Source organism: Lacerta agilis, chromosome 9, assembly GCF_009819535.1.
Source record: "Lacerta agilis isolate rLacAgi1 chromosome 9, rLacAgi1.pri, whole genome shotgun sequence".
Classification (NCBI taxonomy): domain Eukaryota; kingdom Metazoa; phylum Chordata; class Lepidosauria; order Squamata; family Lacertidae; genus Lacerta; species Lacerta agilis.
In genome coordinates this window covers 68,208,366-68,316,335 of record NC_046320.1, presented here as the reverse complement: position 1 = coordinate 68,316,335, position 107,970 = coordinate 68,208,366, and the positions used below count along the sequence as shown (strand labels likewise).

At 44.8% G+C, this 107,970-nt stretch overlaps 1 protein-coding gene across 2 annotated transcripts; it reads right to left on the bottom strand.

The window, feature by feature from the left end:
- Positions 1–11,118: 11,118 nt before the first annotated feature.
- On the bottom strand, positions 11,119–89,861 carry PTPRA (protein tyrosine phosphatase receptor type A). 2 transcript variants are annotated; one of them, XM_033160995.1, is made up of 23 exons: positions 89,787–89,861; positions 57,692–57,773; positions 55,831–56,196; positions 52,231–52,251; positions 49,812–49,832; positions 44,675–44,759; positions 42,411–42,484; positions 40,953–41,089; positions 37,153–37,243; positions 33,805–33,881; positions 31,053–31,089; positions 29,578–29,675; positions 28,057–28,176; positions 27,404–27,570; positions 26,010–26,145; positions 24,434–24,583; positions 20,129–20,222; positions 19,538–19,614; positions 17,460–17,594; positions 15,413–15,538; positions 14,055–14,206; positions 13,091–13,226; positions 11,119–11,536 (listed from the first exon to the last, which is right to left on the bottom strand). In XM_033160995.1, exons 1-23 carry the CDS (start codon positions 89,811–89,813, stop codon positions 11,462–11,464), a joined length of 2,484 nt encoding a protein of 827 aa, XP_033016886.1. In that variant the 5' UTR covers positions 89,814–89,861; the 3' UTR covers positions 11,119–11,461. The 2 variants fall into 2 exon arrangements, with proteins under 2 accessions (XP_033016886.1, XP_033016887.1); XM_033160996.1 differs by lacking the exon at positions 52,231–52,251.
- Positions 89,862–107,970: the final 18,109 nt, after the last annotated feature.

The window sequence follows — 107,970 nt, the reverse complement described above, 5'->3', positions numbered from 1 at the left end:
CAACTTGCAAAGTTATCAGCTCGCAGGTCAAAGTCTCTGCTAGACATAATTGGGCTGAGCAAACGGATGGGCTGTTTTGTTTTGTTAAACCTGTTGTTGAGATTTACGCCATGCAACCCAGGGCACCCAAATCACACATGGCGTTTGCTCCTGCATCCCAACAATATTTACATTTTCATACCACCATTTGATAAGCCAATTACCGTACATAACAAGCGAAGAAAGAAAACAGGTCAGACGCTGGGTGTGATCTCACGAAGCGAGGCCCTCTCTGTTTTGCCATTTTTCAGCAGCAGACGTACGCACTCTCTGGTTTAAAATTATTAATATGGGACCACAAAATGTTTAACTTTAGTTGAATTGCTTCCCCCCCCCCCTGAAGATATCAACAACACCAGATTTCATACTCCGCTAACCCAGAAATAACGCTTCAGGTAAAGAACTTTGCTTCAGGATAAGAACAGAAATTGTGCTCTGGTGGCGCAGCGGCAGCGGGAGGCCCCATTAGCTAAAGTGGTGCTTCAGGTTAAGAACGTTTCAGGTTAAGAACGGACCTCCGGAACGAATTAAGTACGTAACCAGAGGTACCACTGTAATCTTACAGTTCTCTGTGTGTTCATGCTCTGGTGTTGCAAAACTCTTTGTGTGTGTGTGTGTGTGTGTGTGTGTGGACCCAACACACACAGAGACCACACAAATTCACATGGCCTGTAGAGTTCAACAGCAATGCAGCCCCTCTTGGCTGGTCCCTGGAGACACAGACAGATTCACGCAAAACCACACAGAGCCTATAGAGTGCAACAGCAAATCATATGCAGCTGTTCCATAGGGGGATCGAACCTGCAACCTTGTCATTATCAGCACCATGTTCTAACGAACTGAGCTTTCCCGGCTGAATGATAGCTTGTAATGTACCAACAATGCTACAACACTCATTAATCCGTGCAGACTTCCTCTAAAATGTATAAAATATTATTGGAATGGGAAGAAGAAGAGTTTGGATTTGATATCCCGCTTTACCACAACCCGAAGGAGTCTCAAAGAGTCTAACAGTCTCCTTTCCTTTCCTCCCCCACAACAAACACTCTGTGAGGTGAGTGGGGCTGAGAGACTTCAGAGAAGTGTGACTGGCCCAAGGTCACCCAGCAGCTGCATGTGGAGGAGCGGAGACACGAACCCGGTTCCCCAGATTACGAGACTACCGCTCTTAACCACTACACCACACTGGCTCTCAGATGAGTACCACTAAGTAAAATCCTCAGTGATACACTGGGCAATAGATATTGGCCATAATATAGACATGGAAGCATGGGAATGATTGTGGAATAAGGATATAAAATTTACAGCATGTTATGGTCTAAGAGAAAACTACATGAAAATGGTATATCGATGGTATCTAATACCGAGTAAATTGGCAAAAATGTATAAATCTAAATCAAATAAGTGTTGGAAATGTGAAGAGAAAGAAGGTTCTTTTTATCATATGGGGGTGGTCCTGTAGTAAGGTTAAAGCTTACTGGGAAATGATATACAATGAACTGAAAAGGATGTTCAAAACAACTTTTGTAAAAACAAAACAAAACAAAACAAAACAAAACAAAACCCAGGAGCTTTTCTTTTGGAAATTATAGGGACAGAACTACCTAAATCGTATATAAATTTATTTATGTATGCTACTATAGCAGCAAGAATGCTACTTGCCCCAAAGTGGAAAGAAGCAGAAGTCCCAGCAAAGGAAGAATGGATACAAAAACTGATGGAATATGCAGAAATGGCAAAACTTACCGGAAGAATAAGAAACCAAGATAACAAACTTTTTATAAAAGGATGGAAATGGTTCATTGAATATTTACAGATAAATTGCACACAGATAAAAACATTAGCAGGGTTATTGTAATAACCGGCAGTTTCATAAGAGTATCTATTAAAAGGAGATAATTAAATGAGCAAATTAAATGAATTTGGATTTGCAGAAGATATTTTTAAAAAATAAATTTAAGGAACCGCAGAAAGGAGTGGGAAGGAAGTCAAGTTTTGAAATGTTAAACTGATTGTAAAACTAATGAAATGTATTAACTTGGAAAGCATAAATAAAAACTTCTTCTTTTTTTAAGCAGGGCTGGGGACCTGTGACCTTTCTGACATGGCTGGAACCCATCGGCCCCAGCCAGCAGAGCCAGTGGTTAGCGATCGTATGAAAATCCCAGAGGCCACTGCAGAAAAACAGGAGAAAGGGAAAAGGCAGTACATGGGTTCAGCCAAGCGAAGGCTTGCTTGGGAGTTTAAGAGAAATCTTTCCAAGTACGGTTCATGCTCTGATGTCAGGGCAGATGAAGTTGTGGCGTCCAATGCTTAATCCATGGGCTGAAGGATGCAGCTCCCCAGAAGCTCCCCAAGGTATGATCATGACCAGTTAATTCCATAATGCAGTGTTAATTGGGATGGAGGTGACCTTTCGATCAGCATTGGCTTGCAGTCCGGCGGAAGCATTGGAAATGTAGCTTTGCAGAGAGGCAGCGGGGAGCCGGGCGATGAAATGTCACACAGATCTCTCTCGCGGAACAAAGAGCCCTGGATGCCCTCTCGCTCCTGCCCTGAGCTCTTCCTCTTGCAGATGGCAGAGCGGATTGCTCTACGAACTCACAGAACCCTTAATGCTGCTAATTCAGGGAGAGGGTCTGTCATTCTAAAAATTCTGCCAAATTGAGACAGTTAACTTCCAGGCTGCCAATCCTCCGTCTGTTTAAAATTCTGTGTATGCTCCTCACCACGCTGCGGTTAATTTTTTTCTTTTCCAAATTCCTAATAATTTAAAAGAATACATGGGGAAATCTTATCCTGCCCCTCCATCCTCTCAGCACCCCCCCCCCTTGGGGCAGGAAGACTCTGAGATAGGAGTCAGCCAGCTCCTCCACATGCAGCTGCTGGGTGACCTTGGGCTAGTCACACTTCTCTGAAGTCTCTCAGCCCCACTCACCTCACAGAGTGTTTGTTGTGGGGGAGGAAGGGAAAGGAGAATGTGAGCCGCTTGGAGACTCCTTCGGGTAGTGATAAAGTGGGATATCAAATCCAAACTCCTCCTCTTCCTCTTCTTCTTCTTCTTCTTCTTCTTCTTCTTCTTCTTCTTCTTCTTCTTCGATCTTGCACTTCCATCTTAAACTAAAGTTAATCTATGGACCTCTCTTCCCCAGGAAGCAGTGTTGGCCTTAAAAGTTAGATGGGACTTAAAAGAGGATTAGAAAAAAAATCACGGAGGAGAAAACTATCAATGGCTACTAGTCATGGCGGCCATTCTCTACCTCCACAGCAACGCTTCTGATGAATTTTACTCTCTGATGAGACCATTGATCCATAAAATGAAAGCAATAAACAATGTACTGCAGTCACACAATCAATCAGTCAGTGGCTGAGCTGGGTTCCACACAGTCACAAAAAAACAAAACAAAAAGAGCCGCAAAAACAAAAACGCAAAATGAATAGCAAAAACAGACAGGCCGCAGCCTAACACTCAAAACGGAAAATGTTTGCAAACCGGAACACTTACTTCCGGTTTTGCAGTGTTTGGGTTCTAAGTTGTTTGAGTACCAAGGCGTTTGAGAACCAAGGTACCACTGTAATATACATTGCCCAGCTTCTGCAGATGTTAATGGGGTAGGTGTCATCCTGCTTTTTGTTTTTCCTTTTTAATTTTTATGCTTTATTGGTTGAAAACTGTATAACCAAAATGATCAACTGATCAACCAAAATATAAATATAAATATGTAATCATTCATTCCTTAATTGATGTTTGCTTTGTACATCATTTTCTAATTCAATTTGACATGATCTTCCCCTTATATTCCCTGATTAAGTTCCTTAAATATGCACCTGACTTAAATTTCTCCATGTTGTCTGTCTATTTACACACAGAAGTTCAATCAAAACCTGCCAACGGATCAGTATTTCGACAGTGTTCTTTTTCATAAACTCTGTATATGTCCCACTCTCTGATAATTTTTTTCATTTGTAACGTCTCGTAGCCTTGCTGATAGTCTCGCCAGTTCAGCGTAATCTCTTAATTTGAGGTGTCAGTAAACTGACCACAGGGGAGGGCCACACTTAGCAAACCCCCCACCAGTACAGTGTAACTTCAAGGTTGCAAAAGACCTGACGAACAGTCGAGTCTGAATGAGGCAATCGCAGTAATGGAACCAGTTAGCAGAGGATATCCATCCGTGCAAAATGCACACGCATTTTCCACGCGCATTTGGCAGCTCTCTTGGAAAGTGCTAGCAGCAGGCATCCACAACTATGCGCTCCTATTCAGCGGCCGTTGCTACCCAAGTTCATTCCTGCAGTGACCTCTTTTTGTGACTGCAGCGCGACTCAGCGACTCGTAAGCCTGAATGATAACTTGCCCCGTCGCTTGGTGGAAAGGGGTCTCGTAGAAATCGCAGAATCGTTGGGACTCCCAAGGGACATCTAATCCAGCCCCCTGCAATGCAGGAATTTCAACCCAGGGTTTCAAACCAGCTCAACCACCTTGAGCAAAGGTTAAAAAGGCAACAAGAACACGTGACTAATCTCAAGTTTTTAGAGCTCGGCTGGATTAACAGCTGGAGTTATGAAACGAAATGGAGCCCATGAGGCCATTATGGTTTGACAAAGAATGTAGCACATTGAGGAAGAAGGTGAGGAAACAGATGTAGAGAGCTCGTGCTTCTCCCAGAGGCCTAGTACAAGGTGCTATGTGAAAACTTTGATGAGATTACACAAAAATTGCAGCCAAGAAAACCAGTTTTCCCGCTGCCCTGAAACTAGCTGCAACGGGATGAATTCAGCTTATTTCTGGCATTTAGCTTCCAGTAAACTTTGGGAAGGAAAGCTTTGATAAATTTAGAGCTGCTTGAAACACAGGAAATCATAGAATTGTCAAGTTGGAAGGGACCCCAAGGGTCATCTAGTCCAACCCTCTGCAGGCTTGAACCACCGACCTTCTAGTTAGCAGCCAGAAAGCCTTTAACAGCCACAGAAACTCTTCTGACACACCTTTGGGCTTGCCAAATTATCAGTGTCAAGATTAGTACTGTTGTACACTCATCAGACTGTGAAAAAATAATCCACAGAAAGATTCTACTGGAAACGACATGGTCCTGGCTTCGCCATGTTGGGAATCAACTGCAGTGAGAGCTGTTCGGCAGTGGAATTTGCTACCAAGGAGTGTGGTGGAGTCTCCTTCTTTGGAGGTCTTTAAGCAGAGGCTTGACAGCCATCTGTCAGGAATGCTTTGATGGTGTTTCCTGCTTGGCAGGGGGTTGGACTGGGTGGCCCTTGGGGTCTCTTCCAACTCTAGGATTCTATGATTCTATGAAAAGCAAGGCTTCAATGGAGCCTTAGAAAAGGCTGATCCCTGGGGCTTTGTGTAATCGACTGTTCCTTACCTTCAAGCAGCAGCTCCCGCTGGCTCTTCTGGGAAATGCTTTGGAGACCACAAAAAGTAAAAACCAGGACACCTCGAAAATATTTTTATACAATTACAATAACGCCAAGAAAACAAGACGTTTTTACACCTTTGAAATCACGGACGTTACTGGGCATATGGCAGTCCTAGGAGAACCCAGCTTCCAATCTTGTTCAATACACTCTGCTCTGAAATGACTTTGTAATCAGGACCCAAATTCCAGTGGGTGTGGATAGCCTAGTAGTGGTGAAGGTAAAGGTAAAAGGACCCCTGACCGCTAGGTCCAGTCATGGACAACTCTGGGGTTGCGGCGCTCATCTCGCTCTATAGGCCGAGGGAGCTGGCGTTTGTCCGCAGACAGCTTCCGGGTCATGTGGTCAGCATGACAAAGCTGCTTCTGGCAAACCAGAGCAGCGCACAGAAACGCTGTTTACCTTCCCCCTGGAGCGGTACCTATTTATCTACTTGCACTTTGACGCGCTTTCGAACTGCTAGGTGGGCAGGAGCAGGGACTGAACAACGGGAGCTCACCCCGTGACGGGGATTCGAACCGCCCACCTTCTGACCGGCAAGCCCTAGGCTCAGTGGTTTGGACCACAGCGCCACCAGTGTCCCTAGTAGTGGTGAAAGGGACTTGCAAATCTGGGGTGCATGTTGATGCCTGGGATCCTTAACTCTCTCTACTTCCCCCCAAGCCATATCACACTACTATCAAGGTTTGCACCCAAGGTGGTTTGGCTTAACCAGTGATTTAGGGTTGCCATATCTCCTCTTTTTCAGGGGTATAATTTCTGTCCGGGTTAATTTTTAAAATTTGCAAAAATATCCGGGATTTGTTTGTTTCTCCCTTCCTGTTGGGCTGCCTCCTTCTGCTTCTCCTTTATCAATGTGATTGAAAAAGGAAGGCTTACTTCTGTGTGCACTGGGGAGGGGACGTGAATCAGCCAAGGATCTCTTTCTTGCGTGCTTATTGGATTTTGAGGTAATCATAATCATAATCCTGTACATATCACAGCTTCTATAGCCAACATATAGCAGGGGTATTTAAAATGAGTCATTATTGCGATCCGTAGACAAAAGTGGAAGTCGGCAAATGTGTCCTCTTTTTTGCTCTTAAAAATTTGGCAGCCCTAGCATAGAGCTAACCTATAATGAAACCCAGACATTGTTGTCATCATGGACACTAGTATAACCAGGAGTGGCTCCCACTAGGGTGGTCAATACAGATGACCATTCTACTATGCAGCTGCACGCGATAGGTGGCAAGTCTCTGTACTTCTTTGTCAAGAAAAACGCCACTAAACTCTTTCCAGGTGAGAGCTCTCTAAGGGGCTCTAAGTTCAAGGCAATGTTCTATAAATCCGTTTGGGGAACAGATTGTTTGAAAGCTGAAAGTGGTTTGGGGAGAAGTCGGCTTCAGCTCAGGCCAGTGGTTCTCAAAGGGTGTGGCAGGAGAGGACGGCAAGGTGTGGCAAGAAAATTCAAGGACGACCAAAGAAAAATTTCAGTGTAGTATAGTTTAGTATCGAAATATGTTTTTATTTGCAGAATATGAATGTGGTAGGTACCTTTTCAAAATGAGAGCAAGAGTGATACTGAGGACATTGTTGTGAATAGGGATTTTCAACTCGGAGGAGTATGAAAGACCAGAAAAGAGATAGGTTTCTTTGTGTTGATGTAGAGGTGAGAGTTTGTCTGTCTCAAATTAGACAGGATATAAATGAGATTACCTGGCCAAAGCAAGCTCACACCTCTCATTGAGTTTGTATACGGGCTTAAGGTACATATGCAAGAGGCTCGTTTATAATTGAAGTTTGGGAATGGTTCAAGTTCTTAAGTAGCTTGCATTGCTTCATACTTTCTGGATCTCCAGTGATCGTGTTATAAAGCAGTTGTGTTCTAGGTTATAAATCAAGCACTGCTAGTTGGTTTGTTTGTTTGTTTTCCAATGTATTTCTTAGGATTAAAAAGAAATGGTGTGCATGAGCAAATCTTTATTTTGAAAGTGTGGCCCAGAGAAAAAAGTTTGAGAGCCACTGGATTAAACCCTCATAAGGCCCACACAACAGAAGGCCAGCCAGTGTCTAGGAGCACACAGGGGTATTTTGGGGCTTGAAAAATGAGGTGATGGCAGAGCTAAACCAGTCAATATGTCGTAACGAATGAGGGTTCAAACCCCAGGCCATTTGGCTTATCGTCCCGCCAGCACTCTCACACACACACACACACACACACACTGGCCAATGTGATCTACGTTAACGTTGCTGTAAAAGAAATACGCAGGCCACTTAAAAAAAAAGCATTTACTTAGTCAACAAAAAATAAATACAAGATATTAAGACATTCAGAATGAAGGCAGCATGGAGTTACAGCTACTGAAAACAAACAGAAGGGAAACGGCAACTTTGCTCTGGCCTGCCTCAGCAGCCCTGATATATTCATGTGGCAGATCTGCGGGGGGTGGGGGGAGAGGAAGCGGGGTGGAGGGGGGCAGCGTGTCATTTTTGGCACGTAAGGGCTTTGCCCCTAAAGCTAAGACACCAACTGCGTGCACTCGCAGCAAAAAAACCACAACGGCAGCGGATACTGTTTTAAGCAGCATACAGACACCACGCTCCGAGCAGCTGTACGGTTGCATCCTAGGCAGGTGTTTGTTCTGGGCAGAAAGTGCCCTGGCAAGACTTTGCCCCAGAGGACTTGAGGGCACAAGTTGGCGATGCGAGCTGCACCATCGCATCTGGATTACGAGGAGCACCCTGGACCAAGACCTCTTTTTCAACACACCTATCCCACGGCCGCACCCTTGCTGCTTGGGGTTAAACAGGCGATATATATATTACCATATATACTAAGTCAGACCGGTGCTGCATTGAGGCTAGTTTTGCTTACTCTGGCTGGCAGCAACGCTCCAAGGTCCCACGTCTCGAACAGCTGGCAATCCTTTTAGTAGGAAATGCCAGGGGTTGTTTCGGGGGCCTTATGAATGCCAATCGCAGGTTCCCTCCCCCCATCTCTTAATGCATGTAGCTATTCTTCCACCAACCTACTTAGTCTTGTGTGCCATATACACATGTCCCTTTGAAAAGCGTGCCACCTCTGTGATAAACATTCTGTTAGAAGAATGACATGTGGAAGCTAACAGGAGTAGGGAACCTGTGGCTCCCCATATGCTGGTTGCCCGCTAGAGGTGTTGGGACTTTCAACTGCAACCAGACCCATCTCCAAGCCAGCATGACACAGAGTCAGGGAGCAGGGTGGATGCTGCAGCCTTGCAACGTTTGGAGTCACAGATTTCTGCATCCCTCGTTTACATGGGCACCAAGCAGGATGGGCACAGCTGCACTGACCGCCAATTTAAGATGGTGGCCTAAGAATGCAATGCCTTGGGCCCCTTGCCCTGATCACTATTTACACATACAGTGGTACCTCGGGTTACGTACGCTTCAGGTTACTGACTCCGCTAACCAGAAATAACGCTTCAGGTTAAGAACTTTGCTTCAGGATAAGAACAGAAATCGTGCCCTGGCGGCGCAGCGGCAGCGGGAGGCCCCATTAGCTAAAGTGGTGCTTCAGGTTAAGAACAGTTTCAGGTTAAGAACGGACCTCCGGAACGAATTAAGTACTTAACCAGAGGTACCACTGTATTTGCAAGAGCCTACAAAGCTCTCTTTGGTCCTGCAAGAAAGGAGAGCAAGACCAGTTACGGATGCGGTCGGTTCTCCTACTTGTGCCACCTGGGGGGAAAGCCAGAGGATGAGACTGGCATTAGCCCGGGGACATTGGACTCTCCTTCAAAATGGCTTTTGGGCAGCTAACTGGTAAGAGCTGCTAAGCAACGGGACCAAGAGTCCTAAAGCATACATGGTGCCTCAAAAGAATAAAAAGGAACTCAACAGCTTTTGGAGATCATATCTGGTTTAGGCCAAAACCTGTCTGCCAATCATCTTGGCCACCTACAGGAGACGTTTAAGACGCATTCCTTGGGAAGGGTAGAAGCAGCAATAAAAAACCAAACCGAAACCAAACCTCTGTAAAGCCACGCCAGTGAGCAACTTCCATTAGCTTCCAAAAACAATTTTCTGACCAAGTTCTGATGCGATTAGGCAAATCCCAGTCACATCAGAAGAAGCCAGCATGTTTAATGGGATGTGTCAAAATTGCATCACACACAGAGAAGGTGCAGAACGAGCTGATCGCGTGTCTTTTTCAACAAAAGTGGGCTACATACACCTCACAGAGCCAGGCACAAACACCTCTGGTTAGTGTTCAGGCAGATGGTTCATACTTTTACATCAGTTGGGTTCTCCCACCCCCACTTCCCTCTTTGCGGAGCATTTGCATCTCAAATGTACTATAAGATGTGGGTAACTCAGCCACCATCTAGCCTATTCCTGTGGCAGAAAGTGAAAGTGTGCTTGGTACTTTATATATATATTTATTTTTGCAGATAGACAATAGGATACATCTACTATTTAAGCCATGTATGAATATTACACCAAATAACTCCAGACGTTTTTATATGGACTTGAGGGGCTGTGTTATTCACATGTTGTAATAAATTTGTGATTCGTAAAAAAATCTGTATAGCAACTTTTAAAACCCTTTCCCTTGCTTTGGAGCTAGATAGGACTGCATGTGGGTTGTGAATAGACTCACCTCCCAAAGCTCTCTCTGCTGCACTGGACTGCTTTCCCATCTCTGCTTAGATTGATGGCACTCACAACTCCTTGGGCCATGCATGTTAAACACGCCCCGGCCTGCCATCACCCAAATGTCGGCCTGAGTTCATGTCGGCCTGAGTTGGTAGGGAAAATGTGGAATGCTTAAGACAATCTCAGATCCAGGCCACAAAAGTCACTCCTATCTATTTATTGTTGAAATTTATATCCTGCTTTCCGGAAGGGAGGGGGGGAATGTTCACAGTGGCTGAGCACTCCACATGCTATGGCCAGATGGGACTCCTAAGCAATAAATGGGCATTCAGGCCAGTGAAGACTGCAAGGGATCTCCTTAATTCTATTTCTAATGCCCGGCTATTTTGCCCCAAGTCAAGGATGCTCTTTATGATTATCCTATCCATCCGCTTGAAGGCGAAGGGATGGAGGTCACGCTTTTCCCAGAGGGGGGGTTGGTCGGTTGCTGGCAAACCAAACGTAAAATGAGATGAGACAATACCTCAAGCATAGAGATAGAGACCTGCTTCCACCAAAAAAAATTGGGATGCGGGAACAAGAGGCTGGATTGGTCAAGCTATTACCAAAAAAGGACACGGGATCTGCATTTGCTTCAAATAAAGTCAATGGTTTTGCAAGGAGGCTCCTCTATATCCCACCCCCCACCCCCCATTTCTCCAAAGCTAAAGAAACCTGGGCCCAACCCAACAGGACCCTCTGCTGTGCAGACCCCACCGAAATGATGTTCCACAGCTTAATAGTGCTTTTTAACGGCGTTGGATTAACGGAAAAGCAACTTTCCCTTCCCAACGGCTATTCCAAACACCAGGATACTCCAGCTATAGGGGTTTGTTGCTTCAACAGCAGCCCTCAAACCCAGAACCCTGCAGGGCGGCCCAGTCTTCTAAGTTTGGGAGAGAAAAAACCCTGATCTTGAACACTGTATTTATAAGCCACTGGTTTGTTTGTTTTTTTCCTTTTAAAATAAAAGGCCGATATGCAGAATCTCTTTTGGTTTTTCAAAAGGCTTTACTCCCTCAAGGAAAAAAAAAAAAGATTTACAAAACAAAAACAGCCTGCATCGACTCTCCAGGAGAGAGATTTGACAATATTAATCCAAATATCACGCTATTTAATTCCCCAATAAAACATTGGAAAAAAAGTGCCTACAATCTCTTTCTAACACTTTTGCTACATATAAAATCTCCAGCTAATAGGAATCTTATGGTACCAACCCTCTAAAACAGTTAAGATATATACACATTTTTTGGGGGGGCAGGGGATATTAACAAACAGAATATTACAAAGTATTAAAGAAGGCAACTCTTCTGTTGGGTGGTTTTCATCTTCACTTGAAGTTGGCATAGTCTGAAAAGGCGTCAATATATTCCTGAACCACCTTGTAGCAGAATTCGTACTGTTCCTGGAGATGAGGCAGAAAAGAAAATGCGGAGTTGGTCACGGAATGAATCGTCACTCTTCGGAGATGCTGAGGTCAAAAGGGAACCTGCCTATTAATTACAGGATGAGCAAAACCAGGTAGCCCAATGTCAAACGCTACCTTCAACAGACCATCTAGCTCAGCCCTGTCTAGACCGGTGTTCTTCAACCCTGATTCGACAGATATTGTTGGACTGAATATTGCATCATCCCTGAACACTGGCTAAGCTAGCTGGGGAGACAGAGGCTGTAGTCTAACATCACCTGGTGGCCCAAGCTTGAGGGATGCTCACTCTGCACTGACTGGCAGCAGCTCTGCGGGGTTTTCAACAGGTGTCATATCCAGCCCTACCTGGAAACTGTTGGGTTTTCTATTCCTCTCACTGTGCAGATCACATGTCTGTGTTATGCATTCCAAGTACTGATTCTTGGAATCACGGGAGCGGATGTTTACTGTACTCTGTTTCCATTTCTTGTTGTTTCGCTTCTTCTTCAGACTTCTCTCAGCGAGAGGAAGAAGAAGAAGAAGAAGAGTTTGGATTTGATATCCCGCTTTATCACTACCCGAAGGAGTCTCAAAGCGGCTCACATTCTCCTTTCCCTTCCTCCCCCACAACAAACACTCTGTGAGGTGAGTGGGGCTGAGAGACTTCAGAGAAGTGTGACTAGCCCAAGGTCACCCAGCAGCTGCATGTGGAGGAGCGGAGACACGAACCCGGTTCACCAGATTACGAATCTACCGCTCTTAACCACTACACCACACTGGCTCTCAGACATGTTTTCTTTTTTTCTGCCTTATGCTTAATAAAGTAGTTTGTAGCACACAATCTCTGCCTAGCTCCATCTGCGTTTTATCTCCGCGGGACTCTAAATATGTGCCCGGTGTCTCTAAGGCACGGGTCATAATAAATCATCGGGAAAGGCTGTCGGAACTCCCTGGAGCTGCACACTCATCGCTGATGGGGGAGACAGGCTGGAAACGTTCCTGTTGTATGCCTGGGGGATCGTGCTTGCCCCCGGCCGACCCGACAGAAACACCATGGGTTGGACCTGGGACCTTCTACACAGTTGCACATCACCATCACAATTTGATGTCCGCTGGCATGGATCGATCAGTGGATGGCTGGCGGTTGGAGGATTTGACCTGGATGGTGTTTTGGTTCCTCCAACTCTAAATTTTTGGCTTTGAGCAGAAACGGCCATTCCCACAACCAGAAACTAACGTTGGCCATAGCAAGAGGCACCCTAGTTCAGTGGCAGAGACTGGGGTGTGTGTAAGAGGGCTTGTTGCATTCAGACCCTGCTTATGGGTGCCCCTGTCGGCTATGGTCCCACCTGTGGGCTTCTCTCTCTTTCCTCGTATCCCATTTCCTTACGCAGGTACAAGAGAGAGAGAGGAAAGAGATGGGGCTCTGATGGGCGGGAGGGAATGGGAGGAACAGCTCACATTTGCAGGAGGGAACTTCTGGCTGCTCAACCCACTCAGCCACCTGGCCTCACCCACCCACCCACTCCACAAACAGCAGCCCATGCATACCAGTGTTTGGACCATGTGCGGCCTCTGTAACCTCAAACTCTTCACTGTCTGAAAGACATCTAGAATTCCTTCAGCCTTGACTCTTTCCAAAACAGTACCCAGCGCACAGAAGGTCCCTGTTCGGCCGGCTCCAGCACTGGGGGGGGGAAACAAAAGACAAAACAAAAACAACACACCTGTGAGTGACAAACACAGGCCTTCCTGTTGCCTGAGTTGTTCCGCTGTCAAGCAGCTCTTTCTGACGGTAAGAGCTGTTGACGGGAGAATAGACCCCCTTAGAATATGGTGGACTCTCCTTCCTTGGAGGTTTTTAAGCAGAGGTTGGATGGCCATCTGTCAGGGGTGCTTCAAGTTGAGATTCCTGCATTGAAGTGGGGTTGGGCTAGATGACCCTCAGGGTACCCTCCAACTCTACAATTATATGATGGAAGAGATGTGGAATCCCATAGGGCACCTCCTGTAGGTATTTAAAGCTCTTTTGTGGAGAAAGGCTAGAGGGACAGTGGACCGGCCCCCTGCTGAAAAAGTTTGCTGACCCCTGGGCTAGAGGAAAGACCAGTAGGAATGTCACTCTATTTAAGGATGAAAGTTAGGTCAAACCAGTTACTGAAGTCACCAACTCACCAAAAAAGAGAGAGAGGGATGTATGTGCACTGATAACTGGGGTTGTTTAGATGCAGATGAAATCCCTTGTCACCCATTAAGAGGTCAGTTGCCCACTGCAGAAATGCATGCTCCCTATCTCTTCCCTGGGTTCAAATTCCAACCCCATCTCCTGATCTGTGGTGCAAAGGAAATACTGGCAGCGATTACTGTCTAACCAGGACCTGAACCCAATCCCTTAGGAGGCTTTGTGGCAATGCCAGCAACTTCATGCAACATACTCCTTGCCAATAAAGTGCCTCTTGGGTAGCGTGTTTTGCCAATTCTTGCTGCCCGGAAATCTTGCAGCCCGTTTGATTACCTGCAGTGCACAGTAATGGGGTGGTTTCCGGACTGTTGCTGCTGCTTTTGCACAGCTGCAATGATGTTGATCATTCCTTTTCCATCAGTGGGGATGCCCACCTCCGGCCAGCCGTGGAAGTGGAACTGTCTGATCTGCCGGGTTTTGTTTTCCTGGTCAGGAAAAAAAGAAGAGAGAAAATCTCAGAAAAGCCTGAATCTGAATCCAGGGAGACTGGGGGACGGGGGCATGACACAACGACGACACACTTCCTCTGGAACCTCTGGAAATGGTCAAGCAGGCAAGCAATAGCGAGCTTCCTCCACTCGCTTTGCTAACCACATTCTTCACAGAGTTGTTGCCTGGTGAAGAATATTTTCGGAGGACTGCTAGCATACTGAGATGCATTTGCAGGAGGAATTAAAAGTTATCTCTCCAAGTATAAAAATTGGGAATACAGCAAGGAAAGCTCATGCCCTTAACCAGGCTACAAACTCCTAGGACAGAGCTTTCCAAACTTTTCATGTTGGTGACACACTTTTTGGACGTTCATCATTTCACGACACAGTAATTCAGTCTTACTAGCAAACCGGAGGATAAGCTAACCCCTTTCCAGCATAGGAAGCGTTTGTGCGATGTGCCAACACACTAACGTGTCATGACACAGAGTTAGAAAAACTCCGTCCTAGGAGCTAGCAAAAGGGATGGGTGTTTTTTTTTTAATTATACTTTTCAAGTTTATACATTTCACTAATTTGACAATCATTTTGACATTTCAAAACTTGACTTCCTTCCCCCTCTTTCTGCGGTTCCTTAAAATTTATTTTTAATATCTTCTGCAGATCCAAATTCACTTAATTTGCTCATTTATTCGTCTTCTTTAAATATATACTCTTATGAAACTGCAGGTTATCACAATAACCCTGCCAATGTTCTTATCGGTTTACAATTTATCTGTAAGTATTCCATAAACCATTTCCATTCTTTTGTAAAAAGTTTGTTATCTTGATTTCTTATTCTTCCGGTAAGTTTCACCATTTCTGCAGATTCCGTAAGTTTTTGAATCCATTCTTCCTTTGCTGGGACTCCTGCTTCTTTCCATTTTTGGGCAAGTAAACATCCTTGCCGCTGAGCAAAAGGGATTGTTGATAGCAAAGGACTGGGAGGGAAACCTTGGCTCCCAGAAGACAACCCATCATTCTGCAATAAGCGGAGATGGAGAGATACGAAGGCTTCCCCGTGGCTATTTTGCATCTCTGGAGTGGGCGATAAACAGTCACCGTTTCCCAATAACACTGGTAGAAGGAGGAGTGCAGGAAGTGGGAAGTCAAGAGCCACCATCACTTCTCCCAGCATGCACAAGTTGCCCCAGCACCTACCCTGGTATTTGACACTAGCAGGTCCCGGACCGTGTAACTCTCGCACTCCTCCTCTTTCTTCAGCTCCACGGTTATATCCCCATAGGACACAGAGCCGTCAGAAGGCCAATACTGGGCGCATTTCTCCTGAGCAGTCGGAAAGCAGGCAAGACAACAAAGGGGAAGGCAGTTAGACAGACAACATAAAGATCCTCTAGAACAGAGGTGGCCAACTCCCAAGAGAGTGCGATCTACTCAAAAGAGTTAATAACTGGCAGTGTTCAGCATTTTTTAGGGGAGGAGGAAAGCCCCGTTTTCTTGCGGTTCAGGTCGAAGTTGGTGAGCTTTTTTGGAGGGAGGCGGAAAGCCCATTTTTAGGGGTTCAGGTCTTTTTAGGGGAGCCAAACTTGTTGAGCTTCTTTGGGGGGAGCCAGTGATGTACCTGTGATCTACCGCAGACGTCCAGCGATCAACTGGTATATCATGATCTACCTAGAATCATAGAATCATAGAGTTGGAAGAGACCACAAGGGCCATCCAGTCCAACCCCCTGCCAAGCAGGAAACACCATCAAAGCATTCCTGACAGATGGCTGTCAAGCCTCCGCTTAAAGACCTCCAAAGAAGGAGACTCCACCACACTCCTTAACCTGTTGGACATGCCTGCTCTAGAAGACTAAACATGGGTTCCACCCTAGCCTACTTTCTGCCTCCCCCCCCCCCGCAGTTCTTTTCAGGAGGGGGAACACGTGACAGCTCTGAGGAAGGCAATGGTCCTTTATATAAAAAAAGGAGAGCCTGGGTCATATATCGCAGTGCTGAGAATTCTGAACACAAAGGTATGGGGACAGGGACCAAGCCTGCATAGATCTTCTTGCTAGATGCAGTGCTTACCTCATTTATCCTCTTGCTGGCTGAAAAGACACGACGAACTGATGAATCTGCCTTATGCCCTGCCGGACTACTGCCCTGCCTACCCGAGAAGCGGCTCTCTTAAGGTCTCAGGCAGAGGTCTGCCTTAGACCTGGTGCCTGGTACAGGTGACGGGGACCAAACACGAGGCCTTTTGCACCCGCAGCGTGTGCTCCGTCACACTCCAAGAATGGTACAGGGCTCTACAGTTTCTCCCAGTGGCTGCGTACCGGGAGAGACTCAGGCCCATTAAAGGATTCAGTGTCTTCGACGCCGAGCAATAATGCAATTATTACTGCAACGCGTTAAGACAGTTAGGAAGCTTTAGCTGGTGCAGAATTCGGTGGCCAGGTTGCTCACCGGGAGAAGGCGGTTTGAGCATCTTACACCGATCCTAGCCCGACTGCACTGACTGCCAATTAGTTTCCGGGCCCAATTCGAAGTGCTGGTTTTAAACCATAAAGCCTTAAATGGCTCAGGACCGCAATATCTCAAGGACCTCCTCTCTCCATAGCAACTGACTCAGACTCTGTGTTCATCACCTGAGGCCCTTCTTCGTGTGCCTCCTCCTCGTGAAATCCGGAGGGTGGCAACACAAGAACAGGGCCTTTTCTGCAGTGGCTCCCCATTTGTGGAATACTCTCCCCAGGGAGGTTCGGCTGCCAAAGTCATTATATATTTTTATGTGCCAGGCGAAAATGTTCCTCTTCAACCAGGCCTTGGGCTGATTAATATTCTACAGCCTTTTAAATGTGTCTGTGGGAAGGGGGGAATTATTGTTTTGCTGCTTGGTTATACCTATTTACTTGTTTTTATCCTGAATTTTATTCTGAGAACCACCCTGAGATCTTATGATGAAAGGCGGTATATAAATTGAATAAATAAAAATAAACAAACAAATAAAATTATCGGAGTTAAAGGCTTTTTTGGTTTTTTTTTTTTTAAAACCAATGGGAGCTATGCTCAGACTTGAGTGTGCCCCACTTTGTAATGCAATTTATCCAGAGAGAGTGCACTAAGCAGCTCAAAGTGGTTTGTATGTGGCTGGCCAAAGGCAGGCTTAGAGGACCAGGCACACTGAAGCTTCTGCATCAGAACTGCACCACGTGCCTTCAAGCTCCCTGGAGACAATTCTTGCCCACTTCCCATTTGCTCACCTGACCCCTTTCTTCCAGCTCAGTCAACATAACAATGGAGCAGGACTTCCACTCCCAGATCATCCTCCAGAAGTCCTCTGTCGTGTGCTGGAGAGGGCCTTGGCTGGCTATGTAGGAATCCTTTTGGCGATAGCCCTGGAATTTAAAGACATGGTTACTAGGAAGGGACGCAGCAGCGAGACTGGGCATACCCAAAGGCCAGAGGGACAGGTACTTGGCTCCAGTAACATCTACTCTCTCTCTCTCTCTCTCTCTCTCTCTCTCTCTCTCTCTTTCTTCCTCCTTCCATTCAAGAAGAGGATACAGAGAGAAAGAAGCTTAGTCACTGGAATGTGCCCAGCAGAGGCAGGAAATTGAATTCCCAGGTAAAGGGTCTACCAGTCATGAAAGGCCTTTATGACCCAGATACTTGACAAGTAATGAGAGGAAGGAGGTTAAACGAGGCGAGCTCTGATGCAGTTCTCTGCTTAACAATGACACAGACTGACACCACAATACAGAAGACCACACTACGGTAATTAACGCAAGCTTAGTCAATCTAGAATGACCATCGCTCTGTTTTCCTACAACAATCATGGATTAGACCAGGGGTCAGCAAACTTTTTCAGCAGGGGGCCAGTCCATTGTCCCTCAGACCTTGTGGGGGACCGGACTATATTTTTTTTGGGGGGGGGGAATGAACGAATTCCTATGCCCCACAAATAACCCAGAGATGCATTTTAAATAAAAGCACACATTCTACTCATGTAAAAACACGCTTATTCCCAGACCGTCCTCAGGCTGGATTTAGAAGGCGATTGGGCTGGATCCAGGCCCCGGGCTTTAGTTTGCCTACCCATTGATTAGACCAGGGGTCAGCAAACTTTTTCAGCAGGGGGCCAGTCCACTGTTCCTCAGACCTTGTGGGGGGCCAGACTATATATTTTTTTGGGGGGGGAACAAATTCCTATGCCCCACAAATAACCCGGAGATGCATTTTAAATAAAAGGACACATTCTACTCATGTAGAAACACGCCGATTCCTGGACCGTCCGCGGGCCGGATTGAGAAGGTGAATGGGTCGGATCCGGGCCCCGGGCCTTAGTTTGCCTATCCATGGATCAGACTCTCCGTTCCTCCTACGCCTTTGCTGCTCTTTGAAAGCCACCCTGGTTGCAGGGAGAATCAAGTGATCTTGAGTGCTGGAGAGGCTCAGTGAGAGGAGTCTTAGAGAATAAAATCTCCCACTGACCGGAGAGAAAGAATTCTGCATCTAGGTTGGATGGACTGAAACTAAGCAGGGCAGGAAACAATTAGGAAAGAATGACCTGGGAGTAGGATAGTTTCTAAAGTTGCCTAGTAGCTGCTGTCAGAGCGCCTGGTTCTCAGCTGTTCCTCCAGCCAGGAGGTATTCAAAAGGAGCGTCTTTGCAGTACGGGGAGCAGTCATATAATCGGAGGGCCATTTTATGCATTCATCAGAATCAAGTTGCAAAGCTGGGTCTCCAGACTTCTTCATGCAGCAGGTTAAGAGGACTGTAAAGTGGATTGCTGTCACACAAAAATGTCCTCCTCGCTAATAAGATAGCATGCCGGGCAAAAGGTTATGTGGAACCCTTCCGTTCGATTCGTTTTTAACATGCAGGGAGGCTCCCAATCCATGGGGAAACCTTCAAACCTGCAGTCCTCACCTATAACCAGTAGGGATCAAGTCAGGAACAGCTTTGCTTCTTAATTCTAATGAAAGAGCAAACTAACTCTGGCACACACAGAAGTCATTGTTAGATGTGAGGGCTGTAGCCGGATACATGGGTCAGACCAATACAATGTTAGACAGTTCTTTGTTCGTGGCCATTTTCTTCCACTTCCCCTACACATTTCTCGAGGAAACCACATGCCTCGAGGAAAAGCAATGAGATAAGGAGCTCTGGGTGCTAACAGTTTTATGCATGAAGTGCAGTTTCTGTTCTCCAACATGAGACAGGAGAACTTGACCAAAGAACCCAAACTTTTCATTCTAGGGCTAAAGTGGAAGCAAGGGCAATACTCAAGGCAAAGTGGGAGAAGGAAGGAAGATCACAACAGGGGAAGTCCACTCACGTCAATGAAGGAGGCATTCACGTAATCCGTGTTCTCTTCGCCCCTCTTCACTGGAATGATCACCCGGTTGAACTCGTCTACAGGAAAGACCGGGCAAACAAGGCAACGGTTTTAGAAATATTTGGCAGCATGTGTTTAGATGAAGATATTGGGTCTGAAATACTGGAGCTCAGAAGAGATGGGTTTCCACAGCAACGTACAAAAGTGGAGCTGTACGGCTACACAACAGTCATGCAGGGAAGGCATACAGAATAGCAAAAATGGCCCCTCGCATTCCTGTGCTGAACTGCTTAAATATTTTGTAAGCAAATGCTGATTGGATTTAACTAAATCAATTTTCTTCTCTGTAGTTGCAAGTCATGATACATTTATATGACATTCACTCCCTCTTCCAGCAACTGCCGCTACTGAATCATTGATCACAATGGCTCTATCTTTCCCCCAGCTCTCTCCACCTCATCTTGTTACTGCCGACACAAAAGCCACTTCCTCTCAAGGTTCCTCCTGCTGCCGCTGCCCCACAAACAGCAGCAGCAGCAGCAGCAGCTGTTCCTCAGCTGGGCTTCCCTCCCTGCAGGGCAGGACACTCACATGGAATTATCTGCAGCACCCGGTTCTTCTTCATGTTGGCCGGCAAATTGCCCGTTCTCATCTTGTCGTTCTGAATTTTGATCGAGGTTAGTTTCTGCAGAGAGAGGTTGGTGGAACGTGAGCCGCACCAAAAGCACCGAGGGCACATACCCTACGGTTCAAAGCATGGACATGCACGTGCAGAGCTTCGCAGTGGGGCAGCCAACAAGGGCACATACTTGCCCATTACTGGCATGTATGTTAGATGTGTCCATTGCATTACACTCAAAAAGGCAATGCAAGGGCATCAGACGTGCACTCTCACAACATGCACTTCCTCCCTCTTTTCTACTCTCTACACCAGAGGTCACCAACGTGGCACCCGTGTGCCCGCCAGTATATCCCATGGCATCCACAAATGGGCCATTCCATTGTCACGGGTGGGACACTTGGACCATGTTTTTTGGTATTCACACATGTGTAACAATGTAAATATACCGGTACATAAAAATTAACAACCAAAATTTAAACTATGTTCTTAATAAGATACTGAACATTTTACTATTTTTATTATTATTTTTGACAATTTTATTAAATGTTAAAGTATTGTCACGGGTGGGACAAAAAAAGGACATGGAGCTTGAGATAAGTTTGATTTATGGAAAAACTCTGTGAATTGGGAGGTGAATCAATGATAAACTCAGCATATCTGTTTAAATCAATGTTTATTGGTTACAACTATGCACCAGAAATTAAGTTTAAGGAATTTAACGATACAAAATTAAGGAAAAAATGCTGTCACAGGTGGGACAATCATCAGAAAACTTTTAACTTGAACACTTATGTGAAGACTACGTGGGTGAACTTTTGAAAAGAAGGTCCATAAAATAAACTTCTTTTTTTTTTTTTAACAGAATTTATTGACATTTTCATAATATAACACAAACCCAACCCCACACCTACAAATACCAAAACAAATACAAATACACATAATGTCAGGATTCTTCTTCTTATTTATATACCTTACAAAAAAAAAATTCCTAGTTCTGAATCTTGACGCTTGACTTCCCCCGCCTATACACCTTCGGTTTTAAATCAATGTACTATTTCCTTAACAACTTTTCTCTATAAAAAATTTAACTTTACTTAAAAAGAAAAAACACAATTGTCTTAATCTTTGCATTATAACCTAAATCTTAACCAAGTATTCTTATAGCTAAACTTATTTCTTCTATCCTTTATCATGCTGCTTTTAACTTAAAATTCAATATCTCCTTACTTATTTAAAATAAACTTGTAATTAACAGACTTCACACTCCGATTTCGGATACCATGGCAGACCATTCAGATTATACATTTATTACTTCAACCCACTCCCCTTCTGTCCATTGTCTTTTTCTGTCTTTCACCAGAACCGGATCTCCAATTATCTTCTTCTGGATGTCCACAGATCCAGGCTGCATTCACAACAAACCTTGCATCGAGCTTCAGGATATTCATCCCCTCCATTCTGGGTTTCTCCGTTTCTTTGTGCCATACTTCTTCTTCTTGTAGAAATCTTAATTCTATGTCCCTTGCCTCCGAGCTGCCACCTCGGAGTCTGGATATTGTAAATTTTCCCGTTCCAGGGCTGCCACCCCCAGAAACCGGCCCCCCTTCCATTCGGAGTTGCCCAGCCATCTCAGACCATCCTTCAAACACCTCTCCCAGCTCTTTGCAAAAGTTTGTTTCCATTGTGTAGAACTTTTGAAAAGCCTCTTCTGTGGAAAATAAGTTCTTTCGATTTACAATTCCACTCAAGACTTGTAGTTTTCGATTAAGCAGTTCCAGTTGAAAGACAGTGAGCATTTCCTCATCCTCCATATCAAAGTTCAGTATCAGCGCAAGCGCAAAGTCCAGCATCTTGGGGGGAAGGGTGGGTATCAAGTTTCAGTTCCTGTCTCTTCCTTCCTTTGTTTCAGTTTTTTCCCACGAAAGTCCAAGTTGCCGCCATTTCTCCGATGCCGGAGTATAAAGACCAAAACTTCAAATGGAGATATTTTTTCCCCCGTTAACCCCCGGAGGGAAATCTCAACAGTCTCAGTTTTCAATTTCCAGATACTTTCTGTCAATTAGTGTAGCAGCAGTCACTTAAAGAGTTAATTCCTTTCATCTGCCGAAGGGAGGGAGGCGGGCTGCCTTTCTTCTTTCCCCCAGATCGTTCCAAAGATACAAAGAGTCAATCAATTACTCACCGCCTCTGGGTTCTTTTCACTCACTAAAGACAGGTAGAACTTAGACGCTCATCACAGGCTTTGTCGCCGCATTTACATCCCGGTTGGGGCATGTCCCCTATAGCCCGGCTCCGTCGCCCCTTCACCCCCACTCCCCCTTTACAGGGGGAGCGGGGGAAGGGTTCGGAGCCACAACGGGCACAGCCGGGGAGCCCAGGGAGCGGGACGCTCTTCCCGCACCCCAACCGGAGCCCCGCTTTGCGGTAGCGGGGCTCCTAACCCCCGGGATGGACTGGGTGCTTCGCAGCCGAAGCAACCCACGACCACCCGCAATGGCGTCAGCCGCCGGAAGCCCATAAAATAAACTTCTTTTGTCTTTAGCTTTAAAAAAAATGGTTAGACTGCACGTTTGGAATCTTCCTCACCAAAGTCCAGCGCTCATCTAGCATTCTTATCAGGCTCATTTTTCATGGAATGGCCCAAATGCTCCTCTTAAAAACCCATAATGTGCGAGAGACTGTGTGCTCTTGCGGCTCAGTTACTGTTTGAACTGGTTTGGTCTCTCCCACACTGAATACGCCCCCTTGAACATGCCCACAGTTCACTGGCTGCCACGACTGGATCCTCACCCTCCTTTCCTTGCTCAACATAGAAGAGGTGCAGAGTGCTTCAACCTGTGAGCAAGTGCGGCGGTGACTGGTATAGGTACCTCTCCCCCATTCACAGGGGCGTGTATCATACTATTTTGTGGCTTTCCCTCCTTTTGTGCTCTTTTAGATGTGGAAGCCGTAGCCCCATAGCAGCCATTTTGCGACTGGCGCCCAAGGCACTTTCTCAAAATTCCAGGTGTGTTCACAATTCTGGAAGGGTTGGTGACCCCTGCTCTGCAGCCTGCCTGCCTTTCTGGGATCACAGAATTGGGAAGACCAAAAGCAATCTAGTTCAACCACCTGCCACAAAACAGGACATTCTTCCCTCCAGCAAAAAAACCAAACCAAACCAAAACAAACAAACCCTGAACAAACTATGTAACAGTTTGCCACATACAGAAATGGGCCTACAAAATATGCAGGGATTTAAGATATGTAAAATGAACCATGGAAAGAGAAGAAGGGAAGTCATTGACATCTTAAGGATATAAAATGAGTATTTGAAATTGTAAAACAGAAAATTTAATAAAAATTATTTTAAAAACACAAAATAAGTAGCTCTGGGTAGCTGACTGGGGGGCGGGGGGAAGAGATCTGATTACTGTAAGGTTGGATAGAAAGACCCATGACTTTGTCTGTTCTACTACAAACAGCGGGATCAGATTCATTATAACCACCTTGTACCTCTAAGGATAGGATAGGAAACCCTCAAGCCTTGTGGTCTCCTGATCCCCTTTGTGCTAGTTCTCCAAAGATATTCCCCCAAGGAATTCCAAACCATGATTGCCTTGAGCGATATGCATGCAATATTAGCCATGAAGAAGAAGAAGAAGAGTTTGGATTTGATATCCCGCTTTTCACTACCCGAAGGAGTCTCAAAGCGGCTAACATTCTCCTTTCCCTTCCTCCCCCACAACAAACACTCTGTGAGATGAGTGGGGCTGAGAGACTTCAGAGAAGTGTGACTAGCCCAAGGTCACCCAGCAGCTGCACGTGGAGGAGTGGAGACACGAACCCGGTTCCCCAGATAACGAGTCTACCGCTCTTAACCACTACTCCACGGCTCTGTCTTCACTGTTAATGGGAAGCCAGATTTAAAATCTGTGCTGCCAATCAGGGACGGGGAATCTGTGACCCTCCAGAAATTGTTGGGCCATCACTGTGCCAGGCTGATGGGAGTCCCATCATTACTTGGAGGGCACAGGTTCCTTCTCCCTGCTGTAAATAATGCCATGACACCATGGCTAAAGAAAAGCAACTTGGTTCACATGCGCCTGATTGGTTAAGCCTTGCTTTCTGGCTCGCCACAGTCATCTGGTTGGCCACTGTGAAAAGGATGCTAGACTAGGTAGGACACTGACCAGATCCAACAGGCTGTTCTTATGTTCTTAAGTCTGGTTGTCTCTAGCTACAGTTGTCCCTGGTAATGGAAGTACCAAGCTACTATAGCTGCTGCCACTCACCTTAAACTCTTCCTCCAATCCGTTGCTGCTGGTCCCTGGGATCTTGTTGTAGATCTTCTGGAGGTGGATCTCCAGCGAGGTCACCTCCAGTTCTGTATCCCCATATAGGTAATGCTCCAGAAGAGCTTGGTAGATGAACACATACTGCATCTGAAGGAGAGAGAAAGCTACTGTGAGGCCATCACGCTCCACATTCAAACAAGGCCATTCTCTGAACAGGTTCAATGGGCTCAGAGTATGAACACGAGCTAGGAATGCGTGACTATCCCAGCATTTGCCCCGAGAGGGTCTTGATGCTTTGCATGGAGTCAGGATGGTGCACGCTCCAAGAAAGCATGTGCAAAACATTATCTCAAGCTTCTCTGTCTCCCTTGTGGCTACCACCTCCCACGTCCCCTGCCAACTTAACCCAGAGCAGCAGAAGGAAGATTCAAGGGCAGCGACTCCAGTTCCTTGGTGCGCTTTCCCTTCCCTGCCAAAGAGCACCATCAGGACATTATGCCCCAGTGTTTCCAACAGGAAAATGTGAGGCGAATGGTGACGTTGTCCCGCCAGGTATGCTGGGCATGTGGTTCCAGAGCTCTCCTTGCTGAGAATGGAAGCTCTGCTGATCAGCCACTCTGCTTTCCCCCTGCTAAGTTTGGAATAGGATTGTTAGAAGTCCAACAAAAATGGGAAAAGAAGAAGAAACTGTTGCAGTTTGTTTGTGTGTGTGTCTGTGGTCAGCAACGAAAATCAGCCAAGAAGTTATGGTCACTATTCCTTCACAATGCTATGGTTGGCTATCTTAAGTCCACAAATGATATGCAATTGATGACTTTTTAAAACTTTGTTTTGATGCTTCCTTTAAATTGAAGCGAATGTTAGTTATGTAAATAGCTTTGTAGCTTATGCTAAACAGCAGACAGAAAGGCAAGTAGCATAGTAAGTTTTTATATGTGTTGGAAGCTGCCCAGAGTGGCATCGTTGTTGTTGTTTGGTTGAAACAGAACTGCAGCGGAGCGGAAGCAGCACTGGTTGTAATAAATAGCAGTTGTAACGGAAGTCAATGCCTTCTTACATTCCTAGTTATGAAGAGGAGGCAGCAGGTGGCAGATGGAATGAAGGTGCAATCCTGCATTGCATAGCAGGGAGAGGCATACTATGGCCCGGGGAGGCACAAACCAAGTTCCTTCTCAGGGGCAGACTGTGAAAGTGTGAATTTGAGTGTCTGAAGACTCCCCCTTTCAATGCAGTCATGATCTTGGAGCCCTGGCAAAGCTGACTGACCTGCCTGTTAAGCAGGAAAAAGGGGTGGGGGGTAGGATCAGAGAGACAGGCTCAGATAGTGCTTGGAAAGAGAGGCTTCATTATTCTTTGCAGGGAGAAGGAAGGAAATAATTCTTAGGGATTTGTCCTGCCTGAATTCTGCTGAAACGTTTGAGGAAAACCTCAGGGTCACATGATTAAGTCTGCTTACCTGCTCATTTACACACAGTAGCCGATTATATTTTGGGTTCTTTTACAAACAATAAATGCAAAGGAGAGTATCTGGCCCACACAGCAGGAAGCTTGTCCTGCAGGAGAAGAGACTTACATCAGTCTGTACCATCTGGCAGCGCTGCGCCCGGATGCGGCTGACGAACCCGTAAACGTCCACCTTTCTCTCAGTGAGCATCATGTCCAGCATGGCATCAATGACAATGAAAGTTCCCGTTCGTCCCACACCAGCGCTGGGGGGAAGAGGGTGCAAGGAGAAAAGAAGAAGAACAAAGTCTCTTTTGAGAATTCGGCCCCGGCAGGCCGTGTCAGCCAAGCAACCCACACAAGCCAAATCACAGCATGCAAGTGACAGGCAGAGAAGATGATTCATTAAAGAACAAAGAAGCTCAGGGGCCTAACATCTGTCTGCTTGGCCACCCTTGATGAGCAGTACATGCAGGGGATTCCCTGTGGGAGGAGGCTCGGAAATGGTAGCTGTGCCTTCTGACAGCTTGGTTGTCATCCACCGTTGGATAGCTTGGTTGGTTAGAGTGTGGCGCGGATAATGCCAAGGTTGAAGGTTCAATCCCCGTAAGGGACAGCTGCATATTCCTGCATGATTCCCAAATCATTCCTAGATGATCCTCAGGGCCCCTTCCAACTCCGCAATTCTATGATAAACAAAAAGGGCAGTTCTCTGATCCTACCATCTAAAACAGGCTTCTTTAACCTCGGCCCTCCAGATGTTTTTGACCTACAGCTCCCATGATCCCTAGCTAGCAGGACCAGTGGTCAGGGATGATGGGAATTGTAGTCTCAAAACATCTGGAGGGCCGAGGTTGAGGAAGCCTGATCGAAAACCACAAGTCAAAAGGCTTCAAAACTATCAGAATTTCGTGGGGGTAATGGTGGACTGAGAAAGTGCATTTCTTAATGCTAGTGTTAGAGGAAGGGTAGTATACCTCTGGTGGGGGATACTTCATGCACCTTCTGGGATAGTTTGTCCACCTTCATATGATTAACTCTTTTCCATTACATATCGGACAGGCTTTGTCTCCATTGATTTTTTTGGTGCCTATTGCAGATCCTCCCCTTTCTGTGCAGATTTTAAGTGGGAATCTTTATTCCAGTTTTTGCTCCGTCACTAGAGCTTGAGACTCTTAATCTCAGGGTTATTGGTCCAAACCGCACATTGGGCAAACGATTCCTGCATTGCAGGGGACTGGACTAGATGATCCTCGGGGTCCCTTCCAACTCTATGATTTTAATGTAACCGATTTAATTTAATATCCTCGCATGGAGGCGCAGGTGACCCATCCAGCTGTTTTTGGACTACAACTCCCATCATCCCTAGCTAGCAGGACCAGTGCTCTATTTAAACACTGGTTTAGACGGAAGGAAGGGAGGGAGGGAGGGAGGGAGGAAGGGAGGAAGGGAGGGAGGGAGGGAGGAAGGAAGGAAGGAAGGAAGGAAGGAAGGAAGGAAGGGACTGATGAGCTCCAGACTAACCTGCAGTGTACAACAATGGCCCCTGCATACTGGGGGTTACATGTCTTCACCTTCTTCAGGAACTTCAGCATCCCAATGGGAGTGAAAGGGACCCCAAAGTCAGGCCAGCTGGTGAAGTGGAATTGCGTCACCAGGCGCTGAGGCTTCTTATTGGTGACATCGCCTACCTGGGTGGAAGGGTGGGAAAACAGATTGGACATATTGGTTAATTATCAGGCATCTAGAGTCATGCCAAGCTCCCTGAATCCCTTCCTTTCATCACCTGTAAAAGCCTATTGTGGAGATCAGGAATGACAGGTTAGACTAAGGGAGAGAGGAGTGTGGCTCTTCCATGCCTCCTGTCTGCTGAGCAAGCAAATTCTCCATCATAATCTGGCACCAGGCACACCAGCTATGCCTATGCCTACATCTCTCCAAGGTTGGTCCACTTTTGCTTGGGCTATGATGCCACTTCAGTATTTGGGGCAGGGGAGAAGAGGTGTACAAAAAACCAAACCCAGTCATTCCAAAAGAACAGTAACATCCGTACAGAACAAACCTTAGATGCTGGTTTCTCACCTGGTCCCACCAACCCTACTGATCTGCAGCTGCAGCATTCTGGAATCAACAGACTTACATAAAAAGGGAGAGGAGAGGGGATCAAAATGAGATACCTGCTGAATGCAGAATTTCCGCACCGTGTAGTCAACTAAGACAGTCACATCTTCCACGGACACTCGGATATTTCCATACGTCCAGCAGCCCTGATCTGGCCAGTACTGAGCACATTTGCACTGGAGAGAAATACACATTTTTTTAAAGAAAACATAGACCAACATTTTGAAATTATTACCGTATTTTTCGCTCCATAGGACGCTCCGGACCATAGGGCGCACCTCATTTTTAGAGGAGGAAACAAGAAAAAAAAAATATTTTTCTGGTTTTCCTCCTCTAAAAGCCCTGTTTTGTTTTGTTTTTTGTTTTGTTTTTGAGGATCAGCTAAAAGTTTTGCAGCTTTTTTTGCAAAGGGAAAAGCCCTGGAGTTTTGGGGTTTTTTTGGGAGGATCAGCTAAAGGTTTTGCTGCTGTTTTTGCAAAGGCAAAAGGCCTTTTTTGAGAATCAGCTAAAAGTTTTGCAGCCCTAGGGGTTTTGTTTTTGTTTTTGTTTTTGTTTTGAGGATCAGCTAAAGGTTTTGCAGCTTTTTTTGCAAAGGGGGAAAAGCAAAGCTCCTTTTGCAAAGGGGGAAAAGCAAAGAGGAAAAGCCCCATTTTATGGGGTTTAACTCACATTTCTGAAAAATCTTAAGGAAAGGGAGCCATTTCTACTGTTTTCAGACAGATAATCTAATCAGCCAGTCACATTTCCTGGGGAAACAAACAACCTCCCTCTGCAGCACATTCAACAAAGGAGGGCGGGGCTGAAAGGGAGCTGGGGACTCTTATCTCTCTCCCGATCTCCTGCTGATCAGCTGCTGAGCGGGGTCATTTCAACACTCCCTTTTCTCTTTGTAAAATAAAAAGCACAATCTGCTTTTGGCCCCTGGGCAATTCAGCTCCAGGGACCACCATTCGCTCCATAAGACGCACAGGTATTTTCCCTTACTTTTTAGGAGGAAAAAAGTGCGTGTTATGGAGCAAAAAATACGGTAATTACCTGCCTGTCAGGGAACTGTCCCCGGTGCAGCGCAAGGTGGTGGAAGGGCTCTCAGGATGCTACAGAGAGCCCCGGTCCCACCTGACCAGCAGCACCTCTTCTTGCAGCGGAGGGAGCAGTGAGGCTTCCAGCGGGGAGGGGCATGCGTTTCAGGGAATGGAGGGTAGCGGCTCTGAGGATGCTGGAAAGACTCTGCACTCCCCTAGTCCAAGGGGCGATGAAAGAGACACGCAGCTTCCATCGCCCCTAAGGCGTTTTAGGGTGAAACGAAAGGATGGGAGGCAGGGTTTTCGTATACCGAAGCTCTTTTGTTGGGGTGAGAACCGGAAGGGGCCATTCCCGGATTCTGCCGATGCTTGATACAGACATGAACTTATTAGCTCTGCACTGTACATAGTTTGCACAATAAAACTATTAAAGGAAAACTCAGAGTTTTGCCTACTTACTCATGAGCAACTAACCGAGGACCTTACACTGCCCTTCACATAAACATTTTGCTTTTACGCGGCTCTCGTTTCACAGAGCCTCCGGCAGCCACTTACCTCTTTCCTCTCTTTCAGGTTGGTCACCATGACAATTGTTGCTGTGTTTTGCTCCCAAATCATCCTCCAGAAGTCGTTCACAGTTTCCTCTTTTGGTCCTAAACAGACAGAAGGGAAAAGAAGAGGTGGTACAGGAAGGTACTTGCAGGTGGGTGGGAGCAGGTTTGTTTGTTTGTTTGTTTAACAAGACCTTTAAGTGGTATAATAATTATTCCATATTGTCAGGGCTCTGTCAAGGCTTCAGGGAATTACAATCCCTCCCTCGGTGGCAATCAAAAGGCAGATAACCTGTGGGCATTTTTCATATTTCTATCTGCAGTTATGCAACCGAATTCCTGCCTTTTGCCATGGGGTGGCAGCAAAGAGGCACTCACCTGTCCAACTAAGAATCCACTAGCTACCCTTTCAAACAGCACAGCCTTCCCAGCACCTGACTCCTTCCATCTTTCAAATTTCAGAATACACCTGACTTCTGGAAAACAGGAGTTCATTTTGACAATATGTTGTTGTTGTCCAACTCTTCATGACCCCATGGACCAGAGCACGCCAGGCACTCCTGTCTTCCACTGCCTCCCGCAGTTTGGTCAGACTCATGTTGGTAGCTTCGAGAACACTGCCCAACCATCTTGTCCTCTGTCATCTCCTTCTCCTTGTGCCCTCAATCTTTCCCAACATCAGGGTCTTTTCCAGGGAGTCTTCTCTCCTCATGAGGTGGCCAAAGTATTAGAGCCTCAGCTTCAGGATCTGCCCTTCCAGTGAGCACTCAGGGCTGATTTCCTTAAGAATGGATAGGTTTGATCTTCTTGCAGTCCATGGGACTCTCAAGGGTCTCCTCCAGCACCAGAATTCAAAAGCATCAATTATGGTCCAGCTCTCACTTCCATACATCACTACTGGGAAAACCATAGCTTTAACTATACGGACCTTTGCCGGCAAGGTGATATCTCTGCTTTTTAAGATGCTATCTAGGTTTGTCATTGCTTTCCTCCCAAGAAGCAGGCATCTTTTAATTCCATGACTGCTGTCACCATCTGAAGTGATCATGGAACTCAAGAAAGTGAAATCTCTCACTGCCTCCATTTCTTCCCCTTCTATTTGCCAGGAGGTGATGGGACCAGTGGTCATGATCTTAGTTTTTTTGATGTTGCGCTTCAGACCATATTTTGACAATATGCTGGGTGCCAAATCTTCACGGGCGAAACCCTAGTGTTTGACCCACATGAGCTGTAGATTATGTTGTAGCTTTCCAGACACCAGAAGAGATGCCTTGATGTTTACATGATTTAATCATTGCAGTTTCCCAATGTGCCCATGATTGATTTGATGAGGGCAATATTCCCCATGGCTGGCTGCCAGAGTAGCACGGGAACCAACTTGGAAACTCAGAGGAACGTTAACGCACTGCAAATATATTTTGCTCAGCATAAAGCCTCCCAGCCATTTGTCACCTCGGGACAGAAATCCAAATGACTTACCTTGGGCTGCAATGAACTTGTTCTTCTCTTGGTACCCCTGCCAAAAGAAAAGAAAACAAGAGAAAGAGGTTGCTCATTTGTGCCTCTGGCATGCGAGTCAACTTCAAAGTCTTCCGAAACACTGGCAACTTCTCAGGCACCACACAGAGTGAGCTTTTTACCTTGCCAATTTTTTATTGTACTTAAATACAAAGCAGTTGGGGGTGTTACATCAACAACAAAAGCACCTGTTTTTCATGTTTTTGGTGTGATGCCTGAAGGGGAAGAATACTCATCACTACCAGGGAAAAATATGTATGTAGCACAGTCACACAGACAGAGGTCTCTCTCTGTCAGGGAACGGTCCCCGGCGCAGCGCAAGGTGGTGGAAGGGCTCTTGGGATGCTACAGAGAGCCCCAGCCCCACCTGAACAGCAGCACCTCCTCTAGCAGCGGAGGAAGGAGCGAGGCTTCCAGTGGGGAGGGGCATGGGACTCAGGGGACGGAGGGTCGAGGCTCTGAGGATGCTGGAGAGACCCTGCACTCCCATAGCCCAAGGGGCGAGGAAGGAGGCATGCAATTTCCGTTGCCCCAAAGACGTCGAGGGGTGAAACGAAAGGATGGGAGGCGGGGTTTTCGTATACCAAAACTCTTTTGTTGGGGTCAGAACCGGAAGGGGCCATTCCCGGATTCTGCCGACGTTTGATACAGACATGAACTTGTTAGCTCTGCACTGTACATAGTATGCACAATAAAACTACTAAAGGAAAGGTCAGAGTTTTGCCTGGTCGCTCATGAGCAACTAACCGAGGACCTTACACTCTCCCTTGGAACATTTTACTGGAAACACAAACAAGTGGATGTGTGACTTAATCCCAGTGGCAGACAGAAGCATGCTGGGTATCTAAACACACTGCACCTGATTCTCACCCCACCCCTCACAAAAAAAACCTCTTGAACACAGTAGTGTGCCAGCACCCCACAATTTGTGTGTGCTACTGCTCTGGTTAATGCAAAGCAAAGGTAAAGGTAAAGGACCCCTGGACGGTTAAGTCCAGTCAAAGGCGACTATGGGATTGCGGTGCTCATCTCACTTTCAGGCCAAGGGAGCTGGCGTTTGCCTGCAGACAGCTTTCCACGTCATGTGGCTGGCATGACAAAACCGCTTCTGGCGCAATGGAGCACCATGACGGAAACCAGAGCACACAGAAACGACGTTTACCTTCCTGCCGCAGCGGTGCCTATTTATTTACTTGCACTTGGGTGCTTTCAAACTGCAATGTTGGCAGGAGTTGGGACAGAGCGATGGGATTCGAACCGACAACCTACTGATCAGCAAGCCCAAGAGGCTCAGTGGTTTAGACCACAGTGCCAACCTGTGCTAATTTGTGTGTGCTACTGCTCTGGCTAATGCAAGAAGGATGGTCCAACAAGAAATGCCAGGCAATGATTCTGCTCCTGACTTTCCGTCTTCTTGACAAGTGCAGTTGAGACTGCACAGGTTAAGGGTGCTTTGGGCATAACAAAAGTAGAGGCAGGAGATGAGAAAGAGACAGAAAAGCAAGGAAGTGAAGTGGAGATTATGCATCTACCAACACTGCAAAAACAAAACATTGCACCTCTTTAAGGAGCTGCTGTATGCAGAAACCACTAGCACATCTAGCTACACACTGCCTCCTCTGATTGGTATATAACAGTTCTCCAAGATTCCCAGCCTCCTTATCTCTAATCTTTAACTAGATACCAGGGATCAAACAGCATGGCTCCTTCTTCAAGCAAACCATGTGCTCTCCCACTAAGCTATAACAGAAAGCAAAGAAAGCATCTGATGTGGGGATACAGCCAGGACGGCGATGACACCACAGCCTCCAAAAATCCACATTCTGCACCAAGAAAATACCGGTAGTCACCCCTCCAGGGATGAACTGCACACCCCCATATTAGAATGCATCTTCAGTAGCACTCATTTAAAATAATTAAGGTTTTTCACAAAGTGGTTTGAGGGAGGTGGAAAAGAAAACAGAAGGGCAGAGCTTGGGCAGGAAAACAAAACATACGCACTACAATGAAGTTTGTAGCCCACCGATGCTCCTTCCTGCTTCAGCCAAGCCACATCCACCCTGTACCCAACGTCACCAGGCATGGTAAAGATGTGGCTCTCTGCCAAAAGTGGGGCTCGCAGGAATCTCCATTCAGCTGATTAGTGGGGCTTGCAAAGAGCTATGCCTTTGCCTTCAGCGTTTGATTTTCAAACCATATGGGCTAAGGGAAAACGGGTCTCCCGACGTCATTTGTAATGTCACATAATTGACAGGTGGGCAGCTGCACCCATCTGCCAAAGTTGGCTTGCAGGGAGGGTGCGCAGGTAAGAATCTAGCCAGCTGGCTGGATCCAGTCCTCCACCCCTGTTCACAGCACTTGAAGGCTCCTTGCTTTGGAGACTTTCAGCTGGCAGTGGGCAGGATCCACAACAAATCATAACTGCTGCACAATTGCCCTTTCGACAAGGAAACCTGTGCAAGGTCAGGGAAAATTAATGGAAGTTGTGTGACAGCAATGCTAGGTGAATCTGACTTACTGTCTGTGCACTTTTCAAGCTACGGAGAACTAGAAACTTGGGTGTCTGTAGCAGCAATTTTGCCTACACGATTGCAGCTGCACATGTCTGTAGATCACCCGCAACACTGCTATTAAGGCAAGCATGGGAGCTGGTTAGCATTCTCGTTGAAATAACGAAGTCTCATTCTGCTTCATTTCTCTTGCAAATACTTACATTAATAAATGAGGCATTGATGTAATCAGAGTCTGGAACCCCTTCAAGAGGCGTCAGATGAACCCTGGAATGATCATCTAGGAATGAAGGTAAGAAGTGGCCCATTAAAAGAAACAAGTGTCAGGGCGACATTTAAAATGCAGGGGCTTCAGTAAAGTTCTATACGGCCAGAAGGAAGTGAAACCTTCAAGAGGAGGGCATTCGGGCCTCCCCCCAGTAAACAGGAAAGCTGGAGAAATGGCAACTCACTACAAACTCCGGCCCAAGTTTATTGTCAACACAGGATAAAACATTGAAGCAGTGGTTTTAAATTGTAGTGGGGGACAGAGGGTAAAAAGAAGCTGACTCTCCTGACCTGAACAAAAAATAAATAAAAATAATAAAATAAAATAAAGGTATCTGAAGAAGTGTGCATGCACACGAAAGCTCATATGAAGAACAAACTCAGTTGGTCTCTAAAGTGCTACTGGAAAGAATTTTTTTATTTTTTATTTTGTTTTGACCATGGCAGACCAACACGGCTACCTACCTGTAACTCTCCTGACCTGTGCAGGGTTACACATTATATAACCCATTTGCAGGAACCATGTAAGGGGAATAATAAAGCATTTGCTTCACATTGCTTGTCTCACACCGCTGCCTCCAGTTTGCAGTGGATGCATTCGTGCAGGGTTTCCCTAACTTTGGTGTCCAGCTGTTTTTGGACTGCAATTCCCATCATCCCTGACCACTGGTCCTGCTAGCTAGGGATCATGGGAGTTGTAGGCCAAAAACAACAGGATACCCAAATTTGGAAAACGCAGCTTTAGTGGAAAGGTGCCACCTACCACATTTTCTGGATGGGGCAGTAGGGAACTGCAAGGAAAGGGGGGGGGAACTGTTCCTTTGCAATCCTTATGGCATGCAGCTTAAGAAGGAAGTGTTGTAGCTGTACCAAAAGTATGCCTCGGCTGATAATTTATTTGTTCCATTTGATATCCTGCCCTTCCTCTCAAAGGAATGACATAGGCCAGGGGTCAGCAAACTTTTTCAGCAGGGGGCCGGTCCACTGTCCCTCAGACCTTGTGGGGGGCCGGACTATATTTTGGGGAAAAAAATGAACGAATTCCTATGCCCCACAAATAACCCAGAGATGTATTTTAAATAAAAGCACACATTCTACTCATGTGAAAACACCAGGCAGGCCCCACAAATAACCCAGAGATGCATTTTAAATAAAAGCACACATTCTACTCATGCAAAAACACCAGGCAGGCCCCACAAATAACCCAGAGATGCATTTTAAATAAAAGCACACATTCTACTCATGCAAAAACACCAGGCAGGCCCCACAAATAACCCAGAGATGCATTTTAAACAAAAGGACACATTCTACTCATGTAAAAACACGCTGATTCCCGGACTGTCTGCGGGCTGGATTTAGAAGGCGATTGGGCCATATCCAGCCCCCAGGCCTTAGTTTGGAGACCCCTGGCATAGGCTTAGGGTGGATGGCGAAGAGGAGCAGAAAGATAAATGGTCCTCTTATCTTCAGAGAAAAACATTCCTCCCTCCAGGCCACCAAGTTTGGACATGACCGCAAGGGGTAAGAAGTGCCAGGGCCTGGTATGAGTTCTTCAGGCGCTCACTGGACCAGGGGAAACTTGCCAAAGATCATTCTGGATTGGCCACAAGTGGAGTGAAGGCCGTAGAGGGGCGGCAGTCAACACAGGGCCCTCCAGATGTCATTGGACCACTGATGGAAATTGAAACAACATCTGAGAGGGAAGCATGCTGCTTTATCCCTGCCATAGGACGTGTGCAAGAAGCGGAGAGAGTTTCTACTGCAATCAAAGTTAGCGCTCCGCAGAATGACACTTGGCTGGTTTTCGTCTGATCATTCCGTCGCTACTTGGGCAGCTTGCTTTTCCTGGTGGCAAAGCTGAAGGCGAATGCGTGGCTGTGAAGAAAACAGCTGCATTCCAGGTATTTCCCCATACTTTAATCCCTGCTCTTCTGTGGTGTGTCCTTCCTTCCAGACCGTGACTCCAGCGGCTTCTTGGTATGGAAGACATTTGGCCCACGAAAAGAGTTGCCTCTGGGACAGGGTTAGGGCTGAGAATGCTCAGCTTCTTGCAAGGGAACAGGCTTCAGCTGAGCAAGTCCCTCTTTCGTCTGCAAGTGACCAGGGTCCAGGGTGGGCCATCCATGTGGATCTACTAGCAACTGCTGGAGATGCAGGAAGAGTAACAGGCTCTTCCCCTCAAACAAGTCCTTTGTGGTGTGGTGTGGTGTGCTTTTTAATGAACATACTCTCGGAATAATGTTCTTTAGCCTCCAGCTTCCAAAATGAATGCATTTTACCATATATGGCTATTGTTCTCATTCTTGTGTTACAGGAACTGCTTCTCCCTCTTCCCCTGGTTTCTGCCACCCCCTCTGTTATTCCCCTTGACACCCACAAGCAACACTTCTCCTAGGCAACCTCCCTCCCCTCTAATAATCGCTCCATCATTTTTGGCATAGCGAAAGAAACAGATGGAGAAAGGTTGACTGCCACCAGGCTAAAGCACTACTAGTTCAGCACCCTCATTGTAGTGGGTACTGGGAAGCGCAGGCACCTCTACAAACAAGGCAAACATGGGGGGGGGCATTTGGATCCCCTGGGTTCTTTTGAGCTTACTGCAATGAAACCAGGAGACAAGGCCACCTGCAGAAGAAGCGTTCTGCGTCACACTGCAGCGTACAGGTAGCTGTTAGCTGTGCAGGGCAAAGCAAGAGCTGTATATGGCTCTGCTGCTTCTTCAGGTGGGTCCCATCAGGCTCACTTGAGCCTCGATTCGAAGCAGGCCTATGCTGGGCACAGGCTGGATCGATTCTCTTTTGCACAGACTCTTAATGTGGGTGGCAGTAGTAGCTGCATGCCATGGCTTTGGGTTATCAATCTCTGCCTGTGGTTTTGTTCCCCTCAGGTGGTTTTCTCGCTCTTCCTTTTACAGGTAGGTAGCCGTGTTGGTCTGCCGTAGTCAAAACAAAATAAAAAATAAAAAAATTCCTTCCAGTACTTCCAGTAGCACCTTAGAGACCAACTAAGTTTGTTATTGGTATGAGCTTTCGTGTCCATGCACACTTCTTCAGATGCACACGAAAGCTCATACCAAGAACAAACTTAGTTGGTCTCTAAGGTGCTACTGGAAGGAATTTTTTATTTTTTTAAATTTGTTTTCGCTCTTCCTTGTGAGAGATGACTAGGCTGGCTTTTTAAAAGCGAATATTTAGCTACAAAGGTGCAGGCGCTGAAGCAGTGTGCATCATTCCCTTTAACACCATGGTAGCCAACCATCTGAGAACATCCCGGGCAATACTTACAAGGCAAGATGTTTACATATCTGTTCTTCTCCTTGTTTTCTTCCTTGGACGCAGCTTCACAGGTGGCCTGGATGGGGCACGCCGGGAGAGCCTGGGAAGATGGGATTAGAAATAAGAAGATGCTGTACAGTACCTCCGTTGAACAACAGGGAGCAATCCACACCCAATACATAGCCTCTGCGACTTTTTATTCTTATCCTCTGAAATGGGCAGTGATAAACAGACAATGATACCAAATTGCAGTAATTCCAAGTAAGTGGCAACCTCTTCCCTTGGAAGTTCACCAGAATGTGCATACCTCACCAATTGTTGGCTGGGCTGCAGACCTGGTTGATTTTACATCTCTCCCTCCCAGAGCTCTAACTTTGTACTTGCCTTCTGTCTTATTCTGCGTCGTTTGCCATTTATGTTTTTGTGGCCTTTTTAAAAAGCTGCCCTTCCATTTAGTTCATAATTGTGTGTGTGTGTGTGTTTTTGTCTTACAACAAGAGTTCTAAATTGGCTAAAAGCCTTCCAAGACCTGTTGTACACTGGAGAACAGGACCACACTGTCAGTGTACAATAACAGGGAGACTCAGAGGGAAAGAATTTGTCCCCACCCAAATCCTGGACTATGTCATTCTTGCAAAAAAAAAGTTGAAAAGGAAGGATGCCAACACAAAACTCTGCACTGCCTGGGATTGACCTAGTAAGGTAGTTGTTCGTATAGAGCTGGCTGGGGCTGATGGAGGTTGCAGTTCAAAACATCTGCAGTGAACCAGGTTGGAAAAAGATGGTAAAAAGTGGCTGAACTCCATTGTTGAGCCATATTAGTGCTATTTAGCATGATACATAACAGTTTGTGGTCAACGACATCAAAAGCCACTTTAAAATCTACAAAAGGTGCAAATCGCCCTTTGCTAAGAGATGCATAGTTGCATATTACATGCTTTGGCATAAAACAGTTGCCCAGAGTGGAGAACTCTTTCTTGAACCAGCTTGTATTCCCCTGAAAATGCCGTTACTTATAGTCCAGGCCCCAGGTTTAGCTACAATATTAATCAGGCTAATGAGTTTGTAATAAGGATGTGTTCAAACTCTCCCTCCCTCTGTCTCTTTAACAGGTGATGATAATTGCACTTTGATTCCTGTCAATTGTTAGGCTGAAATAATAAAAAGCTGGTACAATACTGGAGGCCACCGGTATTTTTCTTCTTAAAAACTTCACTGCAAATACCATTCCTCCATGGGGCCTTGATATTTAGTAAATTTGATATAATTCAAAGTGCTGGTTTTGACCTATAAAGCCTTAAACGGCTCAGGACAGCGATACCTCAAGGACCGCCTCTTTCCATATGAACCTACCCGGACCCTGAGATCATCTTCTGAGGCCCTCCTTCGTGTGCCTCCTCCCCGAGAGTTCCGGAGGGTGGCAACACGAGAACAGGGCCTTCTCTGCAGTGGTTCCCTGTCTGTGGAATGCTCTCCCCAGGGAAGTTCGCCTGGCGCCTTCATTATACAATTTTAGGTGCCAGGCAAAAATGTTCCTTTTTAACCAGACCTCTGGTTGATCTGATTTACATCCTTTGCCCTTTTAAAACATGTTTTCTTTTTGTGGGGGTGCTATTGGGTTGTTGTTTTTTATTTTTATTACGTATTTGTGGTTTTATATCTTGATTTTGTTCTGTGAACCGCCCTGAGACCTCCAGGTATAGGGCGGTATATAAATTCAATTAAAAAAAATATTCACTGTTTCCTTGGTAATTGGTGGGATGGAAAAAAATGTCTGATGGTCCCATGTGTTAATTTTTGACCAGCATCAAGGCCTCCATGAAGAGTGATTTAACTTTATCTATAGAGGATCAAATGTGCTGGTTAGGAGGCAGGTTATAGTGTAGCGATGGAGAGACCTCATGTGAGCAGACTGCCTACAATTACAGTACAGATGAAGTGTTTAATGGGTTAATGAATGGGGGAATCAGCCTTTCATTACAGGCTTTTAACTAATCCTATCAACTCTTTGCAGACAGATTAAGAGAAGCAAGTTGTTAGGCTTCATGCTACCTGGGCACACAAGATGGCAGCAAAGTCCCCTTCAGTAAAACCTCAGATTGCATGAGCTAAATCACTATGTACAACCTTTTGAAACAGGCAGATATCCAAATAATGAGTAGCAAGTGAATTAGGAAAGTGAAAATTGGATAGAGGGAAAAACCTGTTTGGAGCAGCAAAAAGCGAGGAGGGGGAGATGAGCTGAACATGAAGCTATGAAGAATAAAGCCCTGCCTCCGCAAAGGAGAACAGATCCAGATCTCCAGTAGATCTTCACCCAAAGGATTGTTGTGCAGGGGTTAGAGTGTCAGGAGGGCGTTGTCCCCTGATCTATATGGGAATAATCTGAACCCATAAATTTCCTTTGAAGCTTTTGAGGCACTGAAGAGGTAACACGATTCTTGGAGCGGAGAAAGAGACCTAGGTTCGAATCCTAGTTCGGACATGAAACTCACAAGGGCACCTCAGCAGTCACTAACTCACGGCCTAAATTACTTTTCAGGTTTGCGAGTTGTTCTTGTTTCTTTTTTGGAGAGGGTGGGGCAACGATAGAATGGGGAAGTTATAGGGCACTTTTATGCTGGGAGGGCTGCCCAAAAGCACTTATTTATAATCACATCACTGAACCGAGCTATCCCAGCCAAGTAGTTACTTCTATCACTATTTCGCCGGTTGTTAGAGGCAGGGAGAAGTTACCATTCCTATACTTTGATCCAGCCTTACCAGGTTGGAATTAAAGGCAACAGGTTGGGGAGGTCTGATAACTGCACACAGTGTCTTTTCTTCCCCTCTTGCCCCCTCTTTCGCACTTTCCCAGCGACAAAGATCGCAATGAACCCCGAAAGCAGGGGCCCGCTTAACCTGATCTCACTCGTAACCGTGCATTATCAGCATCTCATTATCAGCATCTCCTTATTTGCATAGCTACACTTTGCTGTGCATGTAACCAGCACTGATTGAAGTGTGGCGATGATGTGGAAATCTTACTGGAGTCACAATCGGCTCTCAAATGCTACTCTGCTTTGAATCAATAATGCAGGGAACAGATTTTCTCCAGGAAAACAGGAAGAGGGCGTGAAGGAGCCTGGACAAGGGCCCAAGTAAGGGCAGGTTCAAGGAAGGGCAAGCCAACAGCCCTGCTGATCTAGAAATATCTGATTGGGAGGTAGAGCATAGCAGAGAACCAGGGACTGAGCCTCAGACATTTGAGCACAAGGCAACACCCATTCCTGCCAACTCTTAGATTTTCAAATGCAAGCCAGAAACATAACAGCATTACTCAGGTTTGTCCTGTACAATTGGTACAGGGGACGGAAGTCTTTCAGCAAGGTAGGGAAGGGCATTTCACTGCTTTGTGTGCACCATCCGACTCTTGACTTCTGCAGTACAAGCAGTAACCTTTAAGCACTTCTGTACATCAAAACCACAAAATTCTACAACCCACACTGCCACATTTCTAAATGGCTTTGAGAATCAGCTTAGCAGGAGCTGTTAACCTTCACCGGTAAACAACTGGGTGACTGCAGTTATTCTCGCTACTTCAAAATGTGTCTGTCTTTCGAGCTCAACAGAGAAAGGATAGTTCATTAACAGCTGGGGTGTAGGGAGCAGCAGCCTGGACTGGTCTGAGCTTGATTTCATACAACTGCCATTCAATTTTGGCAAACAATCTTTTTTCTTTTCTTTTTTTTCTGCCCAACCCCAAAACTCAGCAGGTATGAAAGGAGTGGGCTGAGAGGGTGGAAAAACAAAACTAGCAAAGGACTCACATTGAACTCTTCGCGGAAAAGTTTGTTGTCATCTGCCATTCGCCGGTTAATCTCCTCCTCCAGTTTATCCACAGGCAGTGGTGGGTACTTTCTGTTGGTGCTGGGAGACCTGGCAAGCAGTGGCATGCTCTGGGGCTCTGCAACAGAAGAGGAGTCCACTTGATGCACTCGGCAAAGGGCACTCAAGAGACTACAACTTGGGTTATATGCACAGACAAGCACGCACACACACACACACACAGACAAACAACCGTCAGTTCCCAGAAATCCATCACACTCTAGCATGATCAACAACAGGGGTCAGCAAACTTACCGTGCCTTGGGCCGGTGCCTCCAGCGCTGATCGCGCGGCGGGCCGGAGGAGCGCGGGCCGACACGCGTGCACACACGCTATTTCCGGCACACTTCCGGGTCGGAGGAGCACTGGAAATAGCTTGTGTGCATGTGCACAGGCCTCCTCTGACCTGGATGTGTACTGGAAATAATGCTTGCGCATGCGCACAAACTATTTCCAGTGCTCCTCTGACCCAGAAGTGGGCAGCTGCGCCGCGCCGGTAAGAGCAGGCAGCAGCAGTGGGTGGCCCCGCTGGCCGGATAAATGAGTCCCTTGGGCCGTATCCGGCCCGCAGGCCTTAGTTTGGAGGCCTCTGATCAACAACCCCTCCAGGTTGTGGCCATGCAGATAGGGATGGGGAAAGGTTAGCCCCCATCCCTCTGTCTTCCACAACTAAATTTCCTTACTTCCCGCCCACTCCCAAGGAAATGAATCACTCCAAGTGGGGGGAAAGTAGCAGTGCTGCGCTTGGGACAATCGAGAGCTCTGAACATCCCCGTGGAAATTGCTCGGGCACAGAGACACTCGTTCCATTTGCCTCACTGCCGAGGCGTTGTGCCTCTAGCCGGTACAAGAATAAGAAGGGAAAACATGGGGATGTAGCTGCTTCTACAAGTAGTATCAGACAGAACTCGGCGTTCCGTCCCCATCCCCCCTTACTCCCTGAAAACAGAGCCATTTTCTGCAATGGGTTATTTTAGCAGCAAAAGCTAAACAACCTGCTACATTCTAGTTTACCTGCATAGAAATAGGGTAGCTAGCTGGTAGATGACCTGAGGCATGATGCAGACCTAGGACATCATTCTTCATTCATGGGAAGGGAAAAGCAACATTTAGGTGGATCTGGGGTGCTGCAACCCTGGCCAACATTAGGAGGGGGAGCTGAATGGCTGGGCCATGTTCTGGTGCTGGGAGGAAGTCCAATGGACCGGCATATGGGAGTTCCCACAATCCAACCACCAGCATGCAGTTGTAAGACCAGAAAGCAGGTGTGCAACTGATCCCTTGGGACACACTGATGAGGTGACCTCCAGTGAGGACTATGACATCCCTCTCGTATGGCATACCCCACAGAAGGAAGGCGGTTCTGGCTTAAATTGTGGGAGAAGAAAGCACAGACTTACCCATGTCATCTGTCCGGCCATTGGACAAATGAAAGGAGTTGGAATGGCTCCCGGCTTGCTTGTATTTTTTGAACCTAGCAATGAAAATACATGGAAAATCAGCTGAGCCAGGTTCATATCTGAGTTATCTAATATGCTGTTGGGAGCAGGTCTTTCTACCTGAACAAGTGATCTTTTTCAGAGACTTAATTTGGACACTCTCCCGATGCCTGGCATAAGAAGATGAAGCAGGAGTTGTTTACCTCGAAAGGGTGGTTGATGTGAATGGGCACAGAGAAAGAGTGGCTACTCACAAGGCTGCACTTGAGGGAGGAGAACTCTCAGTGCGGACACCCAAATTTTCAGAACCACTTTGGTTCTGTATAGCATCTTGAACACCCCAGTGAACTTTGCACCACACAAGCATTGTAGGGGGTTGGACTAGATGAAACTAGGGGCCCCTTCCAACTCTATAATCCCATGATTCCAAGCATGCTCTGCTAATGTAACAGCTGCGACACTGAGCTACAAATCAGGAAGCCCCCAGTCCAAGTCTTGCCTCTGGCATTAACTCACCAGGTGGCCTTAGGCAAGTCACTCCCTCTCAGCCTCAGATCTGCAATATGGGGACAATAGTACAGGGGGCTAGGGCTGTTCTGATGATTACAAATCAGTGTATGTGAGGCACTCTGAACATCTGAAAGCACTAATTAAGTACCATCCACAGACAGGAGATGGGTGCTGAGAGTGAAGCCACCTAGCAAGTGATTTGGACTAAGGACTTCCTGCTCAAAGCTCACACATATATTGCCTCCCATGCCACGAATACGGTACATAAAAATCATTTAACTAAAGGTCATAGAAACAAGTCAAGGAGACAGTATCCACATATGATCCCGAAAGGGGGAGGAAAGCAACACTACCGTTTTACAGCTGGAGAAGCTGAGAGGTCAGAGTGCCCACTTTTACACAGTAGGAAATCACAACAGAGATGAAATTACAGCTTGAGAAGCTGCTTTCCTTCTCTCACATCCACACCCAAACAGTGTTTGCTGTCTCAAATGCAACACTGCATAACACCTTCTATTTCAAACATATGGTCTTGGATTCTGCCTTGGTCAGACCACACCGGGAATACTGTGCCCAGTTCTGGGTGCCACAATTTAAGAAGGATATTGACCAGCTGGAACGTGGTGTGCAGAGGAGGGCAACCAAGATGATCAAGGGTCTGGAAACCAAGCCTTGTGAGGAACACTTGAGGGAGTTGGGTAGGTTTAGCCTGGTAAAGAGGAGCCTGAGAGGAAATATGACTGCCATCTTCAAATATCTAAAGTGCTGTCATTTGGAAGACGGAGGAAGCTTGTTTTCACCTGCCCCGGAAGCCAACTGAAGCACAGGTGCCAAAACACGCAAGCCAAATAGCCAAGCTTGTGGCTGACTTGCAGGCAGGATCACTGGCTCAAGAAAGATGGCTGCTCTGGTGCAGGCCGGGTGCTGCTCAGGCTAGGCCTGTCCCAGGAAAAGAAAGGAGAGGGACTGAATACCTGGCTGGAACAGGTGCTGTTGCTGCCATCTCACAAGCCTGCTTACTTCCCTTTGCCCTTTCCCAGGTGGGAAAGACGCAAGGCAGAATATGAGGAAGGCAACGAGAGCTTTTTGCATCCTCTTTGTCAATGAACCCTCCTCAGGTTCTTCAAACTCTGGATAGGAAGACAAGTAATGGCTGGGCAACCTGCCATTTTGCATCAGGCCAATTACCCAATGCGAGGGGAGAGGGAAGGAAGGCATCAGCTGAGGAATCTAGAATCTGTGTAACTTAAGGGGCAGGTACCAAACACCATCCCCAGAGGAGCTGCCTGTGGGCAGGAGAAGCAGTGCTTACCTGACCTCTTGTTATCGGCACAGCTGTGCTTACGAGGGTGAAGAGGGGGAGGGAGGAGGCTGGTTTGGTGCAAAATGCACTGGCAGGAGTGCCGGATTGGCTCCACCGGCGCGTTTGCACAGCGCTGACCTCCCCCCTACTGCATCTCCCTTCTCCTCAATCCAGTAAGCGCAGCAACACCAGCAACAGGAGGTCAGGTAACCTCCGCCCCTTCCATCCAACTTCTCCTGCACCTGGAGCAAAGATTGCCTCAGGGATTGGGAGCAACTTTTTAAAAAACAACAACTGATGCTTCTCTATTTGAAATTAATTAAAACTGGGCAAGGTGCAGCTCTAAGAGAAACATGTCAAACCACAGGAGCCCAGCAGAAGGAAGTCAGGAGGTTTGCCAAGCACCACTTACCTTAACATATACAGGACAATAATAATAAATACTATGACTAGCAAGGAAGATAATGCCACCATTACGGCTATGATGGGTGTCTCATCTAGAGGGAGGGGAAAAAAAGAAATTTGTTTTAGAAACAGCAATACCAGGTATTTCAAAGGATGTAAGGAAACAATTGGGAGTTCCTGATTATTTCCTTTAAAGTCACTTAATGTCATGATGGTATCAGGGAATTGGTTGGTGGGAATCTCCATCCTACTGGCTGGTGGAGTGTGTGGGAGCTCAGGATCCAGGGTGCCAGCCATGCCTTGTTCCCCATCCCTGGCATAAAGTATCCCGTCGGATCTGGAATTTCGGCTTCAAGCTAACCTTGGAAACCTGAACTGCACGAAGCCATGATCACAGAGCCACATTAACCTAGCGCTTTTTTTCTTTAAAAAAATGTTTAGGAGTACTTTCATTTTCCTACGCATTTTGAAATACTGCCCCTCAATGAGGCCAAACTTATCGATTCACAAAATGTTTAGGGGTGTGCGCCCCCCCACGTCCCCCCCCAGGAAAAAGCACTGCGTTAACCTATGCCTCATCATCCTTTGTACTGCCTGAAATGTCGTTTTCAGTTCCTTCTGAACTGCAGCTGCAAATACACAAGGGGCACACAAATTCCTACATGGCCAACTTAGATGCTAACTAATTGCCTACTGATCCACGCACAAAGTAACACTTGACGAGGGAACTCTATATGGGTTCATACACTTTTAAGACAATGCATTTATTTATGATTCCACTTGTGCTCTGCACTTTCTTCAAGTACGTGGCTATTCTTTGCTGCAGCTCTTCACGACAACCCTGTGTGATAGGATAGGCTGAGAGATGAGTAACTGAGCCAGTAAACTTCATGGCTGTATGAATCCAGGTCAAGCAATCTGTCCACGTTAAGTAATTCAAAAGAATGTTAGATGAGTCAAAGTGGGGGTGGGGGGTGGGAGCTGGACAGATTTCAAGGAGTAAAGGAAAAGCAACCATCCAGAGTGACACTTTTTTCCCCTAGTAGAGAATAAGTTAGATGTATGGTTTGGTCTGATGCAGTCCAATGAGCTGCTGGAATCTGGAAGGGTGAACTGGCTGTGAGTTCATCTCTCCAAAGAGAATTCTTGTACAGCGAATTTAGATTCCAGGCAAGTCAAAATTACATGCTGACACACAACAATGGAAGGCTGTTTGGTGCATACTTAAAGCATTTTGCAGCCCTGCTTTCCTACACTTTCTCTGAAAAGTAAGGGGGGCAGGCCCTAGGCAATTCTGTTGTTAGCTCACAGCAGACAGAGCAGTCACACACGGAGCATTTTCTCCCATCCTTTGAAATATGCAACAAGTTTACAAATGAGCTGCAGCCTTGGCTGTTTTGTGTCCTTGAGGGCTGCTGAGTTTGTACCTTTGTCCCAGCAACTCCCGTACTGGAAAGAGGACTGAGAAATGACAGCAGGCAGAAAGCAACGGGGGAACGTGAAGAAAGCAGTTGAAAGCTCACCATTCTGCTTCCTGGCTGCGGTTAACGGTTGCAGTGGAAAAAGCTCCAGCTCTGAGTCAGAGGTGTCAAAGAGGGAGGGTGCAAACCCCAAAGCCCTACATCTCCTTGCCAGATGTATCCCCTGGAAGTGCTGCTGTAGAAGGTCCTTACCTTCTCAACCGTCCTTCCCACTCACTGGCCAACCCCAGGTGAGTTTACCACAAGGCCAGGAAAAGGAAGCAGCTTGCCCATAGTGGGCGCTCTCTCTCTCTCTCTCTCTCTCTCTCTCTCTCTCTCTCTCTCTCTCTCTCTCTCTCATTATAGGAGCCTGTAGCACCAAAGGGCATGCATTTACAAATCAAGCTACCCACCTATTCCCTCTCGCTCTCCCCAACTCCTAAAGGTGAGGCTCCACATTCCCTGTTAGATACAGGAGAGTCTGACATGGAGTAAGGGATATTTGATGTGGAGAATCCAACTGCAACCCATAATTTCCTGCCCAGGTAAATCTGTGCTCTCTCTATTCTTTCTTTCCACTACTGTGCAAATGCTCTGTACACATAAGAGCTTATCTTGGTCACAAAAAGATGAGAGCTCTCTCTCTCTCTCTCTCTCTCTCTCACACACACACACACAAATATGGATTTATGCAGCATATATTGCAAACCCAAAGAACATGTGTCTAGTAAGGAATTAAAAATGTGTCTAGTAAGAAAACAAGAAATAATCTTACTTTATTAACCCCACATCCCAAAAGGTGGGAGCTTTCTTAAATATGCCATTACCAATATATATCAGTCTGAGATTAAGAAGGTGTGAAGATACAATTTTGTGATTGTGTGTTAAGAGGGCAAAGTGGTTTTATCCTAGACTGAAAGTGAAAAATTGAACAGACTGGTAAATTTCTTATATGAAGTCTCTACATAAGGACTGGCGAGGACAGCAGGCTGGTTCAGAAAATGTAAACTTGGACACAAGTGCTAGTTTTCTGTATGTCCCCTCCACACATGTATGATTTTGGCATGGGTGGAAACTTCCTCAGCAGGAAAGATTCCAGTATTGATTGCAGAAATAATATTCAGCTTTGTATTCTCCAGGCAGGATGCCAAAGCTAGCACAAGCATGTGAACAGCATGGCGAGGGGGGGGGAGGGGAGGGAGTAGTAGAAGTATTGCCCCATGCACTGGAAATGGATGCAATATAAAGGGCTGCACCCATAAGCCAACATCATACACCTGTGAAGACTGTGGATTTTGTTTTATTTGTCCCTCTCATGAAGAGACATTCTCAGCTCTCCAAATACCAGCTGTGCCCGCGCAATTAGGTAAGTAACTCCCCAACATTGCAATTAAGTCTACAAAATTTACTAGCCCACTGAAATAAATTGCTAGCCTGTTTGCCCCTCCCCTCCATCTCCCAGCCCTTTTCAGCCTAAAAGAAACACAACTTTTGTGAGGCTACTTTGCTTGGTGGAGAGAGTCTTGCTTGCCAAGCTAACCATGCAGATGGCTCTTTCTTTCCCATCTGTTCAGGCCAAACTCCCCCACCTCACCCCTCCCAAACGCAGGGAGTGTGGAAATGAAACTTCTGAGTCACTAGAAGCACCCTTGATACAAAAGTGACTAATGTTATCTGACATCTGATCAGATGCACTCGTTATGATTTCTTGTAACTGGCCCTAGAGTTCGCTGTTTTTAAACTGAGCTGGCAAGGTGGGCGGAAGACTCTCTTGAAGCTCCCTCCACCCTGGAGGTGAATGACATGATAACAACCAATGCAGCCAACGGACACATTGCCTGTTGCTTCCTCTGTAACGTTACTCGGCCGCAGACCGCATTGCTGGGGTGGAGTGTGGGAACAGGGAAATGCACAACCAGGTGGGTTCCGTTTGGCTATTTTGGTTGAAAAGGCTGCATTGATATTAGCAGTCAGTACAGGCCAGGCCAGGCCAAAACCAACAGCAACCCATTGCTGTCATGCAGTCTGGTTTAAAAAAAAAACAGGAGGCAATGAACTATCCTGCCTTGTTTATTGGCTCCTTCGTGCATGCACACACACACACACACACACACACACACACACAGAGAGAGAGGGGGGGAGTGTGTGTGTGTGTGTACTGGTGGGAGTTAGCAATTTCTTGCTGGCACTGCAAATAAAGGGGACTGATATGATTATGCACATATCAGAATACACGAAGAGATGCTGCAGATACTATTATCGGAATAGCACGTGTCAAAAGAGTCGTGCTTATGAATTCCCCTGCTGTGAGACAGAAGGTTGCACAGTTTCGGTGGTGCCTTGAAATAGAGAATCAGGGACTAGAAACAAAGAAACGGCTGAGCATCCAGCCTGTGAGAGGTATGTGTGCCTTGCCTACATCTTGACAGAGTAAAGGCTTGGAACGTTCCGCAGCACTGGATAACAACCCATTGTATTGCTCCCATTTGCTCAGGGTTCCTGAAGCCTGGATGGGATTGCAAATGAATGAATGAATGAATGAATGAATGAATGAATGAATGAATGAAGCCTTCCTATCTTCACTACAGTATGGGTATGAAGGACGGACCCAGAACGGGTGGAGAAACTGACTGCTTACACCAGGGGTTGTCAACCTGGCCCCTACCGCCCAGTAGTGGGCGTTTCAGGATTCTAGGTGGGCGGTACGGGGTTCTATGGCACAAGCTGAATCCTCCTTCCATCAAGCACTGGTGGGCATTAAGAAGAAGAAGAGTTTGGATTTGATATCCCGCTTTATCACTACCCAAAGGAGTCTCAAAGCGGCTCACATTCTCCTTTCCCTTCCTCCCCCACAACAAACACTCTGTGAGGTGAGTGGGGCTGAGAGACTTCAAAGGAGTGTGACTAGCCCATGGTCACCCAGCAGCTGCATGTGGAAGAGCGGAGATGCGAACCCGGTTCCCCAGATTACGAGTCTACCGCTCTTAACCACTACACCACACTGGCTCTCAAGGAAATTAAGGAAATTTTACCATCAAGAAAGATGTATTAGTGGGCAGTAGGTATAAAAAGGTTGCCTACCCCTGGCTTACACAATACATACTGCAGGGCCATACCAAAGTAATTGCCCAACTGATGCCGTTCTCTCTAGAGCTGAGTTAAGAACCTCAATAAAACTAAAATGAGCCAGAAAATGTAAAGAGGACTTTTATTGCCAAATCAAGCCAGCATGGTGTAGGACAGCCTTCCCCAACCTGGTGCCCTCTAGATATTTGGGCTACACCACCGTGCTGGCTGAGGCTGATGGGAGCTGTAGTCCAAAATACACAGAGGGCAACAGATTGGGGAGGTTGGCGTAGTGGATCAAGTATTGCTGTTTCAATGAGGGAGGCCTGGGTTCAAATCCCTGCTCTGTCATGAAACTTACTGGGTGATGCCTCGTGTGCCACTACTGCAACCTAGCCAACCTCGAATGGTTGTTGTGGGGATAAAATGGGATGCCCTAACACATGCTGAAGTGAGTTTCTACAGAAAGTAGAAAGCTGCAACTGTCAAATAAGCCCTGGAATCGGAACGTTCACAAGAAGATGCCATTTTGACACCTTAAATGAAATGCAATGTTCCATAGCAACAACAAAGACATACATTGTACGCGAAAAAAGTTGTCTAAGGAGAATGCCTTACCTCGTCTGGTATCACTATCACCTGCATAAATGAGAAAGCAACAGGTAAGAACATAAGGAGAGTCCTGCTGGTTCGAACCAAACCCTATCTCTCTGTAAACATGTGGTACAGTGACAATAAAGTATTTCTAATCTAGCCCAGCAAACCTGGTACCCACATAGGCCAGCCAGAAGTCCTTGGGAAGCCCCCAAAGCAAGACACAATCTCTCTCTTTTACTGTAGTTCCCCAGCAACTTGGCATCTGGAGGCAAATAACCTCTGATATTAGAGGAAGGACACAGTCATCATGACCAGCAGCCATTGATAGCTTTACACTCCATGGATTTGTCTAATCCCTTTATAAAATCCATCCGAGTTGCTGGCCATCACCAAATCTTATGAGAGCAAATGACACGGTTTCAACTCTGTGCCGTGTGAAGCACTTCTTACTGGCTGTTCCGACTGTCTGTACCAGTCAGCTTCATGTGATGACCATGGGGAGAGGGAGAACAATTCCTTTCTCTCTAATTTCTTCACAAATGCATCTCCATCAGGGCCCCACAACTTATTTCAGATCCCTTGCCTGTTGCTTCCTAGGAAGAAATTTGCCTTTTTTCCCCCTACAGCAACCACACATTCGGGTCAGCTTTTTCCATTGACATATCCGCCATACTTTGAATATCCTTTTTCTGGTCAGTCACTGCTAGCTCTGATTCTATCAGTGCATATAAAATGTAAAGGGACCCCTGACCATTAGGTCCAGTCGCGGACGACTCTGGGGTTGCGGCGCTCATCTCGCGTTACTGGCCGAGGGAGCCAGCGTACAAGCTTCCAGGTCATGTGGCCAGCATGACAAAGCCACTTCTGGCAAACCAGAGCAGCGCACGTAAACGCTGTTTACCTTCCCGCCGGAGCGGTACCTATTTATCTACTTGCACTTTCGACGTGCTTTTGAACTGCTAGGTGGGCAGGAGCTGGGACCGAGCAATGAGAGCTCACCCCATCATGAGGATTCGAACCGCCGACCTTCTGATCAGCAAGCCCTAGGCTCTGTGGTTTAACCCACAGCGCCACCCGCATCCCATCAGTGCATATGCAAGGCCCCCAAATAGGCATCACTTTATTGGCCATGCCCCACTCTGAAGATATTTGTCACAATATCCTTTTCGTTTTTATCCCCCTGAATTATTAGGTGTAATTTAGACACTTGGTGAACCCTAACTCTAGGTCATCTATGAACAAACTCAAAAACAGTGACAGGTAGGTAGCCGTGTTGGTCTGCCATAGTCAAAACAAAATAAAAAAAAATTCCTTCCAGTAGCACCTTAGAAACCGGTGCTACTGGAAGGAATTTTTTTATTTTTTTATTTGTTTCAAAAACAGTGGTCTCAGACAGATCCATAGGCTTCCCTACTTCTTATATCTCCCCCCACCCGCCATTGCAAGAGCTACCCACTTATTCATACTGTTTTACTTCCTGTTTGTTCACCAGTTACCAGCCCAGCTGCGAATATGGACTTGCAGAGAAAGGGGTAGATAAACAGGCAACTGGGAGAATGGGGGCTAGCACTACAATCTTCACCTTGTCAGATCCAGCAGGGCCAAGGGGATAAATAAGGGTGGCACTTGGAGATAAAGCACCTCCTACCACTGGGTGCAAGGATGCAAAACGTTTGCGTCGGTGCAGTGTTGCCACCTTGAGATGGGGAAGCAAATCCTCCAACATGAATATGGGTGCCAGTTAAAGGGACGTTCTTTTAAATGGAGTGGGATGCAGCAAATGTTGACCTGCGGCGCAGTGAACTTTAATGCCATTTATCCCCCCCTGAGGAGCATTCGCATAAAGCAGGGCTTGGCTTGCAGGTGTCCGAAGTTAAAATTAGTATTAGCTTGATGGACTGAATGTAGCATCAACCTCCAGCACCTCTCTCCCTCTCTCCAAAATACATATAGCCAAAAAATGTTGTATGACACCTACTTGTGTTGACTTCCAATGTGTATTGTGCGAGCTCACCTCCCACCCTGCGGGAACCTTAATATATATTGTGATCCCACATGATTCTGCTTCTTCCCTTTCCTTTCCCAACCTACGAAGAATACTGACATTGGGTCTCTTCTGATTGTCTTGTTTATTATCTTCTGAGAAGCTCAGCACATTGGCTGCAGGCTGTGGTTAAGGAGGAGAATGCTTGACCACAGTGCTGGGTTTGGACAACACATTAAGCCAAACACCTTGGGCTTAGCTGCAATGCCACACCAAGCTAAAAATGGCTGGGGAGGAGCAAAGTAGCTGTAATCTCATCCCTGGGAGCCAGCATGATGGTCGCAAGCCAAAGTTTGGCTTAGCATTACGTGCAAACAACACAGTCATTGACACAACATGGAAACCTTTAGTTCAATTGGGGGTGGGGGGAAGAAAGCTGTAGACAAATATGCTTACCTGAGTCTTTTGTTATCTCAGCTAAAAGCAGAATGCACAAAGGAAGCATTAGTGAATAATCTTCAGAAAGTAACATCACCCCAAGTCTTTTTTTTTTGTAGTTCCCTGCACCCAAAAGTAAATTTTGCTTCATTTTCCTTGGGGGGGGGGGGCGGTTCCTCATTTTAAAAACTGTCCTTGCGTTACCCACACATAGGATGCTTAAATCTTTACATCAGACAGAATGAAAGCCACTCTTATTATGGGAATCACAAAAGGGGAATGTGTTGTCGCCCTCAAGTCCTACTGGTGGACTTTCTGTAAGCATCTGGTCACCATAAAAAATAGGATGCTGGACTGGGTGTGACTTTTGCCCGGTATAGCATGGCTCCTGTCACATTCTTAATCCCCCAATTCAGGCTACTCTTAAGACCTGGTTTACATAATTGAGGCAGCTGAAGTTGCTTTTGAGGTGGCAAATTAAAAAGCTGATATTCTACAAGTAATTTCTGTGATTCAGCTGCAACAAGAAGTAGGTGTGTGTACTAGCATATATCTATTTGTGCAAGAAATGGCCAAACGCACACACACTCCCATGACTTAATACCAACAACATAACGTGATGCTATTAGCAGAATCTCATGATTAAGTTTTTTCTTTTACTATTCTACTTATGCATGGAATTAACTCTCTGCACACAGAAAGTTTGCATGTCAGGGAGAAGGGACCTCTGACATGCAACTTTTTTATGTTCGATGAACAAACCTGCAAGTCCCTCCCTACACCCTTGTAGTAACTGAGTGGCCAGTAACAACTTTACCACTTTACCTGTATGAACTGATTCCAGTGAACAGATTCTAAAGAGACACCAGCATCAAGCCTCACACACCCTTAGAGCAGAGCACCCTGGGGTGCTCAGTTGACTGCTTGCGCTTTGCTTCCTGGGAGTCATTCCCTCATTCTTCTGAACATGATGAAGGACCATAGCTCAGTAGTAATCGCTTTGCACGCAGAAGGTCCAAAATTCAACCCCCAGTATTTCCAGGAAGGGCGGGAAATGTCTCCTGCCTAAACCCTGGGGAGCCCCTGCCAGTCACTGTAGACCAGAGTTTCCCAAACTTGGGTCTCCAGCTGTTTTTTGGACTACAACTCCCATCACCCCTAGCCAGCAAGAGCAGTGGTCGGGGATGATGGGAATTGTAGTAAAAAAAAAAAATAGCTAGGGACCAAAGTTTGGGAAACCCTGGTATAGATAATCATGAGCCAGATGGTCCTAACTTGGAAAAACACACGTGCCCATTTCCTGCTAGCTTTCCTGGAGCGGAGTACCAGCTCAGTGCAGGGCTGTTTGCCCACATGCACAGCTTATGCTGCCCACCCAACGTTAGTAGGGTTGCTTCCTTAGCCCAGAAGAGTTGTGCTGGCCTACAGTCGCTTTTGAAAAATAAGAAAGATTTATAGGAGAACTGGAGGCATGTGGGATTCCCACCTATTTGTGCACCTTCACAGCTTCTGCTGGCCTGAATGTTTGGGGAGGCATCAGATCAGATGGGGTCTTCCCCACACACTTGCCTGCCTTGTGCTGGCAGCAGGCTGTTTTCTCCCTTTTCTTGAAGGAGGCGAATCAGGAGGGGTGAGGGAGCCACCACCAGGTAACCATTTGCCTCAGGCAGGGACTTTGCCTGATAGCTGTTTGTTTACCTGCCTGCCTTTTCCTCCCGCTAGCCGCCATCCCATAATTACATTCTCCTTTCGCCCTCCTTCAAGGATGGAGAAACCCAGATGCGCAGGAGAAGAAGGGGTGTGTGTGTCTGCCTGCAAATGAGAAAGTTGACTTCTCAACTCCAGGAGAAGCCTAGATAGGCAAGAAAATCTGAAGGAGGTTGACAAGGGTAGGGGATGAAGAGAACTCTGGGTGGACAAAAACAATTGGATGGTGGGAGAGAAGAGAGAGAGAGAGAGAGATCTGCTTTGTTGATAAGAACTGCTGGCCTGGCACAACCCCCATTTGTTACCACCATGGAGGAAGATGCTGTGCTTCTCTCCCTCCTCCCGCACTTTGGCTAAGATTTAAAAGGGCCTTCTATGTCTGTCTTTTTCCCACATCGCGTCTCTTTCTTGTCTCCCCCCTGCCTCCCCTGTGCTTTCCTTGTCCTCATGATTCACCATCAATCTTGGACCAAAAGTTCTTTTTCTCTTGCTGAGGGTATAGATTTTGGGGGGGAGGGAAGGGGAGTGATGCAATTTGGCATATGCTTCTCATCAGATTTGGCGAGATGGCTTTTTTCTTGTGTCAGAGTATGTGAGTGAGCGACTGAGCCAGGATTCTAAGTGAGTCATGGCTAACTGGGGACTGAGCCTGGGGTTTCTTTAGCCAGTTGTGAATGTGGGGCTCTTGCCTTTTCCATGGAATCTGAGTAGAAGTCCAATTCGGTAGAATTAAAACTGATTCTCTTGCATTGGCATAGTTTTTACATGGGTCCACACACACCCCAACCACCATCAAATCACAGGTGTCACCTGTATCTCTGTGAATTGTACTGTAAAACAATTAAATTAGATTAGATTAAATAATCAGATCCAGCACTTTTCAGTGTCACCATGGCACAAAATCATGGATGAAGGCAGCACTGACAAGCATGTACCTGTGAACTACTGGGCATTCTATAGACAACAGGGAAAGCTTCACTTTGATGGCGGCCATTTAGTTCATGTTAGTGAGAGCAAAGCAGGAGTTGTATTCTGGATTAGCAAATCAGGTATAGTAAGTGCAAGAATTTGCAAAATGATATTGAGAACGGAGTATTTTTTAAAGCATTCAGTTTGAACTAACTGATCTAGAGTATCAATATTGCTGGGCGATATATCAATATATTGTTCAAAACTAGTTTGAAGTCCATATCGTGATGTCCATTTCATAATTTTTGATCTGGCAATATATTGGGAATCATGATGTGTGTATGTGTGTGCTATGCAAAAATCGGTGTGGGGAAAAGCGTGAAGCCAGCCAGTTGCTTCTCTTGATTCCGGCAGCCCGTTAACCCTGCTGGCTCAGCTCTCCCACCTCCTGCAGCGAATCAGAAGAGCAGGAGCCAGGAAACACCGTGAAGCCAGCCAGTGTCTCTACATCGCTCCATCCTTATTCTGGACATCATGATATATTGGTATATCGTGACGTTTAGCTGCTGATATATCACAATATTGAAAACCAGGTATAGTCCAGCCCTAATTGTGAAGGGACAACTTTTAAGTCATTAAAAGACAGTCCCAATCTCAAAAGATATTTAGCATTAACCCACCAAGTAGTCTGGAGCAGTTTACACTAACTGTGGACCACACAACAAAGTTGAAAGAATCAGAGGACTGGACCCATTATCTAGTCTAATTTTTTTACCTAAAGCAAGCTCCCCAGTGTGTTCCCTTCACATTTTAGCATGCCATAAAGCAGTGACCCTAAGTGAATAAGCTGACATGACACTAGAAAAAAACACACCCAGACTAGAAATAGAGAGTAACTGAACAAGCCACACACTACTCACAGAAGCTGCTAAACACACATAAGCTACCGCTCATAATATATATATGGGAGCACAAATGAAATATAGCAAAGCTCTTCCGTACTTGAGGTGTCAAAGGCTTTTGGCGTAGTTACTGCTGTTGTGGTGTTGGCCTCTACAGTCACCAGATTTGAATTTGCAGCAGTCGTGTGTGGAACTGAAGGTGTGGCATTTGTCAAGAGGGAGGTGGGCCCAGAAGTGGGCCCAGTTGCCGGCAAAACTGTAGCCTCCGTGCCTGGAGAGCTGACCATCGTGGCAGGCAGGAAGTCTGTGGCTGTAGGAGGAGTAGTACGGTTTGGTGCCATAGCAGGAGACGCTGCTTGAGAAGGAGCATGGCTACTGGTGGGGCTTGTGGGCTTCCCGCTAGCTGGTTGCGTCTTGGCAGTTTTCATGGAACTTGTGAGCAAGGAAGAACCCGTCGAAGGGAGCACTAAAAGTAAAAGAACAAAAGGGAAATTAACGGGATATGTTGCTCCCCACACCCAGATCTTACACACACACAGACACGAGCACCAGATTTTTCTCCACGAGTAGCAGGGCCTCCCAGTTTAAGAATGAGATTTCTTTCATCCAAAATTAACAAATATAGACCTAAAAGGTAAAGGGACCCCTGACCGTTAGGTCCAGTCGCGGATGACTCTGGGGTTGCGGCGCTCATCTCGCTCTATAGGCCAAGGGAGCCGGCGTACAGCTTCCGGGTCATGTGGCCAGCATGACTAAGCCGCTTCTGGCGAACCAGAGCAGCGCACGGAAACGCCGTTTACCTTCCCGCCGGAGCGGTACCTATTTATCTACTTGCATTTTGATGTGCTTTCGAACTGCTAGGTGGGCAGGAGCAGGGACCGAGCAACGGGAGCTCACCCCGTCGTGGGGATTCGAACTGCCAGCCTTCTGATCAGCAAGCCCTAGGCCCTGTGGTTTAACCCACAGCGCCACCCGCATCCCTACGAGCCAAATAAATATTCGCAGAAGACAGCATGCAAACTGTTAGTACTACGTTGCCCCTTATGGGAACTGGAGGATACTTTCCAAGGATCATTCTATAGTATTTTGGCTGCTCAATCCCTCCACACAAACCCCAACAACACACACACACTCCCCTCCCCCCCGGTATCTTTCGCTCCGCATCTAGAACTGTTACCCTTATTATAAAGTGTTGCACAGAACTACATAATAGAGTTCCCTTTCCCCTTATCTTTGGAAAGCTGCTCTGATGGATGCCAAAGTTCTAGCAGTCTTGTTTACTTAAGACACCAAACCAACAACTGCTTAAAAAATATGCAGGCTTGGATCTGGAGAAGAACTGGTGGAAGGGGATGGCAGGTGTTTCTGTCCAATTTTTGACAGCCACTCTCCCCACCCCAGCACACCCCATTTATCATCTTAGACTGCAGTGCTGGAAGTTTTGTTACTTACAGTGTTAGAAACCAAGATATGAAAGCTAGGAGCTAAATGGCACCTTAGACCTAGGTTACGGGTGCAACGTTGGAATGTCTAGGCGCGCTTTTTAAATAACAAGAATACAAAGCTGAAAACGAATGAACTGCAGCTAAAATATTATGCTCATTTTTCACATGGTCTAGTCCTTCCCCTGCCCACCCCCCTAGTATTTTTAAGAGGGTCTCTTCTCCAGTTTTCAGGGAAGTGGGGAGGCAGAAAAATGTCCTCCTTTCCTTCCACTCTGCAGTTTTAATCTGAAATCTTAGGCGCAGTAGTGCACCCAGAGCTCAGAAACTGCTCACGCTGATGAAATTCCCAGTCGCAAAATGAGCCTGGAGCAATGGGAGTTTCGAACGCTGGTTACTTAAAACAAATTTTAAAAATTTGAACATTTACTAAAAGTTATGTCTGCAATAGGAAGGTAGTCATGCCCATTCCCCCTTGATATGTTCAGTGATTAAACTGAAAATGACATAATGCTTTACCTGTGGTCATGTTGGCTGCTGCTCCCAGGAATGTCAGGCAGCTGCTGAGCAGGATGACAAGGAAGCATGAACCCATGTTGGCCTGAGCGGTGAGGAAGAGAAACAAAACAGATGGGACTTCATTAACAACCCAAGCTTCCATTGCCAGCATTTCAACCACCACCAGAAGTACCTAAGCACTGACACCTGTCACACTTTTGGAAGGGAGCCAAAAGAGTTCTTTATAAGAAGTAGCGTCTCCGTTATGTACCAGGAATTACAACATTCAGAACTAGCACATTTATAGGGCAGAAAATGAGATATGAGGTACAACCCAGGAAATCCTCAGTTCAATTCTCTCCTTAGCCATGAACTTATTGGATGGCTTTTCGGGGAAGCTATTAAGACTCAGAACCTCCTACCTCTAAATACAATTAACAACAACAACAACACCCTACTATGTAGAACCGAAGCAGACTCTTAAGAGTCCCCCACCAAAACAAAGCTTTCTTTTGGCTTTCAATAAGATAAGGAGGATGACAATCAGCAAGGCAAGTTTCATAACACCGTAGGCCATTTGGTTTTGAAATAAGCCTTTCCCCACAGGATTCACCTACTCCTCTTTGGAGACTTTCCTGCAGGGTCAACCGCTGCAACGCCAAAGCAGCACATCTGTGCTTACAACTTGCAATGGCTTCCGTTACTGTACTCTGTTTCTATCTGCTTCAGCCCAGGCCCTTCCCGACCTCTGGATGCACAGACAAGAATGAAGTCATAGAAGTCCTGAACACACCACCCAAATCCTCCCAGCTACAGACTCCTTTGACTATCTGCAGGGAGATCTTGAGGTCCAAATGAGATGCAGTGCTAAATACATAAATGAAGAATGCGCCGAGCAAGGAGGGGAGGGTTTTATCCTTCCATCTACACACAGATCCAAATGAAATGCTCCCTCCCAAAGGCAGCTTTTCTCCCCTAAGAATAGCAATGGTGCAAGAAAGGGAGTGATTTTTGTTAGAACCAAGGTACGGGAAGAAAAGGTTGAGCCTCCCCTCCCTGCACACTGCAGTCTTGGATGAAGATTGGTCCCTCCTGTGCCCAATATTAAATTTAGAAAAATAACCACCTTGACATGTCTTGTAATGACACATTCAGCACCACATCCATTTTGGCCCTTATAGTCAACTAGGTCAAGAATCCTCTGGACCAAAGAGGGAAGCATGAGCCCTAAAAGCACCAAGTCTCACACGTACAAAATTGGCCATGGAATGTCTTCAAAACTTGTTTGCCCAGCATGTTAAGTCCCTGAGAAATGCCTCTTGGGTCTTTGGAGATCTAGGATGACTTCAAAGAGTCACTCCTGTGCCTGCATATATAGGTGTAATCAGTGTGCCTGGCTTCTCAACAGACTTATGAACTGCAAATTCTGGAATTTAATAGCTCACATATCTAGTTTGTTTCACAGAAAGAAGTGTGTGTGTGTATATATATATGCCCTTGGGAGTCACCTATGGTTTGCAAATAGTACTGTTTTTCTGTAATAGTAGCAAACAAAACAGCCCGAAGTCTCACTTTAAAATGATTAATTCAAGTCAATGCTGCTCCAGGAGCTATAATGGAGCCCTCCATCAAACTAAAACCTAACCCAAGTCAACCTAGAAAGATTAACCTAAATTAGGATTTATCCAAACTTAACATGAGCCCCACTCTGGCGAAGTTCTTTCAGTCCAGGCCACTGTGTTACAAGGAGCAAACAAAAATGAAATACTGTACAAGCAAGACAGCAAGAACAATTAAGAATCCACATTATAGGATTATTCCTCTTATGTTCTGTTGGCCCTAATCCCAGGAAGGGGCTAAGTGACCAGTGTTCCTCAGCAACACAAGTAGACCCTCTACAACAAATTACCAGGGCTCTCATCCCCAATATATGTTGGGAAACAGGGTGAAACAGATCTGCTGGGTGCTTGAAGTGCAGTGTGGAAAGCTAATTCATAGATGTTCAAAGTAGAGCCAGTGCAAGCCAGATGTTACAAATGTCTAAAATTGACACATGAAGGTCTGAGAGTTCAGAATCTAGTGGTTTTTTCTGCCAGAATCCTTGCATCGCCTAATGATTACTTTTTCAAATTTTAGGATGTGTATTTTTCTCTCTCTGAAGATTATTTTCATTTAGAGTTCCCACCTGTTGTATCAAAGGTTCTATCCTTTCAAATAAAAAAAAAGGTGATGTAGCTTTCTCCAACTTTAAAATACCATCATATGGGACTACTACAGCCACTGGACTACTTCCTGCTGCAGCTGAAAGCATAGTAGCCTCTGTTGGGGGAAAACCAGTGACTACAACTTTGAGATGTCTTTTTAAAAAATCATTTCTCTCTTACATGTATGCAAACATGCTCAAGGTATGCAATGGATTCTGGGCTGTGATGCTGGCTTGCTTCCCTAACAAAAGTGTGGATCTTGGGTTTTAATCTCTTGAGCTTGGTAGCACACACTAGCAATCACTGTTTAAGTAAGAATAATTCAAGGGTGACTGACCAAGATAGCAATTAAGACAGTCTCCCCATAACCTAGTGCTTTCCAGATATTTTGGACAGCCAGCACAGCTTGAGGAAGGTTGGAACAGAATGTGGAGTTCTTTATTTGTGTAGACAACAGTTATTTCAAGATAGTATCCCCCAAGATAGCAGCCCTGAGGCCATGAATTCCAATTCTTTATTCTAGCGTAAACAGATACTAGTTTTCCCAGTTTCTGGCATTAGCACAAAAAGAAATCCTTGCTCCAACACCACTCCCACTGCAAATCTGGTTGTCACTTGGGGAGAGGGGATGGAGAAGTTGTAAAAAACAAACAAACCACACAACTATCTATATATCACCTAGAGATCTCTCACAAGGTTTTATAAAAGATAGTATGACTACATGTGGGTTGTGCGTCAGTGCGGAAACTAAGTATGTAAATCACTTTAGACCGGAGACAAAAATGGGGAGCAAGCATTCCAATCCCGATCATCATCATATGATAACTTAGAGCAGAAATGGGGAACCTGTGGCCCTCCAAATATTGTTGAACTACAAACCCCATCATTTCTCAGTCACTACAAGCCATGCTGACTAGGGCTGAGTTGGTCCCAGCATCATCTGGAGGGCAACTTGTTCCCCTTCCTTAATTTAGAGCTATATGGCTTTTCAAGACAAGGACTTCTGGAGCTGTTGTTGTTGTTGTTGTTCAGTCGTTCAGTCGTGTCCGACTCTTCGTGACCCCATGGACCAGAGCACGCCAGGCACGCCTATCCTTCACTGCCTCTCGCAGTTTGGCCAAACTCATGTTAGTAGCTTCGAGAACACTGTCCAACCATCTCATCCTCTGTCGTCCCCTTCTCCTTGTGCCCTCCATCTTTCCCAACATCAGGGTCTTTTCTAGGGAGTCTTCTCTTCTCATGAGGTGGCCAAAGTACTGGAGCCTCAACTTCAGGATCTGTCCGTCTAGTGAGCATTCAGGGCTGATTTCTTTGAGAATGGAAAGGTTTGATCTTCTTGCAGTCCATGGGACTCTCAAGAGTCTCCTCCAGCACCATAATTCAAAAGCATCAATTCTTCGGCGATCAGCCTTCTTTATGGTCCAGCTCTCACTTCCGTACATTACTACTGGGAAAACCATAGCTTTAACTATACGGACCTTTGTCGGCAAGGTGATGTCTCTGCTTTTTAAGATGCTGTCTAGGTTTGTCATTGCTTTTCTCCCAAGAAGCAGGCGTCTTCTAATTTCGTGACTGCTGTCACCATCTGCAGTGATCATGGAACCCAAGAAAGTGAAATCTCTCACTGCCTCCATTTCTTCCCCTTCTATTTGCCAGGGGGTGATGGGACCAGTGGCCATGATCTTAGTTTTTTTGATGTTGAGCTTCAGACCATATTTTGCGCTCTCCTCTTTCACCCTCATTAAAAGGTTCTTTAATTCCTCCTCACTTTCTGCCATCAAGGTAGTATCATCAGCATATCTGAGGTTGTTGATATTTTTTCCGGCAATCTTAATTCCGGTTAAGAAATTCTGGAGCTACCCTGCTTTAAAAGTGCATAGCACTTGCCTTGCATGTTTGGGTCTGGGCCAGAATGGAATTATCATTTAAAAAAACATGAAAAAACCCAAAAGCCTACACCATAAATGGGCAATGAAGGATAAATAAAGCAAGTTACTGTAAATGATAGTGATAGTGAAACATTTACAGTCATATCTCGGGTTACGTCCGCTTTGGGTTACGTACTCCGGTAACCCGGAAGTGATTTTCAGCGCGTGTGCAATCTGTGCATGCAGAGAAGTGTTTTGCGCCATCTATGCATGTGCAGAAGCATTCTGCGCAGTTCGCGCATGCACAAAGCGCGATTTTCGGATTACGCACTTTTCGGGTTATGAACGGCAACCCGGAACCAATTAAGTACGTAACCCGAGGTACCACTGTATACTGAAGTCATACATATGATAAACACTACTGTAATTTTCTCCAACTGCTCTCTCCACTACTGCTCTCTCCACTACTGTAATTTTCTCCAACTGCTCTCTCAGACACCTAGGTGGAGTCATCTCTCTCTCTTTCTCTGAAATGCTCCTTAAAAACCACCATTTCTGTGAAGCCTTTCACTTGACCCTTATCCTCAACACCAACGGAGCAAACCCAAAGTATGAATAACCACGTTTTTGTGTTTTCATTCCCTACTACCCTTGCCTTCCACTGTAGTCTTCTATACTGTTGAAATGTAGGTTGCCAACTTCTCTGGGCAAAGTTCCCTTATTTTGCTTATGTTCAGGGGGAAACTGTTATTAGTAACAGCTGCATTTTTCCTTTGCCATATGCAACCATCAGTATAGATTGTGGGCATGAAGATTCTGATTCACGTCGGTAAAGAACGAAGGCCACGACCAAATATACTCTTCACAAAGAGAGAGGTCTACCATTTTCACCACATGGATACACTCCAAACAGTTTGGATTGCTAAACAGTGTCAACTAGTAGCAAATCTGTTTCAAACGAATACAGAATTTTAGCAGGGCTGCAAATATCCCGGGTTTCTAGAAATCTGACAGCAAGGACTTTATATTTAAAAACAACTTTATATTTAAACAACTAATTGTCGTTATGCAGGGCTGGAATCAGGGTTCTGTGGTTTAAACCAGTGTTCATCAACCTTGGGTCCCCAGATGTTTTTTGCCTACAACTCCTATCATCCATAGCTAGCAGGACCAGTGGTCATGGATGATGGGAGTTGTAGGCCAAAAACATCTGGGGGCCCAAGGTTGAGGAACACTGGTCTAAACCACAGAGCCTAGGGCTTGCCGATCAGAAGGTCGGTGGTTCGAATTCCCGCGACAGGGTGAGCACCCATTGCTCGATCCCAGCTCCTGCCCACCTAGCAGTTCAAAAGCACGCAGTGCAAGTAGATAAATAGGTACTGCTCCGGCGGGAAGGTAAACGGCGTTTCCGTGCGTTGCTCTGGTTTGCCAGAAGCGGCTTAGTCATGGTAGCCACATGACCTGGAAGCTGTACGCCGGCTCCCTCAGCCAGTAACGCGAGATGAGCGCCACAACCCCAGAGTCGGACACAACTGCACCTAACAGTCAGGGGTCCCTTTACGTTTACCTTTTAAGATTTTTCCAGTGGTCCTTGCAAGTGTCCTCCAGCATGCCAGAAAGCATTATGACATGACAGCCTATACGTCACAGAATGGTTTTATGCTCCCCATAGCAAAGAAAGAAAATCCTACTTTCACTTGGGAGATTGACTGTTTCGAAAGAAGGGTGCAAGCAAGTTTCCCTTTCCCTTTGAGAACCAAGAAATCATAAAAATGAGTAGAGTGGCTCAAGTCCCTCTTTGTCCAGCTAGTTAGCTAACATAGCTCTGACGTGATTTAAAATTACATCAGTTTTAAAACACAGCTGCCTGCTCTTACAGCCCCCTCAGCAATAACATTTTAAGAATCTACTGTCTCCTTTGGTAGAAATTACTCAAGGTAGGGGTAAAGCAGATGTTTTGGAGGTGGGGGGGGGGAGGATGATCACTTCAGAAAAGGAATCTGCATGCACACACTATTCCAGTGATCTGGCTAGGATCATAAGATTGGAGCTGAAACTCAAGCCAACCCCAGAAATAATATCAGAGGGCTTCTTGACAAATATCAGGTGGTAATCAACAGCATCTGATAATATGGACTGATTGATAAAGACGAGCTCCAGGGGCTGCAGGTGTTGTCATGTCAAGCAAAAAGGGCCCACACACCCTCTCAACATTGTTTAAAGCAATTTAGAGAACAGGATGGAAGTCACTTTATCACAACAAAGATGTTTGCTAGTCAAAGCTTCTCTGAAATCACCTAATGATGCAAAATAAATTGACAGCAGAATCTTAAAAGTAAAGGGGATGCCAGGAAACTGGGGATTATGTTCACATGTGGTGGGGGTGTAAATGTGTACAGTGGTTTTTTTTTGGCAAAGGGTGTTTAAGGAGATAACAGAAATCACTGGGTTAAAGCTGACCGAAAGTCCAGAGGTAGCACTATTCTCAATTTACGAAGGGGTTGAAGGTTCGCAGGCTATGAAGGACTTGCTCACAAATTCATTGGCAGCTGCCCGAATTACGATAGCTAGGAAGTGGAAGGGGCAAGGTGAATATAAAATGGAAGAATGGTATAAATAGGTGTGTGATATAGTTTTTAATGATAAATTAACACATGGGGAATATGCAGGAGAAATTATTTTAAGGAGATACAGAAGGTGTTTGTAGAATTTGTACTGTTAAAATAGAAAAGGGGTCAAACCGTTGCAAGAGGTGTTGGAATTTGGGGAGGATGGATAGTTGCAATGGAATGGTCTTGTGGGTGGGGTGCACATTTTTATTCTTATTTATTTATGATTATTACTTTGCCAAAAAATAAAAAATAAAAAAATAAATGTTTGGTGTGGATACCAAAAAAAGAAGTTATGTCTTAAGTTAAGTCTTAGTATGGCTCCCTCCCCTGTGTACACGTCTCCCATACAGATACAGAAACTGAGGGGAAATGCTTGTAATGTTATCAACATACACACAGCTGTTGGCTAGCTGCAGCATCCTGCGCGCTTCACAGAAAAAACACACATACCCTGACATCATGCCTCTGGTTTCACATAAGGCGGAGGGGGAGGGAGGAGCAGGAAGGAAAAATGCATTACACCACAATCATTTTCGCAAAGAACTCAATAATAGGCATCAGCTAGACTGTACAAGAAGAAACAAATGGGAAGTATTGGGGTTTAGTTCTTTAAAAAAGAGTCGCTAGGCTAACTGGATGTGACATTCTTTGACTTGGAAATCCCATCAGCTGTTTCCACATGACATTGTCCCTCCAGGATAAAACCATGCACTCTGCAGGTGCTCAGAAACACTCAGTTTGTACCCATGTTCAAACATATTTTGAAATACTTTTTCATGTAGTCAGATATGGGATAAGACAGCCCATGCTAAGCTGGTTCCAGAGTACACAAAACACAACAGTTGGTAATCCTCGCCTGGACCATATCTCATTGCTTAGAATGTAGGCAAGTATCTGGCTTACAAAAGACTTAAGTCTGGCATTAGGTAGAAACTCAGAGATTTACTGTGGTAACGAGAGCAAAGTAAGTTGGTGAAGCAACTGCATCTTAGTCCCTTGAGGCAGCAGTTTACATTAACTCCACAGAATTTATGCAGGGCTTGCAAGTGCTTCATATAATTATCACAAGAACTGTGTAAGGTAGGTCATTTTTACTTCTTGAAGAAAGGGGAAGGACTAAGAGAGGTGAGGTCACTGCAAAGACTTTCTATGTACAGAGAACACCTTACCACACCAAGCTATCTGCCATGGGACCCCTGCACATTGCAGTGGATTCTGGGGCATGTCCTAGGGTGCTGGTCAGATCCATGGGTCTTTGCCATCCCATCATGTGGTACAAAAGCACACCCTCCAGCATTTGCCCAATATTCCCTGTAGCTGTGCACTGCACAATGAAAACCAGCAGTGGTTGAGGGGCAAGGATCCTCTCTGCAATCTCTTATAAGTTCCAAAGAACCCCAGTTTGGAAGGCACTTCGATTAAGTTTTGTAATTAGAACACTCAACCTGAAAGTAAAGGGAACTTTTCCAAAGTCAAACCTGCTCAATATGTTTAGTTTTAAATTCTACTCTCATGAGTGTTGTGTCCATTACACTGTCTTCCTGTGCCCTCTCTCAATTTCTCTGAAAGGCACATTACATCAAGACAAATCTACTTAAGGTAACCCAGGTACGTTTCATGGCTGAGTGGGATCCGACCCCGGACCCTCCTTCCCATATCCAAACCAAACCCATGCTTAATCTTTTGCTTAAAAGCAGAAAGGTGCATTTCTAGTACTTGGAATTAAGCAGGCTAAATTGAAAATGTGATAGCAAAAAAAATAAATAAATCACTGAAGCTTAGGCGCATGCTAAAACTAAGACGTGGCTATGATGGCTGAAAAGTATGAACTAAAAGGTAAAAGGTAAAGGGACCCCTGACCATTAAATGGTCCAGTTGCGGACAACTCTGGGGTTGCGGCGCTCATCTCGCTCTATAGGCCGAGGGAGCCAGCGTACAGCTTCCGGGTCATGTGGCCAGCATGACCAAGCCGCTTCTGGCGAACCAGAGCAGCGCACAGAAACGCCATTTACCTTCCTGCCGGAGCAGTACCTACCATATTTATCTACTTGCACTTTCACGTGCTTTTGAACTGCTAGGTTGGCAGGAGCAGGGACTGAGCAATAGGAGCTCACCCAGTCGCAGGGAATCAAACTGCCAACCTTCTGATCAGCAAGTCCTAGGCTCTGTGGTTTAACCCACAGCACCACCCGCATCCCATTAACTCATGTGAACTGCTCTGGGCTTTCATTAAGCATATGATGCTCTGTACCCCTGTCTTTTTCTTTTCCATTTGCCTATCAACTCACCCCTTCCAAATTCCTTTCTAACACATCAGGAAGCGAGCACACTGCATTGCTTGCCAATTCATTTCTGGACACAGTTCAAGCTGCTGTTCGTTACTGTATTGATATTTATTTATTTGCCAGAGTTTCAATACCACCTTCATTAACACAAAAATATCATGGTGACTAACAATATAAAGTCAACAATAGAATTCCAGCAATAAAACAAATGCAGACTACATTATAATTCAACAGATCAGATTACTTCATCTGGGTGGAACAGATATGTTTTAAGCAGCCACCTAAATGCCAGTACTTCAGGTGCCCGGATTTCATATTTTTTTATATGTTTCACTTCAATTCTTTGTTCTGTTTTTGATATTGCTTATTGCTAGTGTAGGTTTGATTTTGTGAGCCAGTACTTCCAGTTGGAGAGGGAAATGAGATATAAATCTCTGTATAAATTGAATAGGCAGGGATCTCCCCTTTCGCCTAGCCTCTCTCAAGACAAAGCACAAGTTTCTCCAGCCTCTCTCAACACACGAGACTCTGTAAAAAAGAAATGTTTTATTGTTAATCCTTTAGTGTATTTTTCTGTGCACTGAAATGGATCGGTGCCAAAGTCCCACTCGGGTCTCTGTGGCTCAGAGTTAGCCTTTGATGTGTTGCCAATAATCATCCTTTAACTCCCCTGACCCACTTTCTGTAGTTAAACAGAAAGGATGAGTCATCAAGGCACTCTCCAGCTCTTGGAAAAAACCAAAACTAGGAGAAAACATACAAATTACCTCCCAATATTTTCAGACATTTTGCATGTATGCTCAAGGTTGAAACCTATGCTGGCTTGTGTTTCATTTTAAATACAAAGAGCTTTCTGAATAGACAGACCAGCAATGGCTATGAACATCTGCACCTGTAGCCAATCGACTTTAGATGCCCAATATTTAGTCACCAACCACCTGCACATTTACGCTCATTTTCTAAACAGCCACTTCCCTGCAGCAAGTAAGAATTGCCTCCAGGTGACCAGGCAGGGAAGTGTTTGTTAAAACTGTAACAGACATCCTCATTTGTGCTTTTGGACTGTTGGTGTATCACAAATGGCTTGCTTTAATATGCACGGGCAGGAGGTTGTGGTACATGTTGTGGATTTTAATTAGAAAGCTCTCCTACGCCAACAGAATTCAGAAAAATAAAAGGGCACGGTATCCAGTTTTCTCTCCTTGCTAGGAAAGAAACAGAAACACAATACTGTACAGCCAACGTTAAAATCTGTCAGCTTACACCCTGAATAAAGGACATTGTGCATACAACCTCTGAAAGCCTCTGACAGCTTGAACTGCAGAATTATTTCATGGTTGGCAGGGAAAAGCGGTTAAGATATCATAATGCAGGAGTAGCCAATATGGTGCCATCCAGATATTGATGAACTACAACTCCCATCAGGCCCAGAACACATAACCAATGGTCAGGGATGATAGGAGTTGCAGTTCAACAACATCTGAAAGGCACCATGTCTACTACCCCATTCTAAAACCTTCATATCTTCCCCAATATGGATGGGGAAGGAAGGTCCTTAAACACTGCCACATCATGGCAGCTCACCCTGAACCTCACTCACTGTACTTTGATGCTGATACGGACCACTGACAATGGTTTTGGATCCCAAGGAAAGGCAGCAAGCCCACCAAACCATCCACAGCCCTGAAGCCATAAAGAAAAGGAAAGACTACCGGTAAGCACAAGGCAAGGTCCCTCAGCAGTTTAAGGTCCAAGATTCCGCACTTCAGTCAAAAGAAAATCACAGGGAAAAGAAGAATAAAATGTCACTCTTTGCCATGGTATACTTCCTCCCCAACCCAAATGGGTGGTCCCCAACATGCTTATGAACGTTTTAAATAACAGCTTTTAAAATAAAAACACCGTGCTCATTTTGCAAACTGCAAATACAAATGATTGCTCATATTAGAAGACATTTGCTTTTAGGTCAAATGATGCTTAATTGCGGCTCTACAGATCTATCCTGAAAATGTCTGCATAATGGGAGGAAGTTTACATTTAACTCAGCAATGAACACCAGTGCCTAGGTAATCTCAGTTTTGTTGCCACAGCAACTCTCTCTCTCTCTCTCTCTCTCTCTCTATATATATATGTGTGTGTGTGTGTGTGTGTGTGTGTGTGTGTGTAAAACATAACTGCTATGATGATACTGGGAAATCAATAATAAGATCAGGTCAAGTCACAGGTGGCCCAAAAGCAAAACAATTTTAATATTTGAGCTACAAGATCCATATGGGACACCTAGGGATGCTAGGAATATAATTGATAAACCAAACCAAATAATGGATAATTTGCTGCCTTTTAATGGTATTCTAAGATTTGACTAGTGGCAAAGCTGACCCCAGTTCCCATTGTTTTCAGCCAGGGGTGCCAACTTGAATATGGAGGGGGGGCAGGTAAGCCCCACCCTGCATTATTGATCACATGATGTGGTGCACACACACTATTTGAATGGCAATGCATATCAACTTTGGGTGGGCCCAGGCCCCTCAAATATACTTTTGGGGGGGAAAGGGTCTTCGACCCCTAAAAGTTGGTTAATTGGTTTCAGCCTACCAAGACAAGCAATGTTAATATGTAACTTTATTATGTATCATTGAATTGCTGGTCATAAAGATTTTATGTTAGCTTGTTTTTAATGTTTTAATGTTGCTTTTATCAGTATTTTTAATGAATGTTTTAGATGTCTCCTTGTTAAACTACTAATAGGTCTTCTGTCAAGTGAGAGATAAATTGATTTTAATAAAAATAAATAAAACCAAGAGCACGATACAGAAAGGAGCAGTAAACCAGGATCCACGGGGCTGAACACTTGAGGGTAGGGTACGATCACTTCCCACAGACTGCCTGCTCTCACACAAATGATTTATAAGATTATTCTACTCTGAATACTGAATGAACCTAGAACTTGACTTGGGATGTCAAATCACTCTGTATTAAAGAAGGTATTCATTCTCTCCTGTCTCGCAAAATCAGAGAATCATAGAGTTATATTTTTGCTGGTGCACAGTACTATTTCTAAATTCATTTTTTAAAGATGAGTGGACTTGAAGGAACCACAAAATATGTGTACAGATATTGATGCATTCTAAACATAGGCAGAAAGTGAGTAGCACCTAAAGTGAAATATGTGGCGTATGGATTACCGGTACATGGCAGTGCAGGATACCAATAGCATGTAATTAGCCTCATAGATGAGTTTTTCTGCAAGCAATGATTTGAAGATTGAGGTTAGTTTGGTACTCTTTGATAATCAGAGTCCCCATCAATTCCTCTCTGTGCTCAACTGCTAACCAGTTGGTAGCTGTACTGGATTTGAATTATTTTTATACACGTGCTGTAGCTGTTTCAAGCTGTTTTTATACATATAGTGTGTTTTTAGAAATGTTTTATATATGCAACTGTTTGTATATATTTAACTGTTTGTATAAATGCTTTTATTATATTGGGTGGGATTCACCTAACAAATCCAGTTGGCACAAGCCCTGTGCGGAGGCTTCACTCCTCTCCCCCTGTGTCTCCCCCAAAATTAGCCTGGGGTGTCAGGAGAAGTCCCAAAATCTTTGTGTGTGGCGAAGGAGGGTGATTGTTCTGCCTGCCAAGCTACAATGCTTGTGCTGATGGGACACTCACCATAAAACAACGTTGAATTCCACCCACTGTAAATTGTTTTTGGATGTCTAATGGGAAGAGATTCATAAATGAAATAATTAAATATAACAATTATATTTCTTTTTACTATGTTTTCATATATGCCAATTCCTTCCAGTAGCACTTTAGAGACCAACTAAGTTTGTTATTGGTATGAGCTTTCGTGTGCATGCACACTTCTTCAGATGCGCATGCACACGAAAGCTCATACCAATAACAAACTTAGTTGGTCTCATTTTGTTTTGACTATGGCAGACCAACACGCTACCTTCCTGTAACTAGTTTTTATATGCTGTAAGCCACCCAGAGTGGCTGGGGAAACCCACTCAGATGGGTGGGGTGTAAATAAAATTATTTATTATTATTATTATTATTATTATTATTATTATCCTCTGTGACACTGCTCTAAAGCCTGGTTAGACCCAGTCCCTTTCAGATTTTATGTATCTGCAACTAGTTTTTATATGCTGTAAGCCACCCAGAGTGGCTGGGGAAACCCAATCAGATGGGTGGAGTGTAAATAAAATTATTATTATTATTATTAACCTCTGTGACACTGCTCTAAAGCCTGGTTAGACCCAGTCCCTTTCAGCTTTTGTGTTTGCATTTGCCCCCCCCCCTTCAATTCTGAATCAACAGACCATAGCAGTGGTGAACCAAAACACTATTGGAAGTGCCCAATTGAAGGAGTACAGTTGCCTGGAAGAGATATATGTCTTAGATCAGAGCTACTCAACATGGTGGCCCATGGACCAGTGCCAGTCAATGAACCATCAGCTGCTGGATCCGAGCAACCCCACAGCCCAGGCTGGATGGGGCACTTCAGCAACCAAATATGGTACTGGTGCCTGGCATAGTGTGTGTGTGTGTGTGTGTGTGTGTGTGTGTGTGTAAATTGCCCGTCCAGCAATCAGATAGCTTGAGAAGCACAGTATTCTGAGCACGCTGAGGTTTCCATGGGAGAAAACTTCAAGGCTCTTTTCTAAAGCCTGCCTCTCTGCTTGGAGAAGGGCAGCAGTGTCAGTGTTTATGGAATGATTAGACTGTTCCTCAGATGACAAAGACACACTCATTCAAAATCTCCAAGAACTTTCTCCCTTTCAGGACTGGAACCGCGGCTTACAGTAGCAGTTCGGGGGAGAGGAGGAGAAATGGACAAAAACAGAAAACAAGGCAGGTTTGGACAATGCTGCCCATTGAAACTGGGAGGAAATGAAAAAACATCATATGATGAGAAAGAGGTTAAAATGCCCAGCACCACTTTAAACAGGGTGCCTTTTAGAAAGCCATAAAAAGCACAAAGTAATGTACCAAACCCATGGGAACCCTCTGTGGAACCCAAAGTAACTATTCAATTACCGGCTGACAGCCAGAGGATCTGCTATTAACATCAACGGAATCAATCAGCACTCTTACCTACTGAAGGAAACAGCACATAATGTTAAGGTCACCAATTAGACAGAATACTTATCATCAAAAGCCGGACTTTGCTATGTAATTCAAATAAACTGGAGAAGTGCAGCATCAGAAGTCTTGTTTCAGCCTTAATACCTACAGCAGTGGTTTTCAGAAGTCTTGTTTCAGCCTTAATACCTACAGCAGCGGTTTTCAAACTGTATTCTGGTGCTCAACAACTTATTAGGAGTTTCTCAGTGAGAATTTCGGGGTGGGAGGGAATGTCAAGCTTCCTATCTTTCCTGCAATGCACAAACACAACATGGCATGCAAAGGTTTTGCATTAACTTAGCTGGTGCAAAAAAAGTCCCAGAACACACTGGTATTCCTCGGGAAACAAGAAGAAGTGGAAAGGGTTCCTTGAGGGTGGACAGTCTGAAATAACTGCTGACCTATGGGAGTCATCTGTATCGCTACAGGTTTGGGGGAACAGAGTCTGTGGCTGCAAGTCACCCATAATTCCTGAACTTGTTAAAAGTGAATTGATAAGGGAAAGGGAAAGGGACCCCTGACCATTAGGTCCAGTCATGTCCGACTCTGGGGTTGCAGCGCTCATCTCGCGTTACTGGCCAAGGGAGCCGGCGTACAGCTTCCAGGTCATGTGGCCAGCATGACTAAGCTGCTTCTGGTGAACCAGAGCAGCGCACGGAAACGCCGTTTACCTTCCCACCTGCTTTCGAACTGCTAGGCTGGCAGGGGCTGGGACCGAGCAATGGGAGCTCACCCCGTTGCGGGATAAGAACCGCCAACCTTCTGATCAGCAAGCCCTAGGCTCAGTGGTTTAACCCACAGTGCCACCTGCGTCCCAGAATTGATAAAGGTTTGACTAAAACAGTGCCAAACACTGCTGGGTAACAAGCCATGCCAGCTTGACATGGCTAGTGGGGAAATGAACCATTAAGAAACAAAGGCTGAAATGGGCAGTTATTAACCCATCAAAGCAAGTCATTAACAAAACAGAAGACACTGCTGGGCACAGAGGGGGAGGTTGCCAGGGTTACATTGTGCGATGATGCAAGCAGAAGGGGAGGTCAAGTTTTGGCAAGGGTTTTTGGAAGGACGGAGGGGCACAGAAGCCAGGTAGGCTGACTGGAGCAGGCTGCTACAAAGAAGCTCTGAACCAGGCATAGGCAACCTTCGGCTATCCAGATGTTTCAGACTACAATTCCCATCATCCCTGACCACTGGTCCTGTTAGCTAGGGATCATGGGAGTTGTAGGCCAAAACATCTGGAGAGCCGAAGGTTGCCTATGCCTGCAACCATGCTGGCTGCTGTTTGAAGCCAAGGCTCAGGGCAATGCTGGCTGCCTGTTTGGCTAGGTTGCTGCTGTGCTTATGGCAGAAGCTGTCTTCTCTTGGACTGCATCTTCTCTTGAAGATGTATCTTTTGCTACCGTGCTACTGGGCAAAACACCGGATTCACCCCGGTACCACAGCAGCAAAAAAGACGTGTACCCCCCCTTCAATTCTACGCTCAGGTTGTATATGTGTGTGTGAATAAAACCGTGTATCATAAAGACACCATAGCCCCAGCTGTGACTCACTCCAAAGGAAACAAGTGACTGGTTAAGTGCCAAAAAAAGCCCTGGAATTTCACACTGCTCAGAGATTGGGGTGGCCTGTAACAGTATCCTACCTCTATGCCTTCAGTTATGCTGCTTGTTTGTGTCAGCAAACAGACATTCCCTCTCAAGGCTCACGTACATAGCAAAGTCCCACCTGCGTTCCCATCTTTCCTGCTTCTCCATTGTATTCTGCTGCACCCATTTCCATCTCCACTCTTCCTCAGCCCCCTCTCTCTTCAGGTGTTCCAAAGAGGTAACAGTAAACACATGTGGGGGAAGCAACCCCATCTTCACGGAAATAAGTTTGAAAACAACAGGGGTGGTGGAGTTGGCATGTTTGTCCCCCGTGCCCCCTTCCTTATGTGTTTACGGGTCCTAAAGGTTTGTTTGGATGTACAGTCCATATAGAATTCTTTGTGATCAGGAATGCCTCCTGATTTCCCGCCACGCTTTTCATTCTTATGAGAGATTAACAAGCATAAATGGTTAAAAGGATGCTTGACATCGAGGCAAATGAAACTACAAGGATGTGTAAGCAGAGCTTAGAATGACATCATTCCCTCTGATTGGTTTACACAAGCCTTTTCACCCCGCTAACTGTGGCTGACAGGGGCTGGCTTGTGTCCAACGTGAGTTGGTCCCTCCCTCTTCCAGTAAACTTTCCCCCCTTTCTCTTAAGAAGGCAGAGCTGGAAGATTGAAGGCACAAGCTTTCCTTTAAAGAAAGGATCTTTGTGTGCCAGAGAACTTCCTTTCTGGCCTAGGAAAACATGAGAGGAATTCCTTTTTCTTCTGGATTCTTTATCTAAGACACAACGTGCTTGGAGCCAACTTTTAAGATGGAGTAGAGAGGGGGACTTTTAACTAAGGACTTAAGAACCCATCTAGAAAGAACCACCAGGACTTAAATGTGTTAAGAAAAATTCCTTTATTATCCTTTAACTTTCTTAATTTCTTCCCTACACACCCTTTGACCCAGAGATACTCTCTACATATTTTACTGATTTGCCATCAGTAAAATTACAGAGTAAGAGTTGTAGGGAAAATATTTAATTTTTATAGCGTTTAATATGTGTACACTGCTAAATCATATAAATATCTGCAAGGGCAAAGTGGGATACATGCATTTTATTGGTTTTTCAACAGTGACACCATGAATATAACATAATAACAAAAAGAACACATGGACCACATGTTATTGGATTGTCATTTACACAAACTAACATTAAGGTACATACATAATAGATATTCTGCTTCTAAAGAATTCTAGATAGGACACTAAGAATTGATCTAGTATGTGACCAGCACAGAATCCGAAAGGAAGCCAGTAGGCTATATGCTGGCCTCATTTGCCTTTCGGAAGACACACATGAGGTTGTATCCAAGGGAATGAAAAGAGGTCAGATTGTGTTGTGCTTTAATTTTGTGAAGGCAACCTCTGTAATGGCTTGTTTGGCTGTGGGCTGTATCTAGCCCTCACATGCGTTTTTGGTGGGTCCCCAAGATCCCCCACCATTTGTCCATTTTAACTTCCTGCTTATGGCAAAGAGAACGGTGGCTGCTCACTTTTGGAAACATCTTGAAGGAGTCACAGTAGAAACCTGGTACAAGAAGGTTTGGTTCCTACGTATGTCAGATAATCTGACACAAAAGGCTTGTTTGCATAGGGACCAAATAAAATAGGGTGTGTTCTACTCAGGAAGGTTTAATTTTATTCAGTTTACATTGGAACAGAAGAACCAAAAGAACGAACACTATGCAGCCGACTCGCATCTTGCGTGGGTGTTATGTTCCTGGGATAGCACACAAGGCTGATATTGTGTATAGTCAAAACAACCCATTGAAACCACAAGCAATCTTACCTTCCATTGGTGGTGCACCAAACAGGTCTTACCTCCTAAGCAAGGCAGAAAAGCTTAAAAGCTCTTTCCGCGCCAGGAAAACCCTGCACAAGAAGAGCTTTTAAGATCACTGCCTTCTGCGTATTTAATTTGCGCGGTTTCAACTGGCCATTTGGCTGTTAAGAGCGTACAATTGAAATCACCTAAGTTAAACATATGGAGTCGACTATGCATTCTTGTGGAACAGATAATAGAGACAGTTCTTCATTCCATAGGGTATGGGAAAAGAAGGCATAAATGGCACATCACTGCAGATGGTGACAGCAGCCACGAAATTAAAAGACACCTGCTTCTTGAGAGGAAAGCAATGACAAACCTAGACAGCATCTTAAAAAGCAGAGACATCACCTTGCCAACAAAGGTCTGTATAGTTAAAGCTATGGTTTTCCCAGTAGTAATGTATGGAAGTGAGAGCTGGACCATAAAGAAGACTCATCGCCGAAGAATTGATGCATTTGAATTATGGTGCTGGAGGAGACTCTTGAGAGTCCCATGGACTGCAAGAAGATCAAACTGTGGGAGGCAGTGAAGGATAGGCGTGCCTGGCGTGCTCTGGTCCATGGGGTCACGAAGAGTCGGACACGACTGAACGACTGAACAACAACGAACAAACATAATTATGTGGACAGACCAGGCAAATTTATAAATAATTATTACTGTTTTATTTTTATGTTCTAACTTCTCATTTTTGTGGATTTCTTTCATATATTCAAAATAATAATAATAATAATAATAATAATAATAATAATAATAATAATAATTTATTTATTTATATCCCGCCCATCTGGCTGGGTTTCCCCAGCCACTCTGGGCGGCTTCCCACAGAACATTAAAATGCAATAATCTATTAAACATTAAAAGCCTCCCTACCCAGGGCTGCTTTCAGATGCCTTCTAAAAGTCTGGTAGTTGTTTTTCTCTTTGACATCTGGTGGGAGGGCGTTCCACAGGGTGGGTGCCACTATCGATGAGGCCCTCTGCCTGGTTCCCTGTAACTTGGCTTCTCGTAGTGAGGGAACTGCCAGAAAGCCCTTGGCACTGGACCTCAGTGTCCGGGCAGAACGATGGGGGTGGAAATTTGTTTGTGTGTGTGTAATGACACAAACACACCCCTCGTATTTGCGGGACTGCCTCTCCTGGTATGGCGTGCAGAGGACTTCAGGGTCTATGAACAACCATAATTGTTCCAGGACCTAAGGAAGTCAGACTATCCTCCACCAGGGCCAGGGCATTTTCAGTGATCGATCCAACCTGGTGGAATGCTCTGTCCCACGAGACTAGGGCCCTACAGGACTTAACCTCCTTCCTCCGGGGCTGTAAGACAGAGCTATTCCACCTGGCCTTTAATTTGAACTCAGCTTGATCTTTTATTTCCCTTCTCTTACCCCTCCCCTTTTTAAGAAAATTACCCGCTCTGGGACCCCACAACTAATTCTCCCCTGGCCTCCTTGCTGGCCCAAGTAGGACTAATTTAGCCAGCTAGCCCTGGCAACTATATAATGTTTATTGGATGGTTTTCCCCCAAATTTGATTTTTGAAATTGGAATTTTATTGTTATTCATGCTTTTATACTGTATTTTATGCTGCTTTTATGTTGTATTACAATTAAGTGTTTAAAATTTGTTGTTAGCTGCCCTGAGACCAGGTTTCCAAACTGGGAAGGGCAGGGTATAAATAAATGATGATGATGATGATGATGATGAAGGATCCCCTGCTGTGGTGCTCTGAGTCCAAAAAAGTCTTTTGTAGCCCCCCCCTCCAAGATTTATTTTTAAAAATAAAAAAACCAGACCCATTTTTACAGAAAAAGTCATACCCAAAATGATGTAAGATGTTTGGCCCAGAAAAGGTTAGCCACCTACAAGCCAACACATAAAGAGACATTTTTAGTTGTGTATATAAGATGCTACAGCCAGGTTTTCAGTGAGAATCAACCCTCGTAATCAGATGTCAACACTTGACAGTGATTTCTGCAAACCTATGCGTTGACGTAAACGAAAGGCAACTGTGCTTGGGAAAGCTACTGCCCATAATTCATAACCACAGAACTTCCTCCCTTAATCAGTAGTTTCATGATGGTGTTTACAACTGGGAATTTTGGCTCTGACCTGCTCAGAGAGTACTGATTAATAGAAATAATGTCTGCTGCAGACTTAAAGGGAGGGACTGGAAACCAGCAGAATGTGAAGCTAGCAAAAGAAGGTAGGTATGCCAAGGGCTGCTAGAAGCAGCAGATTCCGGTCCAGCTTGGAAGTGGCATAATTCAGTGCATGTATGAGATGGCATGATCAGAAGGGAACGAGTACCAGCACTTGGCCCCAGGCGCTTCTCTCCAGATAACAGCACACAAGGCAGACACCTGGAACAAGCCACTGTCACTTCCAGCAGGGTTCTGAATGCACAATGGAGCAGTTCCAGCTCTCATCAGAAAAACCAGACGTCAAACACTTAATGAGTTAGCAAGTTCAGGAACAGAGCCAGGCTAAAAACCAGCCAGGTTAAAAGTTCAGGAAGTTTTAGGATATAGAACACAGGTGGAGATTAAAGGGACAGCTCCAGATATTAAAATGCCCCCCCTTCCCTCACAGGAGTAGACTTTTCAATTGAGTGCTATGGCTATCTTAAATCACTAGGTTCAAAGCAGCTGGAGTAAGGTAAAGGTAAGGGGACCCCTGACCATTAGGTCCAGTCGTGCCCGACTCTGGGGTTGCGGCGCTCATCTCGCGTTACTGGCTGAGGGAGCCAGCGTACAGCTTCCGGGTCATGTGGCCAGCATGACAAAGCTGCTTCTGGCAAACCAGAGTAGCGCACGGAAACGTCGTTTACCTTCCTGCCAGAGCGGTACCTATTTATCTGCTTGCAATTTGACATGCTTTCGAACTGCTAGGTGGGCAGGAGCTGGGACCGAGCAACAGGAGCTCACCCCGTCGCGGGGATTCGAACCGCCGACCTTCTGATCAGCAAGCCCAAGGCTCTGTGGTTTAACCCACAGCACTACCCATGTTGTTACACCCGCTGGAGTAACGACTTGCATTATTACCACTAGCTACTGATGGCAGGACCCCTAAGGATCTGCTCTATGGGGAGCTGGCTTCAGGCACCAAGCCCAGACCAAATCTGTGTCACAAAGATATATGCAGATGTGATATGAAGGCTGGCAACATCAACCCTGATTGTGAGAATCCCTTGCAGATGGCCGCAATGCCTGGAGACAGTCAGGTCATGCACCCACAGCAGTGATGAGAGGAGGAATAACCTCTGGGAGGAGCGCAGAGAGAAGAAACACCATGGAGCATCTGCAGCTGCGCAACCAAACACCTTCAACTGCCCCAGATGAAACAAAACATGTCTCTCCTGTATCGGTCTCAACAGCCACAGCAAGTGCTGTAACCTTCCAACAGCTTGACTTCACTCCCCACAGGCGCACTCCTCCATGGTCTCCAGAGACAGATGGATGCCAACCAACCAACTGCTATCTCTCTTATGTAGGGTTATCCACCGGTGCATTTCGCATTCTCTTGGCTGCCCTCTAAACCTTTCAGTGGTTCCAGAACTCAAGCTCAGGTCTGCTGCCCACATGTCATCAGATACACTTGTGTATTTAGAGTCAACACTGCACCACACTTGCCAGAGCAAGTTCCTTCCCAGTGGACTTATAACCTATTAGCAGTCCAGTTTTTAAGAGAAGAGCAGCCAAATTTTATCCAAGATACATTCACTACACTGGGTTTTGCACAATGGAGGCTGAAGAAGACAGCCATCCCCAAGCACCTGGCCCCGACTGGTACATTTATGCCCATGTGCCATTCATTATTTTTATTTTAAACAACCACTTTTCATTGACATATTACTGATGTTTTTACCAATGTTATTATTGCTCTGTTACATTTTTATGCTGTATACCACTCTGGTATATTTCTTATGAAAATGTGGTATATAAATCTTTTATAAAAAATAAAGAAAAGCTCTCCCGAACAAACCAAGAGCATATCTAGCCCAGCATCCTGCTTTTAGAGGAAGCCCAGAAGCTGGGCCTGAGTACAACGATCCTCTCCCAACATGTGGTTTCCAATAAGTGATATAACAGGGGGTTCCCAATAAGTGGTATAACAGGGGGATACTGCCTCTCACAGTGGAGGCAGAGCATAGTCATCCTATCTAGCTTTACCTTTAAAAAGTTAAGGTAAAGGACCCCTGAAAGTTAAGTCCAGTCACGAACGAATCTGGGTTTGCGGCACTCATCTTGCTTTACTGGCTGAGGGAGCCCACATTTGTCCCCCGACAGTTTTTCCATGTCATGTGGCCAGCATGACTAAGCCACTTCTGGCGAAACCAGAGCAGTGCATGGAAACACCGTTTACCTTCCCGCCGGAGCGGTATCTATTTATCGACTTGCACTTTTGGCGTGCTTTCGAACTGCTAGGTTGGCAGGAGCTGGGACCGAGCAAAGGGAGCTCACCCCATCGCGGAGATTCAAACCGCCAACCTTCCGATTGGCAAGCCATAATTCTCTTTTAAAGCTATCCAAGTTGGTAGTCATCATCCTGTGGGAGGGTATTCCATAATTTAACTATGCATTGTGTGTACATAACACTGTGATAGAACTACAGCAGCTAATATCCATTTACAGATCTGCACTACCTGAGTTTTCTAATCACTATTTTAAAAGAAGAAAGAACTGTGTTAATGTTCCTAGAGGCATATACAGTATTCATAAAACACGCAGCTGGGTGCATCGAAAGCTTCATGAGTGTTGAGTCAAAGCAGGTAGGAACGTAGTGAATGCTTGGGATGGGAGGCCACCAGGAGCGCAAGGAGGCAGCTCAGAGTTTTCCAAAGAAGAGCAGGATCTAAGTATATTAAAAATAGAGGGATAAATAGCAAGACTTAACCATGGCTAGTTTGAACAATCTTTTGAAGTCTAGCCTCAGTGAAGGTTATGGCAAGATCTCACAGGTTTCTTTCCAGAACTCCAGCTGTGCAATAAATCATGGGAAAGAGTGCCATTGCTGTGGACAATGTGGTGTCTGGAATCTCTTGTGGAATTCCCACTGATGAGGAATGTCAGTTTACCTTTTAAACAACCAGTTGTAGTCATCACCGCTGCAGAGTGCCTAACTTTGATGTAGGCTTCAAAAACCTATACGGGCGTGTAGGAATTTGAAACATTTCCCCAGCCATGTTTATTGAGATGAGGGAAGGTAACCAGCCTAAAACTGGAGGAGGATTTTCCTTCCAATTCTGATTCAGCCTACCAGACAGTTTCAGTGGTCAGTTGATGCACCCTGTAAAATACAGGCTGAGAACACCGTCTACTCCCCCAGCTAAAAGTAAAACTCAACTCATGTTTGTCAAGAAAGGACCTTCCTCAACACCTTTCCACTAAAGCAGAGAGCTACATCTGTTAAATCTTCCATCAGTTTCCAGAGCATGCTGAAGAATTTATCAATCTGAGACCTCCAGTAGAGAGCAGCTGAAAGGAAACCAGAATTACAGAGGCAGACGGAAACATTTACTTGAAAAAATAAATTATAACAGAACATCAAATACAGCTTCCAATATCAGTTGTCAGATAACAGTAGAAGAGGACAATACACCAATGAACCATATAAAATGCACAGCTGAAAATCAGCCAAATAAATCAAATAAGAGGAAAACATTTACTGAACGCATTGAAAAATGTGAGGCTTTTAAATAACATTAACATTTTGCTTAGCAACTGATGGAGAAATGCCCAGCAGAGAGCATTGTGGATAAAGGCCTTCCTCTGTAAAGCATTGCAGGAAGAAAAGGAAATTGTTTACATCTCCCTGCCCTGAAATGCAAATCAAGACAACCACACACACACGTACATTTTCTAAGTGAAACCTTAAAAAGTTAAAACTCTGAACATGTTCCAGTATTACCATATTTATTCACTTAATACTTTTATTTATTTATTTATTTATTTATTTATTTATTTATTTGTTATTAAAAATGCATTTACAAATTTCATGTTTCCTACAGAAAGATATAGTAGTAGATTATTAGATTTATATCCAGCCTTTCTTTCATCATGGAACCCAATGTAGCATTTGTTTATTTATTTAATAAAATTTATGCACCAGCTGAAAGTGGTAGCTTTTATGTGGTTTCCAGGGGAGTCACTCATCCAGGCCCTGACCAGACTCAGAGCTCCATAGCTTCAGCAAAGTGGTGGTCTTGTGTGCCTTCAGACCATATACTCTGGGACATGAATTCTTGGCTTAGTGTTGCATGGTTGATTCTCTGTTCAGCTGGAATCAAAACCTGTGGCTACTGCCGTTGACCCAAGGAGGGCAGTGCAGTGTTACACTAGAAATAATGGAGACATCTGGGATGTTCTTGGGAATCAATTTGTCTGTGCCACTGTGCTTAACCTTGAACTAATCCATGGTACACAGGCATTCTGCCTAAGGATGGGGTCCATGAGAGTCAACCTTGGTAACTTCTTGCCCACACCGTTCAGCCTGCAACGACTTATTTCTAATGGCTTAAAAGTGGGTATCAATCTAGCATAGTTTTGTACTTTTGCGCTCGCTCCATTCCAGACTGGGAGTGGAGGCCAGGCAAGCATGAACAGGCCCAGGGGATGTGTATCAGGAGAGGGCCTTTATTCTTCACAATGTGCCTGTGGCAGTCTGGCAGTCACGAGAGAGTCAATAAAACTCATGAAAGGGCCTTTTATGCCACAGCAAGTGTACAAGGAAGAGGGAGAGGGGAACGCCAAATGACCCAGTTTGAGAAGGAGCTATTACCAACAGGCTTAACTCTTCTTATCCCAGATTATGCTCTTTGAAACCCACAACTTCAACAGTTACAGGAGAATGTTTCTTTACCGGAAAGTTTATGCTTTTTGTTATCCAACCACAGCTAGCTGTGCTTTTCAATACACAGGAGAGCTGAAAACTGGTGCTTCAAATTAGAACCCCAAATCCATGTACCGGTATATATACTTGACATTCAACAAGATGAAGTGCGGTCAAAAGACCTTGCCTTCTCTCCGATGCAGAAGAACAGCTTCGCATTCTTCAAAATATATTATTCCACTATGGTATAAACAGCTGCCTCAAACATGTAAAACACAAATGAGAGACAGGCTTCCTTAAACAGCATTACATATATTATTGCTGAAGGTGACTGGACAGCAATTCTGAGAAATGCACACCTGATGCATAGAGATGAGTGTTTTAAGGATACCTTATTCTCTTTTTCACATTTTACACATTTGATGCAAATGACTGATCCTGGGACTGTGCACATTCTCTTTTGTTGTTGTTTAGTTGTGTCCAACTCTTTGTGACCCCATGGACCAGAGCATGCCAGTCACGCCTGTCTTCCACTGCCTCCCGCAGTTTGGTCAGACTCATGTTGGTAGCTTCGAGAACATTGTCCAACCATCTCATCCTCTGTCGTCCCCTTCTCCTTGTGCCCTCCATCTTTCCCAGCATCAGGGTCTTTTCCAGGGAGTCTTCTCTTCTCATGAGGTGGCCAGAGTATTGGAGCCTCAGCTTCAGGATCTGTCCTTCCAGTGAGCACTCAGGGCTGATTTCCTTCAGAATGGATAGGTTTGATCTTCTTGCACATCCTCTACCACTGGGCTATGGGCCATTTCCTCCTCAACTTCCTCATAAAACAGCAACTCTGGCCCTTCTCATATATCTAAGAATGATGTGTTGTTTACTGGGAAACTAGTTGTTAGAATACAGATGGAAGTCTCAAGGCTGGCAAATACATCCATCACAACAATTTCAATGGAGGACAACATTCACATGGGAACACTGTAACAATGAAATGATTATAGGGGATCTGCATAATCAGATCACAGTCATTTTCATCACTGGAAGATATGGCCATCAGACTGGCACTCCCAAATCACACATTCATACTAAAATATATTCACAATGCTAAAAAAAGAACAGAAAAAGTCAAATCTAATACAGTGGTACCTTGGTTGTCAAACTTAATCCATTCTGGGAGTCCGTTCGACTCCCGGAAACATTCAAAAACCAAGGTGTGGCTTTTGATTGGTTGCAGGAGCTTCCTGCACTCAATCGGAAGCTGCGTCAGCCATTTGGCTTCCGAAAAACATTCGCAAACCGGAACACATACTTCCAGGTTAGTGGCATTCGGGAGCTGATTTGTTTGGGAGTCAAGCCATTTGACAACCAAGGTACCACTGTACAACCTTGGAAAAGTTTCATTTTAGCCAAGACTTGCTGGTAGGACACTTTTAGTCAACATTTGCCTCACAGGATTTATTAGAAGTGTGATTTTACAATGCACATCAATATTCCCCCCAAATCAGGAAAAGTATCTGGCTTAGTGTAATTTGTAAAATAACCAGACAATAGCTAAGTGAATATACAGTATACATCTGGTAATAGTAAGAATTAGGTCATGGGTCCCCAAACTAAGGCCCGGGGGCCGGATGCGGCCCAATCGCCTTCTAAATCCGGCCCACGGACGGTCCGGGAATCAGCGTGTTTTTACATGAGTAGAATGTGTCCTTTTATTTAAAATGCATCTCTGGGTTATTTGTGGGGCCTGCCTGGTGTTTTTACATGAGTAGAATGTGTGCTTTTATTTAAAATGCATCTCTGGGTTATTTGTGGGGCCTGCCTGGTGTTTTTACATGAGTAGAATGTGTGCTTTTATTTAAAATGCACCTCTGCGTTATTTGTGGGGCATGGGAATTCGTTCATATTTTTTTTCAAAATATAGTCTGGCCCCCCACAAGATCTGAGGGACAGTGGACTGGCCCCCTGCTGAAAAAGTTTGCTGACCCCTGAATTAGGCAGCAAAAGAGGCAGAAAGGTAAGAGGAAGTGAGAGCTGATAGAAAAGTTGATTTCTATGGAGAAATGTGAATGAATTAAATATACACCAGGATTATCTACAAAACTCTTGACTGCCCAAAGCAAAATATGAGCTTTGGTACTATTACTGCCCCATTAACCCAGATTTTCTTCAAGTATGTCACTGGAAGAGTCCCCACCCCATGGTTGTGTCTTCCCACAACTAAAAGCCACTTTAGGAAAACGTGCCTTTTTTTTACATTGTTTGCATTGCTCACCATCTTATAGCAACTTTGACCCATTAACAAAGCCTTCAGACTGTACGTGATTACAGAACTGGAAAGGCATTCAAGATGGCCTGGAAGTGTGGGATGATCTCCCCCAACCCCTCCAAGTTTGCTTAGGGGAGGGAGGCCACTCTTGCCAACTGATTGACAATAGAGGGAAGATAAAAGCTTGGCAGCTAAGAGCAAAGCAAAGCAGAACGAGGCACATGGTACAACTAGAAAAGCCCTGCCTTAGCAGCTCCCATTGTGAACACAAATGTCTGTGATGGCTATTATGAGCAAGCAGCAATCTGGAAAACTCGTAATGGGGAGAATTCTGCTCCCACCCAAGCATGCGCCAGAGGAACTCCTTCTAAGATAAATTGTAGCACTGGCAAATTGTGTTTCCAGCACTTCATAAAATGTATTTTTGCTGGTATTATGGGTTTGCAAGGTAATATTGCACCAGATATTGTAATGACTTTTTAGCAGCATGGCAACAAGAGCAGCATCGGCAACAGCACAATCTGTCACCTATGAGGCATCTGAATGACGTGGAAAAGGGAAAACAGATTCAGGAGGGGGATACATTATGGGAGCCAAATCTTTGTGTGAATTAACTAAAATTAGTAGAATGTTGGAACTGAAGATAATGCCAGTATGTCTGTGATCAATTTGCAATACCTTGTAATCAGAACAGAATGATATTTTATTTTATAGTGATAGCACTATTCAGTAATAATAAAACTTTAAAAATTATATAAGTAGAAAACAGAATTGAAAGCAATAAACTTGCTTGATTGGGGCACTAGCAAATTTATTTTTATATCTATCCTGCCCAACATCCTAAAGGAGCACATAGATGTAGGCATATTGATACAGATAGATAGTATTTGTATAAAATATATACAGTTCTAACTGAAAAGGCATTTCCATGCTGGATAGCTCAGTTGGTTCTGATAATTCCAAGGTTGCAGGTTCGATCCCTGTATGGGACAGCCGCATATTCCTGTATTGCAGGGGGTTGGACTAGATGATCCTCAGGGTCCCTTCCAACTCTACAACTCTATGATTCTATGCTCAAGAAAATGGCCTGAGAATGCAAGCAACTGCACAGACGTAGAGACTCAAGTCAAGGCAACGTGAACCAGTTGGCTAAGCACAGAATTTCTGAACAGATTTCATGGCTAGAAGTAAGCCCAGGCAAGTGCCAAAAACGGGCATGAGAGAAAGATGGAACTCAGAAGTATGTAAGATTCCTCCACAGAAACACAGTTAAGAGGGGAAATTCCTCCTTAAGAGCTCTCCAACCAGCCTTCCAGGCAGTCAACCCCCCCCCCCCCCCAGTTCTCCTCTCTCCCCTTTAAGTTGTGAAGGCCAGGTATAAATTAGTAGCTCCTAAAATAGAAGTCCCCCAAGAGCGAAGACAAAGGCAATTAATGATGATGACCAAAATCTGCTTAATTTGGCATAACTGCTTGCACTCTTGGGAAAAGCCAACTGAATCTGGCAAAGGCGCAGAGAACACTTTATAACAAGCCAAAGAGGAACATTATACTGAACCTATGTGCCTGCAAGTCAATATTGACTTCATTTACTGCAGAACTCTACAGCACTAAATTTCCAACAGAAAATGTAGAGTTTTAGCTACTCTTTCTATGTGAACAAATTGTTCAAAAGGGCTGCTGTGAATAAACACCACTCAGCCAGAATTTTATTCCTACCTCTCTCAATTATGGGTGAAACAGGGGCTACTTGCTTGTGTGGGTGGGTGGGTGTGTTTTTAATGTTTTCATCATTAATTATTACATATTTTATTCCAGTCAGGTAAGTTTAAGATAGTTTAACCTGCACTTATGTTAAATCTGCAGCAGAATCCACAAAAAATTGGATTCTGCATTCCCCCATCTTCCTGGGGAGAGAAAAGAAGTCTGGTTATCCTGCAGGACCTTTAGCATCTATAAGACATAAACCAACTCCCTGGGTTAAAAAACAACAACAACACAAGTGGTATTCAGAGGCATGGATAAGACCCATTGATAGTGTTATCTTCATTTGGCTGATCATTTATACCCAGCTCCACAATGATATTGTTTGAAACAGAAGTACTATGTCAGGTCACTTCAATGCCTATGTGATTTTAATATACAACTAGATAGCTGGTGTGAAATTTTGTAGTATCGTGGAACATATTGTTACACGCCACCCCAATCTCCGACAGATGTGAGATTCCAGGGGTTCAGGTGTGATTACCTGGGGTCTGTGGTTCCTTTTCGACAATGAGGCACAGTGGAGACTATGGCGTCTTTATTATATATGGTTTATTTACACATATATACAGCCTGAGCCTAGACAGAGGAGCTCCCAGCATTATACCCCCAACAGATCTTTTGCTTCTTCTATAGGGGCAGTAATCTTGGGCTCAAAATAGAAATTAGCCATGCTCTCTGTCTCCTACAGCCTGTCATAGTCAGCCTACCTTGTATACTGCCCCCCCCAGGCAACCTGCCTTGTGCACTACCCCCCCCCCCCCCGGTCTAACAGAGTGGAACAATTTCCCTCCAGCTTACTTCATTCAAACTGAAATCCTACATCCTACACCCATTAAACCCTTTTTGTCTCTGCCCACTAACACACAGCTGGAGGAGGGGCTCCACCCATGTAAGGTTCTCAGGTTGTTGCTCATGAGTAACCACTCAAACTCTGCTGTTCCTTTTAAGGATTTTAGTGTGCAAACTATTTACAGTGAAGAGCTAAAAAAATCATGTCTGTCTCATCCTTCCTCAGAATCCGGGAATGCCCCCTTCTGGTTTTTGCTCCAACATAAGAGTTTCGGAATACGAAATCCCCGCCTCCTTTCCCTAGGTCTGACCCCTCTGCGCAATTGGGGGGGGGGCGGAAATGGCGTGTCTCCCTCCGCGCGAGGGGGGTGCGGGGTCTCTCTGATATCCCCAGGGCCCTGACACTCAGTTCCTTGAGCAGCCTCCTCCTCCCCATTAGAGGCCTCGCTGCTGCTCCCACTGGACGGCGAGGTGCTACTGGTCAGGTGTTGCTGAGGCTCTCTGCACCATCCTGAGACCCCTTGCACCACCCTGCGCTGAGCCGGGGATAAACCCCTGACAACCCACTATGCTGTTTAGTGCAGCCTTGCCTTCTTAATGGTTTTCCTGATGGGATAGCTTTCTTGATGATAGCTATTACCAGGCTGGCCTATCTTGCTAAAATAAACTTAATTCAGGGGTTCGGTGTTTGGCACAGTTTAACTGCCCAAAACTTGATTAAAAATGGGTTACTTCTGGGTTCGGTGCTTCGCTAGAAGCGCCGAATTACAACCTGCACTTGTACAGACACGGCGCTGCGGGTTACGGATGCTGCGGCTTGCGAACGCGCCTCCTGCATGGATCACGTTCGCAACCCGAGCATCCACTGTAATACTAATCTTGACCTGACCACTTTTCCACACACACAACTGTCTACTTCCAGCCACACTCAGAAGCAAATGGTGGATAAAGTTGAGTTGCAGCAGAGGAAATAGGAATAAGCAAAGCAGGTGTCATAACAGATTTCTCTGGGGCTGAAACTGAGGAAATGGGCTGGGAGGGGGAGAAGCTCTGAATTACCCTTGCAGGAGAAAATCAGCCTAAAGTGAGTGCCAAAAAAGTAAGGAAACTCACAGGAAGGAGCTCCCTGGGAGACCCTAGTAGAGAACAGCTGGTCCTAGGAAGGCCACGTGTGCTCTCCTCCTCCCTCCCTCTCTCCAACATGCACTCCATCTATACTGGTAGATTCAGTATGGCCAGGTATTTGTGAATGTGTGACAGGGAGTGTGTATACACACACGGAGAGGATAGAAAATGTCCATGTACATTTAAAAACAGGAGAATGTACTGAAAGCTTCACATTTTTCTCCCTTAAGAGAGGCAGCTTGGAAGAATAAATTGAGCGGATCTTCTGAAATGGGGTCTCCCAAGTGAAAAATTCAGGGAAGCTACTTCCTGCCCACAAGCAAATCTAATCTTACGAAAAAACTACACAAACGTAACTTTTTAAAAGTTGATTTAAAAATCAAGTCAACAGCACATAAGTAATGGGCAGGAAAGCAAACAACCATAATTTGCTCTATTTTGCCTACAGGACGAGCACTATACCGTCATGATCAATCAATCAGGAACAGAATAAATTGTAATAAATGTTAGTTAGAAGACATCTGTATGTGACCCTTTCCCTCTACAAAATTTCGCAGTCCAAATCATGTTATTCAAATTGATGTACGGTAATTCATTTTGCCAGCTAGAACAAACAGAAAGCTAATGGACAAGTTAACTCAACAAGGTGACTCCAATAGCTAGAAGAAAGCTTATTTCAACAACTCCATCACTTCAAAGGGTAGTCAAACTCCTGCTTTTTAAAAAAAGAACCTATGAAAATAATAATAATAATAATAATAATAATAATAATAATAATAATAATTTATACCCTGCCCTTCCCCGCCAAACTGGGCTCAGGGCGGCTAACACCAATAAAATCACAACAAAAAAAAAATTCATTACAATACAGATTAAAATACAATTTAAAACTTAATTTATACTGCAGCCTCATTTTTAAGTAGCCCACCAATCACACCAAAAGAATGAAACATCAGGGTTAAACTGAAACCAACCCAAAGTCCAGGTGGAACAGCTCCGTCTTGCAGGCCCTGCGGAAAGATGCCAAATCCCGCAGGGCCCTAGTCTCTTGTGACAGACCATTCCACCAAGTCGGGGCCAGTACTGAGAAGGCCCTGGCCCTAGTTGAAGCCAACCTAGCATCCTTGTGGCTCGGGACCTCCAAAAAATTATTATTTGAGGACCTTAAGGTCCTATCCGGGACATACCAGGAGAGGATAAAGCCTGTATGCCTTTTGATTAAACTAATTATATAGTCTCTTTGCTCAGTGTCTAAAAACCAATGAAGGCCTGGAAGCCTAAATTAACATCAAGTTTGCGGAGGAGGGGTTGAAGAGGGCTCCCACCCACATATAGTGTACCAGGGACCAAGAAATCCTGTTAGCATCCCTGCTCACCCCCATCCAGGTGGAGCCAGCAGAAGGTACAGGACATTAAAAGGGAAGACCACTACACTTGCAGAAGCAAATACTATTGAAATGGAGCAGACAACATTTTGTTTGCACTCAAAAATTAATAACCAGATGAAATATCTGGGTGAAACGTGCAAAAAAAAAAAAAAGAGTATCAGTATCAAATTTTATTTTGGTCACAGACATAAGATAAAACATACAGATAAACTGAACACACAAGACTTAAAATAGGTAAGGGATAAAAGCTAATAATAAAAAGTTGATTACACCATACATGACGTAAAAAGATAAAAACAAGACAAACAGTTGAAAACGACAAAATGCACAGGTCTTGCATTTTTGGCAAAAGCTTTAAATATTAAATTAATTCTCCTCTTTACCTTAATTATCGTAGGCACATCATCCATCCATCAGGCATTTGAATCCCATAAAGGTTCTTCAAGTTCTACCTCCTGTAAAGAAACAGATGATGAGTTATTCAGTTGAAATAAAAATTCAGACAGGGAAGATATAATGCTCTAAGAATATGGCAACTAAATTAGAACTCCTGGCTGGCAATCGTATTTTCTGGAAGGCTTTGAACACTAAGAAACAGAACTTGGAAGCAGCAGGAAAAGCCGTATTTCCCAAAAGGACCATGCTGTGTGTATGTGTGTGAGAGAGAAGATACCTTGGAGAATAAAATGGCATTTGGAGACAAGCCATGTAGGTGCCAGGCAAGCCTCTCAGGAGAGAGATTTCAATGAGAAGGGCACGACAAACAGAAATGCTTGCTCTCCAAGCAACCAGAGGAACATTTCAGAAAATTACTGTCAGGGAACTGCACTCGGCACAGCGCAGTGGGGGTGACAGGGGTTTGGGATGTTACTGAGAGCCCCGACAACACCTGAGGAGCAGCACTTCTTCATCCAGTGGTGCAGCAATGAGACCTCAAGCGGGGAAGGGGAGGTTTCTCAGGGAATGGGCAGCGAAGGCTCTAGGGACGTGAGACAGCCCTTGCACCCTGCGGGCACAGGGGGTGGCACGCCACTTCTGTCACCCCAATTGCGCAGAGGGGTGCCACGTAGGGCAAGGAAGAGGAGGAGATTCTGCATCCCGCGTCTTTTTTGCTGGGGGGGGGGAGGGGTAAACCGGAAAGGGGCACTCCCAGATTCTGCTGATGGATGATACAGGCGTGTATTTGTTAGCTCTGCACTGTAAATAAGTTTTGCACAATAAAACTATTAAAAGAAGCAACGGAATCGGCTGGTTACTCATGAGCAACGAACCAGAGATCTTACAATTACCACAGACAGATACGGGAGAGGAGGCTTTCCTTAAAATACCTGGACCAGAAGCTTCTCCTCCTGGAAACTTTGTGATTTACAGAGAATTTAATTAGCAACACTTGAACACACAAACTGCCCACTGTACTGCCATCAAGGCAGCATGAAATATCCCTTGCAAAACTAAACCCCAGTGGTGGTTTCAACAGTGAAGTACAGGTAAAGATAAAGCTATGGAGCATGGCATATGGCGAGCCACTATTGGAGACAGAATGGGAGTCAATGGCCCTGTTGTCTGACCCAACGAGAAAATTATTTTGCTCTTGAATAATTAATTAAATTGAGTATTTGTTTATTTATTTAGGTATTTATACAGGCATCTGTATATAGTCCTCTTAAAGTGGTTCACATCATAATGCAAATTTCACAATAAAAGCCACAATTAAATCTTAACGCACCAAGAAAACAAGAGCATAACAAAGGCAGCAAAAGCTATTAAATTACACTTAAAAGTCTGGAACAGCCTCAAATTGATAAGCTAAATGAAGATATAAACAGGCAGGTTTGTTTAAATGGGTTTTAAACACTTAAATATTGTATTCTAGCCTCATGCATGTGTCCTTTCGAGACACTGATTGCTATGCATGTTCTGGCTCTCCCCTTGCCCCCATCAAAAGGCCCAAGATTACGCCAACAGGCCAACTATTACATAATTCATCACTGTAGAAAAAGGGTGACTTGCTGACATTAGCTTTTGTCAGTTATAGATTTCTGTTCTAACTTGCTGTAGCACTTTCAAGTCATTAAGCAGCAGCACCCAACATACAGTGATCTGCGGAATATAGAGTTTGAGGCTTGCCTCACCTCTCATCTCTGTTTAATCATCCTGCCCCCAACCTCCAGATCCAGTTCTACTCCCCCTCATCCTCTGATCTGCCAAGCAGATCAAAAACAAAAGATCCCACATGGACGTAATGTACAGAACTAACAAGCATGCTCTGAACTAGTACATGACAGTCTGCCGGAGAGAATCAGGGCTGTTTGCTTATTGATATTTCTCATCAGCTCTGAACTAGAAAGATTTCCAAGTTAAGCAAGCTGGGGAAACAGCATCAAAGAAAACTACTTGGGGGCAATTTGCAATACAAAAAATGGGGTGGGGGTGGGAAGAAGAGAAGCAAAAGCAGATCCACAGAAATATTTAATTGGTTCATTTAGTACCAACTTCCCTTTGCTCAGAAACATAATCATTTACATATCTTTTTCATTTTAGCAATCCTAAATCCTTGTCTCAGGTCAGTCGGTTGGTGCATTACGGAATAGGGTGTTGAATCCTTATCTTTTAGTTCAAAACCAACACATTATCCAATAAATAAAAACATTATGCACAGCCACAATTATGTGGCAAGTCTATGAGGGAGTTGAAAAAGCAGCAAATGTGTTATTAGGTAAAATATCAGCTTCCAGAGTCAGATTAACACTGTAAACTGAGCCTCTAGCCCTTTTGCTTAAGATTGCATGTTCAATGACTCTTAGAAGCCTGAAGGATTTCCAGTTGGATAAAGTCTGCAGATGTATAAAACCAACCATTTAGGAGAAAGAACATGCTTGCAGGTTTCAAGCTATGGAGAATCAAGTCAAACTTTTTTCAAAAATGTTTACTCCCAAGGCAAGGAATTACAATTTCAGAGCTTGTTCACAAGTGTGCAGTGGGAGGTCTTGGGTGAATAGTGGGGGGTGGCAGGTGAATACTATTTTTTCCTTCCTAGAGGAGGACCAGAACTGGTGCCAAAATACAGGAGTTCTTGAAGGTTGTGTGGAAATGGAAATATGCCTCTTAATTAAGAGCTCCTGGTTTTAAATTGTGCATCATAAGAATATTTTAAATGCTTTGATCAAAACAAACACTGCACCCCTAATAAAAAACCACATGCATATAGTAAAATTTGCAGAACTGTGCAAACTAAAGGGGGGGTTGTGTTTGATATCTGAGTCCACAAAGCCCTGACCACATGTACTTTCCTGCCACTAATTTTTCCAAAATTAACCACCATGCCCCACCACATCAGCTTCCTATGGCTCAAGGTTGGAGAAAGAGCACTGGTCTTTAATCTTTGGCCTGTTTCTACTCCTACACTTGAGTGTCTGGTGATGCAAGAAAAAACCACTCAAGATTTCTGGCTTCTACTCAGGGTCAAGCTAGACCTGGAAGTTAACCACATCTCTTAATCACATGCTTGGCACTGTGTGCGTCAGAGCAGGGGATGTTAACCCTTTCCCCACTATACTGTTCTCCTGCTGAGAACTGCCCCTCCTGAGGGAGCGTTTTTAGCACGTAGCAGCTTGGGGTGGGAGATTTCCTACAAGACCCAAGATGTAGTGGGGAGGTTAACTCTAATTCCCGTTCTTTGCACTGCACTCCCAATCCAGGTTGGGACCCCCTGAAGCTGCTGTTACTTTTTAAGAGGAGGAGAATTATAAGCACTGGATTCAAAGTTAGCACAAGTTGTTGTTGTTCATGTCTGTTGAAATCTCTGAAAGTTTCCAACAGCTGGGGCAGCATTTCAAGGCATTTGCCAAGGGGTCAGCAACCTTTTTCAACCGTGGGCCAGTCCACTTGTTCCTCAGACCATGTGGTGGGCCAGACTATATATTGAAGGGGGGAAATGAACAAATTCCTATGCCCAACAAATAACCCAGAGATGCATTTTAAATAAAAGGACACTTTCTACTCATGTAAAAACACGCCGATTCCCAGACCGCCCGTGGGCCAGATTGAGCAGGCGATTGGGTCAAATCCGGCCCATGGGCCTTAGGTTGCCTACCGCTGCACTTGCCCCTTTTTTGACCAGGAAAGCCAGCTTATTCCAAATGAGAAGAATTATGCCAATCTGCATAATATATACAGGCCCAAGAATTCAGCCTTTCTTAGGGCAGAACTTGACCTTTATTAGCATAGGGTTCCATACTGCCAGGGCGGTGTGGTGCTGCCACTGCTCAACAAAGAATCTAAAAAGCACACAACTAACTTGGGAAGCCAACCTCAAAGTTTCAAACTCTTACAAGGAGTGAGCTTCACTGCTCCTCAAAACGTCTTAGCGCCTTATAATTATAAGCAGATCAGACTACATTGCGCAAAAGAAAGCAAGTGTGCTCAGTTTTTTAATCACTCTTATGCTCAAAGGGTTGGTAGGCTTTTGTGGTTATGGTTTTGTTTAGAGAATGAGCGCAAACCACATAGTGTTGTTTGGACACTGGCAGGATAAATGTTTCAATCATTTGCATTTACACAAGTTGCCACCTAACTGCTTTTTCATGACACAGAATTTGGATTACCTTGACTATTATTGTTTTATACAAAGAATATCAACATACAGATTAAGCTATGAAAAATCAATTTGAGCTCTACATTGTCACCCTTGTGAAGTAGTAGTGCCCCTAAAATTTGCAGCAAAACTAGTCCCAGCAACCAGAACGGAGCTACGAAACAGGACAAAAGGTCTATAGATCAAGGTTCACAGGAATGCCTCAACTCAAGATAAAGCCTTTATGTCTAGAGATGTGCCAGATTACTGGCTCAAATCCACAATAGGGATCCAGGAACGGAAAGAATCCTACCTCAAGCACAGCTCCAGATGTTACACACAGCTGTGGCTTCTCACTTTAAATCTGCATTGGTCTGCTAATGTTTCCCTGGAATGTGTTTTCACATTGTCCTGCATTTGAGAAATCAGTGCACCTTGTCCATGAATACAAGCAATCCTAAACCCAGGTCACATCTGTAGCAGGTGTTTGTGACAAGAGACAATCCACACATTTCGCCAACCCTTGAAAACCTCTATGTACAAACACGCCACTCCTTCAAACAAAAAAACTAGCAACAACATAAAAGGATATCCAAAGAAGCAAGTGCTCTCTCTCTCTCTATCTATGAAAGACAGTTCTATATGGAAGCCACATGCTCCAATCTAAAAGACCCATCCCTGCATCGCTGATGTGTGAAAGTGGGCCATCATTACTCTGTAGAAAGAAGGCATCTGCACATACTCACAGACACTACCAGTATTAGTCGTTCCAAGATACGGAAGACAGAATACAGGACTGAGCCTTGGTTCAAATAAGCAATAGGTTGTGGAAAAGTGCAATACACCAATAAACAGAGAGGCAAGTTGCCTATTGTAGATGCCCAGGGTAAACCGATTAAAAGAACAGTTTAAATCACCCATTTAAACACCCAATTGCCCACTGTGCTCAGGAGATATTCAGCATTTTAATTGGTCGCTATAGCTATTAATGCATACTGTTTTGCAATAAATGTCCAAAGGCTGTCACAATGTCACATGGAAGATGGAGCGTGCTTGTTTTCTCCTGCCCCGGAGGCTGGGACGAGAACCAATGAAGTCAAGTGACAAGAAAGGAGATTCCGACTAAACATCAGGAAGAACTTTCTGAAGGTAAGAGCAGTTTGACAGTGGAACAGACTCCCTCGGAAGGTGGTAATACTGTCCTTCCTTGAAGATTTCTAAGCAGAGGTTGGGTGGCAATAAATAATAATAATAATAATAATAATAATAATAATAATAATAATAATAATAATTTATTATTTATACTCCGCCCATCTGGCTGGGTTCCCCCATCTGTCATGGATGCTTTAGTTGAGGTTCTTGCATTGCAGGGGGTTGGACTAAATGCCCCTTGTCTGCAATTGTCTGCAGGGAGATGGCCGTTACATGTACATCTGAAGAATTCCCCACAACCTGGAATTCTGCATATTCAGGGTTCTAGGTTGCATGGAAAGCTCCCTCCTTGCAGATATCCATATTATACATGGGAGAGGGGCACACATATACCCAAAGGGGGCAACTGGGCAGGACTCCATTCCTTCCTCACACGTTGATCTAACCAAAGAACAGAACACCTGGATGGGGCAAAATAAAAGACAGCCTTTCTTTCTTGGGATGACATCCTGTTAGCCTGATGCTATCAGCTTGTCACGGTTACCTCCAATACACTGTGACAGCAAAAGGGTTAAAACAGACTGTCCGCTGTGTAGAAATTGAAGCTGGCATTTAAAACTCAGGATACTAGGAACTGTCTGCTCATCATCCATTCAGGCTGCCATCAGCAATATCCTCCATACTCCAATCATTGCACATCATCTCGTTACCAAGGGAATACAAAGTGATGAGCTGGCTGGGGTAGCGGGGGGGGGGGGAGGGGAGACAGACTCAGAGGGAAGCTTTCTGTGCACAGTGTTAGCCTACTTTGGAGGCTTTTTCTACATCTGCAAAGAAAAAGAAAGTGACACCACAGTTCCAGCAATTGCACTGGCTTCCTGTTGTCTGCAAGACACAATTCGAGATGCTGCCTTGACTCATACAAAGCTTTAGGCTAAAGAATGAGGCCCAAGCAACCCAAGAGACTGTATCTGTGGGATCCACTGAAATATCTTGGACTAAGAGCGCCCTTGATATAGCCATCCCAGGTCCAAGTTACATCAAGCACAGGTGGAGGAACATCCTTGGTGCCCCACTCACCCCACTCTAGTCCTGGAACTCTTATCTCTCCTCCTGGGATACAAACCAAACCCTGAGCATCTTTTGGAAGCTTAAAAACATCTGCATTTGGACTAGTATTCAATGGCAGAAAGATATGCTGGTGGCATTCAGTGGTTCTATCCCCTTCAAGTCCTACTTAGTGTAGACTCGTTTAAATTAATGCCCACGACTAACTTAATGTTCCCAAGTTAGTAATGGCTATAAATTTAAGTGGCCCTTCTCTGAGTAAAACTTTGTTGAATACAACCCTATGGTTTTTAAAGAGGAAGAGGAAGTGGTGACTGGGATGTGAGCAGGATGAGGGAAGGAGGGAATTGTTAACATCAAGCCATTCACTGTCACTTCACTACTTCAAATCCCCCTTGAGAAAAGCAGAGTGCCTTTCCTTGGCTGAGGAGAGCAGAAGTGGGAACACCTGCAGTCTGGAAGCTGGGGTTGTCCATATTGCCTGAAAAGAAGCAGTCTGGGGACAGTTCATAGCTTCTGCCTAAACGAGGTTTATATACATTGCAATACTCTCCTCCATAATATTATAAGCTATAACCAGCTCAAGCAGGCCATTCTATTTTCTGTTTTGATTTCCAAGCAATACTCACTGTTCTGTGGTTACTGACCATGAGCCATCCTAAACAGGTTTCTTGATTTAAAGAGGGGGGTTCCTCCATTAGGATTTGCTGTACATCTGCAAACCTCTGGGTTCCCCCAAGCTTGCTGAAACTTCCCCCCTTGTTTCTCAGTGGTCCCATTTTGGCTCTTGTTGGAACTCAATTTGCTATTAGAGGAAGTGATGTTTGAGATATTTAAAATCTCATTTTATTAACGAAACTATTTCCATCTGGCTGCAGCAGAGAGAGAAACTGAACAGCTGGGTGGACTCCATTGTCTTGGCTGAGAGAGGGGCTAGAAACCATTTGGCTGTTCTCTTCACTGAGCAGTCTCCATTCCAGCTTTTCATTATAAGAATAATTATGTAACTTTAAGAATGGGAGTCCGAGCTTGCTTTCCCCTCTCCATCCCTTTTTCCTCTTGTGCCATATATATTAGATTGTAAACCTGTGGTTCAACACCATTTAATATTTTCACAGAACCTAGATATTGCAGGGACTTTTTTTTTTTTTACATCTCCCTCGCCTTGGTCTCCCTTGCTCTCTGTCCAGTTTGCATCTGTAGCGCTAAGTCAAACCAGCGTGAATAAGCAAATGTGTGAGTTCCCAGAGCAAAGATCACAGCAGCTGCACTCCCAAGTCCTCCTGCTGCTGCCATGCACTCAGGAGCTAAGCCTATGGGAGTTGCAATCCAGGCTGGAGAAGAAGGAGTTAGCGCAGGGATGAGTGGGAAAGTCTAATGAGAACGAGTCTCTTGTTGGGCAGTGTGCAAGCATCACTGTTTGTTACTGCTACTTGGCTTCCTAAAATGGCACGGAGAAAAATTAAAAATTGGTGGGAAATGCAAAACAGTGATTTTGAGACTCTACCTCTGTGGAGTGCAGATAAATTCACTGAACTGGTGGTGGCTTTAAGGCTTAGTGGTTAGCTTGATAAAAAGTATCCACCATTGTGTAACACGCAAATTCCATGTTAGGGATCATTAGAAAAGGGACTAGAAGTTAAACTGCTAATATCATAATGGCATTATGCAAAACTATGGCACAAATGCACTTGGCATACTGATATGAAAAATTCTGTAAATTCTTACAACATACTGCATACAGGTCTGGTCACATCACCTCAAAAGGGATATTGTAGCGTTAGAAAAGGTTCAAAAAAGGGCAACCGACATTATCGTGGGATTAGAGCAACACACCCCTGTGGAGGGCTGGGTATAAATAATATATTATTATTATTATTATTATTATTATTATTATTATTATTATTAAGTTTAGAAATAAGGCAATGATAGAGTTGTATAAACTTATACATAGTATGGAGAAAGCGAATGAAAGTTTTTCTACCTCTGGAACCCAGGCCTACCCAACGAAGCGTACATTGGAAAACTCAGGATAAACAAAAGCAAGCAGTTTTTTCACATAGTACATAGTTTACTTCTGTCACCAACTTCATGATCGAAACAAAATAGAAAATTCTTTCCAGTAGCACCTTAGAGACCAACTGAGTTTGTTCTTGGTGTGCATGCACACGAAAGCTCATACCAAGAACAAACTCAGTTGGTCTCTAAGGTGCTACTGGAAAGAATTTTCTATTTTGTTTCGACTATGGCAGACCAACACGGCTACCCACCTGTAACTGCAACTTCATGATGACCAACTACTCAAGTGGTTTTAAAAAGGGAAATTCACGAGGGATAAGCCGCAATGGCTATGTTCTCCCTCCACTGCCAGAGGCATTATGACTATGAAGACTAGTTGCTGGCAATCGCGGGTGGGGAGAGTGCTGTCGTACTCGGGTTCTGCTTCCAGGCTTCCCATAGGCAACTGATTGGCCACAGCAGGGTGCTTAAGTTCTTAAGAATGTTTGAAACTAGAGCTGCAGAGAAGGAAAACAGTGCTGCTACTCTAGAGAGGGAACGTGCGTGCTGGGCCACTGTGAATAGAAGGCAGATCTGGCGTGCAGTTAACTAAAACTGAAAGCGCAAAACTATGAGCAGCATGGTATCATAGCTGTCAACCTTTCCCCCTTTTTCCAATGCTATAATATGGGAATTTCCCGCAAAAAAGGGAAGATTGACAGCTATGCTGGTATATCCCATTCTCAAAGTTCTCCCCCATTTATTTATTTGTAATTGAGTCTTTCAGGTTTGCCCATATATCTCCCTCCTTTAAGCAGTAGCAGTTCATCCATACCATAATCAGACATGAAGTCTGGTTACAAAAAACACACATTTTCAGAATGAAAATACAATAAAATACACCTATATAAATAGCAAACAGGTGCTATCAATAACATAGCGAGCTTCTCCACAGAAGGACAGGCAGCAATCCTACTTGTATATATCCAGAATGTCAGTTTACAATGGAAGCCCAAATTCTCACAATTCTTCATAAAGGGGCATGTTCTGTATTTAATGAAAATGTGGAAAATTCCAACATGCTAACGTGCCCAGTAGTATCCTCCATGTTGCAGGTATGAGGAAGGGCTTACCAAAGGTCACCTAGTAAAAACATACAACTGAAGGAAAATTTAGGTGCCTACCTCCCAGTTAGTATATAGTATGTTTAGCTACTATTCCATATCAACTCTCTTAGTAATCTGTCCTAACAGAAAGTCTGAGATTCACAGGCAGATTGCAACTTGCCAAAGGCTACCCAGTGTGCTTCACCTGCTAAGGAGAGTTGAACTCTTCACCCCAACCTCCAAGCCAAATTTTCTTTTTACTAACACAAACTCTCTGTTTACAAAATCAAACAGGTTAAGAGTCACCTGGTGGGAAGGAACAGAAATCTTTCAGCTACCCTGTCTTGTGCTTTTGATTGCAAAACATGAGTTGAAAATATATTAGATGATTTTTGTTTTTGTTTTTTAAAAAACACTTTAAAAGGTTCTCTTGCACAGGAAGGTTAAAAGTACATGGGGATGTTTTCCTATGCAGGGGCAAAGGTTCATCATAAGAGGCTACACTCCTCCTGATTAGTTATAAGGCTGGGAGAGGAGTGAAATATTGTACCGTATTTTTCCATGTATAAGACGTCCCCATGTATGAGATGACCCTATATTTTGGGACTGCAACAAAAAAAGGGGGGATTGCTTGCCACCAAAAGCCCACCTGCTCACTCCACGCAACCACAGCCGATTACATGCACGCCTCGCTGCTGCTGTAAATTGACCGCCCAATTGCTGCAGCTGCAGCCAATCGTCAGCAGGCCTTGCCACAGCAACCAATCACACGCTCAATCGCCACTGCCAATCCCCTGCTGGCTGCTGCCACTAATCGCCAGTCCACCCTCTGCTATCCATGTATAAGACGACCTGCAATTTCTCCCTATTATTTCTAAGGAAAAAATATTGTCTTATACATGGAAAAATACGGTATACAGGTCAGCAGAATCCTCACCCATGCTGGAAAGGAGTATAGCAGGGGTGTGGAACCTCCAGCCAAGGTGTCAAATACAGCCTTCCATACTTCTGTCTCTGGCCCTTGGAACGCTCCCCCATTCATGTACTGGATAGGGAAGCACTCTCTTTGAAAACTCCAGTTTTGCTCCTCTGGGGGCTGTTATATCCAGTTCCATCTTCAGATGTTTCAGCAGCTTGAAGCCCCTTTCACTAGCCAAGGCTGGTGCACCACCTGCAACCCTGTTAAATTCTGTTAAACCCGGCAACAGCTATTACCACGCTGGTATCATCTTGCTTAAGACTGTTGCAGAGCATTGTGTGTTATGCTTGCCTTTGAAGACAGTTTTGGAAACTGAGATTAATATTAACTGGGACCAAACCTATGAAAACATATTATGCCAGTTTTTAAACAGCTGCACTGGCTGCATGTCCATTTCCAGGCACAATTCAAAGAGCCTTAATAATTTGGGGCCAAGGTGCTAATCTGCCCGGCCATTAAGATTTACTTTCAAGGCCAAGCAGGTGGCAATAAACCCTTTTCTCTTGTGGCATCCCAGCTTACTGAATTTTCTACCCAGAGAGGATCACCTGGTGCTGTCCCTGTTCAGCTCTTGGTGCCGGGTGAAAATCTTTGCTGTTTGTTCCCCCCCCCCCTTTTTTGGGTGGGAGGAGGTTGGTTTTATATTGGATTTTTACTGCCTGTTCGTTGTTCTGTAGGTTTTTCTTTAAAAAAAAATTATACCAACATATTTTTGTGTTTAATCAATAAAGTATTCTGGGAGTGTTAAAAGATCAGCTAACCAACTTTTTATTTAAATAAAAAATGAATTGTCTCCATGAAATGTCTCTCCCCCCCCCCCATCTCAACCTGTTTGTAATATTCATGCTTGTTTCTCAGGCAACATGAATTTAGTCTGAGTTCACGGTTTCAATAGATGCTGTCAGATATTTTCCTGAAAGCCAAATATGGCATCTACTGCCTTCCTTCCTGCAGTGATTTAATAATCCTGTCAGAAAGAGAAATGACCAAGTGTTTGTGGCAACATTCATAAGGCAGAGTTCCTTAGTGTTCAGTCCCTGCAACTGTTGGGTTGTATACTTTTTCCAATAAAAAGGCTGGCTCAGATCACTCTGTCGTCACATAAATCTTGCTTTAATTTATTGGCCCTCTTGCAAATTTCATAGTGTGCACACATTTGAAAGCCTGTAGCTCTAACTGCAGTTATACGTAGGGCTGTTCTAGCTTCCAGAAAGCCTAACCTGTCAGGCATGAAACCATACTGTTTTGTAGTCCCAACAATTTGGTACAGTTGCCCATTGCATACAACTCCTCCCACTGTTTCTCCCCGAGAAACACAAGTTACCAGAATACCTGGGGTAAACTGGAGGTATGCACAAGTATACTGCTTCCAAAAATTGCCCACACATATCCAAGCAGTGTTAGAAACTCAGATATATAAACTAGGCACCAAATAACACCTTAAACCTGGGTTGCAGTCGCCACAACTACCGGTATATATTTGCCAGGGAGTTGGACTAGATGACCCACAGGGACTCTTCCAACGCTAGAATTCTACAATTCTGTGACTCTATGATTGCAACCACATTGCTTGACTGTAGCTTGCTCTTATAACAATTCACTTGTCCCAGTATGCAAGATGGAGAAACATACACAGTGGAAATGGGAAGGGTATAAACTATGGGCTAAGGCAGAGGTTTTTAAACTATGGTCTGTGAGTTCCTGTGGAAAGGCTGTAGCACAGTTAAATATATCTATACTCAACCCTGCACTTAGGTTCCTTAATGTGGTGATGGAGAACTAAGTTGCCCAGCAAGGGGTCCATGATTCACGAAGCAAAAGATGCATTGAACTCAGCTGGCTCAATGGAGAAGTCTGGTGCCCACAAATCTCCACATAGTTTCATATGGACCCATACCAATAGCAAAATGCGTCTGGTGCCCAGGGAATTTCAAACACTGCATCCAAGAATGAAAAGGGGGGGGGGGGGGAGGAAGAGAAGAGTCATGCCATGACTGATTCATTTCCTTTTATCATGACTTGTGCAGGGTGGTGAACTCAAATCTTCAACACTCAGCAAGACATACAGATGTGAGTGGAGGGAAGGCAGTGATAGCAACATGAGTAGCAGCACTGCTGCTGACTGAGAAAGATGGACCCACACCTTGATCACTGAGAAAGATGGACACACTCTGCGAAAGTAGGGCAGGAGTACATCATGGGTCACTCATTCACACTCTCAAATCCACAACTATTCAGTGCCACAACGCAGCTGCTGAGAGAAAGCCAAAATAAAAGAATGCAGATATCCAGGCAGGGTGGCTGGATATGAGTTGCTTGGCTAGAACATGCAATGAAGGGAAGGAGCTTCCTGCCCTCAACTTCTCCATTTCATAAGTAAGGAGGAAGACCTCCAGCAGCTGGCAGGTGAAAACTAGACATAGGACTACATTTTACAACAGGTCCCATTTGCCTGTATCTCAAGTAACTGGGAAAAGTACATACAGAATAAGAAAAGGCATTTTTAAAATGTGTGTGTGTCCTGATAGCAAGTGGTATGCAACATCTTTGGTGCTGAATGATCTGGGTGATACGAACCAGTTTTCCATGCATGCATAATACTTTGCAGAAGACGAGAGGAACTCTGATACAGTATTGAAAAAGCAAGGAGTATCACTCGTCAGCTCAACTCATGTTTGCCTCCAGTTTAACCTATTCAATTGAGACCTAAGTTACTTGCATCATCAGAAAGTTTGGAAAATCAAGACAGAAAGACCTCATTAGAGCAAATCCTAGCCGTCATACATTGTTTCTTAGGAATGCAAAACAGAACAGGCAAATGTCACTGGAAAGTGTCAATAAGCCTAGGTGGTCCTCATCTGACAAAGTACAGCAAAACCCAAGCAGGAAGCAGTTAATTATAGAACAATGGTTTCAGCATATATAGGATGGAGGAGATTAGGGCACTGAGTCCTTGCAATGGTACAGTAGGGGGGAAAGCAGAGAGTAGTAAGAACGAGTAGTAAGAAAAGTCTTCGGAAGCCATCTGACCAGAAGAACAAAATATATTAGTTGTCTTAATTTCTTTACCAAGGCCTGAACTCCTCTTCAAAATCCTTGTTCTTAAAAAAATGCACTTAACAGTTGAAAAACATCATTCCTTATTCAAGCAGATGGATACAGTCTGGCCTACAGCTCCCCCCACCCCCCAAAAGGAAAATATGGATTCAAATTATCTCCAGGGTTGCTACCTCCTTTTTCCATGCATGCACACACATGCTGTATCTAGTGCCTGGGGCCACAAAATATTTTCTCTACAGCATTAAAAGGATTAATTCATTCACCAATGTAATTTATTCTCTATAGTAGCCCCAACCACTCCCCCACCCCAAAAAAGAGGATACAAGATCCCCACTTACTTGCAAACACCTGATTATATCAAATGTTAAGAATATTACAGAATACGTTTCTCTTTTAAATGTTTTTGAAGCATGAAGACAGATTAACAGTAACCAATAAGCAAATAATCACACACAAGCGAGATGGACCTAGACTCTCTATTTACATTTAGAAACATTCCCGTTAGCATATGCCAGATCAAGCATTTCTGGTTCTTTTTGGTCTGCCATTTCCCCGAAGATATCATCACCTATAGAAGAAATTGCAAGAATTACAATTACCAGAATCCCAATGTCAAGAATGTAAACTTACCCAAAATTAAGGCAAAATGTAAAAAAATTATCAATACAATGCAGTCTGAGTTAAGCACTTTTATAGCACAATTCTAAGCATGGTCCCCCCCCCCCATTTAAAACACCCACACCACATTCTTTGTTACCTGCTCAAAGGCCATGGAATGAGACAGGTTAACAATCCAACTAGATGTGTGAAAACAATACTTCGTTTTTCTGTCCAGCTTTGCTAGACGTTATGGACTTCTATCTCAACTGCCTAAAACATTTCATGTCCTACAGCCCAAGGCCAGAATAACATCCAATGCGATCTGTTTCTGAACCACCATGTCTTTAGCACTGCCAAGACATTTTTACTTCCTAAAGAATTATGACCACTTTAAGTAGGATTTCAAAACCCCAACTTCCTTTTCCATATGTTTTAATGTGCAGTTGGGTTACAATCTGACATTGCCACAAATCGCAGTAGTGCCGGAATCCTCCATTATTCAATTAATTTTCATCAGTTTTAACTACTTACAGACTATTCTTCTCCCACAGCTTCCCACTGCTTCTTTAATTTGAAGCCTACAGCCAAGTAGTATCAAAGCAAATTAACACACTTGGGGGACATGCTCCTCTCACAAGAAATACATTCTGATTTGTATTACAAAGAAAATAAAAAAGAGTGCAGAGATGCATGTATCCTCCCAGGTTTTTAAAATGCGTATTTTACTGAATTTGGGTTTGTTCGGATATTGACACCACACACAACAAACCAAGAAGGGGGAGAGAAAGGGAAAGGGGGAGAGTAGTGGGCCAATATTCATTGGCTCTGCTCATTTTTCCGTTTACAGGGGTATCGCAAAATACTCTTACATTCAGCTAGGGTTAGAGTTCAGCAGAGGTATCATTCTAGCAACTCATGTTCCCATTAAGTGAAGACGTAAAAGAGACACACTAAACATGTTAGCCAAAACGATCTGTTCTAGGGGGACATTCCCTGGAGTAAGGGAGGTGGCTTTGATACCCAAAAGAAAGCACCTTCTTTCATTAAGCATTTAATATCTTCAAAGTTATGAAACAGTCTTCCTCTCCAAATTTCATAACAGAAAACCCCATCAACAAGTATCCACCCCAAGCACTGAGGAGTGGATTGCAGCTTGGGGGCTCCTTTTTTTACTTATACCTTGTGCAGAATTTGATCTGCAATAATAAAGCTTCCTTTCAATTTTTAAAAAAGACCCCAAGCAACCATTGGTATACACTGGATTGTCCAATGTCATGACAGTGAATTCACAGACCGGTACAAATGTATTATTACTTTCCTCAAAAAGAATGCTGAAATGCAGACCATTTATTATGGACAGCAATGATATCACAGGTTTCTCATCAAAATAACATGAATGTTTCTGTCTGCTCCTAATGCTCAGTTAACTGGCCATACCCTTTCCCTCCTCATATCCGGCTTGTATAAAAGAAGAGGACTCTCTTTTTGCCAATTAAACCTGTTGCAGCTGGACTCTCCAGCTAATTGAAGGCAGGAGCAAAGACTTCCAAGTCCAACCATTTTCCTGCCAAGGAAAAGACGCATTCTTATGCATTCATTAAGAGTGCTACTCTCTATACAAAGGCTGTTTCAGTTCACACAATAGCTATGTCGTCTCTCATCACCCAACACCTCAGGAAAAGCCAGGGCCAAAAAGCACCTGATTCAGGACCCAGGTCCTGGAAGCCTAGGAGAGATCATTACCAAGCCTCATTACTTCCAAAACATTCAAGAAACATCTTAGATTAGCATATTTGCCATCTACTTTCCTGTCCCTCTCCAGTTCTGACTGCTGGGGTCACAAATCGAAGAAACTACTGTGATCAAACAATTGGGTCAAACAATTCTGAAAACCAAAGCTATTCCAAAGTCTATTGAATTTCAAAATCATGATATGCCAATAATCATTATTCCGTAATTGCTGGAAGCCAATTTTGACCATTTAGAGTGGCTTTCCTCAGTATGGTGTCCTCTAAATTGGACTACAACTGCTGGCTGGAGCTGATATATGTTGTACTCCATCATATCTAGAGTGCACCACCAGCCACCATGTAGGGTGCAAACATGGCAACACCAACTCAGCATCAGCAGCCAGAGAAAACAATTGGCCTTGGGCATGATCCTTGCTTGCCCCTGAGCAGCTCCCACCCTCATGCAGGAGATGCTGTCAACAGGATTCACAGTAAAACCTCATCATGCTGGCTGCTTAAATACCACTCACACATTTAGAAAGGGAAATATATTCAATCCCCGATTGCCCAGAGATACACCCTCCTACTGAGGAGAACCACCAGTTTAGAAGTCGAGCAGCCACACGAACTGCTGCTATAGGCACCTTATGTATGTCCATCACTGCCTGAGGTAAGACATACCACCTCTTAGATAGTGTAGGGGACCATCTAAGTTTGACTGGTTTTCTCTATTCCTCCAATGGAATATGGGGAGGGGGGAGAGAATTAGGGAAAGGAATCAATGGGTCAGTAGCACTCACTTTGGGGGAAATGTCAGAGGAGCTTCGTCAGCCTCACCCTACTGTGTGCTGGTAGGGACCTAGGGAGGAAATAATTTTAGAGTTGTGATGGCCTTACTAAGAAGCACTGGATAGGTTTGAGAGGAAAAGATGCTTTGGAGAAGAAAGTTGGGGCAGCGAAGAAGAGGAAGCCTACCCAGATAAGTCACCCTCTTCCCCAAAATCAGGCTCCTGAGTGTATGTATCCTTCTCTCCTTTGGGTCGAAGGTCGTACTGGAGTTGCAGAAATTGTCCCCAAATATGCATGCCCTTCCGTTTGAGGTTTGGGTTCTGACTGGTTGACTCAAGTTCAGCTCCACAAAGCATGGACGAGGAGCCTGATTTCCAGGGAAGTAATAGTACTACTCTATTCTGCCTTGGTCAGACCACATCTGGAATACTGTGTGCAGTTGAAGGAGCTGGGTATGTTTAGCCTTGAAAAGAGGAGACTGAGAGGAGATAGGATAGCCGTTTTCAAATATCTCAAGGGCTGTCACACATGGAAGAGGGAGCAAGCTTGTTTTCTTCTGCTCTGGAGGGTAGGACTTGAACCAGTGGCTTGAACCAGAGCCAGTGTGGCGTAGTGGTTAAGAGCGGTAGACTCGTAATATGGTGAACCGGGTTCGCTTCCCCGCTCCTCCACATGTAGCTGCTGGGTGACCTTGGGCTAGTCACACTTCTCTGAAGTCTCTCAGCCCCACTCACCTCACAGAGTGTTTGTTGTGGGGGAGGAAGGGAAAGGAGAATGTTAGCCACTTTGAGACTCCTTCGGGTAGTGATAAAGCGGGATATCAAATCCAAACTCCTCCTCCTCCTCCTGTTCTTCTTCTTCAAGTTACAAAAAAGGGAGATTCCAACTAAACATCAGGAAAAACTTTCGGACAGTAAGAGCTGTTTGACAGTGGAAGAGTGTTCCTCGGGAGGTTGTGGACTCCCATTCCTTGGAGGTTTTTAGGAAGAGGTTGGATGGCCATCTGTCATGGATGCTTTAGCGGAGATTCCTGCATTGCAGGGGGGTTAGACTACATGACCCTTGGGACCCCTTCCAGCTCTACAATTATATGATTCCAATCCTCCTCCAACTGGTGCCCGTATAGGCTGATCCATCAGGGCTCTTATGTCCACTTTTCCTTTTTTTAAAAAGTGAACTTACAGTGCTAGATTGTTTGACACTTTTGTACAGTGACATCATAGAACACAGAGCCCTAGCTATTAGATGAACTTTGGAGGGGGAAGAAAAGGGCAGAATCACTCCTAGTTGAAGATAGGATTCTATGCTGCAGTAAAAAGGGATCTCTTTTCACTTCAAGGGCTGATACCGCAGCAGGTCTGTGCCCCCCTCCCCCCTTTCTCTCTCTCTCTCTCTCTCTCTCTCTCACACACACACACACACACACACAAACCAGCACAACCTTTCTGCGTCAGCGTGGAAAAATGTTTTACACAGGGGTGTTCTATATAAAGTCACAGCCATTAGGAGCAG

What these genes read in the sequence shown, in the direction of transcription:
- PTPRA (XM_033160995.1), bottom strand. Translation starts at nt 89,813, where the DNA reads ATGGATGATGTGCCTACGATAATTAAG. An exon ending in TCAATGCCTCATTTATTAAT is followed by an intron (nt 31,090 to 33,804) that starts GTAAGTATTTGC and finishes TTCTTTTGGCAG; the next exon opens with GGGTACCAAGAGAAGAACAA. An exon ending in AGCTGGAAGAAAGGGGTCAG is followed by an intron (nt 15,539 to 17,459) that starts GTGAGCAAATGG and finishes CCGACTGCTCAG; the next exon opens with GAGAAATGCGCCCAGTATTG.